This window comes from Sciurus vulgaris (genome assembly GCF_902686455.1).
Source record: "Sciurus vulgaris genome assembly, chromosome: 2".
In the NCBI taxonomy this organism is placed as follows: domain Eukaryota; kingdom Metazoa; phylum Chordata; class Mammalia; order Rodentia; family Sciuridae; genus Sciurus; species Sciurus vulgaris.
In genome coordinates, this window is record NC_136462.1 from 67,433,355 (window position 1) to 67,562,542 (window position 129,188).

Below are 129,188 nucleotides of genomic sequence, written 5' to 3' on the forward strand. Positions count from 1 at the left end.
GCTCCGAGTCCCAGCACTGTGCTGAGCGGTCTCCTTTTCGGCGCTCCTAGTTGTCCGAGTTCACTGCTCCAGCGGGGGGAGGGGCGTCTCACCGGCAGCTCTACTTCACAAAGTTTCCTGCGTTCCGGGACCACTGTCCCATCCGGGACGCCTCCCCAATGGGAGAGACTCACCCGGCTGCTTTGAGTTGGTCCCAAGTGTCTCAATATCTCCTCTTTTTCAAGATACTTCTTTAACTTGCTCAGGAACGTTTCTCTTAGGTCCAGGGAGAATAAGATGGATAGTAGCAATCTTGCTGTAATATTTGCACCAAATCTTCTTCAGACAAGTGAAGGACATGAAAAGATGTCTAATACAAAGTTTGCTCCTAGGTCTTTCAGTGGTAAACCAGTTGAGTATCTTCTGTAATTATTGTGTAATGACAACTTGCTGAACTCAGCCTTAAAACTCCCATTTTCTGGTGCTCAAAAACCAGGCCTGCTCCCTGGGGATCTTCAGCACCCCCACAGCAGAGCAATCGGGGACTACAGAAAGTGAGAGTGAATCCTAGTGCCAAATGGCAGGAATGGCGGATGCAGGAGAAAAGAACCTCTATGTCTTTTGATTGAGGAGTTTAGGCCATTAACGTTCAGGGTTATTATTGAGATATGATTTGTATTCCCAGTCATTTGGGCTTATTTTTGGTTTTCAAATTGGCTTGGTTTCTCCTTTGAGTGGTTTTTCTCTAAGGTAGTTCCTCCCTTTGCTGACCTCCATTGTTGTTTTTCATTTCCTCCTCATGGAATATTTTGTTGAGAACATTCTGTAGCGCAGTCTTTCTATTTGTAAATTCTTTTAACTGTTGTTTATCATGGAAGGATTTTATTTCATCTTCAAATCTGAAGGTTAGTTTTGCTGGGTATAGGATTCTTGGTTGGCAACCATGTTCTTTCAGAGCTTGAAATATGTTGGTCCAGGCCCTTCTAGCTTTTAGAGTCTGGGTTGAGAAGTTGGCTGCTATCCGTATTGGTCTCCCCCTATATGTAATCTGTTGCTTTTCTCTTGCAGCCTTCAAAATCCTATCTTTATTTTGAATGTTAGGCATTTTCATTATAATGTGCCTTGGTGTGGATCTGTTGTGATTTTGTGCATTTGGTGTTCTGTAAGACTCTTGTATTTGATTTTCCATTTCATTCTTCAGGTTTGGGAAATTTTCTGATATTATTTCATTGAATAGGTTGTTCATTCCTTTGGTTTGTATCTCTGTGCCTTCCTCAATCCCAATAATTCTTAAATTTGGTCTTTTCATGATGTCCCATAGTTCTTGGAGATTCTGTTCATGATTTCTTACCATCTTCTCTGTTTGGGCAACTTTATTTTCAAGATTAAATATTTTGTCTTCATTGTCTGAGGTTCTGTCTTCCAAGTGGTCTAGACTCTTGGTGATGCTTTCCATTGAGTTTTTAAATTTGGTTTATTGTTTCCTTCATTTCAAGGATTTCTGGTTTTTTTTTTTGTTTGTTTTTTGTTTTTTGTTTTTTTGTTTTTTTGTTTTTTTGAGAATCTCTATCTCTTTGTTGAAATGATCTTTTGCTTCCTGCAGGTGCTCTTTCCAGCTTATTGGTATTATCATTCATTGCCTGCATTTGCTCTCTTATCTCATCCTTTGCTTCACGAATCATCTTAATCATGTATAATCTGAAGTCCTTTTCTGACATTTCTTCTAACATAGTGTCATTGGATTCTATTACTATAGAATCTAGATTTGTTTGGATCATTTTCTTTCCTTGTTTTTTCATGTTGTTCATGTATCTTCCCCTCTAGCAGTGCAGATCTGGGGTATTGCAGATTTCCCCCTATAGGCTTATAGTGGCCCTATAGGTTTCCAAAACCCTTTCTTTAAGGGGAGATCAATATTAGCCATGCCCAATTCAGACACTATGCAATCCTAGACCAAATAGTCCCTATGAGGACAACAACAAAATTGTCATAATAAACAGAATGAGTTAAAATATTATCTTCAGTAAAACAAACAGATTTGCAATAAGGTCTGCAGTTTCTAATGGAGGACAAAGAGGATGTAGAGGGATGTAGAATGTAGCTGTTAATGGGATAAGAAAAAAATATACAGAAGTTCTAGATAATAGAAAGGGTGAGAGTGTAATCAAAAGAAATTGGATATTAGCATGCAAAAAAGGGAGAAAGAGACTCTGAGGAAACAGGTAAAGAAAAGGAGAGAACAAGAAAAGTAAAGAAATAAAAACTTAAATTTTTCCAATAAGGAGAAAAAAGAAAATCTACAGTATAACAGTCATATAGTAATGAAACCTCCCAGTGTTCAGTAGCCTGATGCATGAAAGGTACCTGACAATGAGCTTCAAGCCTCCAGCAGGCATCTCAGGATGGTATTTGCCCCACCTAGAGATCAGAGCTACAGTTTCCAGGATTATCCAAGATGGCCGCTCTGGCTTTGAAATGTGTTGGCAAATGGGGAGCTGCAGCTCAGGGTGTGGACATGGTCAGCAGGAGGTCCTGGAGGCGGGATGTGGTTGGTCAGTCAGGGGTCCTGGAGGTCGGTTGTGTTTGGTGTGGTTGTGGGATCCTGGAGGCCGGTGCAATCAGTCGGTCTGGGGTCCCGGTGATAGTGCACAGTCAGTTGGTCTGGGGGTCCTGGAGGCAGGGAGCAGTCAGTCGATGTGAGGGCCCCAGAAGCAGGGAGCAATTGGTCAGGCTGAGGGCTCCTGGAGACGGGGCTCAAGTCAGTCCGGCCAGGGGTCCTATGGGGCCTGGCTGTTGTCTCAAAATGGCAGTAGCCACGTGTAATCAAACCTGCAGGTACTGTGACAGAGAACTTCCAGGCAACAGCAGGCAGCTGGTGCTCCACTGGCGGTCAGCGATCAGTTTGCTGACTGTTGTCGGATGATCGGGAGGTGAACCTCGTGGGTTGGGTGATGGATAGGTGGAAGGCAGGCGATGGACAGGTGAGAGGCAGGCAAATGGCAGATGATAGGCGCCTGACAGTGAGCAATCTGCACTCAAAAAAGGCGTTGATATGCTGGCAGATTGCAGGTCATCACGGTAGACAAACGGGGTAAACACCAGGGAATCGATAAGCAGCAAAAACTGCCTCGCTGAGAAACAGACATCCTCTGCTTGAAACCGGAGTTATGGAGCGACAAGGAATGCAGCGTTCCTCTAGTCCGCCATCTTGGATCTCCTTGGTTTTGTTTTTTGAGGAAATACTAGGAAATTTCTGGAAGACACTGCCATTTTTAACTTAAAATGAGAATCTGGTGTTTCTGTATTTTATTATTTTCAATAAAACTTCTTAAGTGTTTTGGGAACAAAGCAAAAGCAGGGACTGGGGATGTAGCTCAGTGGTGAAGTGTTTGTGTAGCATGCATAAGACTCTGGGTTAGATTCCCAGTAATGGGGTGGGTGTGGGGGTCAAAATGCATTCACAAAATGGAATGCCTGTATCTGTCCAGGCTGCTCACTCCCCAACTCCAAGATGTGCACAATGAGAGAAGGGGCCTTACAATCACTCTGGCAAGCTAGGTGGCCTTACTTCTTGCAAAACTTCCTTCTTGATGTCCCTTTTCCTGCTGTCTGTTTGTTTTTGGCCTTTCATTGCCAGTCTCTTGTTGGCTCTTCTTCTTCTTCCTGATTTACATGTTGGAGCTGGAGTTCCTTGGTCTTGGTTCCAGGCTCCCTTTTTGGGATCCAGACATGTACTTGGATCATAGGCACCTCAAGCACATTATGGCCATGTAGCTCCTGAGGTCTTCCTCCTGCTGTCTTCCTCCTGCTTCTGTACACTTTACTTGGATTAGATTTTACCTTTATACAATAAATATTGATTGAATGCTTAATATGTGCTTAATATCCCAGCTTCAAGAAAGCCTTGTTTGATGACTTAGATTGTATCTTAGGCATGTTATCAAGTAAACTATATCCTTCCTGTTAGAGCATTCGCAACAGAAATTGTGTGATTAAAAAAATTATGTTGGTTGCAGAGCTGGAGAAGTGGGGCTAGTCAGAGGGAGGACTATGTCTGTGGAAGTCCCTAGGCGGCCTTGGAGGGAAGCTGAAGGACTGGAAGATAAGTGACTAGTACAGAGAAAGTTGAAGAGCAAAATTAAAAGCAAGATTTTCACACCTGGGATAAAAGCCCGGAGGCTGATTTTTAAAGGAAATGATTGCAAAAAGGGCAATATATTTTGGTTCTGGGGATTACAACATGGCAAAAGCAAAGATGAAGAACAAGCAACTTCCTACTGCAGCCCCAGATGAGACAGAGGTCACTGGTGGCCACATTCCCACTCCACAGGAGTTAACTTAAACAATAGTCCATAACTAGTTAAGCCAGAAATTGTCACCTTCATCTTTACGTTCTAACTTGGGATAAAGATAGAAATTAGAAAGTAGGAAAATAAGAAGACTAGCAAGGAATTGTGTGTGGGGTATTGTTATTTTGTTTCATTTTGTTTTGTGGTAGTAGGGATTGAACCCAGGGCTTTGCACATGCTAGGTAAGCACTACATCACTGAACTGCATCCTCAGTCCTTTAAAATAATTTTTTTTTTTTAAATATAGGCTCTTGCTAAATTGCACAGGTTGGTCTCAAATTCGTAATCAGTCTGCTTCAGTCTCACGAGTTACTGGGATTGCAGGCTTGTATCACCTCACATAGCTAAGGACTTGTTTTTTTTTTTTTTTTAGGAAAGCAAATGTCTTGGGCAGGTGCAGTGGCCCATGCCTGTAATCCCAGCATCTTGGGAGGCTGAGGCAGGAGGATCAAGAGAAAGCCAGCCTCAACAATAGCAAGGCGCTAAGCAACTTGGTGAGAACCTACCTTTAAATAAAAAAAAAAAAAAAAAAAAAAAAAAAAAAAGGGGCTGGGGATGTGGCGCAGTTGTTGAGTGTCCCTGAGTTCAATCCCTGGTACAAAAAAAAAAAAAAAAAATACTTGGTGGGATATTCATTAAACCAACAAACTAAAATGTTCATATCTGCCTTCTAGGTAGGATTTTTCCTTTATTTAGTTCAGTTCAGTTCAGTTCAGCCATGAGTTCATTTTATGAAATTTGTCAGTGTGCTGGGCACATTGTACCAGGTGAGACTTGCTCTACCCCTGACTAGGTCTGGGAGAGAAGGGTCATTTGGGGGGCTATCAGAACAGATAAGAGGCATCCAGCCCAGAAAAGAACTCTTCCCATTCCCCAAAGAGATCATTTTGTCACTTATTTCATAACAGGCTGCCCTTGACTTTCATACTTATTACTTCCACAGAATGTGCAGTTTTCATTTATAAATTGATGCTCTGAAACAACCCTTTATGAACAGAATTTAACTCTCTTACCCAGTTTAACCAAGTTTATACCCTGGTACTTTGCATTCAACCACAGAATCTTTCACTCTTTTAAACATGGTTTCCTCATTCCCAACTCTGCTTCTACATGTTTCACCCTCAGAAATCTCCCTCAGGCAATTCAACTCACTCAATTTAAAATCAGCAGTTCTCATCAGGAGTGGTCTGCTCCCAGGGAATATTTGGCAATATCTAGAGGTATCCCTCCCAGGCCCTATGCTGGGGATTGAACCCAGGGCCTTGTACATGCCAGGCAAGTGTTCTAACACTGAGCTACATCCCAGGCCCTAAAGGCATTTTTGATTGTTAGAACTGGTGGTAGCTAGAAGCAACTAATGGGTAGAGACCAGAAATGCCATTAAATACCTTATTGTGCACAGGACAGCCCCTACAAAAAATTATCAGGCCCCAAAATGCCTGTAGTACCTAGGTTGAGAAACACTGCTTTATGCCAAGTTCGGATTTATCTGTTTGGATTAGAAAATATTTCCAAATTAACCATACCCATACCCATGCAAAGGCATGAAAGCATGCCTTTGCTTTCATTACCAGAGTGTACAGAGTGCTCTAAATTAACTTGCATGTGAGTACAAGCTCATGGAGTATGTGGATCAGATAGGATTTGAAAGTTTAACCACTGCTGGACACTGTGGTGCATGCCTGTAATCCCAATGGCTCAAGAGGCTGAAGCAGGAGGATCACAAGTTCAAAACCAGCCTCAGCAATTTAGCAAGGCCTTAGCCAACTTGGTGAGACCCTTTTCAAAAATAAAAAATAAAAAGGGCAGGAGATGTGGCTCAGCATTTAAGCACCCCTGGGTTCAATTCCCGGTTTTAAAAAAAAGTCTCACCACTTCCCTGTCAGCATTGCTTCATAAACAACTGTTAGAAGTGAAAATGTTGTCTTTTCTCAACTAGGTTACAAGTAATTCCATTAAGTCCTTTTCATAATATTTCCATTATAATCATCTTAAATATATTCCACAAACATTTATTGAGCATTTACTGTGTACCAAGCATTGGGGATACCATGATAAATAGGCATTAACCCTGTTCTTGTGACTCTTATGTGGGATAAAATTGTTTTTGGTTGTGCAAAAACACCCTATTTTCAAAAATGGCACAAAAGTAAACAGTTGATGTACATACATACTTCATTAGCATCTTCAACAAAGAAAGGTGTTCAACACTACAGAACTGAGTAAGAATACTAGCTTCGATGGCAGCTGTTAAGTACTGAAGGCATGTAGGTTACACCACAATGGGCAAATATTGCCCGCGTAAAATTTTAATGTTAAATCTAAAACAGATTCAAGGCCACTCAAGTTCAAGCACAGTTATACAAATCTTTTGGAGCCCCTTCTATTTGTGTTTGAATTATGTGAACTTTCTTCCAATTTGTGGTCTTAAACTTCTGTTTTACAAAATCCAAAAAGAAAAGACAGAAGAAATCAATACTGAGATTACATTAAATAAGAGTAATGTACAAAGCTATATTTAAGATGGAGTGAGGAAGGTCCAAACATTAAAATTGTAAAATTTGCTTGTCACTTGTTGGAACCAGTCCTACACTAGAAGTTAGGAAATACATACAATTTTATTTTTGGTTTTGGTATTGGAGACTTAACTCAGGGGTGCTTAACCACCGAGCCACATCCCTAGCCCTTTTTATTTTGAAACAGGAACTTGCTAAGTTGTTTAGAGCCTCGCTAAGTTGCTGAGGCTGGTCTTGAACTTGTGTTCCACTTGTCTTAGCCTCCCAAGTTGCTGGGATTACAGGTGTGCACCATTATTCTGGCTGTTTTCAGTTTCTTGACTTTTTTTGTGTGTTTACTATGAGCAAAACATGGTAGGTGCTATCAGATTAATTAGTTTTATTCTTGAAAACAGTGACTTTGAGAAACTGCTTATTTTTCTGATGTAATTCTTACTAAAACATTCTTAGAACTCTTCATTCTTTTATTTATTCATCCAACAAATATTTATTGAGGATCTATTTTGACCCAGGCAATGCAGGGAACATTGAGAGAAAAGGTCTATGGTTTGTCTTCCAGGAGCTTGCTGAACGATAGGCTCAACCTCCAACCAGACAGTGACGATGCAGGAAGTAGGTGCTGTAGGGGAGGGGTGTGCTAGGGCCTGTGTCCTCTTTTGGAAAATTGAAGGAAGCATGAAGGAGGAGACAGTCAGGTGATTCTTGAAAGATGAGCTGGGATTCACCAGGAGGAGCAGTAGAAGGAATAATAGTTCTTCTATTTAGGCACAGGGGAATGGGAAAGTGTATTCCACAGAGAGTAGTAATAATTCAGTGTTCGTGAGGAAGAGAGGCCAGAGTACAATCATGAAGAACCTGCCTTGTCCTGACGAGATATGGCCTGATAAATTGTGCAAGATTCTTGGAAGATTCTCTTCAATAGCAACAAGGAAGAATGGGTTAGGGGACAAGATAGGAAGGTGAGAGAAGAGGCTAACACAGCTCATTTGTACAGTATGGGTAGATGCCTGAGGGTGACTAGCTCCCCCCACCTCAATTTCTAGAGGGAGTCGAATAACTTTTATAACCTTCAGAAATGTGATAAAACTATGTGAAACTATGTGTTATGGTTTGGATCTTAAATGTCCCCCAAAAGCTCATGTGTTGAAGACTTAGTCCCAATGCAACAGTACTTAGAGGTGGGACCTTTAGGAAGTGACTGAATAATAAAGGCTCCGAACTCATGAATGGATTAATCCACTTATGAATCTAAAGCTTAATAGGTTTGAAGGAAGGGAGACGGTTATGAAAGTGAGCTCTTTTATTTCCTGACCACCATGAGGTGAGCAATCTCCTTTGCCACACATTGCTGTTACCATGATCTGCCTCACCTTACTCCCCAAAGCAGTTGGCTCAACATGAACTGAAACCTCTGAAACTGTGAGCCAAAATAAACCTTTTGTCTTTTAAGTGTTTGTCTCGTCCAGCGAGTACAATGAAGACTCGGCTTTCAAATGAAGTTTTAAGGTCTTTATTTTTATGGGAGAGCTTCTGAGCCGAGTGCCTGGTTCTTCCTCCTCCTCCACCGCCTTCTTCTTCTTCTTCTTCTTCTCTTGTCCCGCAGCTCTCTCTCTCTCCTTCTCTCGTGCAGCTGCCGCTTCTCTCTTCTTCCTCTCTCGTTGCGCCGCGGCCGCCTCTTCTCTTCTCTCATCCTGCAGCTGCTGCCTGCCCTCCTTGCCTTTCTCTTTCTCCCTTCGCCGTGCAAAGTACCAAGCTTTATGGGATGTAACAGCCAATCACCTTAACGGGTCAGGCTTTTGGCTCGTGGAGACTTAATGGTGGGCAATGAGGGCACGTACTGATCACGAGCTAAGCATGGACGCGGAGGAGATCAGTCAGCCTAATAGAAAGCTCTTCCTTAAAGTTGTTTTTCTTTGCAGTTGGGCTTCTTGGCACCATCTTAGGGTGAGGCCAGCCACCACTGCGGGCCCTACAGGGCAGCGGTCTCCAACAGTTGTTAATGTCAGGTATTTTGTTTCAACAATGGAAAGCTGACAAACACACTGTTTATATACATGGCATAATGTAACTATGTTAGTTTTCTGTTACTCTGATCAAATACCTGAGATAATCAACTTAAAAGGAAGAAAGGTTTATGGTTTATAGTTTTGGAGTTTTCAGTCCATGGTTGATTGGCCCTATTACTTTGAGCCTGTGGCAAGGCTCCGCATCATGGCAGGAGTGTGTGATGGAGAAAGCTGTTTACCTCATGGAGGTCAGGAAGCAAAAAGAGACAGGAAAGGGCCAGGGTCTCTCAATATTTCATCCAAAGGCCCACCCTGAATAACTTCACTTCCTCTCAATAGGCCCCACCTACTAAAGGTTCCACCACCTCCCAACAGTACCACAGGCTGGGGAACCAAGCCTTTAACATGTGGGCCTTTTTTTGGGTGTGTGTGGGGAGGTATTACAGATCCAGACTCTAGCAGGAACCTACAGTTCCACATGCTCTGCAAGAGCGTGATCACTGAATATTTTCCAACAAGATAGAAAATCACAATCTAGTTTCTCGCACTCTGAACCCAACCAAAGCATTTGTTTAGTCACCTGCACCTGTGGTTTATACAGACTCAAACCCATGGTTAACCTCAGAGATGAACTGGGAAAGAAAGGAGGGAGGTGGCAAGGACAAGGGTGTCATGCAACGGTTAGGGAAGTGATTACACATTTCCATCAGTAATGTAAGGTTAGGGTAGGGGCTTAGGGGAGAATTTAAGATAATTCCTACATTTCTGACTTGGTTATTAACTTTATTTATTTATTTTTATACTGGGGATTGAATCCAGAGGTGCTTAACCACTGGGCCCATATCCCAGCTTTCTTAGTTCTTTTCTTTTTTTGGGCACTAGGAATTGAACTCAGGGGCACTCAACCACAGAGCCGCATCTCCAGCCCTATTTTGTATTTTATTTAGAGACAGGATCTCACTGAGTTGCTTAGTGCCTTGCTGTTGTTGAGGCACTAAGGCTGGCTTTGAACATGTGATCCTCCTGCTTCAACTTCCCAAGCCACTGGGATTACAAGGGTGTGCTCCTGCGCCCAGCCCCTTTTCAGTTTTTATTTTGAGACAGGGTCTCACTAAGTTGCTTAGGGCCTTCCTAAGTTTGTGAGGCTGGCTTCACAATCCTTCTGCCTCAGCCTCCCAAGCTGCTGGGATTACAGGCATGAATTACCAGGCCCAGAGGTAATTAACTTTTTAAATTGTCTTTAGAGTCTTATGGGTTAAGGAGGTTGGCTTCATTGCTTTGTCATCTTTTTTACTGATTCCTTATAGCATGAACCAGTTTGGTAACCTATAAGCATCATCAGATTACTCTTCAGTTAACTTTGGGATATTTACAAAATGGACCTACTTTCAAAGGATAAGTTTTGTTCCTCGTATGGAGTTGCACGACAGCATGCCTAAGTTCTGTCTTATTCAAAATGTTCTTTCATTTGAAACTGGGAAAATATTTTGTAATTGGAAAAATCCAGTGAAAACTCAATCTTTAACTGAGTCACTGTGCTTACTATTCTAAAGAGGTTGGGCCTCTTGTGTCCTTGATACCTCTGGCTCATGCAGTTTCTTCTGCAATGTCTCCATATGGCCTCCTGCCTTCCATTTCGAACTTTAAGTTGAGAAGACATACACCTTTCAAGATTCAGGTCAAAAGTCACTTTTTCTACCAGGCCTTCCTGTCCCTCATCTCTCAGGCAGGAAAACTCACTGCCTCTTCTGAACTCATTTCCCTGCTGGACTGTGTTTTCTTGTAATGGAGGCCCCACATGCCTGTCTTTGAATTGTCATTATCACACACCAGTCACGGCATAAATTTATTTTGAAAATTGGAAAGAGTAGTAAATGGTGTTCCATCGGCTTGGGAAGGTTGAAACCTAGAATCTACCAAGAGGAGGCTAGATGATGGTGCCCAGACTAGGGGCAGACTCTCCTGGCACCTGGCACCAGCAATAGGTGGGTGTCAGGGAGGTCTGAAGGAAAATAGGATGGGCTGAGGTTCAGGGCTAGGGTTACTGCCCCTGGACAGCCTGGAGGAAAAGAGAAAAGAGGCACCAAGAAAGGGTTAGGCATAGATTTTTGGGAAAGGGAAATGGGATACTAGGATGGTTTGGGAGGGGACTTTGGGGCCAGAGATAAGGTATTACCCAGAATGTGAGAAAAAAAAAATGAAGCAATAAACAATATTGTTGGCATAGACTGCTGCTGTTACTGCAATTTGGAAAAGCAGAAAATCATTAGCTTCCATTAAATTTTCTAAAAATTACTTTTTAGTTGTCAATAGACCTTTATTTTATTTTTCAAAATATCTTTTAGTTGTAGATGGACACAATACCTTTATTTTATTTATTTTTATGTGGTGCTGAGGATCGAACCCAGTGCCTCACACATGCTAGGCAAGTGCTCTACTACTGAGCCAACCCCAGCCCAACTTCCATTAAATTTAAGAAGAAGTAAAACTTACACTGCATTTGGAAGAGCATGGTTTGGACATTTAAGGTGAGCGAAGAAAGCCCAGCCATCCATGTGGTGGCAAGTGTGCAGTGTTAATGAATGGAGAGGTCATTGGTGAACAGGGGTTCGTCAACAGACATGGGGACTACTGTAACCAGGAGGACAATCTATGGAGATCCTCAGAAGCATGACAAAGGAGTTAATGCCAAATGCAGAAGAAAACAGGGGTCCCTGTGCTTTCTGAGCACAAGAGCAGTAAGGGCAGCCATATGTTAGGGAGATGATGTGAGCAGTTGACAGGAACCTGCAGATCTTAGAGCCTGGAATTGCCAGAAGCCTTGGATAATCCAGTTGGAGCGTAGGTGAGTGGGGAGAGGCCTGCGCCCAGGTTACCAAACTGGAGTGTGTGATCTGGAGATACTTGAAACCACCAGATTCACTTTCCCATCTTTCTGGAATGTTGAATTCCCTTGGGAGATTTTTTTTAGGAACTATAGTTATATTTGGAGTAGAGTACAAATTGAGAATGAGATTTCAAACAAGTGTGTTTGTTCTTCTGGCTGGCCTCAGCCCCCAACCTCAAAGGAGCCTCACTTCCTTGCCTCTTGGGCTGGGGTACCTCAGTGGTAATGGGTAGGAGGACCAGATGAGATAATCTCTTTGGGAGATATGGCAAAGTTAAAGAGACTCAAGACCTAGGCTGGGGTTGTGGCTCAGTGGTAGAGCACTTGCCTAGCATGTGTGAGGCACTGGTTCAATACTCAGCACCACATATAAGTAAATGAATAAATAAAGGTCTGTCAACATATAATGCATGTTAGACAAGCATTCTACCACTGAGCTACATCCCAAGCCCATTTAAATTTTGTTTTATTTTAAGACAGGTTTTGCTAAGTTTCCAGGCTGACCTCAAACCTGAGATCCTCCTATCTTGGCCTCCTGAGTAGCTGGGATTATAGGTGTGGGCCATTGACTCTTTGTCATACATATGCTGCAAATATTAGAAAGGATAAATTATATTTGCTAGCTAAACCAGATTATTTTAATGAATATTCTCTGGCTTATCTTCCTTTTCTATAATCTCCTTTCATTTCCCACATTATATAGTATAACCATATTTAATGTATTTTTCAAATATTTAAACTTGAAAGAGAATTAAAAAGATATTAGGTTATACTTTATTATTTATTTATTTGTTTTTTAATTGACACATAAAATTATATTATTTGTGGTGTGTAAAATAATGTTTTCATATATGTATACATCACTGTGGGATGGTTAGATCAAGCTAGCTAACATAGCAGTTTTGGTAGTGGTGCTGGGGATTGATTCCAGGGACTCATGGCAAGTGCTATATTACTGAGTTACACTCTTAGCCCCATATTTATAATTGTTTTCTTGTGGTGAGAATACTTAAAATTTATTTTCTGAACACTTTTCAAAGTTAAAAATTTTTTTTATTAATTTTATTTTACTCCACCTCCTGTTATTATTATTTTTTAAATTTATTTTTATGTGGTGCTGAGGATCGAACCCAGCACCCCCAGTGCCTCACATGTGCTGGGGGAGCACTCTACCACTGAGCCACAACACCAACCCCACCCTTTTCAAGTTTATAATATGCATTAACTACAGCTAGAATATGTATATTAAGTCATACTTTCTTTTTCTGTGTGTGGTATTGGGGATTTAACCCGGGGCCTTGCACATACTAGGTGAGCACTGAGCTACATCCTTAGCACTTTTTTGAAATTTTACTTTGAGACAGTCTTTTTTAAAAATATATATTTTTTAGTTGTAGATAGAGAACAATACCTTTGCTTTATTTATTTATTTTTATATGATGCTGAGGATCGAACCCAGTGCCTCACATGTGCTGGGAAGGGCTGTACCACTGAGCCACAACCCCAGCCCCATTGAGATACAGTATTGCTTAGTTGCCTAAGCTGACCTCAAATTTGTGATCCTCCTGTCTCAGACTGCTGAGTAACAGGGCTTATGGGTGTGTACCCCTGCACCCAGCTTCTTAAATCATACTTTCTATTCAAAGTTTAAAACACTGACAATCCTCCCAAATTAAAAAAATTATCAAGAACCATATATTCTAAAAGTGGTTGACTTAGAAAATTGTAAACTGCATTTCAGTATTGCTATATGGCATTTCTTTTTTAGTGGATAAGCAAAAAATGAAGACTTTCTCAGACTCTGTCTTGAATAAATGTTTTAAATTATGTAAAGGCCTTAGGAATGTATCCTTTGCATAAAACACAAAAGTCCTATATCCTAAATCAAATTTTATTTTATTTTACATGATACCTTTATTTAATTAAATTAATTAATTTATTTTTATGTTGTGCTGAGGATTGAATCCAGTGTCTCACATGTGCTGGGCAAGCACTCTACCACTGAGCCACAACAACCCCAGCTCCAAATTTTATTTTTTTATAAAAGGCATTTCTTGTGAATCTTGAAGATTTTCTTCTTTCTCTCTCTTTTGTGTTGAAGGTTTAGAGAATGCTCGCTTTATTTATTTATTTATTGGCTTATTTGGCTTATCTAAAGATTTTTGAGACAGTTTAGACATCTTCGAAATGTGTTGACACTGGTTGAATTTAAATATTAGTAGCCAGTTTGCACAAAGATTTATTTTGGGATGATATCAAAGATACTAATTCCATGAACTTCTTAGGACAATGACAGATAATCTGGCTTTTGTTGTATATATAATTTATAAAATTAGAATGAGTTAGAGTGATATCAGATAATCCATCTTTTGTTGTACATATAATTTATAAAATTATACCGAGATAATATATAATGGGATATAATGATATAGGGTAGCTGCTCCTGAGTTTGAGGCCTGTGTTATAAAGCATCCAGATGGAATTGAAATTTAGTACTAGGTAGCTCAGCCTTTTGGTATCAGTAATAGAAAACACTAATTTGCTTTAATGAGCAGATGTGCAATTTAAACAATTAGTTGAAAACTACCTTTACCTTAAATTTGGGGTAAATGCTTTCAAACCTTACATTGATTTAATTATGCCCAGATCAAAAAGTGCAATCTAAAACCTATTTTATATAATTTTTAGAGTCATAGAAGGGTAGTTATTTTATTTTGCCTGATGATTATTTTGTAGAACTCTGTCTCATAGGTGAATTATCAATCCATTGGAATATCTTCCTAAAATAGACATCTTCAACATACAGATTTTATTTATTTATTTATTTGGTACTGGGGACTGAACCCAGGATGCTTTACCACTGAGCTACATCCCCTGCCCTTTTTATTTTTTATTTTGAGACAGGGTCTTGCCAAGTTGCTGAAGCTGTAGCAGGTCATGGCCCTTGTCCTTTTCTGGAGATTTTATAATAACCCCTGGCGTTAGGAGTATAGTATACAGAATAATTTACCTTAAAACTTGTTATGAGCCAGGTACGGTAGCACAGAAGGATTTTTAATCCTCCTGCATCGGTTTCCTGAGTCACTGGGATTATGGGCATATGCTACTGAACTAGGCTCGGGTTTTAGATTTTAATTTAGCACACTAAATCTGATAGTTATTTGTCAAAATGCTTCATTTTCATAACAAGTTTTTTTAGGGGGACGGTATCAGGAATTAAACTCAACCACTGAGCCACACCCCCAAACCAATTTTGTATTTTATTTAGAGACAGGGTCTCACTGAGTTGCTTAGCACCTCACCATTTGTTGAGGCTAGCTTTGAACTCAAGATCCTCCTGCCTCAGCCTCCCCAGCTGCTGGGATTATAGGCGTGTGCTACCGTACCTGGCTCATAACAAGTTTTATTCTCATAACAAGCTCATAACAAGTAAATTATTCTGTATACTATGCTCGTAACGCCAGGGGTTATTATAAAATCTTGAATTAAATGACTTGCCATGTTAGCCATATTCAATGCTTTACCTTTATAAATAACATTCTGAAGGAAACTTCAAATTTGATTTTGCCATATTTTGAGGCACATGCATTCACTGAACTCTGTTCTTATTCTACAGTGGGAGTCTATTTGATGAAAATAGGTATAACAAAAATGTTGATAGCAGTTCTATTATGAGTGCTTATTCTCTTTTTTTTGTGCCTGTCAGTACTTACTCTAATAAAAAGTTGAACAAGTTTCACCAAGCATTTACTGTATTTTGAGTAATGTGAAATGTATTTTGAGGGTTTTCTTAGTTTATAGTTATATTTACTATCCTTGCTTGATCCTTTTCTCCTTATACCAAGCCACCAGATTAGCATTCTTTTTGCCCCGCTCTCACCCTTCTAGTCTCGTTTCTGACCCCAGAGTCCCTCTGCTTTTCACCTTCTTTACCTTACACAGTTCCTTCATTGCTCCTAGAACAACTCTGTCAGTCAGCACCCTGCCCATCCCCTGTATGGGCTCAGGCCTAGAACCCAAAGGATACTGTGACTGCCATGAAAACTGAGCAGGCAGGAGAAATCCCATATTCTGTTCCACCATAGCCTCAATGGCTGGCTTTGTGTTACCTGTGCTACCACTCCTACAGCACCTGGCAAAGGTCAGCACTCGATGTAGTTTTAAACTTAATTATACCTTTTCATGGGACATGTGGGTACATTTCTTTTCAGATCACACAGACTCTGAGAACAGAGGTCGTGTCGCATTATTCTTTCTGTGGCTTGGCACTGGCACAGTTGCCATATTTTGGGAATATGGTAAGGGGTAGTAAATGACAGGGTTGGTGTAACTATCAGGTCATTTTAATTGAAAAGAATTTAAGTGAAAGCTTTCAGGAGACAAATATCTTATAGTTTTAAAAAAATGTGTCATTCTCATAAACTAAAAGTGCAGTATGAAAGTGTTTTTGAACTGACAGTACAAAGTTGATCTATGGTTAACAAACAGGAATAGCCAGTGGTAGGAGGTAAGCCAAGTTTGGGTAACAACGGCCAGCTTGTTAACTAGATAAGAATGAGGTTGTGTGGATAATATAAAATGGCAGACCCTAACAAAGAAGGAAACCTGAGATACATGGAAGAATGTCTTGATCAGTTAGAAACAGAAATAAGAGGAACAGTGGCAGAGGGAGAGAAGGGAATTAAAACTAGTATAAGGTTTCTGTCTGAAAATTGAGATATTTTCTGCCACTAATAGAAATGAGAAAAGTGGAAATAAAAGTGAGTTTTGTGGTGCAAGATTAGTTTGTTTTTTTCTCTCTCTCTCCCTAACTACCAGGTATTGAACGTAGGGTTGTTTAACCACTGAGCCACATCCCCAGCCCTTTTTATTTTATTTTTTTTATTCGGAGATACAGTCTGACTAGGTTGCTTACAGCCTCATTAAGTTGCTAAGGCTGGATTTGAACCTGTGATCCTCCTGCCTCAGCCTCCCTAGTGGCTGGAATTAGGTGTGTGTGGGGGGGTAGGTGACCACACACAGCTGGTCTTGATAATTTCAACTCCAGGGTCCGTAATTATTAAGTTGGGGTTGTAATTGCTCTTTATGAGGAAATGAGATGATGAAAACACTGTAAAATGGGAAGAACTAGGCCTGTGTTTAAAGATAACCTTTATCATTATTTTAAATATATTTAAATATATTTTGCCAGCAGTCAGAATAAATGCCTGAGTGATATTTGGGATTCAAAGGGAAGAATGAACCAACTGAGAAGCAGGCATGAATGGAGAGGCAGAGGGACCAACAGATCTTTAGGAATGGGGAAGAAAATAGGGTTTATCAAAGGAATCAAAGGAACAGTGAGAACTCAGAGAAAGTTGGATAGTACATTGTGGCAGAAACCAAGACTGGGAGAATTTTTGGAAGATGAAAACTGTTGGTGTCAAATTCTATAGAGAGGTTGAGTAAGAAGAACAATTCTTATTTTTTGAGACAGGGTCTCATTGTGTTGCCCAGGATGGCCTGGAACTCCTGGGCTTAAGCGATCCTCTTGCTTCAGCCTCCACGGTAACTTGGACTACAGGTGTGTCCCACCATGCACAACTTCGAGCAATGACTGAAACTTCCTGGAGGACTGGGGGTATGACTCAGTGTTAGAACACTTTCCTAGTATGTGTGAGGCTCTGAGTTTGATCCCCAGCACCACAAAAACAACAACAAAAACAACTTCATTAAATTTGGTTTGAAAGACATTTTGGTAAATTTTAGTAAATGGTCTCAGTGCAGGGTAGAGATGGCACCCAGAGTTTATGTATTTTGGAGGGGTGGTTGGGGCTGTGTTAAGGTACCTGGAAAGAGGAGTGGTAGCTGCAGGTATCACCACAGCTGTAAGAACTTAACAGCAAGAGGACAATAGCTTGGTAATTTTTTTTTTTTCTATTCTAATTTCAAAAAGGATACAAGTCAGCAAATGGTATAGGGAAGAGGGTGCAGGAATAAGTTTAAGAGGGGCAGAAGATTGACTGAGAATGTTTGGAGGGTGCAGGAAGTGGGATTGGAGGGAGGGGAGACTTTTTAGAATCTGTAACAGGAGGTGACATCTAATGTCTAAGTGCAAGGAGTAGTCTTATAGATTAGAGATAACTCTTTCAAGACTAGAAGGAAACGCAAGATGCTAAGCATAGGGTCCTGATATTTGTGAGTGAGGGAAGGCTCATAAAGACACTTTGAAGGCTGGGGTTGTGGCTCAGTGGTAGAGTGCTTGCCTAGCATGTGTGAGGCACTGGGTTCTCAGCACCATGTACAAATATATAAAATAAAGGTCCATTGACAACCATATATATATATATATATATATATTTTTTTTTTTTTTTTTTTTTTTTTTTTTAAAGACTCTTTGGAGGGTCTCAGAGCATTGGTCCAGGAGAAGATTGGCAGAATGGGAGGGGTTGAGAAGCTCTGAAACTATTGTGGAACAAAGTGCTAGATATTATTTGTTTCTTAAGGTATAAAAAGCATACAAAATTGACAAATACTAGTGTTTGTTGTATCCAAATAGGAACTATTTGTGTTCATGCAAATGCAAAATATATAGTAACCAGGTACTTAATATGCTGGTTGAGTTGTTATATTTATTAGATGTCAGTTAGGTACTGATGTAATTTATGAATACAGCTATGTAGCTCTGTGTGTGTGTGTGTTTCTTTTAAAGGTATGACAGTTTGCACTGTTTTTTTCCACATCCAACTCAGAACTAATTTTGCCAGTAGCTTTTACCCAAGGTTCCACTTTTCAAAAGTCAGAGCATTGGGCTTACATGCTTTCCTATGCCCTTTTCCTCTCTGGGCAGAAGCCTGGAGGTTGGGTGGTCTGCATGGAACTTAAGTTGCTTCCGAAACCTGCATCACCCACTAACTCAGGGCTGAACTTTGCTGAGGCACAAATTATTTCTTATTAACAAACTGAGAAACCAAGTGAAGGTCCTGGCTTTCTAACTGAACTGCAATCAGTGGTTGCCTGAGCCCTGGACAACAGACATTAGGCTTTCATACAGGTGTGCCACACAGCTGAACTTGGAATGTCACCCTCTCCTTTTCAACCCCATTTATTCTTTCACTCCAACTTACCTTCAAAACTCAGTTCAAGCACCATTTCCCAGAAATCTTTTACAATCCCAATCTGATGTTCTGTAGGCTATTCAGACAAAGAAAACACCGTTACCACCCTTTATTGTAGTCAATTTGCCTCTCTTCCCTAGTGGACTGGGTACTTTATGAAGGCAGATCTCAGTCTCTCTGCCTTGTTATTCCTAACATCTAGTTCATAAACAGCACCTGATATTTCTAAGTGAATAAAGTGTTATCAAACATGAAAGTTTTAAAGTTTAAGCAGTTGGCTATTGAACCTAGAAACCCTCAACGTTTAAACAGCAGTTCATTTATTGTGTCAGTTTGTATGCGAAGAGTGCATGGCATTCCTGATGGAGAGTGGAATGTCCCCGGTCCATTTGGCAGTAAGAAAATCTGGATATTTAGGAGTGTATCTCTAGAGATGTCATCAAACATATACTGATTTCAAACTGCCTCTCAGTTGCAGAACCCACTAGATCAGCATGCTTTTCTCAGTCTTGATCCACACTGTCCGCCCCGATAGCCGCCAAGAGGTGGTCAGAAAAATATTTATGGTGAACTGTTGTTTTTAGGTTAAGTAGTGCATGGGTATGTTGGTCTACGTGCGTGTGTCTTCATGCCGTGCAAGAGTGGAGGAAGAGGAAGGAGGTGATATATGCATTACTTCTACAGTGATGCCTTTCCAGACCTCCTTGACATTGATCTCCTTTTATTCTCTCTGATCTCCTTGTTCTCCTTTGCACAGATCTCTGCTTTGCTTGCATTCCTGTGATTGCCTGTCTTCCTTGCTAGAACTATATTGTATATTGCACAAGGTAAGGAACCGGATGCGTTCACTTTCAGTCCTATAATTCTCCGTTCAGAAAGATGTCTGGGGCATAACAGGTATTCCACAAATTATTTTCTCTCATAAGCGCTTCTGGGAGGTCTGTAGGGACCGACAGACGAGGGCGGACCTCCGCTGGCTCCCGCTGTCGGATAAGCAGCCGGCACTCACGCCTTACCCATTCAGGACCAGGGCCCCGGCCAGGACCAGGCCCAGGAGGGGCGGGACACGGGGCGGAGCGCTGCGCGTTGCGCGTAGCCGGGTGCTCTCGCGCGGACCGTTCTCCTGCTAGCGTGGTCCCGGCCGGGGGGAAACTGGAGGGTGCGGGCGCGACGCGAGGTAGCAGCCTGGCCAATGAGCGCCAGCCGGGCGGGGCTCGCAGAGGCTGCTCGGGCGCGCGCAGAGCTGGGCGTGCCACGGGTGACGCGCAGGGCCGGGCAGGCCAATGGGCTCGGGGTGGCGGGCGGGCGGGCCTGGAGGCCTGGGGCTTTAGGACGCTGGCAAACAGCCGGCGGGACAGACTGACGTGTGGCTGCATCGCAGGAGGCGCATGGCGGGGATGGCGCTGGCACGGGCCTGGAAGCAGATGTCCTGGTTCTACTACCAGTACCTGCTGGTCACAGCGCTTTACATGCTGGAGCCCTGGGAGCGGACTGTGTTCAGTATCCTACCGGGGCCGCTGGAGCGGGGGCCGGGGCGGGGCGCGGGCCTCGTCCTCCCGGGCCCAGGGCTTGGAGTGGGGGGCGGAGAGACTGGATCCGCTGGGGAACTCATTTCTTCGTCGCGGGCTCGGGGTGGTGGGGTGGTTTAGGTGCTCCTGTCGTTAAGGAGAGGCAAGAACTCCTGAGATCCAGGATCTCCCATGAAGTCACTGGACTGTAGGTAGTAACGTCTTTATTTCTGGAGGAATTCCCAGAGGGCGATGTCTAATCCGATACGACCTCGCCTCTACTTCGGCCGCGCCTGCCTTTGGTTCAGTCCCCTGTTCTCGTGGGAGGCAGAGACCGTGTAAGTGGAGCAAATCGCTCCCGGCTTGGACGCCTTTGACCTTTAACTGTCCCTGATTTAGCTGGCTTTGGGCCCATTAACAATTCTAATCAGTTTACCAGTTTTTAAATGAGGTTGTGAATTTGTGGCCTTGACACTCCAATACTGTTTTTGAAAGCAGTTTTTAAGTTATTGTACCTTTATGGTCTTCAAGATGGCAGTTTAAAAAGTGTTTTATTCATCACTTCTTTGCATCTTAGGTAGAAGCCATGCCCGAAAAGGAATTTGGTTAGAAAAGGATTTTGTGGTTTGAAACTGTTTTGGTGGATAGTTAATACATTCTTAAGGACTATTAAGTGATTACTATAAGCAAAGCATCTGTGCTAAGCACTTTGCGTGTCTTACCTTGTCTAATTTTCACAACCCTAGTGAGTAACTCAAGGTTGTGAAGGTAGGTTCTCTGAAGTCTGTGCTGTCTGTTGTCTCCATTTGTATATGCTGACATCCTTTGGTGGTGATTATTCTTGCAAAGTAAATGCTGGTGAGATCTGATTTTTTTTTTTTTTTTCCAACTCAGAGGCTAGTATGATTTAAATATTTTACATGTTTATTTCATCCAGGCTCTCTCCTTTTCGTTGTCGTTTAGTTGGAGTAGCTTACTTCAGAACAACTTTGAAGATGCATTCTTTCATTCCAATGATTGACCGAGGCGGTTTAATTCCAAGTCCTATAAAGTGTGATGGTATTGAAATAGCATAAGATTATAGTCAAAGCTGTCTTTTGTTTGAGCACTTTTGAAGAATTTTAGCTGCTTACAGGGCAGTTTGTTTACTTATTGCTGTTGGCATTTCTTTCCAAACCTGGAACTGAAGAAACAGGATGCATATTTTGAGTTTAGACTCTGAATATAAAGTCTCTGATTTCCATCACCATTTATTTCTAGCTGCAGTTTGATCTCTATCTTTAGGTTTGATCTCTATCTGTAGGTCAGGGCTCATGAGGTCATGCTTGTAAAGTGTATACTTCAATGCACATTTAGTTGAAATTTCTGAGAAGCAGGTATCTTTGCTCACTTAAAATCATCTTACAGTTTAAAATTTAAGCAATGTTGGGATAAATCAAAATTCTTTAAATCTAGGTAGAATGTAGAGTCTAGTTGTAGAGTCTAGTATAGATTTTGCATGTAAAACTTTTGTTGGCATATAAATAAATGAACATTTTTTTTCTGATTATGTTCCAGTAGTAATAGTGCCCTATTACTTACCTGTGCTGTTTTGGAGATGCAGAAATAAATTATGAAGTGACAGGTAGTGCACCAGTAGATTGTTACCTTTGATGTTTTTAACTTATTGATATATGGGGTCAAATGATTAATTTTTTAAAAAAGAACTGCAGTCAACTGACATCTAGTACTGTAGAATGTTAGGATTTTAAATCTAAGGTTAAAAACACTTATTTCAAAGATTATATTATTGAATTAACTTAGGGTAGAAATGCAATCCTTTGATATAAGCCAATCTTAAATTACTGTCTGCTGTTGTATCTATTGTATTCCATCTCAATTTCTACAGTTATTTTATTGGGGCATTTAATTGTTTGGTAGCTTGGACCATCAATTTGAGATTGAATCCTCATTCTAGCTCAGAGGAAAGGACTGAATGAAAAAGCTGGATTTTTCCCACTTCTCAGAAGACTTACTGTGAAGTAGTTTGAATTTCATAAATTCACTAACAATTAGTATGAACTATTTTGGGGTCAGTTACGTGGTTTTGGAAAGAGGCATACTTTCTATAGCATGAAAAAATATTTTGGGGGTTGATGGTATATAGATCAGTAATAGAGCATATGCTTAGCATGTGTGAGGCCTTGGGTTTAATTCCTGGCACCAGAAACAAAACAAACAAAAAATTACATTAAACATTATCATGACCACTAGAAACCTAAAATTTAATGTAGGAAATTACATTAGATTACATTTTCTGTCTCTCGGAAAGTTGGTTTCTGAGTTAGAAGTCCTGGACAAAGGAAGACTCTAATTTCTTAAAGAAGGTAAATGTATTTTTACATTTTTAACTTTTTAACTCCTTTAATAATTTGAAGTTGCTATTTTAGGTTAAACTGATAGCCTACTATAATTATTTCTGTATAATTTCTAGAGGCATCATTGAACATCTGCTTTTATGTTTAGAAATTATTTACATCTCTGTCTTCCTAAATTACAGCTAGAAGTTAGTTAAAAGCTGTTATAAATTGAAAGTCAACCCCAATCAAATATGTGTTTGAATTCATTTAAGAAAATAGTGATTAAAAAAAAAGTTTAAATATATTTTTAAAAAACCCAACTTCAATATGTAATATTTATTTATTGTGGTGCTGAAACTCAAACCCAGGGCCTCAACATACTAGGCAAGCCCTCTATTACTATGTTGCATCCCCAGCCCTAGAATGTATTTTTAAGGAAATGTATCTATTGTATCAAGTCAGACACACTGTAAATAGTTCTTGAAACAATAAGATTTATAAGTGAATTTTTAAAAATTCTTCCATTCTAGAGACTGTATCCTAAATTTTTATTTTCTGTCTTTTGATACCACATTTTAAAATGAAAAGTTAATAAGCTTTTGACTTATCAGAAATATTTTAACTTTTTTATGTGCAGGTATAGCTTTTTATTTTATAAAGAAGAGGGACATGACTCCTGCATTAAGACAGAAGTTAACGAAAGATCCCAGTGACTCTACTAGGGAGTTTGAGGCAGGAGGATGGCAAGTTCAAGGCTGGCCTAGGCAATTTAGAAAGACATTGTTTTAAAATTAAAAAAAGAAAAGGTCTGGGAACTTAGCTCAGTGGTAAAGCTCCCCTGAAACACACAGCCATTTGAAAAAAAAAATTTTTAAATGTATTTTTTGTTAGGTATAGATGGACAGCATGCCTTTATTGTATCTGTTTATTTTTATGTGGTGCTAAGGATCAAACCCAGTGCCTCGCATGTGCTAGTCAAGCACTCTGCCACTGAACTACAGCCCCAGCCCCTGAAAGAAAATTAAAAAAATTTTTTTCAGTTATCAATGGACCTTTTATTTATTTATATGGGGTGCTGAGTATGGAACCCAGGGCCTCACACATGCCAGGCAAGCACTAACACAGCCATTTTTATGTGCTAATTAATATTGCAGTGACTAGTATAGGAGTCCTACCACCCTCCAGACCTACTGACCTTCCAGGAGGGAAAATTTTTAACTTTGAAACTTTTAAATGTTTCAAGCCTCCTTTCCTTCCTGGCAGTCTTCCTGGAAAGGAAAAGACCAGGATTTTTAACAAAGACAAGTTTTTGTAACTAGTAAGTCCTGCCTCCCACCCCATGTAGAACCTCATGGAATAACATTGTTACCATGCCTGTTGAAGGAGAGGTGGACAAATTAAAAAGAGTTTGTTAAAATAATTTCAATCTTAAATGTGTTATTTTAACCTTATTTTGTTTTGTTAGTTGTTTGTGTTAATAAAGTCATATTAACCTATAATTAATTACTGGGTTCTATTTGTCATCTCTGTGCTGCTGTTTGTTTTCATGGCTTGCTCTTTCTTTCTTCCCTCTCCCCACCCCTTGTGCTGGTGATTAAACCCAGGGCTTGTGTATGCTACCCACGGGCTTTACCACTGAACTATAGCCCCTGCCCTTCTCTGACATTTTGTATTCCTATTTATTTTAAGCAGAACATGGTCAGCTTCTTTTTGGTTTATTGTTGAGAACTAGATTCTCCCTGAAAGATGGTTCATGTTTCTTCAAAAGATTAAAAAAAAAAAAAAAAAATCACAATGTTGGGTATTTGCTTGAAAATCATTTGTCATTCATTTCATGTTAGGAATTGAACCCAGGGCCTCATGAATGCAAGGTATTTTAGTTACCTTTTTGGCTGCTGTGACCAAAAAGACCTGACAAGAACTATTAGAGGATGACATGTTTATTTTTGGGGAATCACAGTTTTGGAGATCTTAGTCCATAGACAGCCAGTTCTATTCCTTGATGTTTGAGATAGGCAGAACATTATGGCAGATGGGTGTGGTGGAAAAGCAGGTCAGGACATGGCCACCAAGAAGCAGAGAGAGCTTTCCTCACCACCACAAAATATAAACCCCAAAGGCACACCCCCAGTGACCCACCTTCTGCACCACACCCTACCTGCCTTCTGTTACCACTCAGTTAATTCCTGTCAGGGGATTAATTCACTGATTGGGTTAAGGCTTTCATAGCCTCTAAACCTTCTTACATTGGCTCACACCATGAGCTTTTGGGGCACATCTGGTATATAAACCATAACATGAAGCAAGTGCTCTACTACTGAGCTACATTCCCCATTTTTAAAATTTTGTTTTGAAGCAGGGTCTCACTAAGTTGTCTGGGCTGACCTTGAATGTTTAAATCTCCTGGCTGAGCCTCCTGAATAATATATTGCAGATGTGAGCCACTGCATTTGCCTGAAAAACATTTATTTATTGGTTTGTCATTTTAAAGTAATTACAGAAGTATTTGGGAGTGGGGAAGAGGCCTGATTCCCTCCCCACCCCCACCCCAGTCCTGAGGATTGAGCCCAGTGCCTTGAGCATGCTAGGCAAGTGCTCTACCACCAAGAGACCTGATTTTAAACCACCTTTAGAGTAGCTTTGGAGCTTGGCTGATTAACAGAATACCATTCTCAGAATTTAAATTTAAAAAGCTAGAAAATATTATGGATCAGAAAAACTTCTTTGATTTATCAAAGCTATTAACAAAATTTGCATTACTTTTTCTCATTAATAAAATAGGTATGTTTGCTGAATTCTGTATTCCACAAGTAGTATGTGCCTTCTCTTTGTGAGATACTGTTCTTAATCCTGGAATATAACTGTGAATAAAACAGATAATATTTTCTTCTATTGCCACTGGACAAGTAAATATGTCTATTAGTTGTAACAATTATAGATAAGAACAAATTAAAAGGGGATGGGAAGTAAGGAAGAGGGAGTGTTTTTCATTTTAGCTAGAATGGCCAGGAGGGGACATTTGGAAATATTTAATCAGGGAGAGAATTTCAGAGGAATGCCCAGGCATTCCAGGTAGAGGGCACAGTTAGGGCAATTGCCCCAAGGCATAAGCAAGTCTGGCATGTTTTCAGGAATAGGAAGAATGGTATGGCTAGATACTAGTGAAGCTCTGTGTGTGTGTGTGTGTGTGTGTGTGTGTGTGTGTGTGTGTGTGTATGTGTATATATGTAAACATAACTAAAAGGTCCTATTAGCTGCTACCTGATAGAGTCAGTGAATCAAGTGTGAGGGAGAAGGAAAAGAACTTTATCAGCAGCAAGCTGGCATGTTGGAAGATAGTTGACTCTTACCTTCCAATGATTGTATTACCCATTGCCCTAAGGGAGAATCTTTTATATGATTTTTCAAGGGAAGGTATATGGGTACCAGACAACTGGGTGTCCCAGTTGTTGAGTGTTTCAAAAGTAGCCTCTTCTGGAGTTTTGGCTGCGTCATTATCTCATTTACTAGGTCAGTGAGAGTTGCAGTATAGTAGATCCAAAGAAGATATCAGTGATCAAACTTTCTGTATTTGTGATTAAAATGGCTTGTGTCTGATTTTTGTTGTGGTCGGCATTTGTGGAGAGTGCCCTTCCCAGGTGTGACCTGTAATTTGGGACTAGGAAGTGTTTGGGAAGGGAGGATTTTATGCATTTCTAGTCGACTTCAGTGCGCAGTTAATCTGTAAGAGATAGGGCAAGCAGAAGTCAAGAGAAACTTCTGAGAATTGGGTCTTGATGAGGTGGAAGACTTATGTGTGCATTCAGGTACATAATCTAGAGATGATTTAAAGTATACTGGAGAATGTGTGTAGGTAATATACATGTAGTGTGCCTTTTTTGCCGGGGGAGGTACTGGGTTAGAATTCAGGGGCATGCAACCACTGAGCCACATCCTCAGCCCTGTTTTGTATGTTATTCAGAGACAGGGTCTCAATGAGTTGCTTAGCACATTGATTTTGCTGAGGCTTTGAACTCAGGATCCTCCTGACTCAGACTCCCTAGCCACTGGGATTACAAACGTGTGCCACTGTGCCTGGCTTAGTGTGCCATTTTAAGGAATTTGACCATTCTCAGACTTTTGATCTGAGGAGATCCTAAAACCAGTTCCCTACAAACAGAGGGATGACTATAATTTTTTTTCCCCCCATGAGACTCAAACCTGTTTTCATCTCAAGTGGGGGAAAAAATACAATGAATGAACACTTTTTTCCCCTTCATTTTTTGGTGTACTGCCTGGAGTGGTGTATTTCCGAGAAGACTGATTTCATTTCTTTTTTAAAGGAAACTAGGTATTTGTTTCAGGAAAAAAATTATAATTTATACATGTTCTTAGATGGACCCTTCAGTGTTGTTTAGCCAAGGGATCTGGGCAGCAGGTGCTTTGGGATGCAGGGCAGGAAGACCGTGATGCACTGGGAGTGCATAGAGGACTTGCAGTGAGGTGTGTGAGTATATTTTAATTTTCAGTTAGGGAAGAAGGTGCGGACTGGGCTGTAGAGGTGTGTTGGGATAGCAAAAAGTGCAGTGTGCCTAACTGCAGCATGCATTCTTTGAGACAGAATAGATGGGAAATAAGGTTGAAAAAGTAGTTTGGGCTATTCATCAATTTAACAAATGCAGTTGACCCTTTGTATCTGTGGGTCCCACAGCCATGGATTCATTCAACTGTAGGTAGCTGGTGACAGTCTTCTTTCTGCCTTAGTCGTTGGCAAATGCCACCAGTTTTTTGTGCATCTTTTCTGAGACACTCTGGGTTGGCAAATGCCACCAGTTTTTTGTGCATCTTTTCTGAGACACTCTGTGAATATATGGAAAAATATTTATATATATTTTTTGTACTAGGGGTTGAACCCAGGAGCACTTAACCACTGATCCACACCCCCCAGCCCTTTTTATATTTTATTTATTGGGTCTTGCTTGGTTGCTTAAGGCCTTGCTAAGTTGCTGAGGCTGGTTTTGAACTTGGGATCCTCCTGCCTCAGCCTCCTGAGCTGCTGGGATTACAGAAATGTGCCACTGTACCCGGCTGAAAAATATTCTCTTAATAGATGTTTTGGTGTGTGTGGCTTGGTGTAATCAGTTTTTATAAGCCAGAAGAGATGTTTGAAGAATACATTTTGCTGTGCTACCATTGGAAGTATTAATAATGATTGGCATAATTTCCTACAATTAAATTAGTATCTCTATTTCCTATTTTTATACTGTATTTGTAAACAGACACAGCAAACAAAACTTATGAAAAAAACCCTACATTTGGCTGGTGGGCACTTTTCAGTCACCATCTGATGTTCCTGTCTTTATTAAAGCTTCCCATGAGCTAGTCAATAAAGGGAATTATTAAAACCTCAATTCACCAGAGGCTTTTACTAGAACTTCTCTCTTAAAACTCCTCTTTTGAAGAAAATGTATATATAGAATCATCTGAGACTTTAATAGACTTCCAATAAAAAAATCAGTGTGCGATAATTAGGCAAAATTCTTAGTGTCAGAGAAAGTTGCTTTTAGAAAGAAACATTCTTAGTATATAATGCCTTTTAGTGTTTATCAAGATACTTTTAATCAAAATGTGATTTCAGAATAACCTTAAAATAACCTGAACATTTTGCACTACCTTTAAACTTGAATAGGAAAAGATTTTTCCCTCCAGAGATGGTAAATCTTTCTTTCATTTTTTTCTGCCTTTACCTTTGGACCTTCCCTTGGTAGAAACAAATGCAGCTTTCTGTGGGTTAAGTTGGGGAAGCAGAGGCAGGAATAATTGTAACTAATGAATTAATATTCTCAATCCTCAGCCCAGTGATCTTTAGGCTTTATTAAAACAAAACAAAACAAAACAAAACCAAAAAAAAAAAAAAAAAAAACAACCCTTAAAGAACAAAAAGCATGGACTGTGCATTGCCTTGGGTGTTTAAGTTGATATATGAATCTTGGCAATGAACTTTCTGTGATAGAAATTAAGGGTATTTATTTATTTTTTTGCCTACTTGGCTTCACAATGAGGATTGGCTTGGCCAGGTGGTTATATGATGAACATTTTTTATGATCTGTATGAGGAAAAAAATATAGTTTTAAATTTTAACAAAATATACATTATTAAAATCCATTTATGAACACAACATATCTCACAAATTTCTAGATGGATAAGTGGACAAGGCTTGGTTTTTAAATAGAAGAGGCTTGGCGCTGTGCCAGAAATTCGTTATCTGAATGAAACAAAGTCCAACCCGAGTTAGTTATTATCCCTCTGGTGTTTCAGAGGTTATTTTATACCCCAGGGAAATGTTCCATTGTGAGATTCAGGAAGTAAAGAGGGAAAAGTGGGGGTTGGGAAAGAGAACTAGCAGGGCTGCAACAGTTCTTAGATCTGCTTTCAAAGAGGACAGTGGGAGCAGATTTGTAAATAGATTCTCAAATTTTCCTAACAAGTTGTCTTATCAATGACTCCAGGGTTCTGGAGCTTCAGTTTAAAGATGGCTGCTCTAACCCATTTCATGGTGCCTTTATATTTGGCTGGCCAAGTGAAAAGGTTACACTTTCCCTTAACTGTACTCCTTAGAATATTTTAACTTTTCCTTTAGCAATTTTTAGCAAAGGTGAGAAGTAATAAAAATCATGCTTAGCAAGAACTAGTGGTCTATCCCAGGACAGGCAGGGGAGGTCATGGTGATTAATGGTGGTGGGGACTAAACACACATCCACATTTTACCTCTACTACTTCATTTTAGAAAGACTATATAATCTTTTTAAAGACTATAGACTCAAGACTTTGAGCATTGTAATGTTTATGGCACTTAGCAGCTAAGAAAGATTTTTTTCAAATTTTTTTTTAAAGAAAAACTCAAAACGCTCAAATTTAATAATTAAAACTCTGTTCCAGAAATCTACTTGATAGAGGATATATACTTTCAAAAATAAGAATGCTTAAACATAGTTATAGAATGGTAGAAAGATAATATTTATGATCAATAGTTTTGAGTAGTAGAAGTTTTACTGAGTCAAGAATTTTGGTCAACATGAGGGAGTTATATATGTTTCTGGAAAATTCCAAAATAATAGGGCTTATGGGAAAATAGTATTGAGGCAAACCACTGAAAATCTGTGCAACTTGTTAACCAAGCAATAACAGAAATAGAAATTGGCATCTTGGGGGAAACATGGATAACCCAGGCAGGCAGCTCAGTGTGACTGGAAGCTGCCCCGGGGACATTAAAAATGTTGATTGGAAATGTTGATTGGAAATTAGATGCTGATGTAATACATAGTGTGAGCTGCCACTGAGACTGCACAGGAGGCAGTGCCACCAACCATTAACAGAGAGCTGTGCAGGCCTGGAGATGTGTGCCTCTCTGGAGAGGGAGCCCAGATGAAATACTAATTTCTAATTTTCTTAAAATAGAGTTGAAAAGACTTCTGCTTGTATAGGAAGTAAGCTGAGAGGTGTTTCCTGCTGAATGTTATAATTCTTTTCCCATTAATCTGGCTTCCCTAACTGATGCAAAATCCTGTGTGAAACAACATAGCTCCTATACCATGCCAGTCATAAGTGAACTAATGATGTTCCAGAAATGTACTGCAGCAGAACAGGTTATATTTTATTTTATATTGGGATTTTTACCTCTTGACACTGGAACTTCAAGTCTTCATGAAGGTAGTAGAAACTAAGCAATAAAAGTATGCATCCACCGTGATCTTGGTGTCACTGGAATCAGAGCTACAAACCATTTCTGGGATTTCAATTCAGAATGAAAAGTTTTCAGTTCATGATCATTGCTCATTTCAGTAGCATGCTTTTCTGTTTGCAAAGTTTTCAAAAAGTTTGTCATCAAGTTGTAGTTACTAAAAATAATATCCTTACTTAGGTTTGCATAGTTAACACACTATAGAAAGTCCAGAGAATGGGCTTATTAAATACTAACTTTTGATGTGATGTGACATCCTTTAATATGATTTAAGAATAGCAAATTGGTTAACATTCACAGGACTATAACAGTGTCAATATCTTCCATTTGCTTTTATTTAAGGCAACTAGAAAAGCATCAAGAGATAGGAAATATATTTGGGAAAAATAAACTTGTTAACATTTCTGTTGGGGATGATCTCATTTTTTTGTTTTTTTGAAGTCAAGGAAGAAAATTACAGTAAATAAAGATTTCCTGTTTGGAGCTTCATTCAGTAGCCAGCAACAGCTTTCATTTAGGGCTTTGATTTTGTGTGTGTGTGTGTGTGTGTGTGTGTGTAGTACTGGGGATTGAACCAAGGAGTGCTCTACTACTGAGAAGCTGCATCCCCAGCTCTTTTTATTTTTTATTTTGAGCAGGTTCTCCCTAAATTTCCCAGACTGGCACTGAACTTGTCATCCTCCTGTGTCCTGAGTTGCTGGGATTACAGGCATGTATCACTTGCCCAGCTAGGGCTTTGATTGTTTTAGAATAAAGTACCTCTGATAATACTTTGTTAATTGCTGTTCTTTTTTCTCCCATTAAAGTGTCAGTTATGGTGGTGCATACCTACAATTCCAGAGACCTAGGAGGCTGAGGTGTAGAGGATCGCAAATTGGAGGCTAGCCTGGCCAACTTAACCAGACTTTGAAAATAAAAAGGACAATGGGAAGGTAGCTCAGTGGTAAAGTGCCCCTTGAGTTCAATCCCAGTTCTGCTCCCTACCCCCCAGCCCCCAAAAGGAAGTGGTTCTTTAAGATAAATTATATTTATCAAAACTGTTGAGTATTTCTAAGAATATCTAAGAATATGATCTTAGACTTGATTTTACAAAAGGAAGTTGACTAAAATTGAATTGCTTTAAATGTCATTTTTGCTGTTCTAGGTGACCAATTCAGAGACTTAAAGCATTGAATTTTTCTTTTTTCTTTTCTTTTTTTGGTAGCAGGGATTGAACTCAGGGGTACTTAACAACTGAGCCACATTCCAACCCTTTTTGTATTTTATTTAGAGATGGGGTCTCACTGAGTTGCTCAGGGCCTTGATGAATTGCTGAAGCTGGCTTTGAACTCTTGATCCTCCTGCCTCAACCTCCTGAGTATCTGGGATTATAGTCATGCCTACTGTGCCCAGCTTAAAGCATTAAATTTTTTTTTTTACAGTAATGAAGAAGTATAAGTCATACCCATTGGAACAGCCCCTAACCTTTTCCAATGAGAAACTAAGTTTTCCAAAATTTTTCAGAATACTAAAGTCAAGTTTAGAGTTACTGTTTAGGACAGGAAATATTAGTTGCTGTGGTCTTGCTTCTGATATACTGAACTTAACTTTCTTAAAGCATTTTCTTCTTTGTTACAGAACTTTTTTTTTTCTTTTTCTCTTTTCTTTCCTTTCTCTCTCTCTCTCTCTCTCCCTCTCTCCCTCTCCTTTTTAAGTTGCTGGGGCAAAAGCTGAGGATGGCCCTTTTATGGTCAAAAAAATCTTTATTTTTTCTTATCTAGCTGGAAACTTATTAGCTCATCATTAGTTGGGCATCCCTCTTAAGGAAATGACAAACAACATACAATTATATGGTTTCACTTCTATTTGCTTTTATATCCATTCATCTCATAAAATATTTATGTTATGTTCAGGTTATAAATAAACTCTGATTGTTCATTCATCCCTTGAATAAACATTTATCTTCAGGGCCTGCACATACCCTGGCATGTTATCTGTTTAGTTCTGAAGTGATTTATGAAGCATCTATTTTATCAAACAATGGCAGCACAGCTGGAAGGAAGCACAGACTCTCATACTCTCAAACACTTAAAATTCAACAGTGGAGAAAGGTCCTAAACACACGAGAACAGTCCGTATTTTAGTTTTTTAGAATTTTTTTTTTTGTTATATTCTACATTGTACTAAGTTATTCTACATTACTTGAATCATAGAGCCCCCTCTGGAAAATAAATCTGACTAAATTATATTTAGCTACTGGAATTTATATAAACAACAGTAAGAATTTGGTAAGTAAATGATTTCTTTGTGTATTACATTTTACTGTGTGTGTCTTACATAACACTGTTTGATTTTGCATTTTGTCTTTGTGAATATCTAGAATGAATAGAAGATTCCTTTAAGGATGATTGAGAAGTGGTACCTAACTGTCCTCTCCAAACACATGGGATTCTGAAATGTTCATAAAGGAAGGGACCTCATTTTATGAAGATAGTTGGACCCTGAAAAGTTTTGACATCCCAGGATTAATTTTAAATTAATAACAAATTAGTAGCAATGTAACGTTGGGCAGTTCCCCTGTATAGGTCTGAGTCATGATGGTAGTGCTCAAACCCTGGGAGAGCAGTTTTAGGAAGGGTTACGTTGCCTTCGTTTGCAGAATAGATTTAATTCCAAACTCTCTCTAACCCTGAAAAATAGGTGATGTGTGTCTACTATTTTTTAGATGGGAGACTGCTGACCCAGAGTTGTTGATATATTAGGTCTCCTCCAGTACCATGTTGTTCCTGGTACTCATTTCTTGTAGTTCACAGTGTGTTGAGGATACTTGAAACTTTGAGAGGTTTGTTATAGAATGAGATGGACTAAGAAATCTACCTAAGTTCCAGGTAGCAAATTGTAACCAGTATACTATAAAATGGTGTATGTTTATCTCTGTGAGAATGCTTCTAAGGAGATGAAGGTCAAGTGTTGCCCAATCTTACAAATGTCACAGTAAAATCAGTGCCCAACAGTGTCACTAGAAACTACCACTTTAAATGGTGCCAAGCATAAACCCAGGGAATATTCAACTCAGTGTATTGGAGCTGTTTCAACTTCATGGCTAAGGTTGCTTAAATTGAATTTCTAAAAAGTTACTTATCTGAAGTCCCTTCTTGCATTTTTTGCAAGGTAATTTTTAAGGCTTGTAGAAGTTTCTCACTGTTCCTTTTCTTGTCTACTTGTTCACCTAGTGTGTGTTTCTATATAGTTGAATCAATTTTAAGGATATTCTGTAGTTGAGAGCTTTAGGATAATTTTTTAGAATAATTTTGATGTTTAACTTATAGAAAACTTCCTTTTGTAGAATTAGGTGATTATGATTCTGGAAATAATCAAGATAAATGGGGTCAGAATATAGAAAAAAATTTCTTTGTGGTACTGAGAATTATGTCTGAGGCAATCTACTACTGAACTACACTTCCAGTCATGTATGTGTGTGTGTGTGTGTGTGTGTGTATTTGTGTGTATATATGTGTATGTATTTATGTATACATGTATTTATGTTTGTATATATATGTGTGTGTATATGTGTATATATATGTGTATGTATTTTTTTAATTTAATTTTTTTTCACTTAAGATTGAACCCAGAGGTGCTTTATCACTGAACCACATCCCCAGCCTTTCTTTTTCTTTCTTTCTTTCTTTTTTTTTTTTTAAAGACAGGCTTTCACTAAGTGTTTTAGGGCCTCCTAAGTTGCTGAGGTTGTCTTCAAACTTGCAATTCTCCTGACTCAACTTCCTGAGTCAGTGAGATTATAGACATGTGCCACTGCACCCAGCTTATAGAAACACTTTTGAGGGGATATAGGATAAACGTTCTCTGGATAAAGGTTTAGGTTAAGGTTTTTGTTTTATTTATTTTTTTAAAGCATCATATGAATTGGTATTTGCACAGATTCAGGTGACTTTCAATAATTTCTCTTTGTCTTTGCCCAAATTGATAATTATTTATTCTATTTCTGAGAGCTAAGACCTTGTTTATTTTGCAGTAACAAACTAGGTCCAAATGTGTTTAACCTAAATTTTGTAAAGAATGAGGGTACATCACTCAAAACAGTTTTCAGACTAGTACCATGTGCTTTTTCATTTTCCCTTTACAGTTCTTATTTATTAAGGAAACCATTCAGGCATACAAAAAAAAAAAAAAAAAAAAAAAAAAACAAAAACTGATGGAAGTAATATAATGAATGTGTGTGTACTACTAACCAGCCGAAGAAAAACATTAGTAATATATTTGAAGTCACCTGTCTCCTCCTTTTTAGTTGCTTCTCTCTCGCCCTGTTCACCTCACCAAGTAACCACTATCCTGAATTTACCATTTATTTCTTATTACTTCATATGTATGCTTCACGATATAATGCCACATACAATCTTGAACTCTAGTATCTTCTATTTTTATTAGGCTAAAAATCTTTTCAAGTTTTGATACGTTCTTGTTTTGCTTAGCAAAAAAATCATGTTTATATACATATAAAAAAATTTAAAAGCCTGATAATTTAGTGTTCACAAATTGAGTTTAAATTTCAGATTCTTATGTTATAGTGGAGTAATCTCTATTAAGCTAATTTATGCATAATCTTTAATGGATATGTTCTCCATACTAAATTGAAGACTTATAGTGCCAAAAAAGGTATATAGTTTAGCTATTCAAATGACTGTCTTATAGTAATTACTCTATCCTGTTGAACTTGAGCCAATGACCTGAAGCTTATTACTATATTACTAAAATACAATGACCTGAAACTTATGACTATATTATTTTCATTTGCTTGGTGTATATATTTATAAGACTTACATAAAATCTTAAAAAAAAAAGTATTCTTAAATACAATATTGCCTAGACGCTGTAGGAATTATCAAGTTTGCGAACCATAAAAATGTATAGATTATGTAGAAAGCATAATCCATATAATTCATAATAATGAATCTAGAATCATGTAAATCATGTAAATCTTTCTTGAGAAATTTCTTATTCATTAAATATTTATTAAGCATGTGTTACATTAGATGCAGAAGATACAAAAATAATGTTTATGTGTTCAAGGAACTGATAATTTAGGTGAGATAAATACACTTGCAAATAGGTAATGAAGGGTGATAAATGATGTATTACATGAATAAAGAGCCATGTCAGCATAAGGGAGTATTAGTTCTGCCCGGAGGTTGGGGTAAGGATGGGAAAAATATGAGTGGTTAGGAAGTCCTCATAACAGGAGAGAGCTAACTGAGCTCTAAGAATTACTCTGTTTATCAAGGGAAATAGGGCTTTTCAGAAGTAGGAAGATAGTATAGTAGTTAAGCGCACAAATATTTGGAGTCTAATTGATTTTTTGGAATTGGCTGCGTGACTTACTTTGTTGCGGGTGTTACGTGAACTGGATGAAGTGCTTAACATAGTGGCAGACAAATATTAGACATTCATGGAATGAAAGCTGCTGCTACTACTGTTATTCATTATAATTAGGCAGTAAGCAAAGTCAGAGGAGTATGAAAATACACTGAGGCCAGGCATGGTGGTGCATGCCTCTAGTCTCACTGGCTTGGGATACTGAGGCAGGAGCATTGCAAGTTTGAGACCAGTTTCAGCAACTTAGTGAGGCCCTAAGAAACTTAGCAAGACCCTGTCTCAAAATAAAAATTTAAAAAATTTTAAAAGGGAATGTAGCTCAGTGGTAAAGCACCCCTGGGTTCACTCCCCAGCACCAAAACAAAGAAAACAAAAAAGAAAATACATTAAAAGAACTAGGGATGTGACTCAGGGGTAAAGCATCCCTGGGTTCAATCCCTTGTTCCAAAAAAGAAAAAAATAGCACTGCAGATGTGATTGGCCTGATCCCCCTTTACCAGCTGATATACCTACCCCCCATCTCCTGTGAGTGTTGTCTGCTCATGTCTTATAATTGACTCTTAAGAATTGTCTTCTGCCAAGTCAGCTTTCTTGTTGTGGGGTTAGGCATGATTAGCTGCATGCTATAATCCATCTACTTGGGTAGCTGAAGCAGGAGGATCTCAAGTTTGGGACCTCGATGAGACCCTGTCTCAAAATAATAATTTAAAAGGGCTGGGGGTGTAGTTCAGAGGCAGAGGGCCACTAGGTTCATTCCTTGGTTCCATGAGCAAGCCCCTGCTCTCCACCCCCCAAAAAACAAACAAACAAACAAACTTGATTGTGTTCGAGGAGGAGGGGTGCCATGTATGGAAGAAAGGTAAAAGTTCACTGTAATCATTTTGTACATAAGGGACAGGAGAAAAGAGCCAGTGACCCAGGAAAATGGTGATAGAGATGGGAAGATAGACCTAGACAAGTGCCTAGGATCGATTCAAATAGCCGCTGGATTTGACAGGAGGTCACTGGTGATTTTAGAGCAGTGTCCATAGCCTGGAAGGGCAGAAGTCAAATGGTTGTCCAGCTAAATATGTGGTAATGATAGGGAAGCAGCAAGTGTGTAATTTTTTTTTTTTAAAGAAATTAGGTGGTAGATAGAAGGAGTAGTTAAGGAAGAACTGGATTAGAATAGATTGAAGTGTAAATTTCAATTATGGGAGACTTTTTGCTCATATTTTCTGAACAAGGTGAATGAAGTTAGGGTTTGAACCTTGGTGTGATCGCTAAACACCCCTTTCTGTATGCCCTGAGACTAGTCACTCTTTTTCTCAGCTCTGATGAGTGATAACCATAATAAACATTTCATAGGAAAGCCATAAGAGTTAAGCATGATAATGTTATATGAGAAAAATTGTCAACAAAACTGTTATGCAAATATTAGCTGGTAGCAAGCACATTGTTTATTTAAACCTTATCTTATGGATGGAACTGGAGAATATCATGCTAGGTGAAATAAGCCAATCCCAAAAAACCAAAGCCTGAACGTTTTCCCTGATAAGTAAATGCTGCTTCATAGTGGGGAGTAGGTAGGGAAAAATGAAGGAACTTTGGGTTGTACAGAGGGCAGTGAGGGGAGTGGTGGGGCAGGGGCGGGGATTGGAAGGACAGATTGAGACAGACATTATTACCCTATATACATGTATGAAAAAATTGAAAAAATATTTATCACTGTCAAAAAAGATAATGAAAATAAATAAAAGTATTTAAAAAATAAACCCTATCTTCTCATAAAAATGTAAGTTATAGAATACTAGTATGTAGAACTGAAAGGCATATGAGGGAGGGAAAGAAGGAGAGAAAGAATTAATTAATTTGAATGAATGAATTAATGAAACATGACCCCAGTTCAGAAGCAGTTACTCCTTTTAGCATTCCTTCTTGACTTTGCAAAGTCAAAAGCCCTAAGATTTTACATGATTTTTGTTAGCAGTATTTTGTGTGACTTTGGAGAGGGGGCCCTTTCTTGACTTGCATATACACATTTTTGTTCCTTTTGGAATGAGCAGAAACATGGTGAAGAATTGTATAGGTTACCAAGATGATTTTTTATTTGAAGTTGTTGCAGATAGTAGCAATAGTAAATAATAATGTTTAATAGTGATGATATATGATTAATAAACTGGTGTTGTCACTTTATTATGTCATTAAGTCATTGAGTATAGGATTGATTTGTAGCTTTTTCTAACTCCATAGTCAATGCTTTCAGCCATGTTATCTGTCTCCTCCTTTCTTCCTCATTCTTTCCTTCCCTTCGTTCTCTCCTCTCCTCTCTTTTCCACCTCTGTTTTGGGATTGAACCCAAGGGCACTTTACCACCAGGCAGGGTCTCACTAAGTTGCCTAGGCTGGCATAGAAATGAGAAATACTAAGTGAATGATTACTTCAACATAAAATGGTTATTGAAGAAGTTGTGTGATTTTTTGTTTGGAATAAACTAAGAAAAATAAGTTTCCTTAACTACAACTCAGATTCCATGCTGATTTCGATTGTGGGGATGGCACTGTACACCGGATACGTCTTCATGCCCCAGCACATCATGGCGATTTTACACTACTTTGAAATTGTACAATGACCACGATGTAACCAAGATCTAGAGGTTCTTTGGGGAAGATCCACCCTGTGAAGTTGGAATGAGACTTCATCAGATGTCCTAAGGAAAACTACCAGATGTCAACATAACCAACCTTATAAATACAAGACTAAAATCCATGAGTAGAACAGGAAAATCATCCTGACTCATGCATTGTGTTCTTTATTTTTAATTTTAAAAGAGGCTCTTGTATAGTAGTTTTTGTCTATTTTAACATTGTAGTCATTTGTACTTTGATATCAGTATTTTCTTAACCTTTGTGACCGTTTCAATATTACCCTGTGAAAGCTTTTCTTAATGTAACTTTGAGTACATTTTAATTGCCTTCTATTTTTAAAACCCAAAGTCATTAGTTGGGCTCTACTGTTCTTGCTATTGTATGGTATATACATCTGCCTGGATATATTTCTACTCTTGACCAAAGTTTTGTAAGAAACAATACACGATTTGGGGCAGGGGCATGGGAGGGAGGATATTTTATTGAGAACTACTTACAAAAGACTTCTCTGTAAGCTTGAACTCAGGAGTACAGTTTAGCTATCTAGACTCTTAACAGCTTTTGCTTTAAAACTATTGAAGCGTTTCTTAGCAATGGAAAGTAAAACATCTTGCTAAAATTAAAATAAGGAACACTTTACCTTTTAAATATTTATTCATTAGGTGGATCTATTTCTAGAAAACTTTGGTGATGATTCTTGACAACAGGTGGTGAAATAGCATTATTATGTAATGCTTGTATATACTGTAGAGTTTTTATGAGAAGGTATATCAGTTTCCTCCAAGGGCCACTGTTAACAGTATATGTACTTCCTTAAATTTAGTTTTCATGATTGTAATGGGTGCTGCAAATGCATTTGCACATTGCAATAAGATGTGATGAGATGTATTGTTAAAAACTATAGCAGCAAAAAGAAGTGTAAACTTATAAACTTAGTTAAAATCCTTTGACTCTTTGTATTTTTTTTAAGGATTTTTATTCCTTAAATGTAAAATTACTACCTAATTTTTTGATGTAAACTCATTAAATTCAAAGAGAAGAAAAATCAGCTAACATAGTGGCATGTCTTTTTCACCATGCTTTAATATTGATCTAGTATTTCTGAATTGATTGCTGTGGAGGATCAGAGAAGCAGTAAGTATATCTTAACACTCCTCTCAACATAAAAGTATTGATAATTTAAAAAATTGGATTATATGTTTTAAGATAGCATAAGTTTTGCTAATTTAAAAAAATGCAGTTATTGTCGACCCTAAATTTTAAAGGCTAGAATTTTGAAGTGCCTTCTAATCCAGAGGCCTCAAGTAATATACAACATTTTAATATGTTTTTTAAAGAGCTCATTTATATCATCACAATTAGATTGGATAATATAAATCCAGTATGAATTATATGTTATTACTTAGTTTCAAAGTAGTTAAAATTGGATAAGCTTTTGTGAGTAGTATTCATACTCTTTCAAGCTAAATAATAAGTATGAAGATTTAACCTGGGATTTGTTCAATTAATGTTCAAATTTGCCATTCCTCCATTGTCCTCCATAAAGAACTACTGAGGAGTAGATACTTAATATCCCTGTGGTGTGTTGAAGACAGGATAAAGTGAGAATCACTAGTTTAGGTGGGTACCTAGATTCTCTACCTGGTCCTCAGAATTTTTAAATTTGTCCTCACGTTGTTGAAATCCATTAAATTTCTGTTGTATGTCTACTGATTGTTATGAACACTGGCCTGTGAGATAAGTGGAAGATAAGTTTATCTTTACACGATATCCTGAGAAAGGTCAGACAGAGAAATAGGAGAATGTCTATTGAGACGTGATCAGGGAAGTTGTATATTCTCATGTAGCTGTCCTGTTGGTTAGTAAATAAAAAAATGGGGAGATAATTTCTACTTTCTTTGTTTAAAATAAAGTATTTATTAGATAATTCTCTCAAAGACTTGCTTGTCTTTCTGTGTATCTTGCAAGGAAGGTACTGACTACCTTAATTCAGGTGTGTTTTTCAAGGGTAAAGATAGAGAAGATATCTAAGGTTTGCTTAGAGCCTTCTAAGATAGAGGATTTCTCTTCCTGGAACAAAGGACATTATAAAAGATTTAGGTTCCCTGGGGTCAGGATTCCTCTCCTGTAATGCCACCCTCTGTGTACAGATATCACCCAGTCCTCTTCATATTGCTCCTTGGGAATTGGGGCTTGGGAACTAGAATAAGAAAATGTTAATACTTCAGCTACTGCTCTGATTAGTAAAGTCCTTTGTCTTTGACCCTGGAATCTCACATTTTCTGCCAGCATACACAAAACTTGTCAGGCTAACTTGTTAGCTTGTGAGTACAGTAAAATTTCAGACCTTTCACAATTGTTGGTTTTGGTGATGAGGATGGGATACTGATAGATGTGGTCATCTGGAAGAGGAAGAATAACGGCCTCACAAACCAGATTTGGAGAGGAGAGACATCTTCTAGAATTCAGTGCTAAATGCTTTTGTCCAAGTATTGGGTGAGTTAGGAGAAAAAGGATCCCCCAATAGCCTGCCTATTAATGAGTAGGGGCTGTAGTGAAGTAGGAAGGAAACAAGCTGCCTAAATGTTGCCTTGGTGGCTGCTTACTCTCCGCTGGTGGAAGGGATCTTATCATAGTGGGACAACAGGTTCCACTGCCCCTGACGAAGGGCAATGTGTCTGTGGCTGCTCAGCCAAAGAATCCTGAAAGCTGAAGTAAATAGTGTCTGCAGGGAGGACCATACTCTTCAGCACAGACCTTGGGCGTTCTGAAAACCTTGGAAACTAATTCAGGTGAGCCATGAGTGAGTGGCCATTTGAAACTGAAACTGAACATGAAACTTAAGTTTCATCAAAGAGAGCTGCTTTTTTCCTCTATTCCCTCCCCCACCCCATCTCTCCCTTGCCTTCTACCCTAACCTGAGTTTCATTAAGGAGAGAGATGATTACAAATGAGACCCAATACACACCTGCTCAAGGGTGCTGGAGAACTTTTGCAAAGGGGAGAGATTCAAGTTTATGGCTCTGTTGATATAGCTCTACAAAGCACTAGCTTTCCCTCTTGAATGATGGGGCACCTGCATTCAATTGATTGGATTTGGGCAAAAATTGCAGTGGTAGGGGGAAATTAATATGACCTTTTTGCCTGAGGCCCTTAATGTACTATAGTTTTCACATGAATGCATAATTGGTATTTGTTTTACATGCCTATGCTTCAAATGATTGTTAAGTGCCAGAGATGATCCTCATAATTGGGAAGAGATGTACATAGAGAAATGTTTGTACCTTTGGGTCCCAACAACTGAAACAACTCCTTTGAGCTACAAGTCTTTGTTTGACTAATGACTTAACCATCTTGCTGGCAAAAAAGAAGCATCCTCTATTCTAGAGGTACCCTTTGAAGTTTTGGGCTTCTTGTCCCTCTTACATAGATTTCAGATATCCCCCTTTTGAAAAGCAGTTATTAGTTTGCCTCTGGGCTCTTCTCCAAACTGATGCATAGAGGTCTTGTCACTGGTATGATAGTCCCATTTTGGGTGTGTGTGTGGGGGGTCAACTGGACTCAAAGACAAGGTGGGCAAGGGCCGATAAATGTCATTGTTAAATAGAAATGTCATATTCAAGAATATAGCTGATCTGGCTCTAGCAGCATCTCAGTTTTACATGAAAAAGTGGCCACTGTTCCACTGGGGACATTTCATTGCTTATTCTGCTGCCTGAGGCAAAATTGCTGGTTCATTGGGGACTTCAATTCATAAAGATGACCATAAATGCCAGTTTACGGGTAGTTCAGAAACTTAACCCTGATGTTATCCACTGAACTGTAGCCACTGCTCAGCTTCAGTGCTATGTTAGCAGAATCAAGTGTGGGCATTGTTGCTCTGTTCACTGTGCAGAACTTGAGACTGTTCTCATAGCCCTGACCAATATTCCTTTTGCAAAAAGCTTGTTATATTTTTACTGACTGCGGGGCTATAGCCTATGGTCTAGGATTTTGGTTTCAGACTGGTAGGTTAAAGACACCTTTCTTTAGAGTCATGAAATGTGATAAAAAAAAAAAAAATTACAGTTAATTAAACTGTTTGTCACTCATGCAGACGCCCACAGGAAGGACCAGTTCTCTGGCACTGGCTACTGATAAGCTGTACTAGTCAGATTGCCATCATTACTGCCTAGATCCATCATCCCACTAGACATAGCAACCCGTCTACCATTGTAGGTGTGGCCCAAAGGACCCAATTTGTGAAGCAGAGGCAACCTATACACCAGACCTGTGAAAGTGTTGCCATGTGTGTGAGTGTGGAAGAGGGTGTGGTGGTGATATATGTCAGGTAGAGAGCCATCACCTCCATTTCCTTACACTGTGCTATCAGCAAAATGATATATCAGTCCTTTGACCTCTCAGTAGAATTCTTTGTGCCTCACTGCTGTTGACACTTTTTCAGGTTATAATATTGCTGTTCCAGACTGCAGTAGATTCCAGTCATACTATTGTAGCCCTTAAGTAACCCTTGTACTGAAAAAAAAAAAAAAAAAAAAAAATCAAATTTTCTCTTCCTTCCATCCCTGGAAATTAAACCCAGGGCACTCTACCACTGAGCTACATCCCTAACCCTTTTTATATATTTTTTTGAGATAAGTTCTCACTACATTTTCTAGGCTGGCTTGGAACTTGGCAACCCTCCTGCCTCAGCCTCCTGAGTTACTGGGATTATAGGTGTGTGCCACTGTTCCTGAAATCAAATAGATTTTTTTTTTTTTCAAATAGATTTCTGTTTGTAGATCTCATCTCTTTCTGGTCCTTAATAATGTAGTTTGGTTATGATATGTGCTTGAAAAGGGACCATCTTTTCTTAGCCATTTCCTGGTTAATGATCAGGATGTCCTATTGCTATTTCAAAATTTGGGGTTTCTCCCTGATCATTCCTGGGCATGATGCTTTTCAATTCAGTAAGGGCATCCTCAGACCAGTGGATTGGAAGTCTAGTCAAAAGGGGCCCAAGAATTTCACACTCAAATTCAGATTCAGCCACCTGGAATTTTGTTGGATTTGTATGACCCAATATCATGAGACCAATCACTACTTGGTGAGTACACTGCTTTGTAAACTGCCCAGTGGTTCATGCAGGCCAAAGTGGGTAGTAGCATAATGATTCTCTAAGTTTTATAAAACTAGCTTATCTATTTTGCACCTGACTCTGGGATGAAAGGTCTGGAGTAAGATGATTAGGAAAAGGTGATTTATAGTTTCTGAAATGGGGCAAACTGGCTTCATGGCGAGAACACCCGAGATGCCTGGAGTTGGGAGGAAGGATCTCTAACAATCTTTTGTCTTTCAGTGTCATACTTGGATTCTTCTTCAGGAAGGAAGATGCCTAGGTACAACTCCTAAAATGTTGCAAACACCTCAAATGGTAAAACTGCTGAATCTGCCTTTCTTTCCAGATGGTTCCATCCATGATTTTGATTGTCATTTCCCTTCACCTTAGCAAATACTCTACCAGAAAAAGCAGTAGACAACTCAGCTTCCATATTTTCCATGTAAAACACTGGTTAATACTGCCAGATGTCTTACACATCTCCATTCCCATAGCTATTGCTTAGTCCTTCTATGGGTTGAACGAGTACCACCAATCTGATGGCAAAGACAAATAGAATAGTTTGGACAGACAACTCTTAGGCAATCCCTTCAAAATCAGGGACTAGACTCGGAAGTTTTCAAACTGAACTAGGAGTCCTAAGACTCACCAGCTTGCCTGGAGTACAGGCAAGGAACTGTCACCTCTGCTCTTTGAATGAATATGTACTACTTGGGGAGGCTGAGCATTATAAACAATGTTTTCTTTTCAGGATGCCATGTGTGCCCTCAGGACTTTATTTCCTGTGTAGAAGCCAAGAGTTAACCTGTCTCTTCTGATAACACCCTTATGAGCAAACATGACAGACTTTCAAATCTTTAAGGAAAAGATCATGTGGCCTTCAGATGAGAAGAGAATTTTTTTTTTTTTCCCAAGTGAGGCTTTGAAATTTCTTCATTGCTGGAGGGATGTCCCCAGAATGATAATGGATTCATTATTTATGTATGCTTCCTGGGCAGTTATTCTTGAAATAGAAGTTCTCCAGTTAGGAAAGGTAGTAAAATTTAACTGAAGTTATAAGTGACACTACCTTGGCTCTGGAAAGATTAAGGTCAATTTCAGCTTACTAACCAGGGTTGTTATGGATGAAAGAATGCCTCAGACTTCCTCTTCAGGTGACATCTGTGCAATCTCTGATATATCTCGCTGTGCCTGGATTAATGACTCAAGTCAAATGAAAAGGTCAATATAGAACTTTAAAGAGAAAGCTACTTGGACTTCTAAATAGACCCCAGTGGTGTGTGGGATTGTTAAATTGGCTGGGTCCCGGACTCTGCAATATGGCCTCATCTTGCTCTATAGAGTTTTATTGGTGGTAGCCTTAATTAAATGTTGTGTGAGACTTATTGATTTGGTGCAACCCTCTGTTGGTCAGATTAATTACAGTGGCTGATGGGAGTAATATAATCATGAGAAAATTTTCCAAAAGCAAAGACTGTAGAAACTACACAGTAGTAGAAATCACACAATCTTGTGGATATTGTTGGGAAATTGTTCGTGGTGTTGGGAGATAGTTCTCCATGAGCCTCTCATATTCCACATATTTCTTGTGTGCAGTGGGCACTGATTGTATTTGTTCCAGACTGCCTTTTTAAGGATATTTGTATAGGGAACATCATTGGCAGAAAGAAATAGTGTTTCCTTCCAGGGCAAGGGGCAGGTTTGTTTAGAATCTTGGAAGATGTAATGTCTACTTCTGGAACAAAGTGTAGGCATGCTTACTGTTCCTTGATAGTAGGGTTTTCTAAGTTTGGGGGCTATTTCTTACAATGTAACTCTTCGTATGTGTAGATGTCATCTAGGTCCTCTGTGCAACCCTGTGGGAGTCAGAGCTCGAGGGACCAGAACAAGAAATTGTTAATATTCTATTCCAGTTCCTGCTGTTGCTGAAGGCAATAACAACTTTCATCTCTGACCCTGGAATCTTACATCTTCTGACAGCATCCATGGAATAGTTAGTAGGCTGATTAGTCATCTTGTGAACAGGATAAAATCTCAGGCCCTTCACAGTTCTTTATTGAATTTATCTTGAATAAAATAGCACCATAGTTTAATTAAAACATGATTTTTCTGTCTTCTCACTTTGGTTCTTTTCAATCTTTGGGTTTATAAAAATGCCTTGATCTTGTGTTTTCCTCTAGTTTAGTTGGAAATCCTACAGTTTCCACAATTCTTAAAAATTCAGTGGGAATTTCAAGAGTGTATCAGATGTTCTTACACATTATACAGTACAAAATTGAACATGTTGATCAAGCTATTTATGAGGATCATGTTTTGCTTCTTCCTCAGTGTGGGAAGGCTAGTTTAGCAGTCTAGGTGAGAAAAGATCGTTCGTGTGTTGGACCACGTGGTGGTACTGAGGGTAGAAATAGGATATGATGACTAATTAGATAAAGAGTGAGAAGAGAAGGGTAGAGTCAAGGTTTGTAGGTTTGAACAAGTTGGTAAATGGTGACAATCACTAATCCAGGTACTAGGGAAAAAGGATCAATTATGGGGAAGATCATGTAACAAGTAGGTTGTAGATTATAAAGGACATTGTAAGCCACATTAAGGAGTACAGACTTTATCCTAAGAGCAATAGGGACTCATTGAAGAGTTTTAAGTGAGGGAGTGATACTGGATTTGTGTTTTTTATTTTTTCAGTACTGGGAATTGAACTCAGGTGTGCTGTACCACTGAGCTATATCTCCAGCCTTTTGAAAAAAAGTGTATTTTGAGACAGGGCCTTGCTAAATTATTCAGTATGTTCTTGAACTTGCAATCTTCCTGTCTCAACCTCTGCAGTAGTTGGGAATCCAGGTTTATGCCATCAAACCTGCTTCAAATTTGCATTTTAGAAAGACCTCCCTGGTTATAGTGTGAAAGATGGATTGGAGGGAATAAAAGTTCTGGTAGGAAAAATGTTTAGGAGGTAATTAGAATAATTTAGGCAATGTGTGATAGGTATATTAGTCAAGTTTCTTCAGAGAAACAGCCAAAAGGAGATATGTATACTTACATGTGCATACAAGTATACATGTACACATATATACACACATGTATATATATAAAGAGATTTACTATGTGAAATTAACTCATATGACTCTAGAGGATGGCAAGTCTAAAATCTGCAGAGCCAATGTCCCATTTCAAGTCTGATGGCTAGAAATCTATAGATTCAGGAAAAGTCAACGTATCAGTTTGAAGGTCATCACACAGGAAGGGCTGATGTTCCATTCAAGTTTAAAGGCTGCCAGTAGGGGAATTCTCTCTTATTTGGGGTGGGTCATTCTTTTGTTCACTTCACTTGATTTCAGGTGAGGCCCAACCACATTAGAGAGGGCGTCTGCTTTACTCAGTCTACCAGTTTAAATATTAGTCTCACCCAGAAGCACCTAGAATAGTATTTGACCCAATATCTGGACACCCTGTGGCCCAAGTCTTGTTGACATAAAATTAACCATCACAGTCACTTACATTAAGTTTGGTGCAATGGAAATGAGAAGTGGATAAAATTAAGAGCAAGGATATGAGAGATTAAAGTCTTGGTTGCTGCCCAGATCCTTGGCTGATCCAGTTGAGTGGCTAGTGATTCCATTCAATAAGAATTAATATAAATAGATGAGCAGGTTTTACATAAGAGAAAACGATTTCAGTTTTTGATATGTTGGGTTTGATGTTATAGAAATGTTCCAGTGATGTAGTCAGAATATAGAGATATGATAATTGGAAAATGGATCTGGGCTTAAAATATTTATCTACATATCTATATCTATAGTATCTGTTTATCTTTATATATAAGTATACATTATTTAAAAATGTATATTTTTAAAATGCACACACATATGTTTGGAGTCATAGGTAGATGATAACTAAAGTCAAAGGAAGGGGTGAAATTTCCTAGGAAGAAATTTAAAGTGGAGGTTATTATTTTATTTTTTAATTTGTTTTTTTAGATATACGTGACAGTAGAGTGTATTTTGACATATACACACATGAAGTATAACTTATTCTAATTAGGATCCCATTCTTGTGATTAAACATGATGTAGCATTACACTAGTTGTGTATGAACAGAGGAAAGTTATGTCTGATTCATTCTACTGTCTTTCCTATTTCCTTCCCCCCTCCATTCCCTTCATTCCCTTTTGTCTAATCCATTGAACTTCTATTCTTCCTTCCTAACCCTCTCATTGTGTGTCAGCATCCACATATCAGAGAGAACATTTGGCCTTTGTTTTTTTGGAATTGGCTTATTTCATTTAGCATGATATTCTCCAGTTCCATCCATTAACTGGCAAATGCCATAATTTCATTCTTCTCTATGCCTGAGTAGTATTTCATTGTTTATATATACCACATTTTCTTTATCCATTCATCTGTTGAAGAGCACCTAGGTTGGTTCCATAGTTTAGCTACTGTGATTGAGCAGCTATAAACATTGATGTGGCTGTGTCACTATAGTATGCTGATTTTAAATCCTTTGGGATAACAGGAATCTCCACACCACTTTGCAGAGTGGTTGCACCAATTTGCAGTCCCACCAGAAATGTATGAGTGAACTTTTTTCCCCACATCCTTGCCAACATTTATGGTTAGTTGTATTCTTGATAATTGCCATTCTGACTGGAGTGAGATGGACATCTCAGTGTGGTTTTAATTTGCATTTCTCTAATTGCTAGAGATGTTGAACATTTTTTCATCCATTTGTTGACGATTCATATTTCTCCTTCTGTGAAGTGCCTGCCCAGTTCCTTTGCCCATTTATTGATTGGATTATTCGTTCTTTTGGTGTTAAGCTTTTTGGGTTCTTTATATATCCTGGAGATTAATGCTCTATCTGAGGAGCAGGTGGCAAAGATTTTCTTCCATTCTGTAGGTTCTCTCTTCTAGTTCTTGAGTCTCTCTTGAGTCCTTTGCTGTGAAGAAGCTTGTTAATTTGCCATCTCATTTATTGATTCTTGATTTTACTTCTTGTGCTTTAGGAGTCTTTCAGATATACACTCTACTGTCATGTATATCTAAAAAGAACAAATAAAAGTTATAATATTAAAATTGTAATAACTATGTGTTGTTGAGAACTATTATATGCAAGTGTTTTACACACAGAAAGTAGCCTCAGTTGGTAGGCATTTCTTGTTGAGGAAGTTGGTTCCTTAGCCGACATGATGGAGGGTTGGGCCTACATTTTCTTCTAGTAGGGTCTCTGGTCTAATGCCTAGGTCTTTAATCCACTTTTTAAAAATTTTTCTTTTATTTGTAGATGGACACAATACCTTTATTTTCTTTACTTATTTGTATGTGGTGCTGAGAATTAAACCCAGTGCCTCATACGTGCAAGGCACGCTTGCTCACAACTAAGCTACAACCCCAGCCCCACCTTAATCCACTTTGAGTTGAGTTTTGTGCAGGGAGGGAGATAGGGGTTCAATTTCATTCAAAGTAGAGATTCTTAATCTGGTGTTTGAACCTATAAGGATCCTGAAATTATATGTAAAACTATAAGTAAATATTATGGGAGATTTTCTATACCATCAGTCAGATTATCAAAGACATCATTAACTTGAAAAGGACTTAAAACCACTGTTATAATCTATTTATGATTTTTTTGCAGTGAACATGAATTAATTAATAATTTAAAAACCATTAATACTTTAAGGTTAGAAAATGTCAAAATGGAGAAAAACCGGCAAGATATTCTGAGAAAGTGCTCACTTTTTTAACCTACAAAAAAGTTTTAGAAATCAATAAGAAATAGAGTTCTATAAATCCTTCCCAAAAACCCTTGGGACAATAAATACTTCAGAATTCAGATTTCTTGTGGGACTTTAAAAGGGCAAATTATACATAGTTAACATTCCCATTGAGTCTCAGGGCAGCATGCAGTTAAATCAAATACATTTTTAGTTTGTACATTCTTTCAAATGTATGAATGTTCATTCTAAATGGGGTAAATAAAATTAAAAATAGCTTCACATCAGTTCAGGAAATGTTTTGCTGACAACTGACTTCAGGTCAAGATTGGTTATGCTATCAAATGGGTTACAGATAAGTCACAAAAGAAGAGATAGAAAATATCCAGTAAACATATTGAAAGCTAAATATGTATTTAGTTGCACTGATAATCACAGAATGCCTAGTTTAAAAAAAACAACAACAACGAAGGGTGAATGTTCTCTCTGATACTTGGATGTTACATACAATAAGAACAGAAGTTCATTGGATTAGACAAAGGGGACTGAAGAGAAGGGAGGGGGAATGGATATAAGAAAGACAGTAGAATGAATCAGACATAACTTTCCTTTGTTCATATATGAATACATTGTTGCTGGCTCTTTGCGGTACAAAATCCATGGATATTTGTCACTGCTTGCAGCAACAACTTGCATGGGTCTTAAGGGTGGTGGACTGGAAACTGAGTCACCTCTCTCTTTAGTGCACTGCTTTCTTGCTTGTTTGTTTATAGAGGATAGAGGAAATGAGGTTTACTTGCTTTGAGAGGAGAGAGAGAGAGAGACTTTGCTTAAGAGAGACTTTGAGAGAAGGACAGGCTTTGATTAGAGCTTAGAGGAAGGAGACTTGCTACGCCTCACTTAAGGTCTGCTGCTTCTTACTGGTGCGTCCTGCATCCTGTGAACTAAGGGTACGTCTACCTAAGGTGCTTTAGTGATGCGTCTCAGTTCTCCGTTCTGCGATCTGCCTTCTGACACTGCCCCTACTCGCTGCTTCTATCAGCTAGCTGCTGTGTTCTTCTTTCTTCTGGCTGCTGCCGTGCGTTTTTCCTTTCTTCTGGCTGCTGCTGTGTGTGTCGCGCTGTCTCGCGCCGCCTACTCTTATATCACCTCCAGGAGGCGGAGAGCAGGGCCACGCCTCTTACACAAAGATTAGGCCAGACGCTAGATGTGCGAGCAGGCACAATTAGGAGTGCTTGAGAACACATGCGCATACACTGTGTGCGTGGTCGATAAATCACCTGAGTGTGCTTATGTCAATTAACCTCCTTGCTGCCGATGTGATCAGGCACCATTCTGGCGTCCTCAACATGGCACAGCCCCCAACAATACATGACCAGTATAACTCCATATCATGTACAACCACAAAAATGGGATCCTAATTAGAATAAGTTATATTCCGTGTATGTATAATATGTCAAAATATACTCTATTGTATGTATATCTGAAAAGAACAAATAAAAATTATATTAAAATTGTAATAACTGTGTTTTTGAGAACTATTATATGCAAGTGCTTTACACACAGAAAATAGCCTCAGTTGGTAGGTGTCATGTTTTATAGATAAAGGGTGCTCATAGACTTTCCAAGTTCACATACTAATATGAGACAGTTGAGTGGGTGAGATTACACATTTATGCTTAGGGCTGTTAGGCTGGAAATAGTGTTTCCAGACGAGGATGATCATCCTTGATGTTCTGATCTACTATGAGGCCTAGGAATTCCACACTGGTTAGTTATACTGAGGGATATGTAGTTCTACAGTACCAGTGTCCTCCCTTCCACTTCCCTCCCCTGCTTTTTTCTGTAAAGGTTTTATTATATACAGAGGAGAGAGGGCCTCTTAGTCCTCCTTGGCAGTCAGGACATTACTTAGTTCCTCTCTCTTCTTTGCATGGATGTGTGTCTCACTCTTCTCTTTTGTGGTACAGGGGATTGGACCCAGGGGTATTTTGCCTCTGAGCTACATCCCCAGTCCTTTTTATTTTTTATTTTGAGACCATTCTTGCTAAGTTACTGAGGTAGGCCTTGAACTTGCAATCCTCTTGATTCAGCCCGCCTTCTGCCAAGTCACTGGGGTTACAGGTGTGTGCCACTGTGCCCAGCTCCCACTTTTCTTGATGAACTTGTAGACCTGTTTAATCTTTGGAGAACTTGAGCAGCTCCATAGTTTACTACTCACACAGGACAAAGCCACACACCTCTTGGATCATGTCCTGCATGAATGTGGTGTGCTTGGTAAAGTGCCCGTGGTTACAGCTATGCCTTGGCTTGCTTATGCTCTTGATTACCTTATTGTCCTTATTGAGGCCCATGGCCACAGAGGGACCACACAGCCATGGCTGTTGTACTTCCATAGATCTACTTGCTAATGCTCTGGGTAAATCTTTCTACAGTTAAGGTCCCAATGTGTCTCTGGGGTCCCTTACTCCTCTGTTGTCTACCTTCTAATGGTCCTGGGGCATCTTGGGTGTGGAGATTCTGGATACTCAAGCTATGGGTTCAAGTTAAAGAGAAAGAAGTCAGAACTAAGCAAAGAAACACTAGAAAATAAAAGAAGGAAGGAAGGAAGGAAGGAAGGAAGGAAGGAAAGAAGAAGAGAAGGAGCAAAAGAAGGGAGAAGGGAAGAGAGGAGAGGAGAAAAGGGGAGGGAAAGAATCTGGGAAATAAGGAACATTTTGTGATGGTAGAGTAATACAATTCATTTTTCTTGTGTGACTGATATTCCATCTCTGAAGGCAGTTTAATTAGGGTAGCTCCAAACATAAATTTTAAACATGTATAATTTTCTGATAAAAGGAAACTGAACTATGACACATTAGGGGAGAAAGATTGGACTCGTGACAACATAGAAAGATTTGCATTCTGGGGAATCAGTGTCCTCTTTGGCTTTGGGATCTTTGCATTCGGTCACTACTCAAGTCAAAGTCTAATGTGAGAACAGCCCTGAGGCATAGGATCACAGGCTAAACTGTTCAGTCAGGATGAGGGTTGCTGTTTGCATTGTTCAAGGAAAGGATATATACACACTATCTAGTTTGGGACGAAGTTGTGGTTGGGGCAATGGCAGCCCAAGGATGCAGGCACCCCATCTATTTTAGAGGCATGGGAAAGAACAATCATTCACCTGATCATTAATGCCTCTACAGCTAAAGAGAATTTGTGATAGATGGAATATTTTATAATTTCTTGTAATAGTCAGTGAACGACCCTAACCCTCTAAATATTTTCTTATGCAGAATTATCAAAGATATCTAAAACTGATAAAAATCCCAGTGTCAGTACAAATGTAAAAAAATAAGAATTCTTGATCATTGTTGTTGGTAAAAGTGAGAATTATTATAAGCATTTGGAAGGTAATAAGGTCCTATTAAATATTTTAATGTTTATATCATTTTAATGTTTGACCTAGTAGTTAAACTTTACTCAAGTTTATAATGATAAATGTATGAGAATATACAGTTAGTAAATTTTAATCTTTTCTTTTGTGAAACAAAACATGTTTAATTAAGTTCATAAAGTTTAAATATATGGTTTAATGAATAACTAGGAAGAAAATCATGCCAAAAGAGATAACAATGCCAGTTTCTCAGAAGTCTGCATGTTTTCTTTCCCAATTATAATTCTATTTCTCTCCTCTAGAGGTAACTTCTTTTAAATTAATGCATGTTAATTATACAGAATAATGGGCTTCATTGTGGCATATTTGAACATATTTTATCATTTCTGCCCTCTATCATCCCCCTCTTACCCTCCCATCCCTCTCCTCTGATACTCTTCTAGAGGAAAGCTCTTTTCTCAATTTCATATCTGTTAGAAATGGTTTGTTCAGTGTGGTAAGCCACTAGCCACATATGGCTACTGAGCACTTGAAGTGTGGTTAGTCTGAATTAAGATGTGCTGAAAGTGTAAAATTCACACTGAATTTTGAAGGCTTAATGTGAAAAAATGTAAAACATCTCCGCGATACATTTTTATATTGCTTACACATTGAAATTTTTGGATATATTGGGTTAAATAAAATGTATTATTAATTTCACCTGTTTGTTTTTGTAATGTGACTACTAGAAATTTAAAATTACACATACAGCTAGCTTTTGTGGCTCACATTATGTTTATATGGGGCAGCACTACTCTGCAGGTATCACTATCTTGAATTTTTTCTTTTCTTTTTTTTAATGAGACATGGAGTGTTGCCCATGCTGGTCTTGAACTTGTGGGGTCAAGAGGACCTTCCTGTCTTAGCTTCCTGAGTCACTGAATTACAGACAAGCACTAAGTACCTGGCTTTTTTTTTTTTTTTTTTAAGTCTCTTCAGGAAGCATTTTATTGTTGCTCCATGTTTAGGAATTATCACTGATGATAGAAAATCAATACTTTTAGATACTCTCCCGTATAGCTTGGCTTAGCTTCTGAATCTTGTTTTTTGCAGACATGTCAACATATTTCTCTCCAAAACGGATAATCGTTCCCACCTGATTGCTGGATCGGTCTTAACCTCCAATTTCAATACTTGGCCTTGACTTAGGAAGCTCTTCAGGACTGTCTTAAACTCAGAGAGAGTAGCTTCAGGTAAAGGAGACACAGTGGTTACTGTGCAAGGTACTTCTCCATGGTGCATACTCATAATGGTAGAAATGGCAGAAATGATGCCATGGGTATTGTCTAGGCGACCGTTTTCAGCAAGCAAGTTGGTTAGGTTAGACGTTATGGGGGAAAACCTCTCTTTTGCTCTCATGTCATTTAGGCTTTTCATTTTGAGGGAACGCTTACTATAGGGACTCAGAATAGAAGCAGCCACTTTGGGTTCCTTCAGGAGTTGTGCTACTCTCAACAACTTCTTTTCTACTTGTTCCACTTTATTCTGTTTAGATGCAGCAGAATAAAGAGCAGTGACATAGCAACCTTCAATGCCATATATCTGAACAGGTGGCCTCACAAGCTTGGTAAATGGTCTGACCACAGATGTACTTGAAGCATCGCACCTGCCGCGGGAGCTGGGGAGGCCTTCTCCTGGGTGTCTGTAGGTCCTGGCTTGAGTTTTCAATAATGATGTTCTTCCTTTAGATTTTTACCTCTTGTGTAAGCATCTATAAAATAGCACAGTTTATTTTCCTGTTTTTAAAATTTATATTGATGGAAAATTATTTAGGTATTCTTTTGCATCTTTCCTTTATAGCTTATGTTTGTTTAATTAATCCTGCTCATATGTGTGTGTGTGTGTGTGTGTGTGTGTGTGTGTAATTCATTCATTTCCATTGCTGTGTTTCATATTCCATTTTGTGAAAAAAAAAAAAAGTAATTCATTTATCCATGGTACTGTGCTAATTTATAGTCCTATTGCAATGTATGAGTTACAACCTTGCTTTTAATAGTGAAAAATGGAAAACTTCCCAAATGCCCATTAGTAGGAATTGGTAAATAAATTATAGTACATCTATGCAATGAAATGCCATACAGTTGTTTAAAAGAACAAGCTAAGTCTATCTGAAATAACTTGAAAAGATGTCCATAATATATTGCAAAATTTAAATAATTTGTTGGCATATTATTGTTCATAATAGTTATTTATGATCTTTCATATTTCTGTGTTATCAGTCATAATTTTTCCTTTTTCATTTCTGATTTTATTTTTCCTCTCTTTTCTATTAATCTTGCTATGAGTCTACCGTTTTATCATTTCCAAAAAACCCCTGAATTTTATTGATCTTTTTTATTGTCTCTCTGGTCTCTATTTCAGTTTTTCCCTGTTCTGATCTTTATCATTTCCTTCCTTCTGCTGACTTCGGGCTTTGTTTTTTTTTTTTTTTTTTATAGTTCCTTGAAGTGTAAAATTAGGTTGTTTATTTGTAATCTTTCTTTTTTCTTTATGTAAGCATTTATCACTATAAACTTCTTTCTCAGAACTGCTTTTTCTCTGTCCTACAAGTTTTGCTATGTTGTGTTTTCATTTGCACTTGTCTTGATGTTTGTCTTATTTCCCTTTTGATATTTTCTTTGACCTTTGGTTGTTCAGGACTGTATTTTTTAATTGCCATGCATTTGTGAATTTTCCTCCTGTTATTGATTTCTAGTTTCATACCATTGTGGTAGGAAGAGATACTGGAAATGTGATTTCAGTCTTCTTAAATTTGTTAAGACTTATTTTGTGGACTAATATATAATCCATTCTGGAAAACGTTCCATGTGCCCTCAAGAAGAATGTAAGCTCTTAGGCTGTTGGATGGAATGTTTTATGAGTGTATGTTTTAGGCTCATTTGGTCTGTAGTGTTGTTTAACTCCATTGTTTATCTATAGATTTTCTGTTCAGATAATCCACCCATTATTGAAAGTGGAGTTTTGAAATCCCCTACTAAAGTATTGTTGACTATTTTTCTCTTTAGTTCTGTTAATATTTATTTTGCATATTTAGGTGTTCCAATGTTGAGTGCATTGTATTTATAATTATGTCCTTTGGATGAATTGACCCCTTTATCATTATGTAATGACCTTCTTAGTCTCTTTTTACATTTTTACTTTAAAGCCTATTTTGTGTAAGAATAGCCACCCCCCCCCCCTTTGTGTGTGTGCACGTGTGCGCACGCATGTGTGCATGCTTGAGATTGAATTTGGCCTCACACATGCTAGGCAAATACTCTACCAATGATCTACATCCCCAGGCCTGATTATCATTTTCATAGGATATCTTTTTCCATTCCTTTAAGCCTGTGTATGTCTTCAAAGCTAAAATGAGTCAGTTTATAGATGATTTTGTTTTAAAAATCCATTCTGCCAGTCTGTGTCTTTTGATTAGAAAACTCCATCCTCTTACATTGAAAGTAATTATTGATAAGTAAGGGCTTACCATCACCATTTTGATAATTGTTTTCTGACTGGGATTTCTTTTGTGCATTTCTTCCTCTCTTGCTGTCTTTCTTTGTGATTTTGTAATTTTCTTTTGTAGTGGTATGCTTTGATTTATTTCTCTTTCTCTTTTGTGTATCTATCACAGGTTTTTTCTTTGTGGTTATCATAATGCTTACACGGAACATCTTAGGGTTATAGTAGTTTAAGTTGATAACAACTTAACTTTGCATAAATATCTCTACCTTAACAGATTTTACACTTTACACTTTTTAAATTGTGTGTTTGTTAACAAATTGTAGTTATTTTTGATACTTTTGTCTTTCAACTTTTATTTTATTATTTTTTTGTGGTTCTGGGAATTGAACCGGGGGTGATCTACCATGGAGCTACATCCCCAACCCTTTTTTATTTTTCATTTTTGAGACAGGATCTTGCTAAATTTCTGAGGGTAACCTTAAACTTGCTATCTTCCTGCCTTGGCTTCTCAAGTCTATGGAATTATAAGTGTGCAGCACCATGTCTGGCTGTCTTTTAACTTTTATACTAGAGTTAAAAGTGATTTACACATCATCAGTACAGTATGGAAAATTTGATTATGTTTTTACCTTAACAGTGACTTTTATGTTTTCGTGTTGCTAGTTAGTGTCCTTTTGATTCAATTTGGAAAACTTTTTTGGCATTTTTTGTAAGTCAGGTATAGTGGTGATGAACTCCTTCTACTTTTGTTTGGGAAAGTCTACTTCTCCTCCATTGGTGAAGGGAAACTTTGCTGGGCATATAATTCTTGGTTTCAGTGTTTTTTCTTTCAGAATTTTGAATATATCATCCGACTTTTCTTATGGAGCTTTCCTTGTATATGACTAGTTGCTTCTTTCTGGCTGTTTTCCAAGTTCTCATTGTCTTTGACTTTTGAGACTTTGATTGTAAATGCATATAGGTAAAGATTTCTTTATACTTAATCTATTCAGGGTTCTCTGGGCTTCATGAATCTGGATTTTTTTTTTTTTATCCATTGATGATCATGTTCATAAGTTGAATGAGTTGGTCACTGATGCATGGTTTTGAAGGATATGTTTTGCCCTGGACCCTTTCTCTTGCTGTGCTTTCCGGCCACCATGTAAGTAGCTCTATTCTACCACATGTTCCCTCTATGACGTTCTGCCTCACCAAAGACCCAGAGCAATGGGGTTGAATGACCATGGGTTAAAACCATGAGCCCAAATAAGTTGTTCCTCCTTTATGTTGAATTTCTCAAGTATTTTTGTCACAGTGACAACAAACTGAATAATGCACTGGTTAATTTCAAATGACCTGTTTTGAACTTATTGATTATTTTCCTTGATTTTCTATTTTTGTGGCACTCAATGGAATTTTTCAGTTCAGTGATTGTGTTTCTTAATGCCAGAGTTTGTTCGGTTCTTTTTATGTTTTTTTATCTCTTTGTTGAACTTCTCTTTTTAATGTATTATTATTTCCCCAGTTTTGTTGAGTTGCCTATCTTTGTTCTCTTATGGCTCACTGAGCTTATTTAAAATTTTTTAAAAAAAATTATTATTTTTTATTTTAAAAAATAACCAAAAAACATAAAGTCATTATGTTTTTAACTAGCCATATTTAGATTTTCTTTATTTTTATTTTTATTTGTTGTTTATAGATATACATGACAGTAGGATGTATTTTGACAAACATACATGGGGTATCACTGAGCTTCTTTAAGATGATAATTTTGAATCTTTGTCAGGCAGTTTGTAGATCTCCAATTTTTAGGGCTGGTTTCTGGTGCTATATGTTGTTTCTTTGATAGGATCATGTTTGATTATTCATGATGTTTGTGGCCTTACACTGGTATTTGTGCATTTGAAGAAGTTGGCAACTCTTCCAATCTTTATAGTCTAGCTTTGGTAGGGAAAGCCCTTTACTAGTTAGATTGTCAGAGATTCTGGGTTGCTGGTATCTGTAGATAGGCTTGCTGCTAGATTCTTTGAGTAAGCTGGCCAGATGCCTGTGTCAGTGGGCTGATAGGTCTGGTGCTTGGTTCTACAGAGGTTGCACTGGTGCTTGGAACCATGGGGGCGGGCCTGGAGTCTGAGTCTGTGGGAGTAAACATAAAGCCTAGATTTGCAGGGACTAGTCTGATGCTTATGTGAGCCTGAGTTCTGGGTCTACAAGGGCTAGCCTGGCTCCTAGAGCAACTGGGGGTGGCTTGATACTGAAGTGGTCCTAGAACCTAAATCCACAAATGCCAAGCCTGGATGTTTGCTTCATGGGTGCCAGTCCAATACGTAGAATCATAAGGGCCAGGCTGATATGGAGCTGGCCTGGACTCTAGGTCCACAGGGGCTAGCTTTGAGCCTTGGTCCACATGGGCTGGTCCGGCACCAGGGTTCACTGGGATGGACGTGGTGCTCACTCTACTTTCCTTCCCCATGTGGAGGCTACCTCTGTCCACACAGCTCTATTCAGGTTTAAGGTAGTGGTGGAGTAAATAATATGAAACTATCCTTCCTACCCTCTGCAATACATCTTCTCTTATTTCTATGATCTATACATGTGCAGTAATGTCTCATTTGAATTCTATAGTTCTTGTGAAGGACTTTCTTTAGTGGATGGTTGTTCAAATTGATATTTTTGTGAGGAGATGAGCATTAAAAGTGTCTTTCATTTTTCTGATATTCTTCCTGGAAATCGAGATAGTAAATTTTATGTTATATATATTGTGTCACATAAAAATTGAAAAAAAAATGATGGCTTAAAAAAGAAACATAAGAGAAAAATTGATAAAAGTTCTAATTAAAAAAAAATTTACACAGATAATTTAACTTCTCACTCATGACTTCTTCCTGCAGCACTGGATTTCCATCACATTTTATTTCTCTTTAGTCTGAAGATTCAGCTTGAAGAACTACCTTTCCCATTTCATAGTAAAAGACAATATCCTCAGATTTTATCTTTATGAGAACATCTTTAGTTTTTCTTCATTTTAAAAGGTATTTTCACTAAATACACAATTCTAGTTTGGCATTTTTTTTCCCTAGGAGTCTCCCCTCCCCTGACTCCTAGGTCCTGGTAATCATCATTCTATAGTTTCATATATTGACAATGGAGGATAACAATATTTTTAACATAAAATCATGGTAAAAATTATAAAACAACAGAGAGGATACTGGAACAGGCATAAATTGGTATTTTTTCATTATCTTCCCACTTTTATGAATGTCTGAGAAGTCATCCTTCATTTGTGTGTATATGATGTGTTTATCAGACCCTTCTTCTGGCTGTACATTTTAAGATCTATTTTTTTACTTTTGTTTTTCAGAAGTTTAATTTTGATGTGTCTAAATGAGTTCTTTGTATGTTTCCTGCTTAGATTTCACAGAGATTTTTTTAGTCTTTGAGTTATTATCATATTATCAAATCAATTTTGGAAAGTTCCTTGCAAATACTTTTTCAAATATTCCTTATACCACATTTTCTCTCTTCTCTACTGATAAGTCTCCAAGTACATGTATTATAGGCCACTAGATATTATCTCACAGGTTTTTTCCCTTACTCTGACCTTTGTTTCAGTTGAGTACATGTTTTCTGGCTCCATGATCCTATCCTCTGCTTTGTCTAATCTGTTGTCACACACCTCTAATGAACTCTTTGCTTCTGCTACCATATTTTTTCATTTCTAGCATTTTTATTTGATTTTTAAAAATAATTTCAACATCAATGTTGAAATCCTTCATCTCTTCAAACCTATTGTCCATCTTTCTTACTAGATCTTTTGATATTTTAATCATGATTCTCTATAGTCTGCAAATTTCAACATTTGAGACATATCTGTATCTGTTTCTATTTCCTTTTATGACCATGTTTCACATTTTCTTGATATTATATATTTCTTGTGATTTTAAAAACTGGGCATTTTTTTTAAATAAAGGAATAGCATTGACTAAAGCAAATAATATTGCCTTTCAGAAAGGGGCACACCATTTTTGTATATCAGCCTATTGGAAAGGGACAGAATCAATTTGATCTGTTATTGAACTGAATGGGCAAAATTTTTGCAATTTGATTTGGTTCACCACTGACCTTAGATCTTTTGAAGGTAGAATCTAACTTTCCCTTTAGCAGGCCCTATATCTTAGTAGTGGTGATTTTTCTAGGGCTTTTCTTTTGCTTCACAGCTCATCATCACTTTGGGGAGCTATTGGATATCCCTATGTGCATTATGGACTGCCTGCCCACTTTTTGAGTTTTGGGGGATTTTCCTTTTCTCCATTTCTGCTATCTCTTATTCTAATTTTTGAAAAAGAAGTTTCTCTGAAACAACCCTGTAGTTAGGAGCCTTGAAAGTAAAAATCCACTTTTATTATTCACTATAAAATTTACTATAAAATTGCTAGCAGAGGAAGCTATATTTCTTGGATAATTTTTTCCTTTAACATACTTCTTTACTTTTACCATTGTTCTTCAGTATAAGTAATGTGAAAAAAGTTAGCAAGTCTAGAATGTTTTTATACCTTATCAAAATATTCTAAAAGTTTTTATGATTAATAGTGAAACTAGAGGAGTTTTTTTTTACTTGATAAATAAAAATTGCATGAATCTATTGTGTGTTAACCTGGTGTTGTGAAATATGTATACATCATGGAATGACTCAATGGAGCTAATTAACATATGCATTACCTCACATTCTTATAATTTTTTTTGTGGTAAGAATACTTAAAAATCTACTTTTATATAAGTGTTTTTCAAAATATATTTTTATTAGCTATAGTCATAATATTATACAATGTATCTCTTGAACTTTTCCTCCTATCTAACAAATTTTGAATTCTTCCACCAACATCTCCTCATCCTGCACCTACTACTTCCAGCCCCTGGTAATCACCATTCTATAAATTCACGTTAGTGATAGAGGATAGCATTTTAAATACAAAATGCTGATCAAAAATTACACTTATAACTGAAAGAATACTGGAGTAGACATAAATTGTTACTGAGTGATTAGAAATATTTGTAGGCTAATGAGATTTTGGGTATAGTAAAAATTAAAAAATCTAGCATTTCCAATGGATTACTTTAGGAGATAATAGTATCCACCAACAGCGGTGGAAAGCAGTGGGAGATGGCAAAGTAGTAAATGTTTTAACCTATCAAAGTTTTCATGCTCACCTGCTTCTGAAGCTTCCTGATTTTTATATCTATAGAAAAATTCAGTTTTGATTTCAGAAAAATTTGGTGTAGGAATAAGGGTTGTTTAACAAGTAGATAATCCAGAGATAACCTAAGATTTACAATCAGCATTTTCTCATTTCCTTTCTGGGTCTAAGGAATTTATCAGTTCATTCTCATGCCCATTGATTTTACTTCCAAATTCTTTTTTAGTTGTTGATATACCTTTATTTTATTCATTTATTTATATGTGGTGCTGAGAACTGAACCCAGTGCCTCACACATGCTAGGCAAGCGCTCTACCACTGAGCCAGAACCCCAGTCCCCCAAATTCTTTTAAATGTGGTAAAATGTATGTAATATAAAGTTTACCATCAATTATTTGAAGTATGCAGTTCAGTAATATTAAATAAATTCATTATGTTATGCATTCATCACTATCATAAATCTCCATACCTTTTTTATTCCTGTAAAACTGAAACTCCCTTTCTCTAACTTCTAGAAACTGCCATCCTGCAGTCTATATTATTTTGACATTCTGAGTATCTCATATATGTGGAATTATATAGTAATTGCTTTTTTGTGGCTGTCTTATTTTACTTAGCATAACATTATCAAGGCTCATCCATCTTATTGTGTATGTCAGAATTTTCTCCCTCTTTAATATTGCATGTATAGGGCTGTGGTTGTGGCTCAATGGTGGAACATTTACCTGGCATATGTGAGACACTGGGTTCAATCCTTAGCACCACATAAAAATAAATAAATAAAATGAAGGTATTGTGTTTACCTACAACTAAAAAATGTCTTAAAAGATACTGCATGTATGTGCCACACTTTGCTTATACTTTCATTTGTGAATGGACAGTTGGGTTGCTTATTTTAGTTATTGTAAATAATGCTATTATGAATAAGTAAGTACAAATACTTCTTTGAGACTTTGTTTTCAGTATTTTGGGTATGTATTTAGAAGTGGAGTTGCTAGATCATTTGGTAATTCTACTTTTAATTTTTTTTTTTTTTGCGCCTGGTCCTGGGGATCGAACCCAGGGCTTTGTGCTTACAAGGCAAGCACTCTACCGACTGAGCTATCTCCCCAGCCCTACTTTTAAGTTTTTGAGGGACAAACATACTAATTTCCAGTGACAGTAGCATTTTACATCCTCATCAACAGTGCATAAAGAGTTCCAATTTCTTGACCTTCTCACAAACACTTGGTATTTTCTGTTCGATAGTAGACATTTTATTGGGCGTAAGAGGATATTTTTCTTCAGTCTTTAAGGGTCCAGCTTTTCACTTGACTTTGGCAGCAGTTGTGGGGTCCAGTCCAAGGTGGGTATTTTCAATCCTTGAGCCTTCATGTGAGTGATACCTGATTACTTTGGTGTGAATGGCACAATTCATGCAGTAATGTAGTTTCAAATACAGCTTGGGAAGCATATTGGCATCAAAGTCACTCAGTTGAGAAATGCCCCTGATGGCTGCTGCCTATATGTCGAGCTTAGTGGTCTTGTCCTTGGGCACACATGGGGCACTATTCTTGCAGTGAATGAGTGGCGTATGGCCATTTTTGGCATTACTGCTTGCTGCTCCTTCTTTTCTTTCTCAGAAGTGAGGACCTGAGAGAACTTGCCCATTGATTTTTATAAATCTCTAACTTCTGACATTTCTAAACAAGTTTATTTTAGAAATATTTCTCATTTTTTGTGGACTTAATAATACTGTTTTTTCAGTTGTGTATTGTTTATAAAGTTGACTCCTTTTAAAAAATTTTATTGGTGCACTATAATTATACATGATAGTGGGTTTCACAATGCCATAATTATTCATGCATTTAACTTTATTTTTAATATTTCAATTTTCATTGTATTATAGTTACACATAATAGTGAGGTTCATTTTGACATATTCATATGCATATAACATAAATCCACAGTACTATGTCCTTCCCCTTCTTCCTTTCTCCCCTTGATTGCCTTTCTCTACTCCATTGGTCTTCCTTCTATTTATTTATTTCTCAATTGATGCGTTATAGTCATATATAAAATTGGAATGCATTGTGATATATTTATAATTGACTTTTTTTCTTACTTGATTCAACTATGTTAAAAACAATCTTTGTAGGTAACAGTAAGTTTTGTCCTTTTGTCTTAACTTTTTCAAAGTTTTAAAAAATTGCTAAATAAGAACAGGTATGATCATTTAATGAATGTTTGTTGTGACCAATATAAAAATACTGACTTATAGATATTTCTGGTTGGAACAATGTTAGGTAGAAAAACTTAAGTCTACACAAAAACAGAAACCATTTATTGTGCCAGTAAAAATGCAAGTAACTATTCTATAAGAAAAACAAAAATACAAGGAGTACACAAAATAATTTATGAATTAAACCACAGCTACTTTTACTGTATTACCAATTACAATAAGATTTTTTCCCACTTTTAAAATTAGAATATTTACAAACATTCAGCATAGTTGAAAAATGGTCCAAGTAACACTAACTTAGTCTTAATCTAAATTTATTACTTGTTAATATTTTTGACAATTTTGAACAGTTATGACACATTTTTATTTGGGAAGCTGAGGATTTTATTTTGTATTTTTTTGTTTCTTTTTTTTTTTCTTTTTTTGGGTAACTTTATTTTTGGCAATTAGGGATAAAAGAACTTGTGACAGAATTAATCAATATCAACTTCATGATATCTGTGATTTTGACCCTTTCTTTATTCATTTAGGACATAGGTTAGCTTGGGTCATAGCAAGAAGAAGAGTATCTTTCCCTCTGTTTTTGATGAGTACTTGCTGCTCTGAAGAATTAACCATGTATATCAAGGCAAACTGAATTAAATTCTCTTTTCTTCTTAGGAAGTGAAGAAAATTCATTCTTTGCTACGTTATTCTATTTTACCCATCAGAAAATTCACTATGATTTTGGATCCTGATATATTTCCCACAAGCCTGTCTTTAGGCTGATGGTTTACAGCACTCTTGTTCAGATAAAAAGGATTGTACTAGAGGATTTATGATATCTAACCTAATTTTCTATCACCACACCTTGACCTTGGCCTATGAGTTGTAGCCCATACAAAGCAATTGATTGCTACCCTTTAGAGGCAAATGACCTCTTTAACTCTAGGGCAATAGCTAATAAGGTCTTGATAATTGTGATTTACCCACTGTCAGCTGTGATAGCATGCACCTCTCTCAAGCTGCCTTGGATTGATGGATGCAACTTGTATGATAAGAAGCCAGTTCCAGTGACTTTCTTCTTTTATTCTTAGCCTCACCAGGGCTCCTGGAATGGGATTGATGAAGTCATTTTTCTTTCATTGTGGTCTTCTATAATGAAATATGGTCAAAATTCATCTTCTCTTGAGCATGCCATTTTTTTCTTGTCAGATCTGCAGTCTTCCCTTGACCGAATCAATTTGTTATCTACAAAAGCAGTGGCCTTGTACTTCCCTTTTGATTCAAGGAGCTCTGGATTGGTCGAAAAGCATTTTCATCTACAGATTTAGTACAGGCTCAGCTCTTCCCTCAACCAAGACATGTGGTCTCCCTTTTAATGTATTTGAGAGAAAACTAAATGTTTGTTATTGGCAACCCTCTGGAATACTTCAGACTATCTCATTCTTCTAGCATGGTTGACCAAACTTCTATGCAAAGCTAATTTTTCTAGGATTTATGGATGCCTTAGTCATTAGTAGACACAAGAATGGGACAGTTTGGATTCCCCTCGTTTAAACGAGTTGTCACTTAGGATATTTGTGGAACTCGAGCTCTTTTGTGCTTCTGGCTTATCTAAAGCAAGAGCCTATGAACTCGTGCTATAAAATATTAAATCATGAAAAATACTGGATTTCATATTAATGTGAAAGTAGCTGAAGTGGGAAGATAAGATCTTATTTTTTGATGTCTAACTCGGCTGCAGTTATATATTTTTATATATTTTTCTCACTAACTTTTAGCTTGGGAGTACTTGAAATATTGCAATCTGAATCCATACTTGCCTTTGTGTTTGTACAGATTTATTGCCTAAATAAAACTGTACTAAACATTTCTTGGGCACAGGAAAGTGAAGACTCTTTATATTTAAACAAGGAAGCATGTTTTGGTTGTCATATTAAATGTAGGGCCTCTTATTGCAAGGATGATGTTGATTGCAACATGATGATAATTAGTTCTTTGGCAACATCTCATGTGACCCAAGATACCTTCCTATTAGTACAAATGGAATCATATCAATCATAATGACTTGAATAGCTCTTTTCCCACCCACTCCAGCAGGTCTTCACCCTGTAAAGTATTTCTGGGAGTCTTCAGGAGGCATCTGCTGAGTGCTCATAAGTTAACACTCTCCAGCCTGACATTGCTATTGCTCTGCCACCTCCACACAGTACTGTTTGGGTCCTGCTATTTCCTTCTGGGTCCTAATGCCATGTGTCTGAGTCCTGCATTCTGATATTGCCTCTGGTGCCCAAAGTTTTCACAGAGTCTCAGCTGTGTGGTGTCTGTGGGGAAGAATGCCTCTCACCCTAGAGCTTGTTGTTACACTCAGCTAGAAGGGTCATAACCCACTAACTACCCAAGCTTCCCATTGGTGCTTTTTCCTTTTATGGCACCTGCTCTCCATAGGATTCGGATATGGGCCCGTAGGGCCTGGGGAGCACCATCATTATTATAGTTCATCAACAATTGTTGAGCTTTTACTATATGCTTAGCGGTGTGATAAGCCCTTTAACAATTCTTCTTTAAGGCTTATGCTATAGGCCCTTGAACAGAATCCTTTACATTTTTTACAAAGTAGATTCTATTACTTTTCCATTTTATAGAGGAGGAAACTGAGGTTTTACAGGTTAATTTGTTTAATGTTAGTCAGTTAATACCTGCAGTCTGCTCTCAAAGCCTGATTTTTTTTTTAAATAAAAAAAATTTTTAGTTGTAGGTGGACACCATATCCTTATTTAATTAATTTATTTATATGTGGTGCTGGGGATGGAACCCAGTCCCTCACATGTGCTGGGCAAGTGCTCCACCACTGAGCTGCAACCCCAGCCCTCAAAGCCCTGATATTTTAATCACTGAATCCAACGGGCTGACACTATTCTTCCTCACCATTGCCTGCCACCTTTAATAACCAAAGCTTCTTTCATACATTTGTTCATGGTGCCTACTTCCTTTTTCTAGGGGCAGTTTTCTTGCAGGTAGATCTTCAGTATCCAGTTTGGTTACTTCCACAGATTCTTCAGAAAGATACAAATTTATGTGAATTTAGCAATAAACACAGGATAATTTCCCCCAGAAGGCACTTCGGTCTTTTTTTAAAAACAAATTGACTTATCCTTGCTGACATTTCTGCCAATTAGCAAAATTAGGTTTAAATTGGGTCACTGACCACTGCCTTCCTTGTGCACAAGGGTTTATGATTGATGTTATTTTAAAGGAAGCCAGTGTTTGTAACTCAACTGTCCTTTTAAAAATTTTTTGAAATTTGTTCTAATTAGCTATATGTGATAGTAGAATGTATTTTGACATATTATACATATGTGGAGTATAACTTCTCATTCTTCTGGTTGTACATGATGTAGAATTACCTTGGTTGTGTAATCATATATGCACATAGCATAGTAATGTTTGATTCACTCTACTATCTTTCCTTTTCCCATTCCCCTTCCCTTCCCTTCAGTCCCCTTTTGTCTAATCCAAAGTACTTCTATTCTTCCCAAATCTATCACCCCTTACTGTGACAGCATCTGCATATTGGAGATAACATTTGGTCTTTGGTTTTTTGGGATTGGCTTATTTCACTTAGCATGATATTCTCCAGTTCCATCCATTTACCAAATGCTGTAACTTTGTTCTTTATTCCATTGTGTATGTATACCACATTTTCTTTATCCATTCATTTGTTGAAGGCACCTAGGTTGGTTCCACAGTTTAGCTATTGTGAATTGAGCAGCTATAAACATTGATGTGGCTGCATCACTGCAGTATGCTGATTTTAAGTAAATTTCCTAGAACATATTTTTTCAACTACCCAGTATGGTTTTACTTAGAGCTCCACTTTTACATCATGTAATTTGTATATAATGGGTCTTATCCCACAATCTTATTTTTGTGGGTCAAACTTTCATTCTACTTTTTCCCAAGAATGAAAATTCTGAGAGGTCTTTGACTCTCTCCTTACCTCTATTGTTTATGCCCAGTCACAAGCCTTCCACACAATTTTTCTGTCCCCTCTAATACATAGTACTAGGTTCAAGGTCCACATAAACAATCATTTAATATCCTAACTTAGAAAATCCTTGACTCGGTCCTAGGTTTAATAAGTTTACATTTACTACTCTAGTCACTATTCCATGCCTTATCTGGACCTTGTTATGTGAAAACGCTCTATCTTAAATCTTAAGCTCTGGGACATTTTTTATTTTCTTTGTTTTAATACCTTAATTTTATTTACTTATTTTCATGTGGTGCTGAGGATTGAAACCAGTGCCTCACGTGTGCTAGGCAAGCACTCGACCACAGAGCTACAACTCCAGCCCCTCTTTCTTTTTCTTTTTTTCTTTTTTTTTTTTTTTTTGCGGTGCTGGGGATTGAGCCCAGGGCCCTGTGCTTGCAAAGCAAGCACTTTACCAACTGAGCTATCTCCCCAGCACCCCCAGCCCCTCTTTCTGTTCGTTAAGATTTTTCAGGCCCTCTTACCTCTATATCCCATGTTCTACATGAATCACTTCCCATGCCTAGGATGCTAGTTTCCTTCAATATCCATTTTCTCCTTGTCCAAAGATAAAATTTCTAGTTTTTAGCTCAGCATATGGCTGTCCCTAGAATAAAGGTTTTATTTCCCTTTGCAGACAGTTGTGACCATGTGACTATATTCTGACCGGTGTGATCTGAGCAACTTCCAGATTGTGACTTTAAAAGGAGAGGGTGAGTCCTTTCTTCTTTATTTCTTCTACTCTATTGATTGGAGTGTGAACATAATAATCATCGTAGACTTTGTAGAAAATGGCAACCATCAAGGGATGGCAGTGTGACAAGATAAGAAAAGCCTTTTCTCTTGGCAACCTCATGGATTAGGGCAGCCTTTCCAGCTCTCAGCTTATGAATGGACTATTTCATGAAAGAGAAACTTCTTGTTTAACTCACTTCCTTTTTTTCCTGTGCAGCTAAACCTGTAACCTAATTAGAAGCTTATTGCCCATCTTCCCCAGTGGACTGACACTCCTTAAGAGAAGGTACTATGTCTTATTCACCTTTTACTTGTATTAGTCTAATTCAGAGCTAATTTGTTAGTTCTGGAGATGGAACTAGAAACAGATTAGTTTTCTTCCTCCAAATTAAAGAACCTTAATGAGACACAAATATACACGATATGTAAAACATAAACTCTAATGCTGTCTCTGTTTGCTAGAACTCAATAGGGAAGGAAGGTAAAGGTCCCTGGGCAGAAGGCCAAGGGCATACAGGGCAAGGTTCTACCTATACGGATAGCAGAGAAGGTAGGGTGGCAATGACACAACAAACCATAGGTACTTGACAGAATTCAGTTATTTCTTATCTTGACAGTGGAAGGAGAGAACTCTGTTAGCAGATGGAAGCTGGCACAATAGCCAGGTTCATGTCCTGTTGCTTTAGGTTATCCCATTGGGTGGGGTCCAGGTGCTGGAAAGAACTCATGCATGTGGTCTGGTCATCTTTATTACATCAAGGGCTGACTGAGCTACACAGTCACATCAAAGGTGGGCAGTCACTTAGGAGCTGGGCTCCCCAGACAAAAATGACTAAAATTCTATAAAATATATGGATAAAAACCAATAACATACTTACATTAAAAATATTCTGTATTGTCATTGGCCAACCAAAAGATAGAGACCAAACCAGTTGCTTGAACAGAGAGAATTTCGTAGAATTGTTAAATAGAGGTAAAGTTGTTAATTAGGCGACTGAAAAGGTAGAAAAAGAGCACCATGGTATTAGAGAGAAGGCAATTGCAGGAAGCAGCCACCACCCACAGAACTTGGGAACAAAGGTTGGGATCATTAAAACTTAGATACATGGGGAGGGGCCTGTGAGGAGGAGCAGGTGCTGCCTTGCTGGGGCTGTTGATTTTGAACTTCCAGAATGGGATCTATAGCTTTGAGAACCAGACCCCTAGGAAGGAGGCACCACCTGAATAAATATGGTACTACAGCTGATCTACCTCTGATTTAGTCTGTGTTCTTTTTTCTAGATCCTACTCCTTTTTTCCTTCCATCTTTTTTTTTTTTATTGTAAACAAATGGGATACATGTTGTTTCTCTGTTTGTACATGGTGTAAAGGCATACCATTTGTGTAATCATAAATTTACATAGAGTAATGTTGTTTGATTCATTCTGTTATTTTTTCCCTTCCCCCCACCCCTCCCACCCCTCTTTACCCTCTGTACAGTACTTCCTTCCTCCATTCTTGCCCCCCTCCCTAACCCTAACTCTAACCCTAACACTAACCCTTCCCTCCCCCCCATTATGTGTCATCCTCCACTTATTAGCGATATCATTCGTCCTTTGGCTTTTTGAGATTGGCTTATCTCACTTAGCATGATATTCTCCACCATCTTTTTTTTTTTTCCCCTGATTCCAGGAATTGAACTTAGTGAGCCACATCCCCAGCCCTTTTTTATATTTTTATTTGGAGACAGGTCTCTCTGAGTTGATTTAGAACCTCGCTAAGTTGCTGAGGCTGGCTTTCAACTCGTGATTCTCTCCTGTCTCAGCCTCCTGAGCCACTGCACCCACTCCTTCCTTCTTCTCTCTGTTTCTTTCTTTCTTTCTTTTTTTTTTTTTTACATTTTTTATAGTTGTAGGTGGACATTTTTATTTTTATGTGGTGCTGAGGATCAAACCCAGGGTCTCGCGCGTGCTAGGCCAGCGTGCCATCACTGAGCCACAACCCCAACCCTCTTCCTTCTTATTTGTTTTTATTTTTGGTGGTAATTGGGATTGAACCCAGGACTTCATGCATACTGAAACAAACAAACAAACAAACAAAAACCCCCTGAGAACTGGATTTGAACATTTCTTGGCAAAGTCTAACAGAGAGACTGTTGACCAAGCAGACATTTAGTTTGTAGAGTCCCAGCTCAGCACTGCAGGGTAGACCATTGAAAGATGGGGTTGAAGCTAAGAGATTATAGGTTAGTAATCTGTACACACTTCAACTGTATTTAAATTCAGACTGTTTCATTTGGATCAGCCAGCATTTTAGGTAAGGCCTACATACCTCAACTACTTAAGGGATAATATGGTGACTAGAGGAAGAACATCTTTATAATAAGATGGCATTTGGATTGCTCCAGGAGATAGAGCAGACCACAGCTCATAGGACTGGTGACAGGAAATATCTTGAAGAATGAAAAGGAGTTCCTTAGATGAACAGGGAAGAACAGTATTCCAGTCGGGAGGAATAATGGATGAAAAGGCCAGAGGGTGAAACCAAACCTTAAGTGGGCCGAGTTTCTCAGGATAAAGCCTAAGTTCCTTAGTCTTTGAGTGTTCCAAGGACAAAGAGGGACTTGGAGCACAGGGGCCTAGAGAAAGCAGAAGGCTCCCTCAGGACAGTGTTCTTACCCTTTATAGTGATTAGGACCTTCTATCTGTCCTTTCAGTTTAAGGATCATTTTTTATGCTGGGAAAACAGACAAGTTCATTAAACCTGTGAGAAGAGAATATTATTCTCATTTGACAAATAAGGAGGCCAAGGTTTTAAGAAGCTAAGAGGCATGCCCATGATCACAGAGTCAGTAATCTGATGCCCTAATTTCCAGTTGGACATCTCTACCTAGAGATTCTTATGGGTTCTCCAGCTAGGCATGTTTTAACAAGACCTCTTTTCCTTCCTTTGCTCCTAGCTCCTTCTGGATTCCTGAAATCATTTGTAATCTCTGGAATCCCTGGATTCCTTCTGTTCTGCTGCCATAACACTATCTTGCTCCACATAATCAATCACCAAGTCTTATAGATTTGACCTGCTGAGTATACATTTTTCTATTTTCTATCATTGTTGGTTTATCTTAATTCAAACACTCACTTCATTGTTGTGAACATTTCCCTCTGGTCTCCCTGCTTTTAAGGCCCTACCTATCCTCTTCCAATCCAGGCATCATTCTGAGGCCAGAGAAATGTTCCAAAAAAAAAAAAAAAGCAAATTTGACTCCTTTATTTGCCTTCTTAAGACTTTTTGATGGCTTCCATGGCCTATTGGATAAAACCCAAGCTTCTCAATTCATAGCAAGGCCACTGTAATGTGGTCCCTACCACTTTCTCCAGTTTTACTGGCCACTGTCTATCTTAACATGAAGGAGGATAATCCTGGCCAGGAAAAAACATCAGAGTTTCAGCTCCTCCCTCCACTGACTAAGCTATGAACAAGAAGTTGCAGTGATGCCATATTATCTTCTGCCTTTGGGTTGGTAATTTGCCTATGATTTAGTGGCTGTATCATTTTGATTCACTTGAATGCAGCTGTAATGCAGACACCTGGTGACTTCATTTTTTGTGCCAGAATGAATACATGATGACTCCTTTGGATATTGCTTCCATGTTCTTTTTCTAAGCCCTGCTCCTCTTTTCCTTCTTTCATATTTATTTATTTTTTGTGGTGATTAGAATTGAACCTAGGCCTTCATGCATGCTAGGCAAGAGCTCTGCCACTGAGCTAGTTCTTCCTCCCTAGTTCTTCCTCCTTCTTCCACATATTTATTTGACAGGAATCTTAATGCAAAGGGTAGAGATCTACTCTAAACTGACTTAAGCTTAAAATAGGAATTTATTGACTTATTTAACTGGGAAATCTGGGGGTGGAGCCGGATCCAGGGACACAAATATTCTCTTTTACCTTTCTCCCTTTCTGTTTTGCTACTTTCTGTGTCAGATATGCTATTTCAAGATGTGTTCCCTGTATGCAGGGGTGAAGTGTGGTATATCTGTAAGAGCTCTAAACTTGCCATCCCCAGTCCAGTCAGCCCAGAGGAATAAAAGAGTGTTTCTTAACATCTTTTTATAAAATCCTGAGGGAAGATTGGTTCCGCTTTACTCATGTGTGTTCCCTGTCCCCCACTAATCCCCTCTTCTAATCCCTGGAACCAGGAGAAGCAATAATTACATGACTTGGATCAGAAGACTATTTCTGTGGTCAAGGTGTTGGGCACTGGGAGTGGATAATTACCCAAATAAAAGGTGGGTGCTATTAGAATTTAAAGGAAATGAATGCCGAACAGTGCCCACCCCCCAAAAAAAGGGAAGAAAGAAACAAAGACAACCAAGAGCTATCTAGGCACAGGGCAGTTCCTTTATGTACATAACTTCTTTCAGAAAACTACATATGACACTCGCTGCTATAGTTTAGATCTGGGATGTTCTCCCAAGGCTCTTTATGTCAAAGGCTCGGTCCCCAGTGTGGCACCATGGAGGAGTGGTAGAAACTTTAAGAGGTGGGACCTAGTAGCTGGGTGATTTTAGGTCATTTAGGGTATACTCTTGAAGGGGACAGTGAGGCCTTATCTCTTCCTCTCTCTCTTTTCACTTCCTAGATTTTAGGCGAATAAGCTTTTTCTACCATGCTCTCCCACCATGATGTGCTGCTTCATCGCAGGCCAGAAAGCAATGGGGCCAACTGACTGTGGACTGAAACCCTCCCAAACTGTAAGTCAAAATAAACCTTTTCTATTTTTAAGATAATTAGTTCAGGTATTTTGTAACAATAATGGAAAGCTGACAAACATACTCACCATTTTATAGAAGAGGAAACAAAGGCTTAGAAAATTTAACTTGCTCAAAGTCACAGAGCTAGTCTGTCTGACTCCAGGCCCATGCACTTTACATTATGCTATGCTTTATGCTACACCAGACTTTTCCTTATTGGGGAGTCTTCTGTCTTGCTGTTATTCACAAATGACCCTAGTAAGGAGGATTTGGAAGAGTGCATGATTTTTCAAATTGACCTTCAGTTACATTGGCTCACTTATGTTTTTATAACATCGAAGGTGCACTTTTATGATCTTATATGTAGAATGAGGTTAATGAACCAGTACTTTTCACTCATGGAGCTGAATGTGATTGCTGAGGTGAAAATGAAGAAGGCTGAATAGTTTTATAGGAACAGGGCTGATAAGTACATGCTGGGAAGACTAAAGCACACTTATTTGTGTTTTTAATTCAGTGTTGCAAATATTCCTTTAAAAAAAGCAAAAGCCTATAAAATATTTGTGCCCTTATTCTTTTACTTTTTATTATTTAAGTTAAAAATCATTTACTTTGGCTTGTCATTAACTCTTTAAGATTTTAAGTATATGGGCAAATAACAAAATCTTTAAAATATAATGTAGCCTTGATGTATGAGCTACATAGTGTACATACTGAGCTAAGGAAAGAGGTCTATGTATCTGCTCTATGTAGTTAAAATTGACTCACCTATTCAGTGAAAAAGACTGAAGAAAGGAATTAGTATGCTGCTAGTCTCGTTCTGGTCATGGAATACTTCAGTAGGCTGGGAGTGACTCTCAAGGCACTTGAAAATCATGTATTTATCTTAAGTCTCCTAGTTACAAATGACTTGATTCCTCCAGGTTTGTAAGCCCAGTGAGGGAGCTTTCAGAGTTTCAGGGGTAGAGACTGTTTCTCATTTCATTTTGGTATTTATTTTTATTCTGTGGGCTGGCTGCCACAAAGGGGCCCCAGAGACTGCCATGTTTATAGGGTGGTCAATTATAGCGCTGTTCCCTTAGAGTCATCTTCTAGGAGCGGGAGAGTCATAATTGGTTTCACTCTCCTGGTCAGGAGCAGACATCCATTCCAAAGTTAGGCTGTAAGTTGATCAATGACTTATAAGACAGTTTAATGCCAAGTATTTGCCCAAATTATTGTGATGGTGACCACATTGGAATAAGCCATTTCTTCGTCTTAAGAAAACCAAGATACATAGCGAATCAGTTGGTGGTGGGAGCAGGTGATGAAAAGCCTTAAAGAGAGAGGGCAGTTTGCAGATGTCATGGGCCCTCAAAGCCACAAGAAAGTTCATGTCAAGAGGAAGAGAAAAGGCAGACAGAGCTCTCAGCAGTTAGCCTGAGCTGTGTCTGGCCAGGGGTTAACACTTGTTCCTTAATGGGGTTTCCTAGCCAAGCAAGTTTGAGAAATACCACATTTGTGTTCCCCTTCTGGAGAGTCCCACAATGCTTTGGCACATTGAAGAATACTAGTCTTACAGAAAGATACTAGTTTAATATTAACCTAGTGTTTTCTAGACCTATCAGAAGGCAGAACTCTTATCTGTTGACATATTTTATAACACTTGTGTTCCAGCAGGCCTATATGGATGGGAACAAAAGGAGAGTGGCAGCAGAAACAGAGAGACTGCTCTGTCCCTATATTAGGGGGTCCCAGAACTCCTTTGCTGAGGGGGTGATGACCATGTGTGGCCATTGGGTCTGTTTTACACTCTGAGCTGCCAAATAGTCATTGGGAGGCCTGGGTTTGGTTGCCCTTGGGCAGCCATCATATTTTAGTGTTCCTTATCTCAGCGGGTATCCTTAACTCCAACCTCCACTAATTAAGACGGATTGAATGAATCTTTTTCCTTGTAACTTAGAGTCTGACTAATGTAACAGGATTTTAGATGTGACTTTCTAGCCGTCTCCTCAGAATACCATGACAGGTGACAAATGTCCCTAATTCCTCATGAGATGTTGAAACAAGTGTGGCATTTGGTAGGAGATTATGGAACTGGCAGTGCCAGCATTAGCTTCTCATGTACTCCAGATGGAGGCTAAGAGGGTAAAGAATTCATCCTGGGTGTGGGCAGTGAGAATCCTTTGGAGAGAGGGTTGTCGGTGTACCTTCCTGTGGGCAGGGAGATTTCTCCCCCAGGGTTGTAAGCCAAGTGGGGTTTCAGGGCTATAGTGACTGGTACCTGTTTTGTTCTGACTAGCGCTAGTGGAGTGAGGTGTGGAGATAGGGTGGAAGAACTGTACTCCTATTGGTGGAGGGTTAAGGTGGGAACAGGTGAGGGAGGACCCAGGGCAGGAAGTGGGCAGGGAAGAGGATCTTCTGGAGGGGCAAAGCAGATCAGCATCAAGTGGCTAGGGGGAAACAATAGGGAACTACAGTTGAGGGAAAGGTACTGGGGTCACTTAGGGGAGGTCCCACCCATACTGTTGACTATAGTAGGTTCCTCATGTAGAGGAGAGTCCCCTAAGAGGAGGAAGAACCAGTAATTGAGTATTTGCTGCAGAGAAGTCTGCTTTCAACTGATAATTCCTCTGGTATAGAAGAGGTCCCTGCCTCTTCCCCCTCCACCACTCCCTCAACCTGGGGAGGTGCCAGAGGCAGCAGAGAGCTTGGGGAAGGAGGCGTAGAAGGTATCGATGATGCATCACTTATCCCCATTTACATAGCAGGCTTCCCAGCTGAGGTAGGTCCCAGCTGAGGACATGGAGATATTTTAATTGGATAAGAGTTTGGAGGTTGAGTGTAGGACCACACTAGAATTTGTGCCTAAAAACTTATCTGAGTGACTGGAGAATCAATGAGACTGAGGCTGGGATGTCACAGGCCCACAACAAGTTTTGCAGGACTGGTCATACTTTGGCTTATTTAATTCTGTACTCCACGCAGTGGGAGTAGAGCAAAGCTAAAAATCAGTTTGAAGAGTTTGTACTGCTTCCTATGTAATCAATCCACATGAACTAACTCTAACATAAAACATCATGGACAGGTAATGTAATTAACAACAATTAGTACGTTTTCCATCAATTAACATTTATTAAGCAACTCAGTTGGATCCTGGAGTTAGAAGATGACTAAGAGCTGATCCCTGCCTTTAAAAACATTCAGTCTAGTTTGAAAAGTCCCAGTCTGGCCTGAGGGTACTGGGGATTGAACCCAGGGCCACATGCATGCTAGGCAAGAGCTCTACCAATGAGGTACACACTCAGCCCTGGCTGGAGTTGACAAAGAATAAATCATGTTAGTTTTGACACTGGTTTAAATGCAACTTCACTTGATTCAATAGGTCTGAGTTGGGACCTAGGAATTTGCATTTTAGTAAGTATCTTGTTCTACATGCTGGAGAAATAATAATGTAGCTCTCTAAACAGAACTATACACCAAAGCAGCTCCTACTGTATTAGGTCATGTGTTTTTGATCAACACAGAATTTGCCTCAGAATCCAGGACAACATTAGTCATGTGGAGAAAGCAAAATTTCTACCCGTTCATTACATCAAATGAAAACTACTACAGAGATTCTCACCAAATTAGAAGAGCATGTTTGTGTTTGTCTGACTTAAGGGACAAAGGAAATTTATTTTAGGGGTACCTGAGGAGTATCCTTCGAAGACAGGCAGCCACATTGCAGAGCTGTGCCCAGTGCTGTTTTCTGAGGACACATTTCTTCTCCCATGAGTAAGCTAGGCTCAGGGTAGAAGCAGCAGGAGTTTATTGATTTAATGATGGTTAATGATTGATATGAGCAGCCCAGGGAAGATCAGGTACCTGATAACAGAATCTTTGAAAAAACATGCAGAAGAAAATGACTATACACATATGAACAGAGAATTTTAATCCCTACTCTTCTATTTGTCAGAGATGTTTGGATAAGGATCTTGCCTTCTTTGTTTCCCTAATTTTATAATTAGTACAGTGTTGACCTTTCTTCATAAGATTGTAGTAAGATATAGTGACCAAAAGCCTCTGTTAATCACTTGGAAACTTTATAAAGATGAGTATTTGTATGTTAAAAATGGAGGATAGGGCTGGGGTTGTAGCTCAGCAGTAGAGCATTTACCTAGCATGTGCGAGGCACTGGGTTGGATTCTCATATAAATAAATGAGCATGGCATATAAATAAATGAATAAAATAAAGGTCCATCAACAACCAAAAGAAATATTTAAAAAAAAATGTAGAATAAGACAGGTGTAGTGGCACATGCCTATAATCCCAGTGGTTTGGGAAGCTGAGGCAGGAGGATCATGAGTTCAAAGTCAGCCTTAGCAACTTAGTGAGACCCTGTCTCTAAATTAAAAATATATGTAAAAGAAAAAAAGAGCTGGGGATGTGGCTCAGTGGTTGAGTGTCCCTGCACACAAAAAGAAGAAGGAGGAGGAGGAGGAGGAGGAGGAGGAAGAGGAAGAGGAGAAGCTAAATTTTATTGCATGATCTCAGACTTGGTTTAATCTGTCATACCATACAGAGTATTGTTTCATTTTGTTTCATCTTGTTTCCTTCACTGCTTATTTAGGTGATTCAGTGTATAAGTGTGATGTGATTTTTAAAAACATATGCAATTAGATTTAATAGGAAGTAAGGGCAATTGGAAAATAGGTTGGGCATGTTTTTAGAAAGTGGAATAGGTTTTTAGAGCTAAAACAAGTGGGGAGAAGTATCCTAGGTGACAGACTATGGACTTAGAAACATAAAAGTCTATATTATTTTGGTTATTAATTTGCTATAGGTCCTCAAGTCATGAATACAGATGGAAATCTATGAAAAAATTGACATGTGTACTCAAATTGAGGCAATACGTCATCACGGCCAAGATATGGTACAGTAACATAGCCTTAAATATTTAATATAAAGCTATGCCATATAATTACATGTGTGGCATTATCTTTAATGGGAGTTGATTAATAAGGGTCACATAAAGCAAGGATGAATATTAGCTCTTCAGACACTGATATTCAGATAGCCCTCTGAAAAGTCATTTTCCTCAAAGCCCTGTTCCTTAAGGATTATAGAAATGTCAATTGTTTTTGCAGTTTCCAGTTCAAGAAGCAGTTATTCAAAATCCCCAGAGAACTCTTCCCTAACAGACTACAATAAAACTTAGAATTAATGGTGGTGACATTTTAGACCTAAATTACTGCCTTCATGCTTTAAATAATTATCCTGCTATCCCTACGCAAGGGACTTTCAAATTTTTCACTTCATTTCAGCCTTATCTGTCATCTTCACTGCTTGACTAATTCCTTGTCCCTTATAACTCAATACAGGAAGCAGAATGTTTTCCCTCAAAATTCTGCTTTTGAATAGCACTTTTAGGGTAATTTATCTAAAGTGGTTTTTCAACAAACTCTTCTCAAAAGACCTTCTCAAAGGTGACTTGATATTCTGAATTATTTTTAGGGTAGTTCCCTCACCCTGTGTTCTTGCTGCTCTTCCTACTCCACTCTCAGGGTCCTGCGGTTGTGCCTCTCCAATTATGTTCTTCAAAGGGCACCAAGGAGGTTCTCTTCAGGAACTTATTCTCTTTTTTTGCACAGTTCTGGGATCAAACCCAGAACCTAGACAAGCCTTCTAACACTGGGCTACGCCACCAGCAGGAACTTATTCTTGATAAAGTAAGAATAGAGTTCTGGGAAAGGAAAAGCTTTTTTTTAAAAAAATATTTTTTTTAGTTGCAGATGGTCACAATACCTTTATTTAATTTATTTATTTTTATGTGGTGCTGAGGATCAAACCCAGTGCCTCACACATGCCAGGCAAGGGCTCTACCACTGAGCTACAACTCCAGTCCCAGGAAAACCTTAAGCAAGACCTTGAAAACCTTGACCAGACACTGGGAAGTCTGTTTCTCTGGGTCTGTCAGCCCCCAAGGACTCCTGGCCTCCACTGCCATGAGGAAGTGGCAGTGAGGAGAGGCAGCTGTAGCCACTTGCAGAACACCCCGACTTTGCCAGCCAAGTGGGAACACCAAGAATGAAAGGTGAGCATTCTTCTGGTCTGCATGCGGGGGTGTCTTTAAAAGAATTTCTCAGTGCCTCCTGGAATGAAGCTCCCAGTGTTCTCCAGAGCAGGCTGTTCCTTTGAGGCTTCCTAAGCATCAGCCATGACGGGACTGGCTCTGAACAGTCCCACTGCCATGTTTTTTATTTTGATTTTTTGTTCTTGTCCTCAAAGTTTATTCCATGTTGTAAAAATAATTATAAGAAGTTAAAAACATAAATGTTCTGAGGAAATGGGCTTTTGCTATGTGGTGGTTGGGATGTAGGTTCTCTGAGAGCAATTGGTGGTGTGCTAAATGCAGAGAATCCCTCTTTGAGACTAAATTCCTCAGTGAAATTAGTGTTCCATGTACAGAATCCTTTTGTTTGGAAATTCTGGAGTGTTTTTCAGAGAATGAAAAGGCACCAACCTCCTCCTGCTTCAATTGGCTACTGACCCCTGTGCACATAGAATATCATATTTTTAGGAATATAAAGTTAGAATAAAGGGGAAATTATTCCAATTTAAGTCCAATAAAATGCACTTGATATGCAAAATGAACTTGTTTTTATCCTTTGCATTTCAACTCCCTAATCGACCCAGTTCCATTTCTTCAACTTTCTTTCAAGGCTAGGATTTAACTCGATGGAGAAAAAAGGGCTGAAGATTATTTTCAAATAATTCATTCCCTGCAGTTACTTCCCAGTCTCTTTTCTTGTTCCTATTTTTAGTTGGTCATAGCTTTTTATAATTTGGAAATTAAAGTCCTTAAAGACAAAGAGACTATTTTACTGGTATGACTGTCAATGTTGAAATGAATAATTGTTGAGTGCCTATTATAAACTGAGAATGGACGAGGCACTTAAAAAAAAATAAAAACAAGGTCCCTGTCATTAAGAATCTTACAGTCTTTTGGAAAGCCAGTTGCACAAACAAATCATTTAATTCATTCAAATAAGTTTCTTTAATGAGGTTGCATATCAGGGTTGCTAGGACAGTAGGAGATTGGAGTTTATAAATAGACCCAGGGAATGCAGGGAAGTGTTTCCAGCCAACATAGCTTCCCTGGTAGGAGTGTGCTGGTATGTAGTGTGGGGAGATGCTGGGACAGAGGTAGCAGGGGCTTGTCAGCTGAGGGAATGGCATGTGCAGAGGCCCAGCAGCTCTGGATGATAGGCTACACTCTAAATTATCACAGTAATCTGGTATGCTTGAAGAACTGGCTGGGACACAAAGGCTATAAAAGGCTTTGTAAACCATGGGGAGCCGCTGACGAATTTTGAGCAGAGTAGTGATGTGACCAGATTTTTTTTTATGTTAGGAAAATCTATTTTTTGTGGAAGAGTGGGAGATAGATAGGAGGGCAGCAAGCTCAAAGGCAAGAAAGACCAATGAGGATGCTTTTATAGTATTTAGTTTAGGAGAGAAACCAGGGAAAGAAGAGGGCATTGGGGAAGATTTAGAGAAGAGAAATTTATGAGGCACCCTGGAGCTGGTGACTGATTAGCTAAGGGGCAAGGAAGAGAGAAGTTTCTGGCTTGGTCAACTTGACAAGATAGAGAAGACAAAGAGGGAAAGATTTTATTATTTTTAAAGGGGGGAATTGGGAAGAGGAAAGATGAGTTTGGCTTTGAATGTAGATTTGAGGTGCTGCTGTTGAGATGGGACTGTTGACAAGAAATGTGGCTTCATGGGTGTGGGGTTTGGAGGAGAATTCTGCACCAAAGATGTTGGTTTGGGAGTCATGGGTGGGAGTATTAAGTGTGTGTAAATAGAGGGGGTAAGGATGGAAAGAGGGAACAATGGAAGAGTACCATGTTGCAAACACGATAACAGTTCAACCAGAAATATTAAGCTTATATCTCCTAAGAATAAAGGGCATTTTCCTAGATGACTGTGACATCATTTTTGCATTAAAGAAAATCCAAATTACTTCAAAAACATTGTTTGAAATCTTCTCCATACTCAGATCCCCAAATCTGTTTCTGTAGATGATTTAAAAAAACCAAGTTTCAAAGTTTCAAATGCATTGCATTTGACTGTCACCTCTCTGCAGTATCAGTCACAAATGTACCTCCCCCTCAGTTCTCCATGACCTTGAGACCTTAGAGACTCCAGGCCAGTGTCCTATAGGGCAGCCTATATTTTGGATTAAAGTTAGATTTAGGCCAGCTACTTCCAGTAGTTCACTAGTAAGTGATGTTTGTACCTTTCACTATGTCACATAGGAAAGATTTTAATGTCAGGACAACCCCTTTTATAGTTAGATTTTTTTGATTAGTATATTATTAGAGCTGAAAAATAATATGCTAAATGCTATATGATATATATGATGGACCCTAGGTGTTTCTAAAAAATGATGCATGTTCTAAGTCATTAAAGTATAGTTTAATGTAAGTTGACATTGCAGCTATTTATTCAGATAATTTTTTTCTTAGTTTCATGTTCCCATAGAAACCTGTATTGCAAATAACTTGTTCTGAATGAGGCCTGTTCTGGTTCAGTTAAATCCAAAGGCTTCAGTTGTCTGACTCACTGACGTGATTACCAACCATTTCTCTCACCAATCATTATCCCCTACAATTTTGATAGATAAAACAATGTTTAAGGGGTGGACAAAGGAAGAGTTCCCCACTGAGAAGCCTGAGAAGCAGCGGCCAGAGAGAAGTGAATCAGGAGTAAGGGGTGTTTATATCAGTTGGAACTCCTGGTGGCAAAATGCAAACTGAAGGAAAACAGGGTGTGTATTATAAAGATATAGGGATACTCAGCTATGTGGACTTAAGTATATAACTAGTATTTGTCTGTAGAACATTTTGGGAAATGCAAGAAATTTGTTTTCTTCTCAATTCCAAAATTCTAGGGTGTCTGGTCAGTTTTGCATGGTGAAGCCCACCCCTGGGCTGGGTAAACATGGTGGGGAGATAGAGCCATGTGAGTTTATAAACATGGTGGCTGGAGGTCCAACCAGATGCTGGGGACATTTCCTGGAGAAGGAGAAATTGTTGAACAGGTTCCTAGAGGGATTTATCACAGTCAGATTACTGACATCACAGTGGTGTCAGGATATAGGAACGGATCACTATGAGGTACAGCAGGAAGTCAAATGGGGAGGGGATACTCACTGGGTTTGGCATTTAGGATGTCAAATGTTTGGCATTTAGCATTTTTGATTAGTATATTATTAGAGCTGAAAAATCATATGATATATGATATATGATATATGATATATATGATGGACCCTAGGTGTTTCTAAAACACCTAGTTTTCTAAAACTAGTTTCAATTTTAGTGGAATGAGGACAGTGGATTGAGAATGGAATAGGAAAAAAAGAGCATGGAAGTCTGTATTCTAGAAGTTTGCTTTGAGAGGAAAGAGATTTATTTTGCTAAAGCAAGGATTCCTTACCTGGGCTCCATGCATGGTTGAAATCTATAGACCCCTTGGAAATGGCAAGCAAAATTTATCTACTTCTCAAAGAGATTGTAATCAACAAATATTAAAAATCACTGTGCTAAGGGAAAGATGGCAATAGAAAGGGAGAGGTGAAAGAAATAAGAGAAAAAGAATAGCTGGAGCATGCCTGTGGGGAGGGGGCCAGGGTAGGAGCCTGATCTTAAGGAGTAGGATTACCCTTGTTGGGAAGAGAATGACTTATTTATTTATTTATCTATTTCTTCTGAGACTAGAGGGAATGATGCAGGACAGCTGCAGTCATGTTTGTGCATAGGGTGGTAGAGACTGTGAGATTCATTCTTAATCGATTCCCTTGCTTTCTTTTTTGTTATTGGTCTGTCTTAGCCTTGGCATCAGGCACTCTTTCTACAGATGTCAGGACAGGATATTGTCCTAATCTGTTCTTTCTTGGATTTGCCATTGGGTCTTCTGCCTCCATGATTGCTCCTGACTGATAATGCCTTGTCATTTGTACTTGACATCCACTGTGAGTTGGAAGCAGAGCTGTACTGTCCTGTCCTCCTGTCCTCATCCCTAAGACCTTCTAACAGCTACTCTTTATACCTCATAGGTGAAAATGATAATATGAACAATTAATTGCCTCTTTGTCTTCTCTAAAGGTAAGCCGAAGTCAGCTCTTTCCTGATTTGGGAGTTAATGTGTTGGATCACCTGGGTGTAGAATGAGCCAATAGATAGACATGAAAGTAAGTATTTATGTGGGTGGGTGGACATTCATTAGAGTTAATTAATTATCAGTGAGTGACCTTTGTCTCTTAAGTGATCTTGAGCCAGAAAGCAGGAAAGGGTGGCCTTTTGGCTGGGGTCTCTAGATATGGTATCTGAACTTCTCTTTTATGAAATGATCTCAGCTCAGTCTTGTGTTTTTTATGCCTTAACTTTACCATCTGCAAGAGCAATAATATTTTCCACTTATGTTATGGAAGACAGTGTCTGTTGACCTTTTTGAAAGGTACCATGAGAACCGACTGTTTAATGTATTATTGTTAAAGGAAGAATTGGCACCTTATAAACTACCCCTGAGATCTGAATGTTCTTCAAGCTGCAATTGTGGAAGAACCGGTTTCTGAAGAAAAGTTTCGTGACAGTCTTTAGAAAATCTTATTCATAAACAATACTCATATATCTGTGAGAGTATATGGATTTTTAAAACTAGTTCTTTATAATTATACATAGTAGTTGGGTTCATCCTGACAGAGAGTATATTGATTTTTTTATTTAAAGTCATTTTTAGTATAAGGGCATATATTTTTCTGCTTTTAATTTTCATAAACTCTTGAAGTTGGTAACCTTTCTATGGTGCTAAGATTCCCTTAATTAATAATAACAGTAATAATGAATGATTATTAAGTTTCTTGTGACTTAGCTGATCTTGTTTACAAACATTGCATTCAACTTATTCTGTTTTAATTTTTAAAAGTTATGGTAAAATATATGCAACAAAAACTTACTGCCTTAACCATTTTGAAATGTACACTTCAGTGGCATTAAGTGCTTTTATATTGTGCAGCCACCATCGATCTCCAGAATTAGCTGTACTTCTGTAGACATGAAAGTAAAGATCTGTTGCCTTTAACAACTCTGCTAGAATTCACTAACAAAGTGGGTAGGCTAAGTAACCTCATGTTCCTTGGAATCCTGTTATTTCCAAAGAATTAAAAAAAAAAATTTTTTTTATTTTTACAGACTGCATTTTGATTCATTGTACACAAATGGGGTACAACTTTTTGTTTCTGTGGTTGTGCACAATGTATGTTCATACCATTCGTGTAATCATACAGAGGGTATGAAAGATGGTGAGATGAGACAAGACATCATTACCCAAAGAATGGTTTTGAAGTGGAATTAAAAATTAGTAAGACAAGAGACCCCAGTAATCTTATCAGGCTTCACAGTGGTTTAGGGTTCCTATTACAGCTCACTTTGAAGGTACTGATGCCTATTGTTGACTGACAAGACAAAGTGGGTTTGATTTATAGGGTAAAAGAAAGTCCCCAGATTTTTATAACTTCTGGAGCCACAGAGATCAGAAGAGTTTTGTAATGGTGACCAGGCAACATCTTATGACCCAAATCAGCCAGCTTTAGCCACATGGAAGTATGGGAAGGAGCAGGAAGGGGGGTGTGAGTGAATGAAGTAGCACAGAATCTGTCCTCAGGGAAGAAGGGCATTATTCCAGCCTGCTGACTGCAGGAGAGAGAGCCCAAGCTCTCCTCATTGAAATCAGTTTAACATCCTGTTGGAAATGTCCCCTTTTCTCCCATGCCATTTAAGAACTGCAGTGAGCTGGGAATGGGGTGGTCAGTAGTTTAGAAACTGAGCGTTAGAACACTGGTGCTTTCCAATTCTTTTACCTGTGATTTAGTTGTCCCCTGACATCATATGAAAGAAAAAATACCTTTTCCCAATTTGCTTAACACCTATTCCCTACAGACCTACTTGTTCCAAATGTGACCTCATCCATACTTACACAACTTTACCAAAGTGTGTTGTGATAGGTGTTACAAAGCTCACAATTTACAGCTGCAACAGAAAATATTATATCAAAGGCCAACACAAGCAGATAAGGGATCCAGAAATCTCCCTTTAGAGAACTGGGTTGTTTTCCCCTTTGATAAGGGATAAAAGCCCTATATATTTGTGAAAGAAAGTCTCTGTAGCATTGTCCAGTGACTCTGCTGAGGAAGGCAATAGATTTCCCTCTCATCAGTTAAGGAGGCCTTTGCAAGAGAGTTCAAGGTCATGGGGTCTATTCATCCTGGACCTGACTGAACATGGGATACCTCAGAGAGTGTCCGGATGGCCTGCTCCTTAGCCAGCCATTCATTATTCTGTGATATCATGTTGGATGTGAGCATCCCTCTCCCTTTCTAAGTTCCTGCTATAGCCTGGGAAGCCTGGAGGTAGAAGGAGAACATGACCTTATTGTTTCATCATTCATGCTGATTCACAAGAAAAATGTAAGGAAACATTGTACTGCACCCATATTAGTGAAAGAAAGTTTAGAGTGAAAGAGCAAAAGATTGGTCAGTGGGCTGCTTGGCATGTGTGTTATGTCTTTCTGTGTGTCTTGGCACATCTGTCTCTTTGTATTTTGTTTCTCTGAGCATATTCTGAGCTCCAGCTCTGTGCCATGTACTTGCTTAACACCTTTGGTAGTGTTTAAAGAGATGGAGTCCAAAAGTGTTTGGCACAACTAACTAACTTTAACCATTTTAATTTAATTTAATGTAAAATTTATTTAATGTAAAATTAACTGAATGAACTCATCTGCTCTTAAGACATAGTGGCTGCAGTGTCCTAGTTTTAGAACTCCCAGACCTAGTTTCAAGGAGAGCTCTCCTCAGTGCGAGCCCTGTGGTGAACTGGACTCTCCTGTCCTGACACCTACAGTCTGTTGATCAAATAGCTATTACCCTGCTACTGATCATTTCTGAGCCCAGGCTGTTTAGAATCTGTTATAGAATGTGCTTTCTCTCGAATTCCTGTGTAGAAGCTGTTTTGAATGCTTATAAAAAGAGAGAAGGAGAAGAACAAAGAGCCAGGAAATAGGCAAATCTCTGAATAAAATTTGTGCTGCAAAGAAGTGGGGACATCATATTTTTATCTTGTTCTTCCCTTCCCCAGAGCATGTTTCCAAAACACACTGGGCACTTTGATCTGCTGGTGCATTTGCTGATGTGATTCTATCTGCCCAGGATGTCTTTCCCTTCCCTTCTTCAACTTTCCCATCTGTCAAAAGCCCAGGAACTACTTTGTGTAGCTTTTCCCAACACCCACCGATAGAAGCAATACTATCTTCTTCCATGGACCCAGAGCACTTTGAAAACATTCCTATTACAGCAGTTTTTACAATCTGCCTAATTAGGAGCAAGGAGATCCGTTCACCCCAGGAGATAGCTCCTGCCGGTTGGCACATCTAATGTGCTTTGTACTCTCAGCGGGTGGGCAAAGCCCCTGCTAGTTCTAGGGGGAAAGAGTGTTAGAGCCTCTTGCCATTTGTCAAGTCCCAAAGCTTCCTTTTCTTTGCTAAAAAGTTAACCAGGAAAGTCTGGCTAACATGGTTTAGGCAGTTCTATCCCACACCAGGGACAGACAGGGCATGGATATAAGTGAGTTTTAGAATTTGTGTACAGCTTGGATTGTGACATGGGGACATTTGCAGTCTTGTTATTTTGAAGTGCCTCTGGTGGAGATGAGAGGAAGTCTGATTTTCAAGTCCAATAAGATAGGAAAAGTTATCATTGTATATTGTCACTGTCAGCTAACTTGGATATGACAGGGAGGAGTTACCCCAAGAGAGGTGTTCACCAGCTTGATTGTGGGCAAATCTTGTTATGTTCATTCCTCTTAAACTGGGGGACTGCCCATTTGGTGTTTTAAAATGTTGAATCTTTAAGGAAAGAAAACTTCTAAGTAGATGTCTAATAAACTAATGTAATATCTAATTATTCATTAATATTGAGTAGGAAAAGTCTTCAAAGCCCTTTAGATTAATGTCTCAAATTTCAGAACCTCTTGCAACTTAATTTATAGAGCCTGTTTATCATCTCTGGGTCTTACAAGAGAAGGAAGGCTGCTAAGATATCTGGACAAAAATATCCCTAAAACACCAGGATGCAGTACAATCTCACAGTACAGTACAGGTCAGGACAAGTGATTAAGAAATGTTTACTGAACAATTCAAGATAAAAAAATGTTCCAAATGACGATTGCAACATCTATCATTTTGATAGGAGATGAGCAAAGAAATGATATGGACTGAGGATCTAGTTTTGCATGACTCAAAGCTGAGCTGTCTTTAAATTCCACCATTGCATTGCTTCTGAATCACAGGCTGATTCAGATTCTGGGCAGGAATTTAAATTCCTGGACTGACTGTGAACACTGGGTAGGTGGCAACCCTGGGGTTCTAACTGCTGACTGGACTTCAGTAACTGAGAGTTTGGGGCTCTGAAGTAGATTTAAAAATTATGGAGAATGATACGAGTTCTTTCTTCTCCTTAATTAACTGAAGAAATATTAGACTCATCTCCCGTGGACAATGGACAATTCTGGATTGGGTTTGATATCTGCTGAGAGGTAGTTTAAATTCAAATTTTAGTAACGAATTCTAGAAATAATCCACGAAAGTGCATTCTTTTAAGCTCAGTGTTTGGTTTTCATTTGACCACAGTACAGTGAATTCTCATATGCCCTTATCTATATTGTTTTGCATGAAGCCAGAGCAAGTAGGGAATTGCTAGTATTTTCTGCAGTGTTCATGAAGAGTTCTAGGTGTTTGGAGAACCTCAGGCCCTAGGAGCCCCAGCCATGTTGTTCTGGGTGGTGGCTTGTGGAGCTCATCTGTGTTTAGAATTGTGATAAGCCTTTCACTTGTAAGTTGTTTATTTGAAGTTAAATGTGCCACAGGGCTAGTTGGACATAAAAAAAAAAATTGCAGTTTTGTAGTTTGGTGAACAGGAAGTTGGGTTGGAGTCAGATCATTTAGCTGTCTTTAGGGCCAGATGGAAATTCAAAAACTCTAACTAATTAAAGAAAGAAGAGTCATAAAGCCCAGAAAGATGACATTTTACTCCAACATTTTTTTGAATGTCCCTTGAATACTCAACCCACAAGACTCTGAAATAAAAGGGGTCTCTGGATGAAAAGGTTTGGAAACAAAATAAGGTTAAGAAATGTTGCTTTACTAAGCTGGTGGTTTCTCTCCCACCCCAGTGAACAATGCATGTTAAATATATTAAGATTTCTAAGAAGTCTAGTAGTAAGAAAACCCTGTATAACTTAGCATTTTCTACATTTGTTTGAAAAGTAACTCCTATTAAAGGCCAATATTATTTGGGTGTGTTGTAAGGTTGGTTAGGTTTGAGTTGTGAATAGGTTTTCCTGGAAAATTCTCAAGAAAGAAGTAAAGCAGATGAAAATTTTATGGCTTCGTGAGTGAGTTTTTATCTCTATTTAAAATCTTATTTCCCCAAATTTTTATTATGAAATATTTCAAACATGCCAAAAAATTGAAAGATTAGTGCAAGGACTCCCAAATGCCATCCATCTACCCTTGACAATTGCTAGTACTTTGCTTTATTTTCTCTTTATACTAGTTTCTTTTGTTGTTGTTGAGCCATTTGAAAGTAAGTTCTACACATTATGACTCACTGCTTCTCAGTAAGAATATAGATATTTGTCTACAGAACTACAATGTCATTTCCCCTACAAAGAAAAGAGCAGTTAACATCAACTTAATATTTGAATTTCCTCAATTGTTGTGTAAAGTGTCTTTATGGTTGTTTTTGTAAGTGAATGCACCAATACATTCTCTTGTCATTTAACATAGAAGAGTTCTTCCCTTACTCTTCCCTCCGTGACATTGACTTTTTGAAGAATCTAGGCTTGTGGTCTTATAGAATATCTTCCTTTCTAGATTTGTCTGTTGCCTATGCTGTTTATCTGCTCCTCTATCTCAGGAATCCTTAATCCCAGCTGCTCATCCTTATCACCCATCTTGTTGAATTGGATTTAACAATAGATGGGTAGTAATTGGTCCACTCTGTTCTCACTAGAGGCTATTTAAATAAAACTTAAGACCTAGGAAAGAAAAATCCCTGAGTTCTACTTTCATGCAATTATATCACAATCATTAGGGATGAAGCAGTAACCAAAATGTACAAGACCACCTCAGGTGTCATCTTTGTGTTTGGATTCAGAACCCATTTTGGAGATGGCAAGATAACTGGCTTTGGCATGATCTATGATTCACTGGATTGTGCAAAGAAAAATGAACCCAAGCATAGACTGGCAAGACACGGCCTGTATGAAAAGAAAAAGACCTCAAGAAAACAGCGAAAGGAACACAAGAACAGAATAAAGAAAGTCGGGGGGACTGCAAAGGCCAATGTTGGTGCTGGCAAAAAGTGAGTTGGAGATTGGATAATAGCCAAAGGAGTAAAGATTCTGCAATGATTTTATTTGTGGTGATTATGAGAATTTTTCATGAGGATTAATAAATTGTAAAAACTTAAAAAAAAAGAAGGAGGGTGCTATACCCAGAATGAAGACTGTGTCATGGGGGTGGGGGTAGGGGTGTGTGGAAGAGGCTCTGACCCAGGAAACATATTCCAGTTTGGCAGGTGGAAGAAGATGCAAGATGCAGTTAGGATAGTAGACATTTTATTCAGAGTTGGCCACAATCATTAGCCAACCCCAGCTTCAGCTTTGTCCTTCCCTAGCCCATTTCCACAGGCCCTTTTTAAATGGAGGTCAAACAAAAAGACACACTGCCAACAGGTTACAGAGGGCCAGGGACATGCTCACAAATTAATGTTTATGAACTTGAGTCCATAGGCTGAATCAGAGTGTTTCTGGCCTTGACTAAACTTAACGTAGGCGGTTCCCAGCCCTGGCTACACGCTAGAAATACAACAGCCCATGGATGTCTCGGTGAAAGAGCCTAACTATAGCCATATTGGGGCTTGCCCCAACACAATTTGCTGTTTCTTTCTCCTTCCTCTAAATCTTGTTGGAGGGGTTTCAGGGTTTCTATTGAGTAGGGCCACATAGCCAGGGGTAGCACGTTTTTCTTTCACTTAGAGAATCTATGTTTGATATCGTCCCTTCACCCTGGTTGTGAGGGTTAATTTTATGTGTGAACTTGGCTAGGCTGTAGTGCCCAGCTGTTTAGACAAATCCCAAATCTATGTGGTACTGTGTAGGTATATTTTTAAAACATGTGATTAACATTTAAATCGGTAAGCTCTGAGTAAAGCAGATTACTCTCCAATTATATTCCATTAGTACATGGGTCTCACCCAAACAGTTAAAGACCTTAAGAGAAAAGACTGAGGTCCCTAAAAGGGAAAGGAATTCTATCCCCAAGACTCAACTTAGTAATTTCTTTCTGGGAATTGCAAGCTTGTCCCATGGATTTTGGACTTGCCAGTCCTGAGAATTGTGTGAGTCAAATCTCTTTTTTTCTCTACACACACACTTTATTTGTTCTGTTTCTATGGAGAATCCTGATAAATACAGTGGTATCGCAAACCTCAGACAAAATGGTTGGGATCTCTGCTATGTGTCCTAGTAGTGGCATCAGCGTGAGAAGCAGACTGGGATCTCCCAGGAAGGAGGAAGGAGAGGAACAGTGGATGAGAAAGGGCCTTGCTGATGGGGAACAGGGGCTGGAAGTGATGTATAAGAACTGTTTCCCTTCTTTCTCAGCACTTGGTTAACATGGTGGTTGCCAGAACGACAGGTGACCCTTATTTAAGTTGGACTCCTTTTGGGCCAGGAGCCACTTAACGTGCCCTGCTTTGGTGAGAGGAGAAGGCTCTGGGACCCTGGATTTACTACTCCTGCCAGTGGCCCTGGGGCTGTGCTATGGCCTGTGTTTGAGAAGATCTTCCCTTTAGCAGCAGAAGGCAAGCCAAAAGTTAATTGTTTTCATGCTTTATGAATAAAGGCCAAACAACTTTTCCTCATTATGAGTTATGAGACAGTTGACAGCTGTTATGAGATGGTGTAGGATTTCCTCCAGCTCTTCCTCATTGATTCCTTTTTCCCTCCTCCTCCTCTGGAGGAGACTGTGGTAAAATAGAGGAAATTGGAATATTGATGAACTTAACAATGCATTGAACTTATGCTATGAGACAGTCAGTATAAGTAACAGAAAGGTTTATTTCCAAGGATTCTCCATTCTGGGATCAAAGGACTCCTTCAGTTATGCTTATTAAGGTTCTGCTACTTTCCTTCCAGGTAGAAGTCAGGACTTTGAGGGGTGGACAGAGGGGTAGAGAAAGTCCAAGGGAAGAGAAGAGAAGAGAAGAGAGATCTGGTACCCTGGTGACTGGATGGGGAAATGTTTGCATTATTTTCTAGACACTGTTCTTATCTGTAAACATCTATTAGCAAGATTCCCCTCAAGAATTGATCGAACCCACATCCCCTCCTACAGACATACCAAGAGGTGACATAGATCATCGGGCTAGAGGAAAACTACTGCAGCCCTGTTAGGAGTTGAAATCTGGTTCCTGTGTTCTGTTTAGTTTGGGTTTGGCTAAATGGCAGAGAGAGTAGGAGCATGGCATCCACTCATGAAGTTGATGGTCAGGTTCCAAATCCCAGCTCAGCAATTCAGAGCTGTACAAAATTGGATCAGTGACATAACTTCTCTTGAGCCTCAATTTCTTCATCTATAAAGTGGAGTTAATAAGCCCCACATTTTATGGGTGCTTGTGAGGGTCAAATGAGGAAAAAGAGGCACAGTGTGATCTCCTGATGGGCCCCGCATAGGCACTAGAGTGGTGGTTCTCAACCTAGGCTGCACACTAGAATCACTTGCACGGTCCCTCCACTGCATCCTAGACCATTCCACGTTAGAAACTAAGTCAGATACATGAAATTGGCATCTCTGCGTGAGGCCCGGGCTTGGGCATTTTTTCTTTAGCACTTCAGGTCATTGAAATGTACACTCTCCTAATCCCTGCTGTCACAAACTCACAGTGCAGTGCTGTACAGGTCCAGTGCAGAGGAGAGACAAATGTGGGATAATCACATATATGATTTTGTCCTTGCAGAATTAATGGAGCAATGAGGTTCATGTTATTAGATACTAGTAATAAAGAAATACGTAGTAATCATAGAGATTAGTCAGATAAGATGTTGTGAAATAAGGAAATGAGAAATAGTGATGGGTGGTGAGGGAATTAGGGCAAAGGGTCATGAATCTAAAAGCACACTGAAAATTTCAGAGATTTGCAAGGAGGGAAATTAAGGATTTACATAGAGTTATAAGACTGGAATCATGCAGGACGGTTGTGTCCCAGGACAATGGCAAGAAGACAGGAACTCCCTTCTTCCCTCATAAAACCATGTATGGGAACTTGGGTTGGAGTCATGGTGAAAAGGCTGAAAAAGTGGTTCAGACACAGTAGTGAGCCGGGGCAAGGACTGGCTGAGTAAAACAGGAATCAGGAAGACAGGGAGGGAGCAGTGTGTGTTGTAAAGGATTTGCCTTCTTGACTGAAACAAAATGCTAAATCTGTGAGCTTTCTCAGCTTATTCATTCATTAGTCCACCCACTGTATATGACTACACCAAATATGAGGCAGCGAGCCTCCCCAGGGCTGGGCAGCCTGGCCCCTCATTATAGACATGGTCCGTCAGAGAAATGCTCTGTATCTGCTGTTTCCATCATACAAAGACCACTTCATTGTCTCTCTGAGTTCAAGGGTGAATTTGGTGTCATCTTTGCCCTCCTCTTCTTGGTCTATCTCTCACAGCAGGTGGGGTTGGTGGCAGTAAAGTTATAGTGTAAGACCCCCCAAAAGGAGACCCTAACTCTGTCCCACGGATCGACGGTAACCCCAATCAACCGCAGGAGGCGTCACTTGATGCAAACCGCAAGAGGCTTTTATTCCAGCGTGCTGGGACCCAACTCGTGACTCATGCAGGAGTCGAGGAGTCGAGTCCCTAGCAGAAAATCTTACAAGTTTATAAAGGCAGAAACCACACATCGGGAGGGGTCACACACGGAAGGGAAAAGGGGAACAAAGCCGCTGGGAAATTCCAAAGGGGGTCTGGGTTTGCTGATAACATACAACATGTTTCACAATGTTTTACAACAGGGCGTAGATTCTGGTCAACAGTTTCTGGTAATCTTATATCCCATATATCTTAACTCTCTGAGCACTATCTTGCTCAATTTACCCTTTTACTCTCTGTTTGGGGCTGTTTCCTGGAATAGCTTTGAGGGCTTTGTTCCCATCACTGGGAGGGAGACCTTAGGGAGTTGAGATAAAACAGACAGCTTAAAAAAATGTCCATTCTTTCAATACTAGCCAGGGTCATGGCAGTGATGTAGGAAACCAGAATGCAAGTTTATTAATTTCATGTGAGAAAACAAGAACTAAATGCCAAAGAGAACAGGTGCTTGAATCCTCCAGTCAGCACTTTCTTTCCCTGTAGGTATGTCTCACAGAAAGGAAGATTATAATCAGCAATCAAGAAGCTAGAACAAGTGTGGCTAGTTCTGTGAGTCCAATCTTTAATGGCATCAGATAGATGTATATATTCACCATAGTGACAAAACTGCCACTTGCCCAGACAGATCTGGACATCGGGTCGTGGCACTTTTCCTTGAGACTTCTCCTGCGATGCGCACTGCCCACTGTGACTCTGACCTTGATCTCATTCTATGCAGCCTCTCCAACCTACTTCCAACAGTCTGTTGAATCCATATGCAAATTAGTGTATTCAGTGACATTTCAGTTTTGTTTTAAGACCTGGGTCATTCTGACTCTTTCCTGGGACTATTTTGTTGTTGTTGTTCTGATTCATTATATGTCAATTTATGTTTTCATGCTCAGAAGACAGGCTCATTTCCAAATTTCTCAAGTGTACTTTTTTGTATCCACCAAAATATTAATATGGCTGTAAACATAAAACCTCTAATGTTAACTTTCATGTCCTGTTATGTAAGATATCATTTTATTGAAAGTATACATGTTCAGAAAGACTAGATATTTATCAGTTGTACCTTTCTTACTTCCTAAATAGATTTCAGATAACTTATAGCCCAGGGTAGTAATATAAATATGAATAACTGGTGTGGCATGAGCTCGGATAATCAGAATGAATGTACATCAGAGATAACTGTTTTTTGGACCAGTTTCTCCCAGCCCTCCTATATGTTAGAACATCTATAAAATAGCACCATTGTGGCTAACCCAGAGAGAAAAACACTCATGTCAACACAAGTTTTGTGAAAGTGCTTATAGGTGTGAGGAACCTCATGCCTTTATTATTGCTTCTTTCTTTACCATCTTCTATCTGTGGATGATGGGGCATGTATTCCTTTGGTTTGCAAAATAATCATGTTTCATCAAATTGAAAAAGTCATTGATTCTAAGATTCATCATCATTTTCTGTTTCATTGAGCAAGGAAAAATGTCTCTAATTAATTCCAAATGAAATCATGACACACTAGCAAATTATAAGTGACCTCAATTTCTAATATGTTAAAATTTAAAAAAGGATCTGAATCTTAGGTGAGATGAAATAAGATATATCATCTCTCAGAATGATGGTACCCATTCCTCTGCATATTGGGGCTTATAAGTTGCTTTCCTAGTCCAAAAACAGTCTTTGCCATTGATGGACAGAAAGGACAGAAAACAAGAATATTTAACTTTTCTGGAAAATTACCAAATTCTATTTAGGGAAATTTCCAGTGTACAAAGACATCCCTCCTGATCTCTCTTCCTCCCAGACCTTCATATCTGGGATAGGAATATAAATCATTCTAGGTGGGATGAAATAGAAAAAGGGAACAGAGAACTGGGAACAGGAAAGGGAGAAAAAACACATAGCAGAAAAGAATGTACTAGTTACCGGCAATTGAACATTAGGAGCCAGGCATATTTTACTTTTATTTCATTATCTTATTCTTTACTCAGTGATAAATGTGTTTTTATTTATTTATTTATTTATTTTTTAAATGTGCTTTTATTACCCTCCTCTTTTGCATCAGAAAATTGGGAGGTTAAGTAACTTGACTAAGGTCAGACCTGTGGCAAGAGGCTGAGCTGGGAATCAAAGACTGTTGATCCCTGGCTTCTGCCAGATCGAATTCACTTTTTGACCCATTCGCATGATTTTAAAGTGTTTAAAAACCATGGCAAAATATACACAACATGAAATTTACCATCCTAACTATTATTAAGTGTCCAGTTAGTAATTCCAAGTACATTTAAACTGTTATACAGCTAACCTCCAAAACTCTTTTCATCCTTCGAAACCAAAACTCTGTGTGCATTGACCACAGCTGCCCACTTGCCCATCTCTGAGGCCCTGGCAACCACCATCCCTCTATAGATTCGACTACTCTGGACATCTCGTGTAACTGGGATTGTTTAGTATTTGCCTTTCTGTGACTGACTTATTATACTTAGCATAAAGTCATTAAGGTTCTTCCACGCTGAAGCATGTGACAGAAGAGTTTTTAATTTTATAACTAATTTTCCTTGTGATTCCAGTCATTTTATTTGGTTGTTTCCCAGGTATTTTTGTTGTTTTCTTCCCCAGGGTGTTCTTCTTTACCACTGATGTTTATTCTTTTTTTATTTCTTTAATATTTAAGAACATCATACAACATGGGAGCTATAGTTTATAACACTGTATTATATTCTTGAAAACTCTGAGAGTAGATTCTTAAGTGTCCTTACTGCACATAAAAGATAAATATGTGAGATAATGCATATGTTAATGAACCCAAAGTAGACATTCCATAATGTACGTATATTTCAAAGCATGTTGTATATAATAACTATATGCAATTTGTGTCAAATAAAAATAAAAAGAGCACATAAAATATTTGAGTATGTCTTATGTTCTTGCAGATTCTATTATTTGTGTTTGTTGCCTTGACTGAGTCTTGTTCATGGTGAATTAGATCTATGTATGTTTGATTATTATTATTAATATTATTTATCATGAGTTCATCTTCAGTGGGAATTCTTAGTGTCTGTGAATGCCAGCCAGTATGGATGAAAAGAAATCCCCTCAAAGGTGGATTTGTGTTTGTAATTTTCAGGAATTCTGAGAGAATCACCATCCCAGGGACAATATTTATATTTATTTATTGACTTGGGGATTCCTATGTCACACATGTATATACAATCAGGCATTTAGATTTCAAATCTGCTCATGGCTCAACTTCAGCTCCTCCCCAGTGAGGGGCCAAGACTTTGTTTCCTGGTCTGATGTTTAGTCCTTTTCCTCATCTGTCTTTCTTTCCCCTTCCCACCACCCAAGTCACACAGGAGCCCTTTACTTTCACACTTTTGCTTCTGTGAGTGTCTAACAACAAAAATTTTCTTTTTATATTTTATCCACTATTTCCAGATATTTTTAGTTGCCATGTTACCAGATCTGGAGGTTTCATTTTGTTCAAACATTGAGGACGTGAACATTTGGGGGGGGGGATATATATACATACTTTTTTTTTAAAGTAAACATTAGGTGGTAAATGAAAATAAAATTGCCAAATATACCCTTCATTATAAATTTAAGATAGTGAAGCATGGTTAGTAATTCTCATTATCCAGTGTTGTCTTCATTGTTTTACTTTAGTAAAGAGAAATAATATGAAAACAGCTTTTATAACTTCTTCCATGACTTTACCCTCTATCTTGTTCCCATGACATCTCAAGTTCCTCAACTACTGCTAAATACTTCTGTCTCCACAGGTAGTTCCCAACCTTATTTGAGCTTTTTCTATAACCGGGTTGTGTAGCAGAAACAAATATGCCTTTTGCCTTTGAGTTGTGCTTCATATCCTTGAAAGAGGCAAGAATTTCCAGACTAGATGGAGTCCCTCTGGAAAAGGTGCCAGGATGAGTAGACCCATTGTGCAGTTGGTTCCTACTTATAGCAACAGGTGGATGTGACAGTCAGGCAACCCGGGAGGTCAGAGGAGAGGCCTAAAGACCCACAGCCCTCAACTCCATAAAACTGATCTTTCCTTCCTTAAAGCAAACAAGGACAGTAGGAAGACCTGCTGGTTCTGAGTCATTGTACAGATCTTATTTTAGCTTCCATTTTTTATGATTTATAATATATAGGTGGTACTTGGCTTCTTTTCATTTTTAATTAAAAATTTTGGTTATCATGTATTAATTATGCATGTTTATGGAATTCACTGTGGTATTTCAGTACATGCATACTGCATGAACTGATGGAATTCAGCCTCCCTTTATCTGCTTTCTCCCTACTTCCCAATTTCTAGTAGTCACTATTCCACATTCAGACCAACATCTTTTTTAAAACTTCCACATGAGAGAGAGCATACAGAATTTTTCTTTCTGAGTCTGGCTAATTTCATTAAATGTAATGTTCTTCTGTTCCATCCATTTTGCTGCAAATGACAAGATTCTGTTATTTTTTATGGGCGAATAATATTCCATGATATATAGAAATATTTTTTTAGAAATATTATTATTACATGTTATACATACAAATATCACATATATATCACATTCTATTTCTCCAATGTTGTGCACCTTGGCTGATTCCATATTTTAACTATCATGAAAAGTGCCATAATAAAGATGGGTGTGTAGGTATTTCTTCAGTGTGTGATGATTTAATTTCCTTTGGATATATACCCTATACCCAGAAGTTGGATAGCTGGATCATGCAATAGATCTATTTTTACTTTTTTTTTTTGGAACCACCATACCATTCTAAATAATGGTTGTACTAATTTACATTCCACTAACAGCCTATGAGAGTTTCTTTTTCTTCGCATCCTCACCAACATTAAAAAAAGAAGTTTCTATTAAGTACATTATAGTTATACATAACAGTGGGATTCATTTTGACACAATCTTACATGCATGGAATATAATGTGCTCCCCATTTCAGTCCCTTGTGCTTCCTCTTTCCCTCTCTTCCTCCCTCTTCCTATTTCCCTCCTTTTTTTACTAGTCTTCCTTCTATTTATTTATTTTTAAAAAATTGGTGCTTTATAGACACACATAAAGGTGAAATTCACTGTGGTATATTCATATATCTACATAAAATAATTTTGTCAATTCCATTCTGCAGTTGCTCCCTTTTCCTGTCCCTCTTCCCTCTCCCTCAATTCCCTTCCTCTGCTCTACTTGATCTCCCCTCTATTTTCATCTTATCAGTGTTTGTTGTTTTTTGTTTTCTTAATAACAGCCATTGTAACTGGCATGAAATGTTAACTTGCTGTAGTTTTGATTTGCATTTCCCCGATGGCTAATGATATTCAACATAGTAATTGTTTTAGTTAGCTTTTTGCTGTTGTGACTAAAAGAAACAGTGTTAGGAGGAAAGGTTTATTTGGGGGCTCACAGTTTCAGAGGTATCAGTTCATAGACAGCTGGTTCCATTCCTTGGGGCTGGTGGTGAGGCAGAACATCATGGCAGAAGAGTGTGGTAGAAGGAAGTGACTAAAGACATCACACCTAGAAGCAGAGAGAACGTGCTCTGCTCATCAGGTACAAAGAATACACCCCAAACTCATGACCCCAGGGACCCACCTCCTCCAGCCACAACCCTACCTACCTTCAGTTACCACTCAGATAATCCCTATAGGGAGGTTAATCCACTGATTGTGTTAAGGCCCTCATAAACCAATCTTTTCACCTCTAAACCTTCTTGCATTGTTTCACACGTAAACTTTTGGGGGACACCTAATATTCAAACCATTACATTAATAAAGTCTTTAACCAGAGCAATTAGGCAAGAAAAAGAAATAAAAGACATTACAAAGAGAGAGATAGTCAAATTATTCCTGTTTGCAGATGAGATGATACAATATACAGAAAAACCTAAAGACTTACAGACTATAAGAACTGATAAATCAATTTAGTAAAGTTGCAGGATATGAAATCAACATACAAACATCAGTAGCATTGTTATACAGCAATAATGAGATTGGTGGGAAAGAAATCATGAAAAGTAATCCCATTCACAATAGCTAAAAACCAAACACACATACACACACACACACACACACACACACACACACACACACACACACCAACTTTGGAATAAATTTAACTTGACTTCTTGTACTTGAACCTTGAATCTAACTTTTTCCCCCTTCCTTAGAATTTTCTCTGTTCTCTCAGACTATTTTTAACCTCTGTCACTAGGAATAATTTCCTTTGATGATTTTCTTTTTCTTCTTTTCTCTACAAAAGCCAAGGCTATCATTTGAAATCTTAAAGAATCCAATATGGGGATTTATTATTTATTCATTCTTTTTAGATATACATGACAGTAGAGTGTATTTTGACATATTATACATACATGGAGTATAACTTCTCATTCTTGAGGTTGTACATGATATGGAGTTATACTGGTCATATATTCATATATGAAAATAGGAAAGTTATGTCTGATTCATCTACTGTCTTTCCTATTCCCATTCTCCCTGCCTTCCCTTCAGTCACCTTTGGCTAATCCAATGAACTTCTATCCACCCCCCCCCCCCGCCCACTTACTTTGTGTTAGTGTGTTATCAGAGAGATAAACCTTTGAATTTTGGGGATTAGTTTATTTCACTTAACATGGTAGTCTCCAGATCCATCCATTTGCAGGCAAATGCCATACTTCCATTCTTCTTTATGACTAATATTCCATTGTGTATGTATACCACATTTTCTCTATCCATTCAACTATAGAAGGGCACCTACATTGGTTCCATAGTTTAACTATTGTGAATTGAGCTGCTGTGAACATTGATGTGGCTGCATCACTGTAGTATGCTGATTTTAAGTCCTTTGGGTATATACTGAGGAGTGGGATAACTGGGTCAAATGGTGGTTCCATTCCAAGTTTTTTGAGGAATCTTTATATTGCTTTACAGAGTGGTTGCACCAATTTGTAGTTCTATCGGCAATGTACGATTGTACATTTCCCCCCACAACCTTGCCAACAATTCCAATATGGGGATTGAAGAAAGCAATTAATTTATGGAGTAAGAATAATTTGGATCAAATTTGTTGCTTTTTCAGAGTTATATAATGTTAACATGGAGTAAGATGAGCCTGGAGAAGATAGTTAATACGTCCTTTAGATCAGTTTTTCCTACCATTTTTTACCCAGGGTTTGTGACACTTTCACTGTGGCTCACATTCAGCAGGGATTATGGGTTACTTTTTCAGACATCTGTTAAGAATTTCTGATTTTCACATGTTAGATGTGTCAGGGAATCTCTTGATGATGTTAATATGGAACCCTTGTCAAAGCTGCAATATAATTTGCTCTGTTTTTGCATTGGAACAGCATAGTGTGCTTTAAATGCCTATCAATATTTTGTTGAAGATGTAAAATCAAACTGGGTTCTCGTTCACATTTTCTTGGTGGTAGACGTACCAACATGGATCTTTTTATTGTGGAAGGCCAAAAACCTCACACAAACTAAGTAAGTAGAAAAAAGAAAGCAAAAGGAATTCACTGACTCATGTTACTGAGAAGACCACAGGTAAACCAGCCTTAGATGAGTCTTGATTCAGGGCTTATTCTATGCTGGTGTGATGCACCTCTTAGCCCTGCTTGTCTGTGTTGATTCCTGCTGCTGTTTAGATGTGGTTTGTGTGTCTCCAAAGGTTCATGTGCTGTAAACTTGGTCCTTTCTGTGGTGGTGTTGGCAGGTGGTGGGACCTTTAAAAAGCAGGGCCTAGTGGGATGTAGTTAGGTCACTGGGGACTTTGCCCTTAGAATGGATTACTGTCCGCCTTTTGGAGGAATTAGTTTCTGGGAGAATGGGTTGTTATAAAATGATAAGCCTGACCCTTGAGTTTTTCTGGCTTTCTGTTTTATCATGTGATCTCTTCTGTACATGGCTGTTTCCTTTTCAGCTTCTCTACCATTCTGTGATCTGCCAACAGGTCCTTTGTCAGAGGTTGAGTAGATAGAGCTACATGATTTTGAACTTTCAGCCTCCAAAACTGTGAGCTAAATCAACCTCTTTTCTTTGTAAAATACCCAGCCTTAGGTATTTTGTTATAGCAACAGAAAAATGAACTGATACAGGTCCTCTTTAAGACTCCTGTGGTTCCTAGAATTCTTGGTTTCTTATCTTTTTGACATAAAGTCTTATGGAGGATGAGAGGAAACCTCTCTTTCTTATAATTCTAGCAAACCCTTCCTCCACTGAGAAAATCACTGTGCTCAAGAGAATGTGCTGGGTTAATTGCTTAGGGGTAGGGCATGTACTCACCAAGGAGCTGGGGGTGGCACTAACTTCACTTGGCAGCCCATGGACTGAGAATTAGTGACTCTAAGAAGGAAACCTGGGGAACTGTTACCAAACTGGGGAAATGCATGTTGGCAGGTAAAAACAAGTAGACATGTCCACTTCATGATTTAGATGGCTGTGGGTAAGACTAATTTTTTTTTCTTAGAAATGAGAACACTGAATATGTTCAAGGCTTTTGCAATAGTAGGAATCCCAGAACTTTGTGCCACATTGTCCATAAGAAAGAATTTGAACTGTGATGGGCTGACAGATCTGACTCCACGAGAAAGTTATAGGCCAGACTCTAAGGGAAATGACTAAACAGACTCCATTTTGCTCTGAGACTCCATGTTATGTAGGAAATAAGCTTCTCCCATGGGAACACCCCGCCTCTGTGCCCATCATCAGTTACTTTGTGTGACATGTTTAATAATATACAATGGCAACTCCTATGTAGTGAAGAATTGCTCTCTTTTGATTCCTATTGCTCCTAAACGATGTACCATGTGAACAGTGATTGTGTGGATGTTAGCAACCTTCTTTAGTTTGTACCTAGGTAAGGGTCATTTTGACCACTTCCCACTCTGTCGATGATCTCATGATGTTAATGTGTAATTTCGAATCAGTAACAGACCCTTATGATTGATGTAATTTTTGGTATAAGAACCCCTACAACCCGTGGTCGGGGCTGTTCTCCCAATAGCCGTTTTTTTGGGCATTGTGTGAGTCAGCCAGCTGGCTTAATAAAGACTCTCAAATTTGGACTTCTCAGTGGTGATCGGTCTGTTTTTAAGTTGCGCCCCATAACAGGACCTGAAGAAAATGTAATAGCAGGTGTTATTGGTTATTTTAACCATTCTAAGAATTCCTAGGGCTGAGGATATAGTGCTTGCCTCACAAATACAAGGCCCTGGGTTCAATCCCTAGCACTGCAAAAAAAAAAAAAAAAAAAAAAAAAAAAAAAAAGAGAGAGAGAGAGAGAGAATTCCCATAATGCATTTATTTGTTTATTCAGTTACTAGTAATTGATTGGGTACTAAATACTAAATATCAGGCACTAGGCAAGACAAGGGAGATGGAGGAATGAACAACAATAAGCAGAATAATAGTAACAGTATAATAGTAGTAGGTTGATTATTGACATAAATTTGGATTATTTTAATTAATTAACTTAAAGATTAAGTTACATATGTTATAAAGTACACAAATCTTAAACACACAGCTCTGATTTTTTTTAGGTACTGGGGAATGAACCCACTGAGCTGCATCCCCAGCCCTTTTCTAAAATTTTGTTTTGAGACAGGGTCTCACTAATTTGTCCAGTCTGGTCTTTAATTTGCAGTCCTCCTGCCTCAGTTTCCTGAGTCACAGAGATTTCAAGACATGCACCACTGTGCCTGGGTCAGCTCTGAACATTTGAATCACATGCTCTGTGAGATTTCCCCATGTAAATCAAGCAGGAGTCTCCCTAGTTGGAATTTATAACTCTATCTACTTAAAAATTTAAAATCAGTCATTCAGACTTGGACAAGAACTTCAGGAAAGACTCATTGCCACCAGACTTGTTCCTATTCTGCCCTGAATGTTGGCTATACTCTCCTTGCCAAACAATTCTAATTAATTCCACCTGTGCACTTGCAGCAGGGTGGACCAAAAAGTAGGGTTTATCTCCCCGAGGGCAAATTCTTAGCTTCTGTGCCAGTCCTGCTCTCTAAGTTTACAGGGTCATTACCAGAGCACCTGAGCTATCTCGCCAAACCTTTAACCCTTTCCCAGCATGTTGCTTCAGGCAGCTACCATGTAATGATCAGAGTTGTCATGTGCAATGAAAACGATTTGGCCATTTCTGATTTTCCTAGCTGTCAACAAGAGATCAATTTGAATTGCCCTCAAATCTCAGAGATCAATAAAGTGGCTAAAAGGCCTGTGTTGTTCTTTCCTTGCAGTTGTGATCTCACTACTGTTACAGGATTTTCTTTTTCTTGGCAGCAGTTATTAAAGCAGGAGGCAGGATGGTCATTAATATGAGGTTGCCCAGATATAGAAAAGTCAAGGTCAGTTTCAGTGCACTTACAATCTGTTGATAGGCAACTAAGAGGGGTAACTGCTCCAGAAAAGGAATTTAAATTCTTTTTATTCTTAAAAGGATGCTTGTTGGAATGGTAAGACCCTGATCTTTTTTTTTGTTGTTGTTGTTTGTTTGTTTTTGTTTTTGTTGTTGTAAGACCCTAATCTTATTGTCAGATTTACAATAAGTTTTTGGGAGAAAGGCTCACTCTCAATTAAGTTAAAATATCAATTTCAGTAATGTAGATAAACAAAGTTGATTTTGAAATAAACACTCGCCCCCTTTGTTAAAGATATTCATGAAATTCACTCATAGTGTACTTTCCATAAATGTTATTATTTAAGATTATTAGATTTTGATGAAAAGTGACTCTGGATCAGGTTTTTTCTGGTTTCATTCATGCAGTTTATTGCTGGAGAAGTGATCCATTAGGAAATAATCTTTTCAATCCAGACTTCTCTCTGAATTAAACCACAGACTTGTGACTGATCTTTCCTTCAGTTGGTTTTTCCCACGACAGTCGGGTTCGTTGTTTGTTAGTGTCCTCTAATAGTCACACGCCCACACATCCACTTCTGTTTATTTTGTTTCTTGATGGTACTTATCACTCTCTGCAATTATTTGTTGCTTGTCTGTTAGGATCCTATAATGAATGCATGTGTGCATGCTTCAAGTCTTTTGACAGCCTGAGCTGCCTTTAAGATGAAGTCCTGTCTCCTTCTCACAGCACCATCTGACCCCGGTCTTTTCTCTGTCCCCTCGTGTAGGGCTTGTTCTAGCACCCTGGAATCACAGTCATTCCCCGTCCAACTTTCTTCTCTGGTCTCTTTCACATTCGGTTCCCCACTTCTGGAATATTTCTTTCCTCCTTTATCCTTCAGATCCCTGACCCTCTGGCCTTAGTAAGGACCCCTTGCTAGGTGCTCCATGAGCTTTTAGGCTTCCCTCATCACAGGGTTTTCTTGGTATTTGTTATTGTCCACTTATTTGTCTGTATTCTTCTGCTAGATGTGAGGTTGAGGGTAGGGTCTGCTCAGTCTCCCTTTGTCATCAAAGCCTAGTATACAGGTATTTGTTGAACCAATGAATGAATGAACAAAATCCCTGAAAGTACCTTAGAAGTGATCCCTCTTTTGTTATGTGATGGTAACATGATATGTTACATTTCCTTTATCACAATCACACTGAAGAGACCAGAAATCTGGGACCTGGAGACATCATTTTCTCAAGAGCTATATCTGTAAGTAAGCAGGTTATGTAGGAACATAGCTGGGCAATTTGGACAGTTGTATTTACTTCCTCATTATGCCACATTTTTTTTTTTTCCTTTTGCTACTGAGGGTTGAACCCAGGGGCACTTTGCCACTGAGCTACACCCTGAGTCCCTTTCTTTCTTTCTTTCTTTCTTTCTTTCTTTCTTTCTTTCTTTCTTTCTTTCTTTCTTTCTTTCTTTCTTTCTTTCTTTCTTTCTTTCTTTCTTTCTTTCTTTCTTTCTTTCTTTCTTTCTTGAATGGGATTTATTTAAGTGAGAAGAAAAGAGACACTACTCCCACAGGGTGAGAGGGGACCTGATAAAGGTTGCCCACACTCTGGGATTTATAAAGCATGGGAAAGAGACTGAAAAACTCTCAGTGGTTAGAAAAAAGCAATCCATTCTTTTTTTGGGGGGGTTGGGGGGACTAAAGGTTTTGTGATTCTATGCTTTCTTATTTATTAATACCATCAGTTGGGCAGACCTAATTAATCTGAGCTGGGGTGAGGTGTAGCAGCCTGGATTCTTATCTGGAAAGATTTATGGGTTTTCTACTCTAGGCCATTGAGAAAAGGAAAGGAATTTTCATTAAGGAGTCAGCTGGATGCTGAGGATCATCTCAGTTTCTGTCTCTGTTATGTCTCTATTATTGGAAGACTGTACAACTGAGGCTCTGCCTGAAGGAATGGGGGCATGATCAGAAAAATACCAGAGGGGTATTAAATTATTTGTTTGAAGGACTTTAGTGATTTGTTTGGAAATATCTCATGTCTACCCATAACAGCTTTTATGTGCACTGAGGCCACAAAAGGTCTTCATGGACAGCTCCCTAAATGACTCTCAAATACTCTTTGTGGATCTTTGAACTTGGAAGAGTCTTGAATCCCATATGATGCCCTGGAGACCCTCACAGTTTCGAGGCTGGGTATGTTTGAGCTGTGGCCATTGTTGAGAGTGCAAAGGACTATAGGAATAATCTGGAAATAATCTATTATTTGGAATAATCTGGGACAATTTCCCATTGGTATTCAAGATGAGGTAAAGTTCTGGTAAAAGCTGCAGAAGAATCCTTGTGATCTCTTGGTTAGATCAGCATAGGAGAGCTTCTTAATAGTCTAGTCTTCTCCAAGAAATTGAGCTAGAAAGTTCAAGGACTTTGAATGTTTGGGACTTTGTTTAAAATTTAATCAGTGGAAAGAGAAAGGCAGGAAGGGTTTCTTGGTTTGACCTTCACACTTATTTTCCTTTTAGTAAGGATTTGGATTGATGGAGAGTCTTGATTTATATCAGAAAACTGGGAATGTTGGTAATTATGGATTTTAGTTCCTGGATTTTTGGTTTTTCTACACAGGGACTAAATTACCTTAGATAAATTGAAAACAGTCAAGTTCCCATGGGTCTCTTGAACTGGGTTAATTGCTCTCAAGGGATTAATTTTAGTTTCTACAGTCTTTGAATTGCTAGAGGCAGTAGTTTTAGATATGGGTGCATCAGTTTTCCCAGAAGACTTGGATCAGAAGGGGATTTTATGGGGGTGGGATATAAAGGTGTGGTTACTGCATTTTCACTGAGAGTACTGCTAGTTAGGCCTCTGCTGAGGACCTCTGGAGACTGCAGTGTCCTATATTAAATTTTATATGTAAAATAAACAAATTTATGGCGGTATGATCATATGTAAAATAAACAAATTACAAATTTTATATGTAATATAAACATATTAAATTTTATATGTTTATCTATGAAAAAGCAGATAGGTCACATCTTCTAGATTACATGTGGGGAATTTCTCAGCCATTTTCAAATCCCAGGACAAGTAAGGTTCCCAAAGTACCTATTTCAAGGACAAATTGTGGTATCAAGAAGGTGAAGTCTGGACCCCTACGGTATGGTTTGAAAGGGTACCTTTCTCCCTGATCATAGGAAGTTTTCTTGTGAATGTTGAATCATTTATTGGATGCAAATCTGGGTCCCTAGTAGGTCAGAGTCCTCATTCTGGGCCAGTGTAATAATTTCCTGAAAGTTTTGAGTGCCTTAAACTTATTCTACTACCCAAGTGTCAAAAGTTAATGAGTCTCAGGATTCTCAAAGTGTGATGCTTCTGGGTTATAGGTGGGTCCATAAATCTGTACTTGTAACTCCCCCAGTGGTGCTTAAAGCAAAAGTTTGAGAGAATGGGAAGGAAAGGGACCTCAACTTTAGGTCACACAGCCTTCTTGCTCCTTTCTGGGTGTTCATGTCTGAGACACAAGAAGGGTTCCTTTTAAAAAAAAATCATTTATTTATTTTCATTAACTTTTTTTGACAGTGATAAATATTTTTTAAAAAAATTCTTTTCATACATGTGTATAGGGTAATAATGTCTGTCTCACACTCTACTGTCCTTCCCCTCCCCACCCACTACCCTGCCCCTCACTCCCCTCTGTACAATCCAAAGTTCAAGAGGAGTCCTTTTTAGCAAATCTCTTGTTAAAAGAAAAACTTTAGACAATTTACATTTAGTAGAGTTCATTTGAGCAAAGAAACTCAAAGAACTGAGGCAGTCTCAGGTCAATGTCTTTCTGCTTATTTAACCCTGTCATGATACATTTTTCTGGGTAAATTCATGTATGATATCCTTTTGGCCACGGACATGAAACAAGACTACAAAGGGTGCAGCTTCAGGACCTTAAAAAATGAGTTGTTTCAAAGAAGGTGAACTTCCTCACTCTCCTCTATTCTGTGCTATGAAATTTCTTCTCTGCCTCCCTCTCTCCTGCCATTTACCTAGGCAGTATGATTTTTAGCTGTGGTGCCAGTTAGAGCAAATGAGGCTAAGAAGGCGCAGTTTATGAAGCCCTATGTTTGCACACTTTGACTGAGATTTTGGGCCCTACCTGGTTGCCCTGCAGGACTGAAGTCTGAGCTGGTCTCAGGGGAAGGCATCTATTTCTGGAACATCCTGTTGCTCTCTGCTGCCTCCTTGGGGAATATTCTCACACTGTTTCTCCAGGCCAACAGTAATAGTTCTGGTGCCTCAACGTGGAGGTTGGCTGTGAAGGAGAATTTCATTGTTTAGACTCATATCTGAGAAAAACCACATGAGATATTGGGTGTAGTGGGGCGGACCTGTATTCCCAGGGACTCATGAGTCTGAGGCAGGAGGATCATGAGTTCCAGGCCAGCTTCAGCAATTTAGGAAGTCCCTGAGTAACACATACACAGACTCAAAATAAAAAATTAAAAGGGTTGGGGGTATAGCTCAGTGGTAAAGCACCCCTACATTCAATCTCCAGTACCAAAACCAACCAAACAAACAAAAAAACCAAACCAATAAAAAAAAAAAAAAAAAAAAATCTGTAGAAACCCTGTGGGAAAACCCAGGCACTCCAGCCTCTTCATTTGATGCTTTAATTCTCACCATTGCATCCCTGTCTGTGATTGTCCCCATTCCTTGTGACCTTCAAGATCTCATCTCAGATTAGTCATTCTGCTTAATAAAAATCTTGTCAATATCTTGCTGAAATCAGGTCTCTCCAATTTCTCGGATCTGTTTAAGTTTAGATGTTCCATTTAAAGAGGTAATAAGATTAGTCATGACTTGTCCTTAGTGAATCCCTAGTGTTTCCCTAAAGGATTCTGTAAAAGCGGGCATAGTGTACTACTGAAGAATGTGGGTTCTGGAGTCAGGACTGATTATTTTCTCCATGACTTCACATTCTAAGGGACATAGACACAGCCTCACAGCCTCAGTGGGGTCACAGTGGGTGTTGGGGGAAAAGAAGTCTCAGACCCTGTAATGCTAGAGGATAAAGTTAAGGTGCTTTGCGTTGATCATGGGTGTCCTGCTTAAAAGCAGAATCTTCTGATTCTATGTCTAATGATTTTACCTGCTATAGGAAAGAACAAAAACAAAAACTTTGAGAGAAACCCAAAGTATCAGTGGCATTCTCACTGGTTTTACTTCCCAACTAGTAAAACATGAATATTTCCTGTGAACTTGTATTTTCCCCCAGACCATTTTTATCATAATTTTTGCTATGCTGATCAGGAATTTTGCAGATGTAACAGTCTTGTGAGGAGGTTGCTGCTTTCTCACAAACAGGTCAGTGTCAACTTTGTAACTTTGGTACGATTTCATGTTTTTCCTTTATGTCTTTGTTAACAGTAGTCCCTCTTACCTGGGGTCTGGCCTTCTGTGTTTTCAGTTACTCATGGTTTGTGGTGGCTTGAAAGTATTAAATGGAAAATTGCAGAAATCAACAGTTCACAAGTTTTAAATTGCATCCCCTTCTGGGTAGTGTGGTTTAATCTCATTCCTCTCCTGCTCTGTCCTGCTTGGGATGTGAATCATCCCTTTGTCCAGCGTCTCCGAGTTGTCTTGGTGTCTCAGCAATCAGATCCATGGTTGCAGTACTGCAGTTCTTATGTTCAAGTAGCCCTTATGAGTGACCAATGCTGTGACACAGTACCATGTCATTCACCTCACTTCGTCTCATCAGATGGGCACTGTGTTCTACATCATCATCGAAAGAAGAATGAGTACAGTACAAAGAGATATTCTGAGAGACAGACTACATTCACATCATTTTTATTACAGTGTATTGTTATAATTATTTGATTATTGTTGTTAATCTCTTATTGTGCCTAATTTATAAATTCAACTTCATCACAAGTACAAATGTATAGGAAAATTATTGCATATACAGATTTGGTACTATACAAGGTTTTGGGCACCCACTCTCAGTGGGTTTTGGGCATCCACTGAGAGTCTTGAGACATCTCTCTCTCCAGGCAATGCTCTATGTTTATCTGGCCAGTCAGTCCTTCTGAAGTCTGATTCCCTTGCTGTCTTTGAAGGCAAACATTTCTTTTCTTTTAAAAATGCTTCTTTCCTGCTAGGCATGGTGTCTCATGCCTATAATCCCAGGTTAAGACAGGAGGATGACAAGTTCAAAGCCAGCCTCAGCAATTTAGTGAGGCCCTAAGCATCTCAGTGAGACCCTGTCTCCAAATAAAATATAAAAGAGGGCTGGGGATGTTCCTCAGTGGTTAAGTGTCCCAGGATTCAATCCTGGTACAAAAACCAAAAAACACAAAAACAAAAACAAACCCCCCAAAAACAAACAAAACAAACAAACAAAAAAACGAGCTTCTTTCTTTGAGTGTTCCTTTGACACCAGTTGTATATTTGGGTCATTCTAAAGTATAAAATCTTAAAAGATGTTTGGTCATTTTTGTTTTTAGGATAAGATTTTTTTTTGGTGGCGGTACTTAGGATTGAACAGGGGCTCTCTACCACTGAGGTACATCTTCAGTCCTTTTTATTTTTTATTTTGAGACAGGGTCTTACTAAGTTTCTGAGGCTGGCCTTGAACTTGTGATCCTCCTGTCTGAGCCTCCCAAGACCCTGGGATTACAGGAGTGTGTCATTGTACTCAGCCAGGATAATTGATTCTTTTAGTTATACATGTCAGTAGAATTCATTTTGATATAATTGTATAAGCATGGAATATATCTTATTCTAATTAGGACCCCATTTTTATGGGTATACACAATGGTGGGAGTCACTATGGTGTGTTGTTATGTGTACATAGGAAAATTATTTTGGATTCATTCTCCCCTTTTCCTATCTCCTCTCCCTTCTCTTCATTCTCTTTTGTATAATCTACTGAATATCTATTCTTTCCCTCTCCCCACTTATTATGGGTTAACCTCCACATATCAGTGAAAACATTCAACCTTTGACCATTTGGGCCTGGTTTATTTCATCTAGCATGATAGTCTCCAGATCCATCCATTTACTTGCAAATGTCATAAAGTCATTCTTCTTCTTCTTCTTCTTCTTCTTCTTCTTTTTAAAAATATTTTTAGTTGTAGATGGACACAATACTTTTATTTTATTCATTTAATTTTTTTATGTGGTGCTGAGGATCGAATTCAGTGACTCACATGTACAAGGCAAACACTCTACCACTGAGCTATGACCCCAGCCCCATACAGTAATTCTTTATGGCTGAGTAATTATACTCCATTGTGGTACATATACCACAATTTCTTTGTCCATTTATTTGTTGAAGGGCACTTAGGTTGTTTTCATAGCTGAGCTATTGTGAATTGAGCTGCTATAAACATTGATATGACTGTGTCACTGTACTATGCTGATTTTTAAATCCTTTGGATATATACCAAGGAGTGGGATAGCTGGGTCAAATGGTGATTCCTTTCCTAGTTTTTTGAGGAATCTCCATACTGCTTTCCATAGTGGTTGTAATAATTTTCCACCCACCCATTTTTGTCCCACCCATTTTTCCACCCATGGTTGTCCCACCAACAATGTATGAGTGTACCCTTTCCCCCACACCCTCACCAACAAAATCGTTGATGTTAAGTAGTGCTTCTTTGTCCTGAATGAATGAGAAAAGAATAGAGGTAACTTAATATATAAGTGATGCATTTAAGTCAAATGTAGTCAAATGATATGACATTGGGGCTAATAGTGATTTGTCAGCTCTTCAGATAGAGGCAATTGCTGAGAGCAGGGAGCTATTACAAAACACATGGTAGGCTGGCCATGGTGGCACACCCCCTAATCCCAGAGACTCAGGAGGTTGAAGCAGGAGGATTGCAAGTTAAGAACAGCTTTGGCAATTTAGAGAGATCTTGTTAAAATGCAGAGTTGGCTTCAGGAGGTCCAGGATGTGGCTTCAGAGCCTGCATTTCCACGAATTTCCAGGTGATGCTGCTTCTTCTGGTTCATTGCCTGCATCTTGTAAAGTAGGCTCCTGCAGTATTGCCTGCAGTCACGTGGTGGGTGGGAGTGGGCTTGTCATCACTTCATTGAATTGGCAGCTGTGAGGAGGAGCAAAGAGGATGAAAAGGACAAGCAGCCTTTTTCTGAGAATAAGACCAGAAGTTGTACAGTCTCCAACTTACAATGGTTTATAATTTTTTTTAAAAAACATTTTTCAGTTGTCAATGGATTTTTATTTTATTTATTTATTTATATGTGGTGCTGAGAATCGTAACCAGTTCCTCACACATGCAAGGCAAGCGTTCTACCACTGAGCTACAACCCTGGCCCATTGATTATGATTTTTTAACTTTGCAATGGTACCAAAGCCATATGGATTTGGTAGAAACCATACTTCAAGTTTTGAGTTTTGATATTGATGTTTTCTGACTTGCAATGTGCCATAGGAGATTCTCTTGTGGTGCTGGTTGGTGGCAGCAAGCTGCCAACTTCCAGTCAGTCACATGATGGCAAGGGACACAACTGATACGCTCGCTGTGCTGTGTTGTCAGCATTTTTTGGATGTTGTATTTTGTTTCTTGGTATCGCACTTGTCTGCAGAGTGCCCATCTGTCCCCCGCAGTGCGTGTTATGGTGAGTGCTTGTATGCCATTTTGTTTTTCACTTTCAGTACAATATTCAATGAATTATATGAGAATTTCAACACTTTATTATAGAACAGGCTTTGTGTTAGATGATTTTTCTCAACTCTAGGCAAATGTGAGTGTTCTGAGCACATTTAATGTAGGGTAGGGTAAACTTTGATGTTTGGTAAATTAGGTGTTATAAATGAATTTACAACTTATTTTCAACTTGAGATGGGTTTCCTGGGATGTGTCCCTGTTGTAAGCAGAAAATAATCATTTGTATATTCTCCTTGTTTACTTCTTACTGGCCAGAATTTGTTCATGTGACCACACCCAGTTGCAAGGTAGGCTGCAAAATGTAGACACTAGGTAAATTTCGAGGAATTCCATTAACAAAAGAAAGATGGGGAAAATGAATATTAGGGAACGATTATCTGTCTCTGGCACTATATTTGAGAATTTGAACCAATATAGGGTTTTTGAGAATTTTTTTTTTCCTTTTGGAGAGGTTCATACATTATTTACGTTTGAGAAATACTAAACTGAAGTGTAATCCAAGGCACAAAGCTCCTTAGCATTCACAGGAACCTTCTCATAATCTATATCTCGTCTACCCTCTCAACTTCATCTCTCCCCACAAACACACCCTTTGTGTAACTCTTGAATGGTTTACTTTTACTCACCCCCCAAATGTTCTCATACCCCTTTGTTTTTGCATATGGCATTGATACTACTGTTTACTGGTGACGAGTTCTGCTTCTTCAGGTGTTGAAATATAACATCAGAGAAGCATGTTGAGGCAAGCATATTAGCAGGTTTTATTTAAAAGTAGTAATAATACAGACTTCTCCCGGGAGGGAGAAGGGAGCCATGGCTGATGTTCTAGAATCCCAAGAAGTGAGCACACCCTACATCTTTTATAGGTTAAGGTCTCTTGTTCTTCAGTTCTCTCCCCCCTTATCTCTCCTTCCTGCCTGTGCGGGGAGGGCCAAAGTGATTCAGCCAGGCAAGAGCCCAGGGGGCATTAATTAGCAGCTCCTTGCCTGCAGTCCTTGATAAGGGCAGGTAAATTTGGTACTCAGTGGGCTCCAGAGATCCTTGACATTCCATTCTCCCAGGGGCAGTCTCCAACTTCCAGAGGCAGATGGCTTTCATGGCCTCTACTTCCTTGATTTGACTCAGGCCCCTATTTTTACACTAACTGCCTGTCCCCAATTCTGGCTTCAGCATCACTTTGTCCTTCCCCATCTGCTGTTCCAGCTCCATTAGGGCTAGTTGGCAAGTTTGATTCCAGGACATGGAGTGTGCCTCTCAGCACTGGCAGGAACCTTGCAAATTTGTGGTTCCTATGGAGAACCCTCAAGAGGCAATGAATGGATAAGCACAGTGGTGACTGCTCTGGAACCTCTCAAACCTTTTGGTTTGCTGGTGGGAACCACTGAGTTCATCTTCCCAGAAGAAAGACATGATGTTGATTCTAGAACCTGCCTATCTATCCTCACCCCCTGCAACACCAGAGTAAGGCCCACAGAATCATAATGACTTTCTGCTGTATGTATTTACATTCTAGGACAAAGCTGGAAGCTAAAGTGGCTTGGATTCTATTTAGAGATGTTATTGACTTATTGGGAAACCATAAAATACTCAATTTAATTAACTTCCTTAGAGAAGACGGGTTTATTTCTCTAATGTACACTGGAACATGGAACAGGCTAAGATTTTTCTTTCTTTGAGAACATCCTACAGTTGCCTATAAATCATCAAAATTGAATGTGCGTATGTTTGTGTGTGTTACGAGAAATATAAAATTCTCTTTAATGTCTTTTTGGTTTATCTTCTCAGTTAGAATGGAATTCTCAAATTTTTTCTGGAAGCAATCATAGTTTAAATGATGTTTCTTTTAGGTTATACAAGAAATCAACAACAAAAATTATCCATAGGATTTAATAAACTCACTGTATTTTCCCATTATTTTCAATTCTATTTCCCATGTCTTTTTGTCCTTTTTATAGTGGGAGTTCATCATTACTCCTTTTTTTGGTAATATCTTTGCTGTTTTAATTATTTCTGTTTGATTTAATGATTATTCACTTAGGCTTAATGAGTTAAAAGTAATTTTATGTATGAAAATATAATGTCTTATGAATCCTCTACTTCTTTATACATGGTCTTACTTGAAAAAAAAAAAAGTATTTTTTTAAGCCATTCTCTCTACTCCATGCCTTTCTTAAGACAAATACTGGTTAGTTAACCTGGGGAGCAACTCCATTAGCCAAGTGACACTAGTTAGCATGAATCTGAAAGGAACATGATCACTGGCAACTTTTTCTTTCCTTCTCTCTCTCTCTCTCTCTCTCTCTCTCTCTCTCTTTTTCTTTCTTTCCTTCTTTCTTTCTTTTCTTTCTTTCTTACATTGAGTTCTATTCCAGGAATGCAGGCTTCCCTCTTTGGATTCATCTGTGTCAATGCCAGGAACTTTATCATGACATAAGAAATGCAGGTGTGAATAAGGAACTTTCACTGTACTTTTAATTCAGTCAGTTGGTCACTATTTATTTAGTACTACTGTAACATATCAGAGTAAGTCACCAAGGAGCTTCTGATCTAAAGGCAGACGAGAAATAATGGCAAGACAAAAAATAGTGTTCCAACTGAGCTGCAGGAAACTATTTTGTTACCTAGTCCCTTTATGGCCCAGGATTCCCAAATTCCATTTTGGCATCTTTCAGCAGAGTTTTACATCACAACATGGATTCTCTGTGGTAAGTTCTTAGGCTGTGGTGTTAGGAGTGTCTCCCTGGTTCTGCCTGTGGAGAGTGAAGAATAAGAGAGGGGACTGATAAGATTGCTGTGCATATCCCTGGAGGGAGTACTGATAGGGGACAGACAGAAGCAAGTGGTGGGAACATGAGGCTAAGGGAATAATTCTATAAAGTGGGCCCACTGTGCTGACCCCACCTGCTTTCTTTTCCAAGAAGCATTTTACCTGCAGCCCTGCCTGATTTAAGTGGACAGGACATGTCACATTCCTCAGCAAACTATGTGTTACTGCAGGTCTGAAATAATGTTGGTAAGAGGAACCCAAGTTACTCTGAAGACTTTTAACAGACCAGATCCTGGAACTCAGGGAGATAAGGATATTTCCTCCTAACCACAAAATCTGTAAGAATTTGTGGTTAGGAATCCAATTAGAGGGGCTGGGGTTGTAGCTCAGTGATTGCCTAGCAGGTGTGAGGCACTGGGTTTAATCCTCAGCACCACATTAAAAAAAAAAAAAAAAAAAGAATCTAATTAGAACCTGTGAGCATGGGCCAAAGTGACCTAGAATTGTCATGGCAGTGGGGACTTGAAAGTCTGATGTTATCCTTTTGTCAGCCAAAAGTCAAGTGATCGACCTGGGCAGGATTCTCTGGGATCCCCAATAAAACTGGAGTGCAGGAGAGGCACACTGTCCCTCTCCTCTCTGAGATGATCCACTCTCTCCTTAAGTGTCTCCTTTCCTAATCCCTTTTAATTAAGTCATGCCTGTTACTCTAAGTGACATGTCTGAAATATTTCTTACTTGATTGCAAGAATTGGGGTTGCAGGGTGGGGTGGGGTCATCACATTGCCTCAGTTTCCCAGAAGGCCACAGCCCTTTAACAGTACAAAATGAAAGAATGGGTTTTAGAGTCAGGCCTGGCTCTACTGTGTAAACTTAGGGTAGGATTTTAGCCTTTCTGGGTCTCAGTTTCTCATCTATAAGATGGGGATAATAATACTTGCCTCATAATGTTGTGATCAGTAAGTGAAAAAAATAAATGCAAAATGCTTAGACAGTGCCTGGCATGAAGTAGGTGCTGACCTTGCTCCTTCTCATTTTTCTTAACGTTCAGCAGGACCTAGCACTTTCAGAATAGTGCCACTTGCTCTCTGGAAAGAGGCTACGTTATTTGTTAAGCTGCTCCAATGACCCAGTCAATAGAGTAAGAGTTATGGTCCCCAGAGTCAATCGACCTATTGTTATTAAATTGCCTGGCCCTGCTAGTTTCTGGAGTTGTCATTTTGTACTGGTATTGATTTACAGTTTTCTCTCTACCCTTCTCTTGCAGATGTTGTTACTAGTTCATGACACTAGATGGAGCCATTTTACTAAATATCAATGACATTTTATAATGTAAACCCCTGTCCCACACTAAAAAAGAATTCTTGTTGCGTGTTATTAGCAAAGCCATATATTCCAGCCCATCTATGAAATCCCTTTACATTTTGTGTTTCTTTCATTCATAACAGGGAGAATGTAATTTTTAGAAGTCATGCAAAAAGTTAACATATTTGATTTAGTTCTAGGGTTTAGAAGAACAAGAAAAATAAGGAGTAGATTCAAAGGAAAGTCACACATTTGCTTGAAATTGGAGAATAAAGTGTATAAAGAAAGACTGAATAAATTTGGATTACTAGGTGTTTAAAAAAATAAACAGGCAATGTTGTGGTGGACTCTAACAATGAATGGTTTCTATGGAAGATGGTAAGCAAATATTATTCTCTACCACAGGGAAGAAAAGAACAAGAAGAAATGGATTTATTTATATGACTACATGAGAGATGTACATTAGTCACAAGGAAAAGTTTCTGGAACCAAGGGTGTATGATAAAGAAAATTGTCAAAAAATTTAAAATTAATGTTAGAAACAAATTAGGCAGCATGTCCCCATTAGATTACTTGCTATCCTACCGGAAGATAGGGGAGAGTTTTCTTATGCTTCTTTGACGCTTGGCCTGATGTAGACCAGGGTGATCGTGCAACCCAGTAGCACAGGCTAAGACTAGATATGGCTTAACAGGATTAGCAGTGTTTTCAAAAATGTCCTGTTATTGTATGTTTTTCATATATTAGAGATCTTTAGAAGTCACTAGCATTTTTTCCTGGTTTCAAAATTACTAATGTAAGGGTTAGGCTAGAGGAAGGCAAATGACCACAGATGAAGAAAAACTCAGAGAGTTCTTCCTTGAGATAATAATAATAATAATAATAATAATAACAATTATTATTATTATTATTGATTGAACCCAAGAGTGCTTTACCACTGAGGCTACATCTTAAGTTCTTTTTATTATTTTGAGAAAGGGTCTTGCTAAGTTGCTGAGACTGGCCTCAAATTTGTGATCCTCCTGCCTCAGCTTCTCTAGTCATTGGGATGCTACTGTACCCAGCTCCTTGACACTTATTTTTTAACCTTTTACTTGTTACTTGTCATGTGTTCCCTCAGAGTATTATTGGGTTTTGTTTGTTTGCTATTCCTTATTTTTACCTGTACTATCTGATACCTGATAATGGTGAGGAAGATTAGCTCCTATCACCAGGTATTCACAATTACATACCAAATTCACAGGAGGGCACCAAACTTTACTTTCTCCCCAGAATCACCAAACAGTACATCTCATGAGTCCACCTTGGATTGGTCTTTTCCCTCCCTCTTGTCTTATAGAACCATTAATCCTGGGTCCCAGCTTTAGCCTAGAGAAATAGAATATGGCAGGTTTTTCATATTCCTTAGAGCAAGTAATATAATACAAGACAATGAAACTTCTCATTACTCATAATGACTGCCCTTCATTGCCTAACTTAGCAGCATAATGTATATAAGTCCATATCTTTCAAAAGATCATTTGCCAGGAACGGATGAGATTGACAAATAAAGGATGAAGGTTTAGGTGATGGAGGACTGGGATAAGGTGGAGAAAATTCAGTCTAGCTGTTTTTTTTTTTTTTTTTTTTTTTCCTTTCCTTGCTGACTATAAATATAATGTGTGCTCATTATAGAAAAATTGGAAAAAAAACCCCAGAATAGTTTAAACAAAGCAAAACAAAATTATTTACAATTCTACAACTTATAGACAACTATGGTTAATGTTGTGAAATATTTTGTTCTATGTAGCTGTAGGAATTTGGAGAAACGGAGCCAACTGTGTGTAGTGATCTGACCTGAAATATCATCAAGGGGTTAAAAGGTGAATTTAAGAGCAGGATTGATGTCATATACATATGATCAGAGGGTAGAGAAAAATATGTTCCCAGAGAGAAAAGCAAAGCAGGGATTTAGAAAACATAAGAGATGAAAGAAAGGCTCTTGACTCCAGGGAGCAAGAGATGGAAAGGGCAGCTTCCTAGGTTTCCTATGCTTCTGTTGTTCCTAGTTCAGGGATTAGGCCTTCTGAACCATAGTACCTATTTTAGGTCCTGTGAACAGTTTTTCAGCAGTTCTTGAAAAGTATCAATAAGTAGGTTCTCATTTCTTGAAGTCAAAGGCCTTGCCTAGAATTGCCACACAAAATAAAAGATGCTTAATAATTATTTGCTGTGGACAATTCCATGTAAAGTGCCCTTCTTCTTCTTTCATTCACTGTAATGTACAGTAGTGATACTTCCCCAGGGCCTCTTGGGTCCCTTTTAACTAGATTCAATGTGCTTTCCAACAGCCAGGACCCATAGCTCTCTTTTGGGAGGATTGTCCTCCACCTCCTGAAACTTACCTTACATGTATACCCAATGAACTGGAAGTGTTTGGAAATTTGGGCGCCACTGGTTGAACTCTTAACCAGTGATACATGGGCGTGGAGTAGAAAGCCCTAACTTACTCCAGAGTTCCTTGAGTGTTCCCCTATGAGGGGTCACACTGAATTTATTCTTCTCTATGGGACTTTGGGATTCAACTTGATGGGCAGTTTCTAAGATGGACACAAATGATGCCCTCTCCTGGTATTCATGACCTTGTGAAATCCCTTCTCCTTGAGCATGGAATAGAGAGAGTGACTTGCTTTTCACCAATAGAATATGGCCAGGCTGAGGGACAGTACTTTCTCAATTAGGTCACACAGGATTGTGTTCTGTCTTAGCTGCCTCTTTATGTTCTCAGCTCACCTGGTTTGATAAGGCAAACTTCCTGGCCAGGAACTGAAGGCAGCCTTCTGCCAACAACTTGTTTGGAACTTAAAGCTTCCAACAACCATTGAGGGAATGTGGATGTAGATCCTTCCCAGGTTGAGCTCTCGGATGAGACTGTAGGCCCTAGACTGATACCTTGATTGCAGCCTTGTGATAGTTGGGTTGTACTTGTACTTTGGACCCACAGAGACTGTAAGATAATGAATGTGTGTAGCTTTTAGATACCAAGTTTTGATAAATTGTTATGTAGGCTAGCACAGTGGTTTCATCCCATTATGTCTTGCTTTCCCTCTTCCCTTACCAGTTTTTCCTGGGAGTCTTTCCTCAATAAATCATGTACACATGATCCTTCCCTAAGATAGCTGGTCCCATACAGCAGATTCTAAGGATGGGCTTCTGAAGTCAGATAACTCACTAGCCAGATAGTAACAGGACCACTGCTGTAGTTAGTGGAGTATAATAAGCATGGGGTAGTCATGCCAATACAGAGACTTTGAACTATGACGATTTGGGGATAAGGATATAGATGACTGGGGATGTTCTGGTTCATGTGTTATCTTTAGTATTCAAGATTTTTTTTTTTTTTTTTTTTTTTTTTGCGGTGCTGGGGATCAAACCCAGGGCCTTGTGCTTGCAAGGCAAGCACTCTACCGACTGAGCTATCTCCCCAGCCTGTATTTGAGATATTTGAGGGAGCTAGTAATTCAAAGGAATTAGTTGGTTGATTTTGGGTGCTTACTGATGTATTGAAAAAGGGAAAATGATAATCTCATTTCCAAGTAAAGCACGTGTGAGAGTCTGAAGGTCTCTATTGCAGCAGACAGAAGGCAGAGAGCATGCCTAAGATGAAGGTCAGGAACTAAGCATGAAAGTTGCAGAACTTCAGAGAACACTAAATTAGAAGCTTCTCATAGAGCAAAGTTAAGGGTCATGATAGGGAAGGTGTGAGACTTGGGATGAAGCCAGTTGGGTAGAAAACATCAAGCCTGCTGGGCATTGTGGTGTGTGCCTCCAAACCCAGCTATTCGGGAGGCTGAGGCAGGAGGATTACAAGTCTAAGTCCAGCCTGGGGAACATAGACTCTGTCTCAAAGAGCAACCACAACAATAACAACCCCAAATTCCCAGATTCCCCTCTGGACCTGTGAAAATGGGCCATTTCCTCTTGCTAGAGGTTAGCAAGATTTCTCCTATCCTTCAGCTGAAGACTATGCAGAGGCTATAACTGAAATAGATACTTTATGTGCTGTCCACATGATCTGCTCTCCTCTCCCTTCCCTGCCATTAATCTAATAATTTGGGTCAAATATTATCACGTCCTGACTATGGAAGTGCTGGCCCTACTGAGGGAGATAGGAGCTAAGCTTCAGGACCTGGATAATACAAACTGGCATATTAGCTTGGGAATGAATCTTGAGAAGGGTGGGCTGGGACTGTAGACTGTAGAGTTAGATACGAAGAGTGTTAATATGAATATACTCCCCTGTGACTAAGGATTGGACCTTCTGGCAAGGGCTTCTGGAGTCAGTCTGAATATGTAATGGTGAATGGTTTCTGAAACATTGGAAAAAAATGACCCCATGTTGAAGAAGATAGAAAAGTCAGAGCTTCTTTGGCATAGTGTCAAGAAAGGGATCAGAAGTCTTACAGAAGTGAGCATATGTGCCCATTATCAACGTATTGTTTCTCAGCTCCAAATCTCTCCTCCCTCCTTCTGCCCCCCTGTTTTGTGATTTTGGAGTTAGATTATGAATCATTTCTCCTTTGCCAAATTGTGCAAGATTAGATTTTATCACTAGAGGGTACCAGAGGGATACTGCACTGTAGGGAATAAATGAGTTTCTCTTCCTGGTTTCCATGTGATTTTTCTTTTTCCTCTGATGGTGTGGCTGTTAATGGTGGCCAAAGAAAGGTCCTCCAGCAACTGCTTCCTATGGACCAGCTCTAGTTTGCCAGTGCCTCAGCAAAGTTTTACTAAGAAAAGCAAGAGGATGCACTAGTAATCAGAATACTGTGGCCTGCAGTTTTCTCTGCCAATAGCCAATTGATGATAAGGTCATTAGGAATGAAAAGGATATGAGTATCTATAAAAAGGATTACAGCATCTATCTAGCAAAAAAAATAAAATAAAATAAAAACCACCAACACCAGCAAGGCTCCTCCCACCTCCATCAAGATCTGGTGGCCAAGAACTTTATTTAAGTTGCCACAATAAAGAGTCCTGGTCATTCACCCATTTTTCATATCTAAGCTAGTTCAAAGACTCACAGTTCCTATATTGAAGAGCAGCTGGAGTCCTTTGGGAAAGCCCTTTCAGCGTTGGTACAAGTATGTTCAGTTCTCCCCGCATTATCCATGGGGGATTGATTTTAGGACCCATAAGACTACCAAAATCCAGAGATGCTCAAGTTCCTTATATAAAATTTTGTAGTATTAGCATGTCACCTTTTGCATACCCTCCATCTGTAGATTACATATAGTATTCTAATATCATATTAAATGCTATAGAAATAGTTGTTCTATATTGTTTAGGGAATAATAATAGGGGAAAAAGTCTGTATATGTTCAGATAGTTTTTTCTATCTGAACTATCTGTAGATAGTTTTTTCCTTGAACAGTTTTGATCCACAGTTGGTTATTCTGCAGGTATTCTTAGATATGGGAGGGCTGATGGTACTGTATGTAAATCCTCCCCCGAGTCTTCCCCAATGGCATTTGTGTCATTTGCTAGAGTGACTGTGCACTGAGGAAAGGGCAATACCTACGCCTTTTAGATATTACTAGACTGGCTCTGGACTGATGCTAATTCCTGGGTGAGCAAAATGCTATCATGGCCAGTTAGTCAAATGGGGGCTTATGGTGGTCGAGTGATAAATGGAGATGAATCATTTCCTACTCACCATAGTCTGATTGTTCCAGGGTCCCTGCCTATGGTTATTTCCCAAGTTCCTGAATTCAGTATTGAAATAATCATATTTGGTACTGTTAGAATCTCTGCATTGGCTCTATAATTCTGCCCTAAAAGCTATTATGATAGACAGAGCTAGGTAGAGTTTTTAGAATTTCCCTCCTTTGCCAAGATAGTAAACCAGAAGCATACTATATCTATAGATGAATTATAGATACTATTGCTTCTATCAAAGACTTAAAAGATGCAGGGTTGATAATTCCTATCACATACCCATTTAACCCACCAGTTTTACCTGTGCAGGGTTTGAATACATCTTAGAGAATGACTAAGAATATTGTAATCTTAATCAGATGGTAACTCAGACTGCAGCTTTTGTCTTGGATATAAAATCTTTACTGGAACAAATCAATACAGCCCTTGGCACTTGGCATACAGCTTTTAATATAGCTAATGCATTTCCCTCCATACAAATTCGTACAGACTACCAGAAGCAATTTGCTTTTTACCTGGGTCAATGTTACACCCTCACTTTTCCAGGCCCCTGACTGATAACCAAACCATTCTCCAAAGTCTAATAATGCAGATGTATCTTTACTTGGGACAACTTTTCTCTTTGCTGAAAATAGATGGCCAAGTGTACTCACCAAAAATTTCCTTCTGGTCTTGAGAAGAAGACATGTGGATATATTCATGGGAGTGGGAAGAAAGTGTCAGCATCCTTGATTGCACATCATGTCCACTAAAGAACTCCCATGATGGAGGAAATGTGATCAACCAGGTTGTCAGGAGGGCTCATCCAGGAGATGTTAGTCAATCTTTGCCCTCAGTCACCTGATGTTTGCACAAGGGACCTATAAATGGAGTAGCCATAATAGTAGAGATAGAGGTGATACACATGTTGGGTTTGTTTTCATCAAGACTGATCAAGCTACAATCACTGCTGAATATTTGGTCTGTCAAGAGCTGAGATGAATTTGCATCCTCAACATGGTAAACACCTTGAAGAGACCAAGCAAGCAATCACAAGTTGATTGTATCAGATCCCTTCTACTGGGCAACAATTTGTCTTAACTGGATTGAATCAAAGTGTATTCTGGGGCTGGGTTGAGGCTCAGTGGTAGAGCACTTGCCTTGCATGTGTGAGGCACTGGGTTCGAACCTCAGTACCACATAAAAATAAACAAATAAAACAAAGGTATTGTGTCCATTTATAATTAAAAAAAAAAAAAAAAACACAGTGTATTCTGGATATGGATTTGCCTTTCTTGTCTTCAGTTTTTCAGCCAGGTCTTACAGAGTGATTCACCAACATGGGATCCCACATGTTATCTAGACCCGTGTACCTCCTTATGCTATGGAGGTATACCAGTGGACATGTGGTCATGGAGTTGCCAGTCTTACCATATATTGAATAGTATACTGATTGGCTGAAAAGCCTTGGAATAACTTCTGGAGGCTGTGGCTGAAGTGTCATCCTGAAGATGATAATTTGAAAATTTGAACCACTGTCCTTCAAGGTGTATAGGGTAGAAGAAGGAGTAGTAGGACTATTCACTGTCAACCCCAGTTTGGGTAATTTGTGCTTTTTTGCACTGCAATTTTAGGTTCTAGAGGTTCTGGATCCCAAAAGGGATACATTAGGATTATTAGTTAGAGTTCTACTAGACCTAAAACTGTGTTTATACCTTGTCATTTTATACCTTCATGCCATTAGACTTGCAGGCTAGAGAGGAAGTATACTGGAGAGAGTAATTGACTGATCATCATGAGGAGGAGGGTTGCTGGTCCCTAATGTGCATAGGGAATAATATGTTTAGAGGTCAGGAGATCCACTGAAATGTCCCTTGGTGCCATCATGCGAATAGGGAATTATAGCTGCTGCAGCCTGCCAGAGGCACAGTAGCCAGGAGCTCAGACCCCTCAGAGATGAGTGTATAGGTCACCTACTAGACAAGGAACATGGACCAACTAGCCAAAGGCAGAAAAATCTAGAATAGGTAGGAAGGAAACTAGAATGGGTGGTATCAGTTACTGCTTAAGGAACCATATGTAGTAGTATGAATTGTGACTTGTCCTCCTAACTTGCTCTTGTAAAGACACCATACTAACAGTATCAAAATATTATAAGAATAATTACAAAAAAAGAAGAATAATTACAATTTATAGATTCTTGGCACTGTTTTACATGATTCACGTTTGTAAAATCAATTAATTCTTGACAAATTCTATGACATTGGTAGTATTATTATGCTAGATTTTTTTTGTGCCAGGGATTGAACCCAGGAGTTCTTAATCACTGAGCCACATCCCCAGCCCTTTTAGAATTTTATTTAGAGACAGGGCCTTGCTAAGTTACTGGGACTGGCTTTGAATTCTCAATCCACTTGCCTCAGCCTCCGGTGTCACAAGGATTATAGGCATGCACCAACGCTCCTGGCTTACTAGGTTAGTTTTAAGATGAAGAAACTGAGACCTAAGTTGAAGTAACTAAGTGATCAAGAGTTCAGAGGAGGATGTGGATGATGGAATAACTTTTGAATTGACTTTTGATCCTTTGCCTAAAAGTGGGAAGAACAGATAACATATTTGGTGGATACAAAGGAAAGAGATGTTCCAGGTGGAAGAAATGGGATAAACAGACACACACAGGAACCCCACAGAGGTGTATTTGTGGTGAGTGATAGATTTGTGGGTTTGGTTAGGAAACAGGACCAGTGATGGGAAGGAACATGACATAGATATTTAAAAGTAATTCTGGAACCAGGTGTGGTGGCACATGCCTATGATCCTAGTGACTTGGGAGGCTGAGGCATGAAGATTACAAATTTGAGGCCAGCCTCAGTAACTTAGTGAGATCCTCAGCGACATGGTGAGACCCTGTCTTAAAATAAAAAAGGAGTGGGAACTTGGGCTGGGGTTGTAGCTCAGTGGTAGAGCGCTTGCCTAGCATGTGTGAGGCACTGCATTTGATTCTCAGCACCACATATAAATAAATAAAAGAAAGGCCCACTGACAATGAAAAAAATGAAAATGAAAAGAAGGAGTTGGGACTTAACTCAGTGATAAAGTACCCTGGGTTCAATCCCCAGGACTCCTTCACCCCCTCACCCCCACAAAAAAATGCAGATCTGGGGCCAAGTTAAAACCTTTGAATTTTATTGTTGGCAATAGTAGGGAACAACTGAAGATTTTTAAGGACAGATGTGGCATGATCAAAGGAGCTTTCCAGAAGAGTATTTTTCCAATGCTGGTAGTAAACAGTTACCAGGCTAAGAATTGCTTGGGGATATCTTAATAATATATTTCTGGGACATGCTTTGAAAATTTACCCAGCATATATCTCTTTTAATTGTCATATGTTGGGGGCTGTGCCATGTTGAGGACGCCAGAATGGTGCCTGATCACATCGACAGCGAGGAGGTTAATCGACATAAGCACACTCAGGTGATTTATCGTCCACGCACACAGTGTATGCGCATGTGTTCTCAAGCACTCCTAATTGTGCCTGCTCGCACATCTAGCGTCTGGCCTAATCTTTGCGTAAGAGGCGTGGCCCTGCTCTCCGCCTCCTGGAGGTGATATAAGAGTAGGCGGAGCGAGACAGCGCGACACACACAGCAGCAGCCAGAAGAAAGGAAAAACGCACGGCAGCAGCCAGAAGAAAGGAAAAACGCATGGCAGCAGCCAGAAGAAAGAAGAACACAGCAGCTAGTAGGGAAACACAGCGGCTAGCTGGTAGAAGCAGCGAGTAGGGGCAGTGTCAGAAGGCAGATCGCAGAACGGAGAACTGAGACGCATCACTAAAGCACCTTAGGTAGACGTACCCTTAGTTCACAGGATGCAGGACGCACCAGTAAGAAGCAGCAGACCTTAAGTGAGGCGTAGCAAGTCTCCTTCCTCTAAGCTCTAAGCAAAGCCTGTCCTCTCAAAGTCTCTCTTAAGCAAAGTCTCTCTCTCCTCTCAAAGCAAGTAAACCTCATTTCCTCTATCCTCTATTAACAAACAAGCAAGAAAGCAGTGCACTAAAGAGAAAGATAGAAGTAGCTCAGTTTCCACTCCACCACCCATAAGACCTGTGCAAGTTGTTGCTGCCAGTGGTGACAAATATCCACGGATTTTGTACCGCAAAGAGCCAGCGACAGTCATATCCCTTTTTCTTTGTGTCTGACTTTCAGGTTCCTTTTCTCCTTTAAAATTAATGTCCCCTTACTCCCTCACATTTATTTTTCAAATACCAATTAATTGTGATTTCTGTTTCATGCACCTGTTTTATCTGTGATTATTCAACTTAGTCCTTAAATGTTTGGCAACCTTAAGTTTTTCCTCTCCAAAGTCTTACTAATAAGACCCTTGAAGAACACTCTCTTCTCTTTGGAGTCTAAAAATAAGTTGAATCCTTCTGATTATTTTTTTAAAGGAGAATTATCATATTTCTCTCTATTCTTCATTTTTCCAAACTAAATAGTATTTGTCCTTATAATGATGGTTCCAGTTGTGTCATAGTGTCAGACAAAGATTTTGTCACATTCCAGTATGGCTGTGACCCAGAATAATATGTGGTCCCCTAGCTCTCATTCTGATCCACACAAACTAGAGTGGGACTATCACCTCCCAATTCCTACACCCACACTGGACACTAGATTCCATAGCTCAGATAGAGTGATGGCTTCACGGCATCTTTGCTCTGCTGCTTTATAAGAAGTTGTGGCCACTAAAGTCACTCTTTTTTATTCTTGCTCCTTGTCACTTCTCTTTCATCAGTTGCACATGCAGTTGGTTCCGAGAGAGTTACTGAGGGAGGGACTGGACTCACTACTTTAGCTAATTTACTATCCCATTCAGCTTTTATGTGATGGGTAATTTAATGTAACATTGGTGTAGTTATGATTCCATCCGTTTCTCTAATTTCTTTCTTTTCATAATGACACAAACCAATGTTTCCTTTTATGTTTAAATGTGTTAGATATGTTTGGTTATATCCCTTCATTTTTCCCTAAAACTAAAGAACAAATTTTGTTGTTTATATGTTTTGTCATCAGTCACAAGGAATAAGAAATTTCCTAAAGGAATTTGGCTTTGTCCTTTAACTGGGAGATCTGTGCCCTGGTCACTGTTCTTTTTTTTTTTTTCTTTTTCTTTTTTTCCCCAATATAGGTGGATATGGAAAAGAAAATTGATACCTGGAAGACAGGTAAAATGGGATAGCATATTCTTTTAAAAAGTCAAAATATAGTTCACATACCATAAAAATCTGTCTTTTTAAAGTATACAGCTCAAGGGTTTTTAGTTCCTTCACAAAAGTGTGAAACCATCACCGCTTGTTTCAGAACATTTCTATTACCCTAAAAAACCCGGTACCAGTTAACAAGTCACTTTCCATTCCTGCTCCTTTTGCTCCATTTGGACTTCTGACTTCCTGACATTACCTACGTATGGACACTTGGACTTGTACTCTGGGAGCTGACTGGCACATGTGTGTTATGTGCACACACGCATGTATTTGCATCTTAAACTGTGCAGGAGGAATCTTGAATTTACAGAGTTCTAATATCTCACTTTTAAAATTATATTGGATTCCTGGGAAGTGATGAATCCATGTGTGATAATGAGGAGCTTTGCTCACCATTGTCGCCCCCCACCTTGACTTCAGTTTTTTCAATATTCATGCTACTCTTTTTCTTCAAATGCCCATTCTCTTTTAAAAAGGAAAGAACCAAAATAGCAGATGAGTAGTTCTGCTTCATCTATGACGTGTTGACAGATTGAGCCATAATCTCTGCAGAGACAGATTTACATTATTTCTTGTTCTTGCTCTAATGATACTTTCTGGGTAGCCCCATTGGTCCTTGCTTGCTTTTCTGTTTCCCAGGAATAATTTTGAGGAGTTAGTTCAGAATTTTATTTTCGAAAGCTCTACCCTTCCTGCACAATCTTCCCCTGTAGAACCACAGATTGAAGATCCTTTGCTATGTTCTCTTCCTGCCACACAGAGAGAGTGCTTGCCTCCTCCTAAGTCAGCTTTGCTTTCCCATCACTCCAGGATGACAAAGTCCCTTTGTTCCCCAAGGTTCCTGTCACTTCATCTTCACCAAATATTCTCCCATGATGGTTCAGTTTCCTTCATTATTTCCTCCAGTTCTGAGAGATCATGTTGTCAGGCTATATTTGTCAGGTGTACTTTCATAAATGGAACAGGACATGGCCTTTATAAGACCTTTGTAGTATGTGATCATTTGTTCTTTTGTAAACATTCATGAAGTACAACTTGCAGAAATTCACCTGAGATCAGGGATGAAAGGAAAAGAGAAAATGTGTATCCTGAGCTAATAGAAAACAGGGCCACATGGGCATCTACCTTGCTTCTCCAGAAAATGATGCCATTTTAAACACCGCTTTCTGTGAGTAGTCATGCTTTCCCATGTCGATGAATTGTTAACTTAGAAATCTGGCTTTACCCTAACTAACTGTATGACTGGGCAAATTACTTAACCTCATTAATTTTAAAAAAAACTTATTTTTGGTACTGGGGATTGAACCCAGGAGCGTTTAACCCCCAGCCTGTTTTATTGTTTATTTTGAGACAGGGTCTCACTAAGTTGCTGAGGCTAGCTTTGAACTTGTAATCCTCATGCCTTAGCCTCCTGAGCTGCTGGGGTTACAGATGTGCACCACTGTGCTGGTCTCACTAATCTTTGATTTACTCATCTATAAAAAATATAGCTCACAGAAATTGTGGTAGATTAAAGATGGTTGAAAAAAATTGTGATACTTCTCCCATCGATAGTTAAAATCTATGCTCCTGCTCCTTAAATCTGGGTGGTATGATTGCTTGATTAATAAAGTCTGGTAGAGGTGACGATGTGTCCCTTTCTGAGCCTAGGCCATAAGAGAGTGGGGATTTTTATTTCCTTTTCCTTGGAAAGTTTTAGATAAGGGTATTGAGTCACTGAATAAAAACCCCAACTACCCTGAGACCACCATATTAGAGTCTCAGTGTGAGATAGTCTCAGGTGAGCCCCAGTCTTTCAGTCATCCCCATCAAGGTGACAGACACATGAGTGAGAAATCTTGGATTCTCCAACCAGCCCATTCTACAGCTGAATACCAGAAAGCATCCTTGCTGATGACAGTCGACTAGGTCTTCATCGGTTTTTTTTTTTTTTTTTTTTTTTTTTTTTTTTTTAATGCTGGGGATATTGAACTCAGGGTAAATTTACCTCTGAGCTACATCCCCAGTCCTTTCTTTATTTTTTATTTTGGGTCTCCCTAAGTTGCTGAGGTTGGCCTCAAACTTGTGATCTTCCTGTCTTAACCTCCCAAGTTGCTGGGATTATGGGTGTGTGATGTAGCACATGTCATTAAGAGATTTTAAAATAAAAGCAATTCCTTACCCACTGTCAGAACTAAACACCGTCTAAAATGTATTTTAGTG

General features: G+C 38.8%; 1 protein-coding gene, 1 long non-coding RNA gene and 1 pseudogene across 5 annotated transcripts; 2 read left to right on the forward strand and 1 right to left on the reverse strand.

The window, feature by feature from the left end:
- The first annotated feature begins 20,143 nt into the window (after positions 1-20,143).
- On the forward strand, positions 20,144-39,446 carry SPTSSA (serine palmitoyltransferase small subunit A). The gene is made up of 2 exons (XM_079120547.1): positions 20,144-20,334; positions 38,279-39,446. Exons 1-2 carry the CDS (start codon positions 20,223-20,225, stop codon positions 38,380-38,382), a joined length of 216 nt encoding a protein of 71 aa, XP_078976673.1. The 5' UTR covers positions 20,144-20,222; the 3' UTR covers positions 38,383-39,446.
- A 4,098-nt stretch (positions 39,447-43,544) lies between these two features.
- LOC306649561 lies at positions 43,545-89,317 on the forward strand. Of its 3 annotated transcripts, XR_013760653.1 has the most exons (9): positions 43,545-43,811; positions 68,118-68,193; positions 68,433-68,501; positions 68,902-69,005; positions 72,391-72,480; positions 72,834-72,945; positions 78,885-79,001; positions 83,077-83,162; positions 89,181-89,317. It is a non-coding gene; the product is annotated as an uncharacterized lncRNA (long non-coding RNA). The 3 variants fall into 3 exon arrangements; XR_013760655.1 differs by lacking the exons at positions 68,902-69,005; positions 78,885-79,001; positions 83,077-83,162 and adding an exon at positions 83,028-83,076 and having other exon boundaries at positions 89,181-89,300; XR_013760654.1 differs by lacking the exons at positions 68,902-69,005; positions 78,885-79,001; positions 83,077-83,162 and having other exon boundaries at positions 89,181-89,314.
- Positions 53,287-67,978, reverse strand: LOC306653638 (ATP synthase subunit O, mitochondrial-like; annotated as a pseudogene). The gene is made up of 2 exons: positions 67,966-67,978; positions 53,287-54,282 (listed from the first exon to the last, which is right to left on the reverse strand). The product of its transcript is annotated as an ATP synthase subunit O, mitochondrial-like (transcript).
- Positions 89,318-129,188: the final 39,871 nt, after the last annotated feature.

Excerpts from the sequence above, each read along its gene's own strand:
- SPTSSA (XM_079120547.1), top strand. The coding sequence starts at position 20,223 with ATGGCGGGGATGGCGCTGGCACGGGCCTGGAAGCAGATGTCCTGGTTC. Across the intron at positions 20,335-38,278 it reads CTGGGAGCGGACTGTGTTCA|ATTCCATGCTGATTTCGATT; the intron begins GTATCCTACCGG and ends ACTACAACTCAG.